Below are 140,509 nucleotides of genomic sequence, written 5' to 3'. Positions count from 1 at the left end.
TCTAAGTCTAGATTGCCTTTATCCAGCAGCAATGTCTCTTTTACAGCATATAACTTTAATCATGTAACATAGATATTAGTGCACTAGTTAACCATTTTCAACCTGCTGTCCCTATTTGGGCATGTCATTATACGGTGAACATGTTTTTATATATAAAATAAATTGTCAAAATTATACATTATGTTAAATGTGTTGCTCCCCTATTTTGCTATTCATCATACAAAAAGTATGTACTATGTAGGGCTTAAGTGTACTGGAATAAGGCGATGATTAGGTGTATGTTTGTACTGTACAGTATATCTACAGTATTGTTTGTTCTTACATTGCTGTTGCGAGGGCCATTCATTTGTGACATATGTTCTTTGCATGAGTGTGTTAAATGCTAAATCAAAAGGACAGAGGAGCTAATTGAATTTTTGGCAACATATCATATCACACAAGAAATGTAATAATTATTGAAGAACAACATCTATCATGACATCTTTGAGGACCCCTGTCAGTCCAAAGCCCTTGGTATCTTACTAACCTTTTATTACTATTCATTGCCACTCTTAGCTTAAGGGATTTATTCCTTTTTAACATTAATTTAACCAGGTTATTAAGAACACATTGTTATTAGATTCCTAATATACTTAATGCATGTAGGCCTACTGTATGAGAACACATTGTTATTAGATTCCTATTACTTAATGCATGTAGGCCTACTGTATGAGAACACATTGTTATTAGATTCCTATTACTTAATGCATGTAGGCCTACTGTATGAGAACACATTGTTATTAGATTCATATTACTTAATGCATGTAGGCCTACTGTATGAGAACACATTGTTCGTGAAGGGTTTCATTTTAAAATGAGGTATCCCTTGAAAGATATGAACAATGTCAAAAATAAATATGTATGGCGTAGAAGTGAGAGGATCACAGTTCATTGTTATCTATCCGACCTCTGCATTATATGGGTCGATTTGTGAGGAAATATGGGTTGTAATCTGTAAATATGCAAAGGTTTACAAAGCATTATATAGCATAACATTGTTCTATCCAAAATGGGACACAGACAAACTCAGTCACAGTAGAAGCTCATGGTTTTCTGTCAAATCTGTTGTCATATTTTTGTCAGAAATCTTGAGTCATTTGAAATCTGTATGCTGAAACATATGTTGGCATCCTCCAAGTTTAAGGTTTTTCTTTTTTCCCTTTACATTTCTCCGTTGTCATTTGGAAACCTGCTCCCAACTGTTTACAAACATAGGTTACTGTAGATGACAATCAGGGGATTCACGTGAAGAGGTGGGACAAAACATGTTCAACAAGTCAATGACAACTCATTTAGCATTATTAAATCAGAGTCTAATTACAAAAGCCTGTTTGGAGACAGAATTTGGTTGAGCACCTCCCATATATTTTTGTTTATTGTTTTGGAGTGAATCCTATCACTGGGGAAAGGAACACAAGTAGGATTGTTATTAAAACACATAGCCTATCATTTTACTTTATATGAAGTTTATTAAGATGTATGCCATTATCAATTATGACACCTTAACATAGTGAATGTCCTTAAATACTGCATCTATTGGCTTTCCAAACGCCATTGTGCCATGTACTGTACATTTTAAATACCCATAAGTTGCTGAATTTTCAATCGATTTTCAAACGGTTTGGTTTGTTATAAACATCAGAGACCTCCGCACAATTATATGCTTTTATATGACGTTCATATAAAAAATAACATTAAGCAGATAAGCATCCTGAATCATAGCCACATTGATAACGGTTTGTAAATCCGTCAAGATTTGAGTGAGTTATGACTATTTTTGTTTGAGCTGCCATAGAACATACTGTACTGTAGCACCGAAGCAAGATGGCCGCCGGGTGAACTACGTCGGAGCTCCCTTTTATATATGCCTATTATGTCTATGGTCAAACTATCTTGTCTTTGTCATTGTGCAGGATCTCTCATTGTTTCCAGGATGTAATCTTGCGTTGATATCTTTGCACAATCTTGGATGAGAAAACTAAATGCATAGTGTGCATTCATTTAGATGCTAAAAGCTTCCTGCTGTCCAAATTAATATTCTGTAGCAAATAGCAATAGTGTGACATTGTTTGGTACTGTTACTTGAACTCTGACATTGCCCTTTTTTCCCAATGACAACATACTGTACATGATGTGTAATATATATTATAATGTAATATACTTGTCTGCAATACAGACCTTTTAAAGACTACTGACTTACTGCTCTGGTCTGATGAAGTTCTGAAGTTAAAGAGAAAAAAATGTTTTGGAAGCAGTCAATAATACAGGCCACGGTGTATTAGCACAGCTTAACAGAACACCAATAACCTACTTAAAATGTTGTAGAAATGCTTCCAAATGGTGATCTGAGTCACCTGGCTTTCTCTGCTGCTCATCAAGAGAAGAGGAAAAAATCAAACAATCTGTAATTCTGCCACCGTGACAAGATGTAATTGTGAATTGGATTCCCTTCAAAACAGAGAGCCTGATAAATGTCTGTTCCAGACATTTACAGTAGCCTATAAAGTTCTACCGAACCCAGCCTTCATAAGAAATTAATTCTTATGAAATGTTTATGAGGGGCAGTGGAGGAAGTGATCTCTTTCTATGGACCATATTCTTTTGGTAATCTCTCACAAATAAGAGGACATGCGGCCTGCGGGCATGACATGATTACTCATAGATTTCAGATGTGAAAGTCTCTTCAGCAAGAATTTGATTCAACCTGCATGTCATGCTGGTTCAATGAAGCGGCCTTTTCCATTTCAGGTGGGACATGCAGTAATTACAAAAATCAAGACATCGTTCTTGATCGCTTCATTTCTCCCATTAATTTAAATTTAAACTGTTTCAGATGTTGAAGGAAGAATATATTACCATCCGTTTTAAATTGGTCATAAGCATTGTGCACTGTCTGAAGAGATTACCAAGCACTCGGTTGGGACGGGAGCTCTGTTTAGTTTTATGAGTGATTAATGTTTTGATTGCCCCATCCCATTGAGCTGTGATTATATTTGGTCATAGAATGGGTTAGTTGTTCGAAGTCTCACTTTACTTACCTCACCTCACCTACTCAACTCTGTTTTTGATTCACTGTTTTCGGTCATTTTACTTACGGTGACATACTGTAGGAGTGATAGCTTTGCTAAGGCTTTGGGTAGATTTAATCTTCAAATGTCTTGATAAAGACATTGTTGTTTGTAAAACTTTGCAGCAATTGATAGTATTGTATAGTTGATTTTGATACTAGGAAAAGAGAAGATAGATTGATTAGTATAAGCCTACCCGAAACGTTTTTCTTTAGAATATAAATGTTATAGCAATTTAATCCAAGGTGGAAATTTTAACAAATAGAAACACACTGTTTTTTATTGTATAACAATGGTGATAACCTGTGAAAAGAATGTTTTTAAAGCAGTAAACTTTACCCAATCCTAACCAATTTATTTTGTTTTGTTTAAATTTACATAGATTTAGGTACACTGCAAATCCTGTGTGTGTGTGTGTGTGTGTGTGTGTGTGTGTGTGTGTGTGTGTGTGTGTGTGTGTGTGTGTGTGCTCAACAAGCTCATAGCGCGCCACCGAGTGGCGCGCTACGAGCTTGTAGGTCTGCTATTTTTGAAAAATCGTGAAAATGTGGCACAAATCTTTGAATATATATTCTTTCAGAATACTTTTTATTTATTGTGACGTCAGGCCAAAATGGGTTAAAAGGTTTTTTTAAATAATAAAAAATGGCAAATAAGTTTAGGGATACGGGTTAAGGGGTGGCGCAAGATATAGCCCATGATATTCAATCCCAAAATGAAAGCCAATTGAATTTTGTGACAGATTGTGCCAGTATGTTTGTTCTGATCATGACCAAGGATGTTGAGAAGCTGGTACATTTTTCTAGACATTCATGATATTGAGTCTGACAGTGCCATTTGCATCTTACATCAATAACAAGTTTAATTATAAAATAGTCAATTCATATTCTGTTGCATTAATAGCTTTCTCTTGGACTAGTTTGTCAAATCTAAAAGTTTCCCTTTATTCCTTGAATGACACAATAGTGAGTGCATGCGCATGCATAAAGTGAGTGGCAATTAGAGTGGCAAAGTGAGTTTAATGTTGTTTACTTTAATGCATCAGATAGGGCTGTCAAGGCCAGTAAGTCATTTTTTGCCACTCAGTAGGCATTCCTGCTAACTTCCGGGTATGATGGTGATGTCATGCGCATAAGCTACATTCTCTATTGGCCACACCCATTTCTGCCTAACTGCATTTTCAACCATTTAGCATTTTCTTTAAAACACACTTTTTGTTACTTCTACAGATTTTGTCAAAAATTCACACAAATCACTCACTATACATTATCTCTGGAGTGATGTAATCATGATCCAGATTTTGCATATTCATATTCTGATTGGCTATAACTGCATTCCAAATTGTCAGATCGGGCATCACATGCTTTGCTGTAATTTTAGGCTGGAAAATGTTCAATTGTACAGAATACTTTGTCAAATCTGATGATTGACTCATAGATCAAATGAGGTAGAGTGTGCAGACTGCGCACATCCATGGCCCAGGTGCAAGACAAGTAGCAGTATTATATACATGATGTATATGTCCTGATGAAGATCTGAATAGATTGAAACGCAATAAAAATACAGCAGAGCCTTTTCAGCATTACCAGGCACTGGCAGGCAGTGTGCAGCCTCTATTTCCTTTTGTGACTCATAGATCACACCAAGGTTCTTGGCATGATTTTTGACATAATGGGGAGCCAAATAAAATAATCTGTCTTACTCCTTCACTGGAGAATGTCCTCAGCAGTTAAAAAGGTCCTCTAAGTGTCTAAAGAACACTTATTATTGGGTTCCAAGGGGAGATAACGCTGGCTATCTGCCATCAAGAGATATTATGCTTCTGAATAATGGAAAGGGGAAGCATAAAGATAAGAGGATATATGCCCTAAAATGGATTCTTGGGGGCCCCCAATCTACATAGAAGCAGGCCAACATCCTGTTAATAATATAGGCAAACGACTGAAGAGCTGAATGCTAGCACAAGCTTAAGATAGTCGATTAAAATGACATAACCATGAACAAACTCAAACATATATAGGCAGGACCACGGCCATGTCACTCTGACTCAGACAGTGCTAATTTAAAATGAGATATTTCTCAAAATCTGGGTAGTAACTTGCTTTTTGAAATTACAGCCCTGCCTCTCAAAATCCCTGCTTTCCGGTGGTTGTGAAGCTACAGTACTGTTTAATTAAGTGCTGCAGTTAGCCAAATATCAATGACCAATTTAACTATGATCCTTGATCGCATTGAATTTCAGATCTCAATACATTTCCATTACGTAGTGTTTCAAAGTAACTTCACTGTTATATTATGCTAATGTATGAGATGCCAAATGTATTAGTATTCAAACTTGTGGCATCTGACTTTGCATTTATGAAAATAATCAATTCTGTGAAAATGTACAATCATGAATACTAAAACCAGGAGGTCGAAAATTGATCTGAGAGGCTGAACACACAAGAGGCCTACTGACAGTCAGTCAACATTACATACAGACATTAACATAACAGTACGGCAGTCAATCAACATGAGTAGTAGCTAGAGTAATCTATCAAACACTGGGAGATAAAGTAGGTCAGAAGGTAAAGTGGATTTTGACATAAATTGATTTCACATAAATCAGAACTACGGCTTGGATTTGATCATACTGTAAGCCCATATAGACAGTATTTGTGTTGTGGAAATGAAATGGTCAAACCGGACAGCACAGTAAGCTAGTGCACTGTCCTACAAGTTCAATACTTTAGTCTTCCTCGCATTAGAAGTAACTGTGTCCATCCTTTCAAAATGTCTGATACATGGTCACTTTTGACAAGAGCATCAGGCAAATAACAAGTTTTCCTTTCTTACCTACACCCTGCTCTTGATTCTCTCTCTGGTGTGTGAAGGTTAATTGGGCTGAAGTCTTTGTATAGTTTGTACTGGTCAAATCAATCAACAGGCCTTAGCGGTATGGGTGTAGGTACTGTATATATAGTGTGTGTGTGTGCGTGCGTGTGAGCGAGCGAGCGAGAGAAGGTGAAGGAGTTCAGGGGAGCATGGCTGTATGGAATGCACTTCCCATCACAGTCAGAACTCCAGCCTCACTCCCAATCTTCCGCCGTAGTCTGAAAACCCACCTCTTCAGACTCCACCATGGCCTGTAGCACTTGCCCTAGCCTAGCCCCTTAGATAGCACATTATGTAGACTTAGATAGTATTTTAAACAGACCTATAGCTTGTTACGTAGACAGCTCTAGAATTGCACTTTATGTAGTCATAGCACTTTATAGTACACATGTATAATATATTATATAGTATAGTATGTATAGTTAACATAGATATTCCACTGTTACGTTCTTAGTTTATGATTCATGATAACTACTTTTTATATATGTGATGTATGCCATGTTTTTGTTATTGCTTAATGTAAGTCGCTCTGGATTAAGAGCGTCTGCTAAATGCCTAAATTGTAAATTGTAAATTGTTTGGCTAAGAGGAAATTAACCCAATCCAAGCCAAGGAACCACAGGTTACGTTTTAAGCACTATAACCCCCTGTGCCAGGACGTAATTTTGCGTCTTTAAAAAAATAAATAATAATAATAATAATATAGCTGCAAGCAACGATAAGGCGGGACCAAGAAAGAAGACAATACGCAATAAGAACAATATGCACAAATAAGACTGACGAGCTGAGTTGTCAGTACCCTGATTTGAACACATAACCTTGTGGTCCGAAGGCAATAGCGCTACTGACTGAGCTACACAGAGACAATGAACATTTCACGCAAATTGCTCAAAAAACCAGGCAGAAAATCAGGTATAAGTGTTTTTTAAACTGCTCAAAGTGGCAGAAGATCTGAGGGCGGAGCTGATCAAAGTGACACATGTGTTCCCCATGAGTCAAGGAACAAGTGGAAACAAGTGCCATGACGTTTGGACAAACGAGGCATGAGTTATGCCTGTTCAAAGGTTTCATTTTCAAAATATTGCCATAGCGCCCCCCTTTGACCTATTGGAGTAAGACTGCTTTCAGTGCTATTTGGCATGACCCTCTACCATACTGTACAGTTGCAAAAGCATATGACGCTGCATGTATGTATTAGGAACAAAAGAAGAATTTTCACAAATCAAATATAGACCAAGAACAAGCTTGATCCACGTTAAACTGTGCACACACACTCCCCAGAGGCCAAGGAAGAACGTCTGCCCCACATCGGCCTGTTATAGCGCCACCACCAGTAGTCCCATTTTTGCAAAACCTTTTTTTATATTACACTACATATGTTAGCCAACCCTCACGCAAATCAGTACACATTACACGTCTCTATCTATGATCAAGACGAATCTGACCGATTTCTCATATTCCATCCTGATTTGCTATGATTGACTTCCAAAGTTTGGAGGGTCCGTTTTGTACAACATGCCACAAATCATGAACGCCAGCACCTGATTGCTGTGACATTTTGCATAGACATTCCCACTAGTCCAAGGAAGAACCTCCAACCCAAATATATCAAATCACTTCATGGTGGCGCTACAACATTTTGACCTATTGAACCGTATGTCTTACAATCAACACCCTTTCCCCCTGGATTCCTTGGATCATGACGCATATATTCCTCTGTTCGTATCCAACGTATGCCATTTAGCGTTTTCTTCAAAACACACTTTTTGCTACTACTCACACAAATTGGTACACATCTCATTTTTCAGATCCCAGGCCATTCCAATTGGTTATGACTGCCTACACATTTTGCAGGGCTTGGGAAGGCAACCCGCCGGCCTGCAGCACCACCATTGCCATACTGTTAGGAGTACAGTGTGTGTATGTGTATGCAAGACGTACAGTACATGCATAAGCTATAGGGGGACATGCATATACTCACACACATACACCAGTGGGTTCACACGTGCGCAGAGCAATGCCCATTACAGTTGTTTATTCACCCCCTAGGAGATGTGTCCCATGGTGTGCATGTGATTACTGGCAGAATGGAGCTCGACTTGGCATCCATCTTGATTAGGTGCAAACAGGGCCACACTCTGCCCACTGCTCCACCAACATCAGGATAATAATAATAAACCCATTATGAGACATGAAGGCCCTAACTCCACCAATGGAGCCTGGAGAGGGAGTTATGTATACACTGCAGAAATGATCTACAGTACGTTTTGAAAATAATTATGACAGAGAGGGCATTAAGAATTTGGGAATACAGAATCAACATTATGTTGATGTAACAAAACACAGTAATATAAAATTAATATACTGTATGTATATTATTATTAATATTTGTTTATTTATTTATTTTTGCCCAGGGTGCAAAGTTGTGTGTTGCAGCCATACAGTGAAACCTGAAGCGGACATGTGGAGTGGGTAGTTTCTGATTAGTACAGCAAGTACTTTAATCTCTGTTCATCTCTCCGTCTTGCTGTTTCTCTTTTTCCTTTACACTCTATCGCTCTTCTTCCATCTCTCTTCTCTCTGTTCATCCTTCTGCTTTCTTGTCTTTTCTGTGTTATATCAGGACCCAAACAAATGAAGGTAGAAAAGAGAGTCATAGGAGAAAAGAGGGAAAGACATCTGAGCACATGCACTTGCCTGACTTGTTTTTTGTTCCTACTCTTTGTTTGCTATTCTCAAGCTAGGGAAAACGCATTGATCTGTCACCTCAGAATTATACCTGACCCAGATTTAACATGTGGTTTGTGCTAAGAAAATTAGAGTTGGTGGTAGAGAGTTGGGAACACTGGGTAACCTTTATATGATTAACTTCTTTGCCAAAACCAATTGGCCGAACCGGGTCAGAAAACGGGAATGGTGTCAAGTCAATTTTATTTATAGAGCACATCAACCAACAACCAAAGTGCTGCAGCATACTGTATAACAAAACATATACAATAGAAAGATACAACACTTTGTGCGCGTGTATGTCTGCATCTGTGTGAGTCTGTGTGTGTGTGTGTGCACATCTGCCTGTACTGTATGCATGACTGCATGTGTATGTGCGAGTCAACTGACTGAGATTAAAACAGTCAGACAACCGTGCCATCACAAGCTCTGCTAGTGAGATACTTCAGGTTTGTCAGAGACATAATGCAGAATTACTTACTTATTATTACCAGTAAGACGCCCTGAGGGCGAGAAGCGACGAGGTCACGTGCACGGCACGCATCCCCCTGGGTGACGGCAGGCGGCTGACAGCTGGGCGAGCAGCGAGCGCTGGTGCTTTAGCATGGGGGGGTCAGATCAACATATGGAATGGAATTAATTCTGTACTGGCCATATATGGAGGGTGTCTTGAGTGTACAGGGTTTGATGAGGTCAGATCAACATATAGAATGTCAGAACCAGAAGTACGGTTGGGGAAGGATCAGAATGTCAGAACTTACAGCTCCATATATGGAGATCTAAGGGTTTGAGGTCAGATGTAGAGTTCCATACAGATCTAGGTGATGATCCAGTCTTCTCCATGTATGGTTATCCAGGGTTAGATGAGGTCGGTGTTGTGATCTTTATGAGATGGCCATATATGGTGGCATGACGTGTTACGAGGCGTGATGTCACGAGGCGTGTATGGAGCCGTGGGTGACTAACTAATAGACGGACGGATGGACGGGAGATGCAGGTTTTCATAGTAAATGCGACCTATAGTCGCAACTAACAAAGGGTGTGATTTTCCCATTTTGTAGTTTGTGTTTGGGAGCAGGTTGGAATGGATGCTCCCTTCTGAGAGCCACAGGACGTTTTATTTATAGGCCCACACCCAAAGCAGTTCACAGCAAGAGCAATGAGCACCTACCAGCTACCACTGCCCTCCCTCTGTCCCGGAGCAATTAAAATCACAATGATTATTAGGTAAATGAGGAGAGCAATCAGGGGTGTGAAATGGTGAAGGGGACTCAGCTGGTGAAATTACACAGATGCTGTAATGCAATCGCTGTGCACCCAGACTTTACTGTAGTCTGGGATAACCAATATAATACAGACTTTTACTGTTCAGGTATTAATGGTCAACATTTGAGAGGGTTATTGCGGGAAGACAACTCTATGAATTGCTCAATACTTGAGCTTCCTTTTACTTTGCTTAAATTGATCATTTTGTTCTTGTTGCGCTCCATTGTGTTGTCTGCTTATTATTTTACACTGAACTTCGGTTGAACTTGAACTTTAAAATTGCATCCGGTAATCACACAGGAGAGATGTAAGCCGCAACAGACCAACATGCAACCTCAAGAGTACATAATCAATAAATATTACATTTGTACTCACAACTGCATTCATTTTCCTGTACGATAGATTGTACAGGAACAACCAGAGTCTTCTCTCTTATTATTATTATTATTGATGATGAAGCACTTACATAATATATCAGATTATTGTTGTTATAATTAGTATATTGGGGAAAAAGCAGATAAACCACATCAAACGATTCTCTGTTCAAAAGATGTGATTTATCAACTCTCTTCAGGGCAGGTGAAGATCATGATTACACGCAACAGTAACCTCCCTAGGCCCTGCACGCATAATCAGCGGTGCAGCACCCACAATTTAATATCCAAATATCCTAAAAATGTGGATTAAGACATTTAGAAAAAATAATATCTCTGCTGTCGGGAGGAAACCTCATAACTCCAAAATGTTCATTTTTCAGGAAATTAAGAAAACCTTATTTTTAAAACAAAGCAATACAGCCTCTTCAAAGTTGGTGTTGTAACTTTATATATTGTCATTTACTTCCATAGAGAGGTGGTGGAGTTAGTTGCTTTAGCAGACATTTTGAGGGTCCAATGGAGTTAAGAGGTTTTGTCCAAAGCACTTTTTACTACTTTCCATTGGTTCAATATTTTCGAAATAACACACAGACGTAAAGGGTGTTCAATAGCACTGATTCAAAAATCTAAAAAATTGAGTTATGAGGTTTCCTCCCGACAGCAACGAATATTGTTACAGATGTGTGTAGTGTTGATTGAATAAACAAATAAATAACACTATCTTATCTTACACTATAAATAACCAATCACGGGCCCTAAATAAAATGTTTACTTTGTTTATTTGGTTTGGCTAGCACTGGTGAGTGCTTGTGGGTAGCAATGCTCTGCGGCAGTATAGGTATTAGGTAAGATGAAGCAGTTATAAAGAGAGCTCCATAATGTGAATGGCTAACAGACTGACACGTGAGCATCCACTGATAGGGGTGGGCTTAGCAGGGATGAGCTGATGCTCAGCAGGTGAGGCCAGGCTTGACTATTATGTCCTGCCAGAACTATCACCTTTACTTTGACCTTTACTGCAATATGAATCAATAGACTGTGGAGTGCCCACACCCACATCTCTGTGTGAGACAGACAGTGGCAGTGGCACAGTGATTATAACTGTGTTGCTAAATGAATGGTTGGATAACATGCAGAGAGAACAGGACAACTAAATTAATCCAAAACACGTGTTCACTCATTTTCAACCCATCTTCATGTAATTGGTCCTCACTAGAACGCTCATGATAAAATGGTACAATTCTTTTGTTGTGTCTCATAGGAGGGCTGTGGACACTTCTACCACCTACCAGTGACATTGGCTGGCTTTCCCAAACGCATATGGTGTAAGACTTGTAGTGCTGCACATGCTCAAATGCCCTCTAGGCCGCACACAGAAGCCTGTGAACATAGACATTTCGTGCATAGTGCCATACCAGGCCTCGTTATTTTTTTTAAGAGTAAAGAGAGCTTACTGTCAGCTGTCCAGCAGTCCAAATATTATTAAATTAAATTTCAGAATGGTAGACCTGAGGCCTACCATACCAGGCCTGAGGTCGGAGGCCTACCATTGCGTGGCACATCTATGCACGGAATGTCTATGTTCACAGGCTTCTGTGTGCGGCCTAGAGGGCATCTGCACATGTGCAGCACTACAAGTCTTACACCATATGTGTTTGGGAAACCCAGATTGTCATTAGGCAGATTCAATTCAAGACACAGACCCGAGTAGACAAAACTGGTAGGCTACCTGGTACCTGGTAAGCAATAATGAGCATTAGTTAGGAGTTTTTAGATAGGTTGAAAATCTGTGAAGGCGTCTTTTAATATTACGTCAAGTTCAGCAATTCAGTAGATCTAAAATCTTGAGGATCCAACTAATTGCGGCCGTAGGTCGCAGTTTACAATGAAAACCTGCATATCCCGTCAGTCGTGTTATGTGTCACGCCTCCATATATGGTTGTCAGTCCACGTCTCGTTGAAGCAAGGACGCCCGCACGACTCCAATCTGTCTTAGTTTCTCTGAAGTGCGGTCGAGGAAACTTTACAAGAAATTCTCTAAGGAGAGAATACCAGCACTCACGGACATTGTTTTAAGGCACTTTTTATTCTTTTATAATTCGCACAGTATGCTGCAGAGCAGACAGCACAATGTACGCGTTTCGCCGTATAGCCTTCGTCACCATTGTACTATGCTGTCAACAGCAGGATTTATATTGCAAGTAGTAGAGAATGTAATGTTCTTTCCTTGATGAGAAGACAGGTTGAGCAACAAACCAAAACTAGAAAAACACTTCTAAACGAGTCCACGTCTCGTGACATCACGCCTCGTCGTGACATCACGCTTCATGACATCACGCCTCGCTCCATATATGGCTGCCTCCATATATGGTTGTCAGTCCATAACGCCTCGTGACATCACGCCACCCTTAGATCTCCATATATGGAGCTGACCTGTTCTGACATTCCATATGTTGATCTGACCTCATCAAACTCTGTACACTCAAGACACGCTCCATATATGGCCAGCACAGAATTCATTCCATATGTTGATCTGACCCCCCATGCCAAAGCGCCAGCGCTCGCCCAGCAGTCTGCCGTCACCCAGGCGGATGCGTGCACGCGACCTCACCATCCAGGGCGAGGTCGCTTCTCGCCCTCAGGGCGTCTTACTGGTGTATAGTGCCTTGTGTGGAAGGCCCTTTAGAGTACATTGCTTAGCATTCTTGCATATGATGTAAAAAGTGAAATAAAAAAGTTAAATATTATTGTGATGCATGTATAATTGTAGGTTTTAATTATATTGCACCAAGAATTATATTGATGTAGGATTATATAGGTTTCATTTACCCACTCCTTACCCACTCATCAATTATTGCAGCTGTATTCTTGCAGCTTGCAGCATTGTATATGTACTATTTTCTCATGGCTGATATGACCTTTCAGAGCTGTTTTCAAGTCAATGGCCCTGACATTAATTGTCAGGAAAACAAGAACTTGTAGACCATGCATTGCTAATTGATTCGATGTTAGCAGTCTACTTGTGCAAGCTGAGACCAATAGTGACTTGGATCCCTGTAGACAAAAATGTGATGAGTGGATGGATGATAGCAGAGGCATAGGATGGAGTCTTCAGACTCCACCTCACTCCCTAGCACTAGTTTGATGTTTTACTGGTATCCTAGTATCTCTGTGGAACTACACTTGGGCAATGGGCATGTTATTAAAGGTAAAAAAAAAGAAAGAAAAGAAAAGCCCAATAACATTTTCTACAAGTTCACAACCCGTTGTGGTGCAACCAACGCCCAGTTGTGGACTTTGCTTGTGGACTGGCTCTTTTTTAAATACCTTTTTTCATGGTTAAGAGGCTACGACGAAAACACAGAAGCTGTCATGCATTGTTGTATACTAGCTCCACACAGCTGCCAAAAATCCTGCGTCCCAGTATTTCTTCAGTCCATTTATGTGCCATTGACTTATCACCGCAGACCCAGGTATATATGGTCCTCTATTGGCTCCTGGGCCTTGCCCAGCATTAATCATTCCACCTTTCATGCTATTTCCACCCCCTCCTCTCTCACACCCATCCCTCTCTCATTACACTTTTCTCTACAGATTCCTATCATTCTTCTTTGTATCTAGCAGGACAATGCCATGTGCCAGTGGCCACCAATCATGTGTGTGTGTGTGTGTGCGTGCGTGCGTGCGTGCGTGCGTGCGTGCGTGCGTGCGTGCGTGTGTGCGTGCGCTCAGGCTACTGATCTACTTGCCTGTCCTTGCTGAACTTCCCTCCTCCCTTTAGAGGGACCTGACACCTTTTCTCAAAACAGGAGCAGTAATTACTCATATCCACTCCTGTTCTCTCTCCTATACCTCCATACCTCTATATACTACAGTCTGACGAACCATGTGTTTTATCCATTTATTTGACTCACTCATTCGCACTATCCCACCAGGTAATGAACGTGAGTGTCTCACGCTCAACTCTGTGAGGCACGTGATGTGAATTATCTTTGTGACCAGAAGCTAGGCCCTTTCCCCTCACATAGAATGAAAGCGAACGTGAGGCAAATGCTTAATTCATACAATGTGTGTGTGACCATAAATCAGTCCTATCAGTTTTGATCCACGCTCCAGACACTAAATGGTTAGATCCATGGCATCTGGACAACAGCTTCCAGGAACTGACTCAGTACAGCTTATTTTATATTTTATGATACTGTGCTGATCTTCACAGGGATGTTATATTTTCTCATGTGGAATCACAGAACAGCATCCAACACGACAGCTATCCATAGCCATGGTCCATATAGCGTTATAGGAGTTCTCTTAACACTGAGACTGTACAGTATGTGTATTTTCCTCCAGTTGCATGCTGTACATAGGCCTACACTATAGTTTCAAAGAAATCCCCGTTCATTTTCCTCATAGACGTTTCAGAAAGTATTTATTTAAAAACGTTTACGCCGCGGACAAAGCCAACTCTTGTCGTGATAAATCATGACAACAAACACAATTTTTCGGGCCAAACAAAGAATTAGAAAGTAGAAAAAAACGGCAGGTTACAACACTTTTTTTGTTGTTTTTCTTCTTTGTAAGTATTTGTTTGGTCCAAAATATTGTGTGTGTTGTCATGATTTGTCACGACAAGAGTTGGCTTCGTATGACGCTTAAAAGGTCTTTAAATAAATACGTTTTGAAATGTCTATGGGAAAAATGCATTGGGATTCATTTCCTGGGCCTGGCGTCGTCATGAAAGGGGGCGGGACTGTGGCGCTCTATTGCTATGGACCAAGGCGGATGGTGCGGTTAATATAAATAGGATGATATAATTAATGCGGTTGGATAACGGGTGAGTTGGGTTATGAGTTATGCCCTCATATATTTCCATTGTGGTGTCCCAAGCCAGTAGAGACCTGCGGATGACGGATTTAGCCGCGGTTGCCGCGGGTAACCATGGTTGGCGGATGGTGCGGATAATATACATAGGGTGATGCGGTTGGCTAGCGGGCGGATAATGAATTTGCGGTTGCGGGTGACAAAAAATTCCATCCGCAGGTCTCTAAATGCAACTATTTGCAATGTCTCGCAACTAACGAAAGGCCAGTCCACAGACTCCACACCGATGCAACTCCTTGCAACCACCATTGGGGATAATGGTTGCAAGTAGTTGCATGTTGCAATGTGTTTTTTCCTCTTAGATACTTTCTTCTTCTTTTCAAACAGATGTTACCTTTTGGAACCCAGACAAGAACAGACAAAACCTCTTTACCAGACAAGACCAGACAAAACGTCTTTACCAGACAAGACCAGACAAAACGTCTTTACCAGACAAGACCAGACAAAACCTCTTTACCAGACAAGACCAGACAAAACGTCTTTACCAGACAAGACCAGACAAAACGTCTTTACCAGACAAGACCAGACAAAACGTCTTTACCAGACAAACCCTTGATATTAATTTGATTGAGGCAAACAAGAGCTTATTAGCAGTTGTGCACGCTGAATGCTTGTGGCAGGATAAATGTAATTTGCTCTCAGTGGACACTGATCATCTGCTCTATATCTGAGCTCTGGAAACAGACTTCCCTATTCCATATCCAGGTTCCTCTGATTGATTGATTGAATACTTTATTAGGCAGAAATGCAAACAGCACTACTGTGTCGAGCACTATTTGGTGTTATCCTAAAATGATAACACAAGAAAGTCCTTGTGGCCTTGTTTCCATTTGGGTTCTGTATTATGAATAGGCCTTAATGCCCCACACCAATTAAAATGTAAGCGTTATTTTACTTTTGTATTGTGTATTTAGAAAACATCTCATCAGTTTCAAAATATCTGATTTTATATTAAACTGTATGGGATTATTGTGTAATTATTAGCCTACTTCACACAGGGAGAGAAAAAACCTATTACTATTATAGCCTACTGTATGTTGAATTGATGTCACACCCGGCCCCTCTCATAGCATTCAATGACAGGGCTGTCAGGCAGGCTATGTCACAGCCCTGTCCTAGATATGTCAGGCCCTGTCACAGCCCTGTTACAGGTATGTCAGGCCATATCACAGCCCTGTTACAGGGATGTCAGGCCCTGTCACAGCCATGTCCTAGAGATGTCAGGTCATATCACAGCCATGTCCCAGGGGTGCCAGGCCATATCACAGCCCTGTTACAGGGATGTCAGGCCATATCACAGCCCTGTCCTAGGGATGTCAGGCAGGCCCTGTCACAGCCATGTCCCAGGGATGTCAGGCAGGCCCTGTCACAGTCCTGTCCCAGGGATGCCAGGCCCTGTCACAGCCCTGTCCCAGGGATGCCAGGCCCTGTCACAGCCCTGTCCCTGGGATGCCAGGCCCTGTCACAGCCCTGTCCCAGGGATGTCAGGCCATATCACAGCCCTGTTACAGGGATGTCAGGCCATATCACAGCCCTGTTACAGGGATGTCAGGCCATATCACAGCCCTGTCCTAGGGATGTCAGGCCCTGTCACAGCCATGTCCCAGGGATGCCAGGCCATATCACAGCCCTGTTACAGGGATGCCAGGCCATATCACAGCCCTGTTACAGGGATGCCAGGCAGGCTATGTCACAGCCCTGTCACAGGAATGTCAGGCCTCGTCTGTGACACGGCCCCATCACAGGAATTTCAGGCCTATATCCATCATGTCAGTATCATGTCAGTTATGTCAGTATCATGTACATTATCATGGCAGTATTATGGTCAGTATCATGGTCAGTATTATGTCAGTTATATCAGTAGCATGTCGGTATCATGGCACTGCAGCGCCCCCCCCCCTGAACTTCTTTGTATGCCCCCTGGGGGGCTGTACCGCCCCCATTGGGAAAGACTATAAAAGACTACTACTATAAATGTATATTTGTGTACTGTACATGAACATGTATGCAGGTGCTCTAGCCCAGGGTTCTCAACCCGTGGGTCGCGACCCCTATGGGGTCGCCAAATTATTTTGGGGGGTCCCCAAATTAAAAAAAGAAAAGAAAAATGAAGAGTTTACATAGTAGCCTATACATATTACATGCATAAACGTATCTTAATGATTATATCTGGTTTCAGTATTCATTTATATATATGTTCTCTAATAAGGATATTTTTGCAGTCAGTTTGTATTGGGGGTGGGGAGGGGGGGGGGGCGGGGCGGGGGTTGCGAGACATGGCCAAAGCATTTCCGGGGGTCCCCAGCCAAAAACGTTGAGAACCCCTGCTCTAGCCAGTGATTAAAGCTGTCTGCACTGCCAGAGCACAGCGTAGTCATCTAATCAAAGAACAACCATCTCACTGTATAGTCACACCCCATCAGCTTCCTTCCTCCATCCTCTGCAGCACCCACTTAAAATATACTTCCTGTCCCGCAGTTTATCACCGTTTCGCTCACATGGCACTCCCTCGGTTTTCCAGTTGGCTGCGTCACAGCGTATTTGGCCAGCAGTCACCAGGATAACAAATGATCCTGTTGCTTGGTGGCCCAACAACAGTCCGCTCTCGGGCTCCTTGCCCGGTCAATGAACTGCCTCCCATCTCTCGCTGCTCTTTGTTCGTCCGTGCACTACGTTAACACGTGAGTAAATCTTCAGCAGTCCAATTCCAGAAAACAACAGTATAGGTCTAATGTACGACACAGCTCCTCCAACCGCACCTGTTTACACCTACAGAGAGCAGTTCATGGAATGCTGATGCCTGGAAGGGCGTGAGTGATGGGAACGTGTGTGTGTGTTTGTGTGTTTGTGTGTGTGTGTGCGTGTGTGCGTGTGCGCGTGGAGGCTGCTGGTGAGGTTGCCTGGGGCCGGGCTGTACTGGATGACCTCCAGCAGTTGACAGGGTTCGTCTCTTGCTTTACATGTCCCTCCCTTCCCAGCTCCCTCGTTCGGCACCCTCCCTCATTCTCTCCATTTTATCCTCTTTCCTTCCCTCATTTCGTCCATCTCTCCCTCATCTCTCCTTATATGGCCACCCTAATTAACAGTGGATTGTGCCTTCTACCTGCACTATTCATATGTTTAATTCATCATTTTAATGCCAATAGAAAAATCTGTGACATACACACTATATCTCATTCTAACACGGTAATTATACCCAGTCCTGGTGGTGGCGGTAACTTCACCATTATGCCGATTTTGACCAAATCTGGCGATGTCATTTCCTGTCCACGTGATCACAACATCCGCTAGTTTTCTCCACTGTGTTACACAGTCAGATGTCCGGGATGCTAAGCTATCATCGTTTATTTTAATAACTAAGTCCCCTGCCCGACCACTTCGGTCTGCCACCTCGGGGCGACTGATTGCCTCGTCACTCAAGGGTCCTTCTGGCCGATCCACACGGTCACGACTCTTTTCTGTTCTGGCCCCACAGTGGTGGAATGAACTTCCCACTGATGTTAGGACAGCAGAGTCACTGCCCATATTTCGCCGCAGGTTGAAAACCCACCTCTTCAGGAAACACTACCCTTCCTCTCTGCCTGACCTACTTGTTGTTAACTAGTTGTACGAACGCTTGTTTTCTATTGTTGTATTGTTTATTGGATCTTGTTTAGTCGATACACTTAATTGTTTTAGCTCATGCTCATTTGATTTAGCTATTTTGTCTCATCTGTTTAAGGAAATAGGTAGCTGATATATTGCACTTTTACCTTAGCGCTAGGTATACTCTTGGTTGCTTGTTTTTGCAGAAAATGCACTAAAGACTTCTGGTGATTAGTAGTTTTTGTTCCCTACCTATGTTGAATACACTTATTGTAAGTCGCTTTGGATAAAAGCGTCTGCTAAATGACTGTAATGTAATGTAATGTAAGTCAAATTAAGCTCTAATCAAGCCCCAAATATCGCATATTACGCAGCGATGCAGATAAAGACTGCGCGTGTGCGTGCAAGAACGTGCACGCAAGGATTTCGTCCGGTTTTAGGTAGATTACATTGGCCGTTAGCCAAACAAGCTAAAGGTTGCTACATTTTGCTACATTAAGCCCCCGATTATAGGGAATAAAACGTTTACGTCATTTACATCAACGGTTATGATGGCTTTTTTGATTAATTACACCAATTACGTCAATAGCCATAAGGGGGTTAACGCCTCCTTTTCTTCCCTCGCTTCGTAACTCCCATCTCCCTCTTTGCCTGGCCCCCTTGTTCACTCCCCCTCTATCTATTCCTCCCCTCCACTTCATTTATTCCTCAGCTCCCTCCTCTGACTCTCTACCTCCTCCACAGTAAGCTGTATAGATCTCTCTTTCCAAGTACCCATTAACAGTGCACCCATCACCATCGGTTGCGTGCTTACCCCGCATTCCAGCACTCTCAGCACTTTATGGGTCATCCGCAGTGAAACAAGTGAATTGCTTGGAACCCGGCACACCTTGGTGCCATTAACACAAATGACAGGTCGGCCGTGCAGGCTCTCCATGCAAACAGCGCTCTCATTCCAACGTTTCTGAATACAGTTCTATTTTTATTAACACAAGTTAGTTTTGGACTCTGTCCATTAACTTCTGCCGTGTGAGGTGAAGTTGCTTTTATATTTAAAATCTCTGGGGGGAGAAAATGAACCGGTGATGAGGGCTGCACACATGCGCGGAGAAATGATGCATGACATGGAATTGTGAAGTGAACATGGACCAACAGCACTGACATGGCTCACATTAACCCTTTAAGATCTGAGGCCGTTTTTTACAAATGCCTTCTATAATTCTCACACTTTCAAGATTTTTCAAAAAGCTTGCTACGTTAAATGGTGCATTAACTGCATTTATATAGGCTAGCACCTTTATCCAAGGCGCTTTACAATGATTGTGCATGCATTCACACACACACTCATACACCGATGGCGAAGGAAACCATGTGCAAGGCAGCAACCTGCTCATCGGGAGCAATTAGGGGTTCAGCGTTCAACTAACTCTGGGGGAGCCTGGGATCGAAGCGGAAGCTCTACGTCCTGAGCCACTGCCGCGCTGTGAGCTTGTATATCTGCTATCTAAAATGACATAAGCCTAGATGGGAATAAACAAAAGTTATTCACAATAATTATGTGAAATAAATATTTGAGGATTTTTGTCCTTGGCTTATTGGCAATTTGGTGGTGGTTATTGAGATTAGTCTCAGACATGTCACGCACGCACGCACGCACGCACGCACGCACGCACGCACGCACGCACGCACGCACGCACGCACGCACGCACCCACCCATCCAGCCAGCCAGCCACCCAGCCACCCAGCCACCCACACACATAGTCACTTAAGGCAGGGGTTCTCAACCCGTGGGTCGCGACCCCTCGGGGGGTCGCCAAATTATTTTGGGGGGTCCCCAAATAATAATGTAAAAAAAAAAATCACACCCGTGTGAACTGAGTGGTGTAAGGTCTTATATAGCCTGATCAGCTGGGGTCTGACGTAATGTCTGACGTAATGAAATCACACCCGGGTGAACTGGGTGACCGTAGCAACCATGCTCATTTTTTGTGCACAGACAGACAGACAGACAAAGCCAGTTGTAGGAGTGGTTTACACCACTCAAACATGTATGCAACTGAATGGCTGGAAATGGAAATGAAGAGTTTACATAGTACACATAGTACATGCATACACCTTCCCTAATGATTATATCTGGTTTCAGTATTTATTTATGGTGTATTGTCTCTATTATTAAGGTTATTGTAGCAGTCAATTTATATTGGGGTCGGGAGGGGGCGGGGCGGGGGTCCCGAGACGTTGCCAAAGCATTTTCGGGGTCCCCGGCCAAAAACGTTGAGAACCCCTGACTTAAAAAGTGTGTCTCTTTTTTAGATGTCATAATGTTTCAGTTAATAGTCTTTATCATAATGCATAAACAGGATTTGGATGTAGGCCACCTTGACTTGCACAGTCTCCTCTTGGCCTACTTTTACACATGGACGATAGGGATTTTTGACTCAAAAAAGAAAACCACTGAACACCGTACACAACTAACTATCAGAAGGCAGCTAAAGCCCAGCCTGTCCTATTTTAAAGTAAATTAACAGCTGACATACCAATGCAAGAGATGTATACACTGGCAACACTGTGACAGATAAGTCACAGTGCACGCACAGTCACGCACGTGCACACACACACACACACACACACACACACACACACACACACACACACACACACACACACACACACACACACACACACACACCACAGCCTAACATAGAACAGCACTGCTTTACATAGCACAGCATAGACGGCCTGACATGTTGCACAAGACAGCAAGTACTTCAGCCTGGAACCGTTTTCAAGTGACATTCTGAAATCAGGATATAACGTATATAGCGTCACCTCCTGGTTCAAAATGTAGCCATCAGAAAATAAATTAATGCCAGCCTGTGACGTCAGTCGTTAAATATATACGATGTATGACTCCAAATTTGGACAAGGTCTCAGACTGATCAAAGCCCCATTGACGAATGAAAGACACATATTCAAAAAAAGTATGAAACAGTAGAATTTGCTGTTCATCTCTACAGTATATATCTAGATAGTGAGTCAAAGAGGATACCAGGTTACAATGAACATATATCAGTGGTTCTCAACCAGTGGTCCGGGGACCACCAGTGGTCCTTGAGGGGGTTCCAGGTGGTCCCCAGTTATTAAACTTAAATGATGAAGAGTTGGTAACCAAATGGACCCTTATGTCTTGAGAGTGTAAAATGAAACCAAATGGACCAACATCTGCATTACTTAAGACGTCTACACAATTAGAGAATGTAGAAGAATTGTCATTTTGATCAACGCTTGCCTGTTATCTCTCCTATGGTACCAACATCAACACAGCATGGAATTGTGGACAAAATCTTATTCAATGACAACAAAGTATTCTTTAGTTTTGGGTCTGAAAGGCTAAATCTCATCACATAGTGGTACGTGGCTTAAATGCAGATTGCAGAATAAACTAGATAAAGTGCCCCTCGGGGCACAGGTCTCCACCAGGGCAGGTCAGGTTGTGGCCTCCTGGTGGTGCTATAATAGGCCAATGTGAAAAGGGTGTCATTTTAGTCCTTATGCCGGGTGAGATATCGTTGCCCTAAAAAGGGACAAGACATATGTGGTATCATTATGTTCGTCTGAAATCCAGGAGTGCTAAATTGTGTGATGGCAATTTCAGAAGGGGAGCTGAATATGATTTTAGGGGTATAATCTGATTATGCAAAACCATATCATTCATTGTTATCTAAACTCCAAAATTATTAACTTTTATGCACATTTCTGATGTTTGTACCATGGATGGGCATGACCAACATCATAATAGAACAACAGACATGCTGAATTATACTTCTTGTAGCCATACCGGGAAAATCCACAATACCTGCCTCTCTAAACAGGGTACATGTTAAACTTCTGAATTAAACATCATAGAATCATGAGTGATACGTCTTTTTATGGGTTTATGAGGATGTAGAAAAGAAACCATTTAGACATTACTTTGAAGAGTCAGGAGCTCTCAAACTCAAGGTTGTACCCCAGCACACAACTCAACTCAGGAAAACATGTAATAAACGGGTAAATGAGGACCACACAACTAGACTTAACTTAGAGATAGCACGCGCACACACGTACACACACACACACACACACACACACACACACACACACACACACACACACACACACACACACACACACACACACACACACACACACACACACACACACACACACACAAACAAGCTGTATTATGTTACTTCTGGAGATACTGATGAAATGGTTCTCTGTTTAGCATTCCAAAAACACATCCCTTGTCCTATCTATCAGAAGTGTGGCACACAAAACCGCACAAGGTTTGTGGCCTTGGTTTGGGAGAGAACCTCTGTGAGAGTCTGTCACATATTTACAGGATGTGACATTGTGAGTGCAGCCTTTGCTGGTCATGGAAATCTGAATGCACTGAGGTTATTGAAGAAAAACCCTGATTTTCAAGAGACATTCAAACAACTTGGCCAGCCTTTTCTGTTTTGTTTCAACAGAGCTCTTTGACCGACTGCAGCAGTTCACTTGTAGCTGGTACCTGTCTGGGACCACCTCCAGTGACGTGAACGAGATGCGCTACCATATTATCTGTGCCAGGAGAGGGGAGGCTGATTCCAGTCAACTCCCACCATTTGGAGAATGTTTATTTCTCCATGCCCTCCGTGCCAATTACCAGACTAGAATATGGAGATGCTCTCTGCAGACTCACCCATCTGCACCAGATCCCATACAGAGATGCTCTCTGCAGACTCACTCATCTGTACCAGATCCCATACAGACTAGAATATGGAGATGCTCTCTGCAGACTCACCCATCTGCACCAGATCCCATACAGAGATGCTCTCTGCAGACTCACTCATCTGTACCAGATCCCATACAGACTAGAATATGGAGATGCTCTCTGCAGACTCACCCATCTGCACCAGATCCCATACAGAGTGGATGGACAACTGTTGATGGTGGAGAGTTTATTTATTTTATATATAATGTTTTATTGTTTTGGTTTTTTTTCATTTTTTAAAATACAAGACATACAAGGAACATGGTACACAAAAACAAAACAAAAAAACAACAACACCATCCATGACAAAACAAAACCGACAATAACACATACCCACCCAACCACCCACCCACCCGCTAGCCCTGAGGGGAGAATAGACTTATAGAAAAATGTACTATGGTAGAGAGTTAGCAATGCACACAGCCCTAGCTGCACCAGATGTAGTCCTTGAGTTTTTGGCCTGTAAATGTGCACAAGTATGCAAGCTTCCTAACTGCAGTTGTCTCAGCAATGGTTTGAGATGTACAGACCTCTGCAAACTCCAGAGTGGGCCGATCATCCAATGGGCCGATCATCCAAATCGGCCCATTAGTCGTTGAGTTATGCCTTTCACTATATATACCATTTATATCAGATATAAGGGCCAACAACAAGTAATCAGCTGCCATTTTGACATTGCTATCACATCATTTCATAAACTACAGACATGTAGCAATACAAAAATCACATTGTCGCTTTGTCCCTTTTTATGGCAACGATATCCGATAATAAGGCCTTGGATGGCAATTGGAGGCATTTTGTTGGTGGCGCTATAACAGGCCAATGTGAAAAGAGTGGGATATATTCCTCAGCCTAGTAGGAAGGTCTGTGAAAGATTTCACGTAAATTGCACGCTGTGTTCATGATTTGAGGCTTTTTGTTCAAAACGGGCCAATCCTGCAAACTTTGAAAGCCAATTAGGATGCCAATTAGGAATATGAAATATCGGACAGATCCATCTTGAACACATGACTATAGAGATAGTCTGAAACGATTTGCGGGATTTTTGGACAGTAATATCAAATAATGTGTTTTTTAAAAGTCGGCCTCCTGGTGGCGCTACAACAGGCTGTTCTGGAAAAGTTGGGGCAGAGGTTCATCGTTGGCATCCAGGGAGTGTGAGTGCAAAATTTGGCATCGGCCGGGTTAACGGTGCCAGAGATTAGCTGGTAACAGATGGATGGACACACACGCACGCACGCACGCACGCACATGCACGGACTCGCACATGCACACACGGACGGAGTGCAAAACATACTCTCTGCCCATGCCTTCGGCCTGGTGGAGACAATTAAGAAAAATTACAAAAACTATTTTTATGTCACAATCGCTTTCAATGTTTTTCAGTCCAAGGGCCCCTTTGCTGAGAGAGAGATGAAGCATGGGACCCCCACTACATATTGTATAAATCTCTGTTGCGGATTACATTTAAACATTTTTGGAGGCAAACTTTGTGTGCTGAGTTAATAATGATTTCATTTGTGTTAAGTTTTTTGTTTTTTTCTCTGTCTCATTTGTTGCTTAATGTTGTAGGTAAAACACTTTGAGTGGCCGTGTTGAAATGTGCTATACAAATCCATTTGCCTCGCCTTGTTTTCCTGCCATCGTCCAGTAAAATGAGGCCTCTGTGTGACATTCAAATTTGACTTGCGTGTTGCTCCATGGACCAGAACTAAATACCATCATTCACCAACATGGCTTTTCAATGCAAAACTGTGTTCCTGACATTAACATCATTGGACTGAAGCAAGACTTCATATTGTTATTGTTGACACCACAACCACTATTAAACTATAAAACTATTTTTTTTTTAAATTTATTATTATTATTTTAATAATTATTATAAATGTTCATACAATTTTCATACAACTTTTCTTTTTTGTACATAATTTCCTCTGTTAAGTCCCAGTAGTGCAAAGTAGTAGTACGGTTGAAATCTCCTTTTTGCAGTAGAAATAGTAGAAATATATCCGGGTCTTTTAAGTACAATTTTCAGTATTTTTTACTTTACAGGAGTATTTCAACATTTTCAATACTTTTGGGAACTTTAGTTACTAGTTACTTTGTGAATTTAGAATAGATTATATTACAACACATACATTAACCACTTTACAGCCAGTAATGTGTACTTTTACTTTGGTACTCACTCATCTGTACCAGATCCCATACAGACTAGAATATGGAGATGCTCTCTGCAGACTCACCCATCTGCACCAGATCCCATACAGAGTGGAACAATTTATTTTATATATAATGTTTTTTTTTTTTTTTTTTTTTTTTTAAATACAAGACATACAAGGAACATGGTACACAAAAACAAAACAAAAAAACAACACCATCCATGACAAAACAAAACCGACAATAACACATACCCACCCAACCACCCACCCACCCGCTAGCCCTGAGGGGAGAATAGACTTATAGAAAAATGTACTATGGTGGAGAGTTAGCAATGCACACAGCCCTAGCTGCACCAGATGTAGTCCTTGAGTTTTTGGCCTGTAAATGTGCACAAGTATGCAAGCTTCCTAACTGCAGTTGTCTCAGCAATGGTTTGAGATGTACAGACCTCTGCAAACTCCAGAGTGGGCCGATCATCCAATGGGCCGATCATCCAAATCGGCCCATTAGTCGTTGAGTTATGCATTTCACTATATATACCATTTATATCAGATATAAGGGCCAACAACAAGTAATCAGCTGCCATTTTGACATTGCTATCACATCATTTCATAAACTACAGACATGTAGCAATACAAAAATCACATTGTCTGTTACGTTTCCTTCAGGGCTCGTCATATATCTAGGGGTACTTAAAGGACGCAACAAGGCTGGCAAGTGAACTGTCGTTTATTCACAGTGCTTCAATAAGGTATATTCAATAGACAGAAGGTATATAGGCAATCAATACAATAGTATGAATATATATAAACAATATGGGGATATATATATATAGCTATAACCTTCTATCTAGACAACCTGTACGGACTAATAACGATAATTTCTGGGTTTCCAACCAACTTAAATATAGGGGCTGAGCCCTCTACTCGAGCCACGTCGAGTTACAAGTTTTAAGTGTTATTTAAATTATATAAAGAGAACAAAAGGCTGTATGGGGCAACCCAGGGAAACAAACAAAAAAAGACTATACCTATCCTAGATGCAAAAGAACCTTCTATCTAATCCTAACCAACAAAAGGAAAAGAATGGTTACAAATGATCGACCTATTTAAACTCTCTACTCTACCTAATGCTTAACAAAATAATGACTGTTACAAAAAGCAAGCTCCCATACTCCTGTAAATTATACCATACCACTTAAATCAAAGGGCGTATAATTACTTGTAACATCACCACAGCGAGATGATAGGCTCCCGTTAACGAGGTGGGCAGGTGGAAGGTAAGTCTCCGCCTCCGAGCACCAGCCAGACCTGTGACTGAGAACTGCAATCAGCACTCCATACTATGCCACATCACTGTATACTATAATATCTATATGTATCAATATAATCACCGTATAACATACTATATATATATATATATATATATATATATATATAAATACCCCTTGTATAATATACAATATATAGAAATACAGTCACGGTATCATATATAATACATATAAATATACAATCCTCGAGTATGTAACATTGTCGCTTTGTCCCTTTTTATGGCAACGATATCCGATAATAAGGCCTCTGGCCTAAGGACTATTTCTCCTTACACCTTGGATGGCAATTGGAGGCATTTTGTTGGTGGCGCTATAACAGGCCAATGTGAAAAGAGTGGGATATATTCCTCAGCCTAGTAGGAAGGTCTGTGAAAGATTTCACGTAAATTGCACGCTGTGTTCATGATTTGAGGCTTTTTGTTCAAAACTGGCCTGCAAACTTTGAAAGCCAATGTTAGCCAATTAGGAATATGAAATATCGGACAGATCCATCTTGAACACATGACTATAGAGATAGTCTGAAACGATTTGCGGGATTTTTGGACAGTAATATCAAATAATGTGTTTTTTAAAAGTCGGCCTCCTGGTGGCGCTACAACAGGCCGTTCTGGAAAAGTTGGGGCAGAGGTTCATGTTGGCATCCAGGGAGTGTGCGTGCAAAATTTGGCATCGGCCGGGTTAACGGTGCCAGAGATTAGCTGGTAACAGATGGATGGACACACGCACGCACGCACGCACGCACGCACGCACGCACGCACACACGCACGCACGCACGCACGCACGCACATGCACATGCACATGCACATGCACATGCACATGCACGGACTCGCACGTGCACACACGGACGGAGTGCAAAACATACTCTCTGCCCATGCCTTCGGCCTGGTGGAGACAATTAAGAAAAATTACAAAAACTATTTTTATGTCACAATCGCTTTCAATGTTTTTCAGTCCAAGGGCCCCTTTGCTGAGAGAGAGATGAAGCATGGGACCCCCACTACATATTGTATAAATCTGTGTTGCGGATTACATTTAAACATTTTTGGAGGCAAACTTTGTGTGCTGAGTTAATAATGATTTCATTTGTGTTAAGTTTTTTGTTTTTTTCTCTGTCTCATTTGTTGCTTAATGTTGTAGGTAAAACACTTTGAGTGGCCGTGTTGAAATGTGCTATACAAATCCATTTGCCTCGCCTTGTTTTCCTGCCATCGTCCAGTAAAATGAGGCCTCTGTGTGACATTCAAATTTGACTTGCGTGTTGCTCCATGGACCAGAATTAAATACCATCATTCACCAACATGGCTTTTCAATGCAAAACTGTGTTCCTGACATTAACATCATTGGACTGAAGCAAGACTTCATATTGTTATTGTTGACACCACAACCACTATTAAACTATAAAACTTTTTTTTTTTTAATTTATTATTATTATTTTAATAATTATTATAAATGTGCATACAATTTTCATACAACTTTTCTTTTTTGTACATAATTTCCTCTGTTAAGTCCCAGTAGTGCAAAGTAGTAGTACGGTTGAAATCTCTTTTTTGCAGTAGAAACAGTAGAAATATATCCGGGTCTTTTAAGTACAATTTTCAGTATTTTTTACTTTACAGGAGTATTTCAACATTTTCAATACTTTTGGGAACTTTAGTTACTAGTTACTTTGTGAATTTAGAATAGATTATATTACAACACATACATTAACCACTTTACAGTCAGTAATGTGTACTTTTACTTTGGTACTTCAGGTTTATCATTTTGATGCCAATAACATTGTATTTTTGCTGATGGCAGTCATTTCTACTTTTAGTTCTCTGAAGGTTTCAGACAACACAACATAATATATCCTTACCATAGTTTTATTTGCACTGATGCTACAGATAACATCACAATCATATACAAATTGATGCATTTTTTAGGGGCGCTTAATGGCGTTTAATGTTTGTGTTTGCACCGTTTGTTTTACATCACCATTACACCCCCTCATCAACATGAGTTAGACTATAATATATTAGTGCCCCTCACTTCACATGGGTGTGATTTTTAAAGTAGTTAATTGAACAGGTCACATTTTGTAGACATTGTAGTGCATATATGTAGGAAATGGTACAGTAAGTGCTTAAATACAGTTATGTAATTCAACCACACATCAAAGTCAAACCCATGTCTAAAACGTAACCACCTGTGAGCTATAACCATGTGATCACACTCCTGATTAAATAAATGATTTATTAACAGTTAATACAAAACTCAATACAAAAACTGTTAACTGTGAGTGGACGACACCATAAAGCATTACACTTGTTTACAAGAGGGTCCACCGTTTTCAATTCATCATAACATTTAGAGACGTACAAATATACACTTCTATATAATATAGCCAAAAACAGGAAATCATCATAAAGGAGATAAAAAGGGGGAAAACACATATACAGTGAGGGGAAAAAGGGGTGGGTGGGGGATCATCACAGATGGTCTGAGGGTTGAATATTCACTATAGTATTATTTCAGGTAAAGTGGTGTCAAATCACCTGCTATAAGAGTCAGATAAAGTGGTGTCAAATCACCTGCTATAAGAGTCAGATAAAGTGGTGTCAAATCACCTGCTATAAGAGTCAGCTTGAGGAGTCATCATTTCAGCTTTTTTTTTGTATATTTTTACATTAATTGGAAACATTGCATTTAGCTTGGGAAACAGACTTTTTCATAAATGAACAATAATAAAAATAATAAATAACACACTTAAATTATTTCCAAATCACAAACTGCTATAGGGTTTAGAAACAATAGCATACAATTAGCGACGGCAAAACAAAATAAAAATAAAACATCGGCAACAACATTTTTTAATCCTTATTGGGGTTAAAAGTAGATTGAAAAGTAATTAATGCGTAGAGTAAATTACAGTATAGATAAGGGAAACGAGACTGAGGAGAAAAATAGACTAAGCAAAAGCTTTGTTAAAAAGGTATGTTTTAGTCCTTTTTTAAAGTATTGATAGACTGTGCTGCTCTCAAATGGTCGGGGAGGGCATTCCACAGGCGTGGGGCAGTGGAGCAGAATGCCCGGTCGCCCATGGTGCGGAGCTTGGTCATGGGTGTAATATTACACACAGGTCTGGTTAAGAGATCTGTCTTTCTTTTAGAGCCCTTTAATTGAAGCATGGCAGTTTCCCAGCTTTGTAGATGTAGAGCAAAGGATGAACAAACCCTGACACCTTGGCTAATGTATATGTGATTAACATAGCAACTGGGCTGACCAGATTAGTAGTCCGGTTCAGTTCAATAAGAATTCTGGGAATACAGGTCATTATAGTAGTCCCTACCATTACTACCAAGCTGATGAGAATAATCCTAAAAGCCCTTCTCTTCATGTCTTTGCCACTGTCCCTCTGTCCTTCTCCTGGTCCAGGCTGTTTCAGAGCTCTGAGGACCGAGAGGCAGCAGAAAGACAGCACGGAAATGCACACAATGCTAAAGCCCAGAAAGATGTAACGCACCACTCCCGGAAACCAAAAATTAAACAAGCTGAGTGCAAGCACCATCAGCCAGACAACGCAGCAACAGGCCACCCTGTACCGGAGAGCTTTGTACCTGAGAAACACCACAGGGTGAACCACCGCTATGTAACGCTCCACACAGATACAACACTGGAACGATGGAACAGAGAACCAGAAAAACAAAACAAAGATGAAGAATGAAACCATTAACAAAGTAAAGTTGTCTGTGAAGACATATGCCAAGTCAAAGACAGAGGTCAGGGTAGAGATGATCACAGATGCAGTCAGGTTGAGATAGAAGAACTCGGAGGCTATCGTCCCACCAGCTCCACTCAGTATCAGCCACAGGACGTAGATGTTGCTGGGGAGAACCAGGACGAGGGCGATAGCCAGATTGACTGAGTACATGAAGATGGCACCGTAGTTGGAGGGGATGGAGGAGTCGGTGCCATTTCCCAGGGTGTCGTTCATCTTAAGGCTGTGTCCTGCAGCTGGTTCAGAAGAGAAAGATATAATACATTTGAGTGCAGTTGCCTGAATATAACAATGACACAACTAAACATTAAACATTTTGACAACTCTTCTCGGTGCTAAATAAAAAAAAAAACTATTCTAATGAACAAAGTGATCTCACGTTTTGGATGCCAGCAGAGTGTCTCAGATCTCTGAGTTGGGTGTTGTGATAAAGTGAAGTCTCTTCTTCAGACGGTCAGTGTCTTCCCGATAGCACGACGTCCTTCACATGATGTACTCTCCACTTTACCTCCTCTAACCATTCCCTTCCCTGCTTCTCCTTCCACTGTATTACTTGTTGTACAGCTGCACAGATACGTATTTCTGTTGATGGTCATTCTATGGAAATTCATATTTAATCACCCGTCATTCACAGTCATTAGGCAAATATTGCCCTTGGTTGGATAACCTTGTCCAACAACGACGTGGCGATGATTTGTGTACGACACACCCACACTTTATTTACTTTATTTGCCCTGACTTAACTTGAACACCCACATCCCTATTTTGGGGGGAACGTTTGCCAGCAGATCTACAAGTTCACAACGTGACGTGGTTTGAACTTGTTTTGACAGAGAGACTTAAAACATAATAATACAAATGTACCACGTACAGTTGCAACTCTGTGGATTGGGTGGAACGTTCACTGGCAACACATTTAACTCCTACAGCAGCATGCCTGCCAAAGCATGAGGACCAGGGTGTCAGGGTTCATGAGATGGTTTTATTTCAGTCATACAGTATGTACACAGAACATATGATTGTGATGAAAACATGATGATGATGATGATGACTCCGTCCGTCCGTGTGTGTGTGTGTGTGTGTGTGTGTGTGTGTGTGTGTGTGTGTGTGTGTGTGTGTGTGTGTGTGTGTGTGTGTGTGTGTGTGTGTGTGTGTGTGTGTGTGTGTGTGTGTGTGTGTGTGTGTGTGTGTGTGTGTGTGTGTGTGTGTGGACAGCGAATTTCTGGCACCGTTGGCTTGATCGCAGCCAAACTCTGCACACACATTCCCTGGATGCCAGAGCTGAACCTCTGCCCCACATTTTCCACATGGGCCTGTTATAGCGCCACCAGGAGGCCGATATTTGCGAGATACATTTTTTGACATTACACCTACAGATTTTGTCCAAACATCATGCAAATTGGTACACAGTCTCTCTATTGCCATTCAACAAAACAGGTCTTTCAGATTTTTCATACTGCTTCCTGATTGGCTACGATTGGCTTCCAAAGTTCGCATGAGTGTTCCGTTTTGAACAAAATGCCGCAAATCATGAACACATTGTGTGATTTCCGTAACATTTTGCATGCACATTCCCACTAGGCCGAGGAACAAATGCCACTTGAAACGTCTCAAATCGACCTCATGGTGGCGCTATAACTGGCCTATTCGTGATTTTACCTATAACTGCACCGATCTTTGTCAAACTTTGTATTTGTTTTTTTTATTTAACCTTTATTTAACCAGTAACAACACATTGAGACTGCGTCTCTTTTACAAGTGGGAACTGGCCAAGAGGCAGAAATAAAAAATACACTTCAATACTACATCGTAAATGTCACATTATAGAACAGCAAATAAAACGTCCATGATACACCTCAAAGTACCTATGAAATAAATACAACAAATCACCAAAGTGCTAATCTTTTAGTGGCAGGACAAATACACAATGTACAAAAAATAAACAGAAATAACTAGAAAAAGTGCCCTTCTGGGCACAGGTCTCCACCAGGAGGATAGGACTGTGTGAGATGTTTGGCAAAATGTTTAGGAGTAATATAAACATGTTTGCCTTTGATGGCAATTGGATGACTTGAGGCATTTTGTTCCAAAAATGTGTTTTGCAAAAATCAACCTGTTGGTGGCGCTATAACAGGCCAATGTGAAAAGGGTGGGATATATTCCTCAGCCTAAGAAAATGTGTGAAAGATTTCACGTAAATTGCATGCTGCGTTCATGATTTGAGGCTTTTGTTGAAAATGGGGCAATCTTGCAAACTGTGAAAGCCAATTATAGCCAATTAGGATGGAATATGAAATATCGGACAGATCCAACTTGAGCACATGACCATAGAGATACTGTGTAACGACAGAATCTGGAGGAGTAATATCAAAAAATGTGTTTTACAAAAGTCGGCCTCCTGGTGGCGCTATAAAAGGCAAATGCGGAAAATGCATGGTTTGTCCTTGGCCTCTAGGGAGTGTGCATGCAACGTTTCACGCAGATCGGTGCAGTTTTAGGTAAAAAATGTGAAAAGCTGCCTCATGGTGGCGCTATAACAGGCCGTTCTGGAAAATGCGGGGCAGAGGTTCATCGTTGGCATCCAGGGAGTGTGTGTGCAAAGTTTGGCATCAACCGGGTTAACGGTGCCGGAGATTAGCTGTACACAGACGGACGGAAGGACGGACACACACACACACACACACACACACACACACACACACACACACACACACACACACGGACGGAGTGCAAAACATACTCTCTCCCCATGCCTTCGGCCTGGTGGAGACAATAACGAACCTTGACATCACCAATAGTGTTGAAAACCACTTCCCTAGAAAGTACACTTCAGTGAATTGGTAGACACTCCCTGAGCAGGGTTCAAGCTTGCTCTTTAAAATCCTCTGGTAGCCACGCCCCCTCCACACACACACCTGCTGCAAATAGACAGACAGAGACCAGCTCCTTATGTTTGGTAGTAAAAGGAATGAAATAAACAACTTATGTAACTTTACACCTCATTGAGGACGGTTGAGTGGAGTAGGTTGTTAGAAAGTGAAAACTGCTCAGTCACAACTGTGTGACAGTTTGAAAGAGAAGTTAATTCATCTTCAAAACAAACTGCTTGGTCGTTTTGTTTTTATTCTGCAGGTGAGTTAGCTTCCTATGCTAAGCGTGTGTGTGTGTGTGTGTGTGTGTGTGTGTGTGTGTGTGTGTGTGTGTGTGTGTGTGTGTGAGAAATGTACAAACATAATGGTGCATACAGACACAATGTTTATAGTTTATATACTATATTATATACTGTATAGTACTAGGCTGTATAGAGAGTATGCACACGCATGATTTTCCCATCAGGACACGCCCCCCTCATCTAGACTGAGTGGCAAAACATTGAGTTTGGAAGCGCTCGTTGGAAATCACTCAACTGTCCTGCGTACCACCTGTTTCTAAATGTCACATAATGCAGGGGGCAGCAAAATGTTGTGTTATTGAAAACAAGCACTTCCAAACTCTGACACTTAATCTGACAAATAATCAGATGCAGGGCATTTCTTGACAGAAAGTAGCTCATAACGTTTCTATGGTGGATTGTTATGAAACAAAAACTTTGCAGATAGAAAGAGGATAATTCAAGCTTTTCGTACAGCTGCAATGTTGGTGAGTTTAACATTGTTTAATGCAATCAGACAGGACTTTTCTGTTTGGATGAATGGGCTGTCAAGGCCAGAAAGTAGTTTTTTGCCACTCAGTGGGCGTTCCCGCATAACTTCCAGGTACGATGATGTCACGTGATTGTAAGATGATTATAAAAAACCTGAATTATGTTTCAGTAAAGGTATTTTCGTTTTAGCAGATTTCTTATGCAAGGCTTGGGAAAAAAGGCAGAATGTTCCGTTTGTTTGAAATGGAGTTTTTATCCTATATTCTATATTGTGTCCTATAAGTCCATGTGGGCTGGGCATCTATCTATCTGTAACCGGAAGGATGCAGTACGTTGTATGTTTGTCTGCTGTTGCTAGTGAGCAACTTTCTTTCTACCTTACTTACTTCCACGCAAAGCTTATGGTGTCTCTCTCAACCTGCTCCACAGGTACACGATCCAGGGTGATATATGACCCCAGACCCCCAAGCTCAGCTTCTTCTCAGCCCTGAGTCCATTCTCCTGCATGTGACATGCTGTGAATGCTGGACCATAGAGCCTGCCCTAAATCCATGACCACTGCACTACACGTGCAGTACTAAACATCCAAGGCTGAGCATGCAGCCAGCCTTGGCATCCATGGCAGCCAGGAAAATGAGGCTGGTCGGTGCCATTGATACTGGGAGGAAAGTACTGGCCAGCTAACCAGATGTATGGAGGATGGAGACGACTGGAGACGTTGCTGGAGCGCTCATCATGAACTAGAGATCTCTCTATCCATGGGTTCCACAGTTTGACCCTGGCATCACTTGCACAACTCATGAAGTCAAGTAGAAGATGGCTTAAGGTAGGAACTTCTTTGCTGCTGCTGCTTGTGTTGTATGCTATGTATACTAGTGTGATTCAAGCTGGTGTACTATTAGTGCCATTTTGGAACCAAATTACTTGGTGGCAATGAAACATGTTCAGGGACTTTCCAGAGACAGGGTTTCTGTCTCTGGAATTGAATGCTGATGTGAATCTACAGTTTGTATGTTGTGTTGTGTCTGTGAAGGTACAGTATGTGGTAACAAGACAACTCACCCCTTTTCCGTTTTCCTCCCGGAATTTTCCCCAGTGAGGGGTGGGAGAGGCTGGACAGCTGGAATTTGAATTTCTCTAACTATAAACTTTCACGACAGCAGACAGCCTAAGTACAAATATATTTATGAAAAGCTACTACAGTGAACTCTGTTCACAGAAGTTGTTGTAGGCTATGTGGGGATTATCTGACGAGGTACCATTTGAGAGGGAAAAACCTTACATATACTAAATAATACTACATTGTTTATAGGGTCAATATAAGTAAAATATAGCCTTTCCACAGGAGTATCTTTTTATATTTTTCCAAAAAGAATACAAACAGCCAATAGCATATTACAAAGTTATCCCCCTCACTGGGGAAAATTCCGGGAGGAAAAACGGGCAAGCACCGGGGTGAGTTGTCCAGTATTCCAGTATGTGAGTTGTAACAGAGAACAGCATATGTGTATGTGGCTCTATAACCTATATCATGTGTGTAAACAATATGCCATCTAAACAACATTTGTATAATTTGTGTTCAACAAAAAAACAAATCAAAGTCAAATCAATAAACAAACATGCGCGTGTGCACACGTGTACGCACAAGTCTATGTACTATATTGATAGACAGACAGACAGACCTTCTAAACGGCATGGCCAAAAGACTTTCATTCAAACCTTATTTATTCTCGAGAGACATTGAGGTTTCCCTCATTTGCAGTGTCGTCAAGATACAGTACAACATAATACAACATTTTCAAAGCAATAAACAAAAACAACAAAACAGAACAGCAACATTTCCTCATTTTGTGATCTAATACATGTTTAAAAACAGTTGCAGAAACTTGGGGGTAAGTCTGCAATCAAAGATTTAAATTGACCGTATGTAATGGGAGAGCAGATCTTTTTATTTTTATTTTTTAATGTTTTATCCCACAATTTTGTAACCCATTTTTTTCACCCAGTGTCAATTATCTAATGTAATCCTGGGCGCTACACTTCCGCTGCCAACCTGGGGGCAGCGGACTGACCTCATGCTTCCTTCAAGCTGTCCAAGCTGCTTCTTTTCACCTGACGGGAGAGTTTCCCCGGCCGGACGTAGCATGTGGAAGGAACACGTTATTCCGACCAGTTCCTTTCCCCTCCATCAGGCGCCCCGGCTGGCCAGGGGGAGGTAGTTTAGAGACCAGGATTACGGCATGTTTTTGTGAGGGTACCTACCCTAGGGGACACGGGGAGAAAATGCAAACTCCACACAGAAAGGCCCTTTCGCCAACCCCGCCTCGGGTATGGTCATTGATGTCGCGGAGGAGGGAACACGCGCCCCCAGTGCCCACAGCGTTCCCAGCGGGAATCGAACCCAGGACCTTCTAGCTGTGAGGCGACAGCACTATTGACTGTGCCACCGTGACCCGCGGGGGGAGAGCAAATCTTTAATTTAAGCTGTAAGTCATTCCACGTGGTTGGGGCACTAAAACAAAAGGCTGTTTTCCCTATTTCTGTGTTTCCATTTGGAACCTTTAGTGTAAGCCAGTGACTGGAGCGTGTACTATATGTTACAGGATTCCAATCCAGCAGAGCTTTAATATACAACGGTAAAGTCCATCAATTGCTTTAAAAATAAATGGATACCAATGTTTATTTCGCCTGTCGGCCAAGGAAGGCCAGCCCACTCTGTCATATAGGACGCAGTGATGAGTTCTATAAGGTTCAACAGATATAAATCACATGATAAACTGCATCCAAGGGCTTGAGGACAGAAGGAGTAGCTTTTCTATAGATTACATCTCCATAGTCCAATACAGAAAGAAAGACTGCTTCAACTTAAATCGCATGGTCTCAATTTCCTCGTTTGCTCGCAGATTGCCATCTCCACATCCCAGCCTCAAAGGAGGATTAGGCAGGCTGAAGCCTGAAGGTCAGCTGCACTGAAATGACATCTCCATCACCACCACACCCTTGTCCTTTCTTCCTCCGCCCAACTACTCCCGTTATCGCCAGAGTACCTACTACACACAACATTAAGCTTTTGAGCAGAGGCTCATTACTACTGGAGATGTGTCCCAGAGTGAGCGCCTCATAAAATGCCACCGATATGTGTTTTATATGACCAAGCGTCTTCAATTCCCAGGCCTCTAAGATGAACATTAACACACATACATGTAGGGTCCAATCAAAAGTTATGGAGAATATATATTTTTATTTATTTATATAAAAGAATAACACAATATTTGTACCATTTATCATTTCTTATTGGGTGGGCAGTATTTTTTAGACCCAATTAAACCAGTGGTTTTCAACCAGTGGTCCTTGAGGGGGTTCCAGGTGGTCCCCAGCTAAATGATGATGTAGAGTTGGTAACCAAATGGACCCTTATAGATCTTTAACTCTTGAGGGTGTAAAATGAATTTACACTCTCAAGAGTTACATTATTGTTAAACATCTGCATTACTTAATTTACAAGTCTACACAATTAGAGAATGTAGAACAATTGTTATTTTGATCAAGATATTCAAAGTTTTGGGTCTGAGAGGCTAAATGTCATCAAATGGTGGTCCGTGGCTCAAATGCCCAATAAAGAATGGGCCTTGATACAAAAAGGATTGAAAACCACTGACCTAAACACAAGGTAGCGACTAGTGAGGTGGAGGGAGAGACTGTGAGGTGACTAGTGAGGTGGAGGGAGAGACTGTGCCAGGGCTAGTGAGGGCTAGTGAGGTGGAGGGAGAGACTGTGCCAGGGCTAGTGAGGTGGAGGGAGAGACTGTGCCAGGGCTCGCAGAATGAGCACAACAGAGAAGTGTTCAGACTACAACACAGATAAACTGATTGATAGCATAGTTGCATTTCGAGGTTTTTGGGGGATTTGACCCCCCAATTAATATTTTACACACACATTCAGTCACTGTGATTTACAGTGTCTGAAATACTGATTTTATACTACTGTATTGGAGTAGAATCACACAAATGTCAGCAGAACCACTTGAGAATCAAGAAGGTAGTTGAAATCTATGGTTGAAATATAGCCTATTTCTTTGATGTACTTCATAGTTCATAGTAATTGTTAAAGAAGCACTGCCACCTTGTGGACATTGTAAGTCACCACAGCTGGCCCGTGCATTGAAATGGGAGGATTTGGTTGACCTTTTATGACGGCATATAGTATGACATTGGCTACATGACATGTAGCCAATGTCATACTATGTCATACTACACATGTAGTACATGTGTATTGAAAAACAATGGCTGACAATAACAATATTACTTTTTCTTGAGGACATACCATATATGAAAATGTACAAAAGTACAGTCAGTAAAGTATAGTACGTTTTGGACGACATTGCGTAGTAGGCTATCATGTTGTTGTTTTTGACAGAATATTATGGCATTACATTATTATTATTATTATGGCATATTTGTGGCATGTATGTGTGTATGTAGGCTATATGTTATATAGAGAAGTTGTGTTTTCCACTTTGCTAGTTAGTTTCCACTTGGTTTTGTGAAATGTGGTTGTGTTTTGCAATCTAGGCCAGTGGTGTAACAAACAAAAACAATACAATACAGTCTGTCTGTCTAAGTGAGTAATTGTCTTTCTTAAAGTGAGCTGCAACGTTAACAAACACCATCACATGATGAGAAGCAGTGGACTGGCCTGACACTAGTGTCAAATGTTATTTGTATGAGGCTTTGGGCTAATCATGACAATGAAAGACAACAAATGAAAAGAAAGTCACTGAATGTGCAGCATCACAAAAGCTTCAACTGTATAGTGTTCTGATGCATGTACTTTATTGCCAAGAGAAGCATTAAACTGCTGTAATAACACGGTCAAATTGAAACTATCCATTAATGAATTGCATTTTTATAGCGCTTTTGTATGCACTACGTGCCTACTCAAAGCGCTTACAATGGTTCATTCATTCATACATTGGGAGGTGAAGCGGCGAACAGTCGATGCCAGCGTCCTCACTTCCCACATTCTTATTTTGTACCATTTTCTGATGGATCTCAAGTGTACCGTTTTTCATGTGTCAATATGGTTAGGGAAGTGTCTGCATGTGCCTTTCAGGCAGCCTGTAACTTTGCTTTGGTCTAGCTGGCCTCCTCCTGGTATCAATATTAGGTAGCAGTTTAACCCCGGGATTGTTTTCAGTTGTCCCCTGGAGTTGTCTGGCACACCGTTTTGTTTTTACAAGCACTGTGCATAAAAAAAGTTACCACAACCCTTGCCATGGAAACGAAGCAAGATGGCGACACAGCCCCAGTGCTGATGTGATGACGTGTGGCATATAGTACAGGAAATCTATGGAAAATACAGGGTCAACCTCAATCTAATTGCAAAAAAACCAAACTCAGCTGATTTTGCATCTTCAATATATCCTGAATAACAGAAAAAAATTTGCCTGGAATTGTCTGAGGGGAAAGTGTTGAAAATAAAAAATTGTGCAAAACTAATGCTTGGAATGGCTTCAGCATCATGAAAACCCCCTAGTTTGATATGTCACATGCTACTTAAAGCATAAGGAAATTTAAAAAATATTGCCTTATAATAGGATGTCAATGGTGGCCATACTGTATAGGCCATTTTCAACACTTTCCCCTCACACAATTCCAGGCAACTTTTTTTCTGTTATTCAGGATATATTGAAGATGCAAAATCAGCTGAGTTTGTTTTTTTTGCAATTAGATTGAGGTCAAATTACATTATTACTGGACTAATACCCCACGCTGTGTATACAACTATTGTATCTCTGTTTAAACGTCAGAAGAATATACCTACAACTATTCCGATGCTTGTAAGATCTCTTCTCATGGAATAAACCCAAATATTGTAACAAGACATTTACATTTACTCTGTTTATTGATGTAATTAATTCATATTCATATGTCAGATGGATATGGACCGGTATTTACAAGGGAAAAATAAAGCAGTCTTCATTCAGTGCAAGGAAGGTTAACAGTGTAGCTAGCTACAATGTTATACCTGGCACACTTTGTAGAAAAAAGTCCTTCTGCACATCTACAGGGACAGGTGCGCCGGAGCAGGCAACCAGGGCGAATAATGAGACAAAAGGAGATCCCGCACACTGTCTTCATTTAAATGGCAGCAGTTTATTCAGCTGAGTAACAACGTTTCGGTCTCACAACCATGCCTAGTGTAACTTTAATTTGATAGATGTAATAAAGTATTCACTCAGTCAATCTATTTTATTGTGCTTTGATGACATGGCATTGTCTAGCTATCAAGCTACAAAAGTTTGTTAAATGAAAACACAGTTTAGTTTCCGTTAATATTTTAATAAAAGCATGTAAAAAAATGTTATGGCAGATGAAAGAAGCATACATTGCTCATTTCAATCCATTTTAAAAAATGCCTTTTTAAATTGCACTTATCTGAACACCACACAGAATTTGAAACCTAAATTATGACAATTTGACAAGAAAACAAACTCAGACAATCAAATTTGTCAGTCACACAAATACAATCGTTATATAAATTCAATGTTAATCTGTTAAATAAAATGGCTTAAATATAAAAAAAGCATCTTGGAAAATAAGTCATGAACGATCAGTTTCACGTCATTCACCTACCAATGTAATTACTATGTTTGCTTCATTCACCTCTACCAATGTAATTACTATGTTTGCTTCATTCACCTCTACCAATGTAATTACTATGTTTGCTTCATTCACCTACCAATGTAATTACTATGTTTGCTTCTACCTCAGTTGCACCTCAGGGTGTAGCTCTAGTATAACTGCCACAAGTTGTCTTTGAGGGTTTAATTCAGGGACAACTTGACAAGAATTAATGCAATAGTTATTTACTATTTACCCAATGCTCAAGTTTGCCTTAAAAAAAACAGCTTACAACCTTCTAATCACCTGCTCATGATAATCACAGACACGATACCTGCAGCATAATCACAGATTTTTTTGTATACATTTCAACAAAACATTTTAACATACTGTACAAGAAGATCAATGATGCACTAACCAAACAGTCAAATATTCACAACCTCTGTACTGTAGAAAATATAGGTTTAGTGTGTTGACTAGAGTGGCTGGATTCAGACAAGACTTGTTTATTATTATTATTATTATTTTTAAACCACTGCAGTTGTTGCATTGATCTGGTCTTCTCAGAGCTCTGAACCAGTTTATATACAGTCAATGGTCTAACCAGCCCAAAACATCAGATTCTGTTCCATTTTCTAGGAAACCCAGACATCAAAAAAGATGAGATACAAACAAATTCTCATATAAGGTGAACATTGTCAATATCCTACTATAAATGCGCCACATCTCTGTGCGTACGTGCGTGTGTGTGTACGGTTGTAATCCACGTAACTCGAGAACCATTTGCCCAACCGACGGCACACGCGTTCCACACCCCCACAGGGAGTGCCGTGCCCAGTGTTGAGTCGGTCAGACCCACGGTTGTCCAGAACCGCCCCAAAAAGGCCTCTGCCCGGGCTCTGGACAGGGCCCCTGCCCATGGTCCATATATGGAGCTGGCCTATTCTGACATCATTCTGACGTCTCCATAGACTCCATATTTGGGCATGCCTGACAAAGATCTCCATATATGTTCCAAGTAGGCCAGTGCCCAATGGGGACCAACCACTGTAGTAATTTAAATTTCAGCTAGTAAAATTGATATATATCTCTTATACATTTGGATTACCATTTTTTGTTTGGCAGTGTGTGGGTTTCCCCAACTCTCATAGCACTTTTCAAAGCCCTTTTTCATAGTTCTTCACAGAATAAAAGAGCAGGGATAAATATATAAAAGAAAACTAGCAGTAACAAAATAAAGGTGAAACAAACAAAATCAACAGAAGACATCAAATAAGTGTGTGACAAGAACTGACTTCAAAATGAGTTCCGGTAGAGGGATGTACCAAAGCCTAGTAGCCTGGTCTAAGGATCACGGGCTGCATATTGCCTCAAGGGGTTTCAAAGATCTCTGTAGCCTGTAACTGACACATTGACACTTCATCAGCTGTCAACTGACACTTATGGCACTGTAAATTGTGTCCCTTGCTGACAATCGGTTACGACAGTCATAGCCTATACAGTAAGACAAAGTAAATAGGCTTTTTACACATATTAAAAGACTGAATGGCCATATCAGTTTGAACACTCGGGGCTCCATTTTCGTTTGAGCTTTCTAAATACAGTATTTGGGGATTTAGCAGTGGGGAAGGGGTGTTCCCCCACTAAAGTTGGTATTTTGGTTACCTGTCTAAATCCCTAAAACACCTCCGTTACCCATTACATTATGCATAGGTGTGGTTTGGGCGTTACAATAATTAAATCAATCACCATGCCACATGCCATTGCCTTTAAGAGATCCCTTATCAGTTGCCCGTTATGCTCAGTGCTATTGCTTCATAGCCTTACGGTCTCCCAGACTCCCATGGAAGAGTGATGCGTTGCTTGCCTTGAAGTCTCACTTGTGCTGCAATCATTGAGTCACAACTCACTCAAATCTCTAATTTTTAACATTTCAAAGTGCTGTGTGATCATCGAAATTCAAGCTTTCATTTGGTATATAGATTGTGCGTGTATAAGCCGTCTCTACGAAACGGTATAAAGCGAAAATGAAATTTCGGGAAATCGGATTAAACCCCATTTGCTGCGCTATGGAGTGATGAAACTGAACGAGCAAATGGAATCGTGCGAAAAGGCTGGCACAACTTAAGCCAAATAACTTCTTTGACTAGACATATATAAACACAATGGACACAAGGAAGTGATAGGCACTCACTTCTGCTCATTATAGGAAAATTACAAAGAGATGCATAGGAGAATAAGGAGAGATGATCAGATGAAGCAGCCTGACTCCGGACATCTCCATTGCAGGCGCACGGTGCACGCTGCTCTATACCAAACTAATTTGGCATACGGCTTACGGGTGCTTTTAAACTCCACTATGCGCCTTCCCAAATGTGTGTGACCAAAATAGCAATTTAGGGGAAAGCGTGCCAACACGCCTATGACCACACCTCTAGGCGCAAATACCGGTGTCGGCATAATAGATAGCGGGTGACGCTGGACCAAAATACCATTTAGGGACAGAGCAAGCTCCTATACTCGTAATTTTCGGGCAGCGGCTGACTTGTGGGCCGCGTCGCAGGTAGCGGCAGCGACGAAAATGGAGCTATTACTGTACATTCTACTCTCTTCACTGTTCAGATAACATGAGAATGTTAGATTTACCACAATGAGCCTGCTTGTTCTTGCTGTCTAAAAAGGGAGTTTATGTCTTTGAAGTACAGTACATTTTGCGCTCTTTTATTATTTATAGAAATTGCTTTTTGGTACTTCCTGAAAATTGTCTGATTAAATAATAAAAAAATAAATTAAAATGGGCTGTTTTGTTCTCTCCAACTGTATACATACACACACTACATATACCATACTTGTAAGTAGGTTGTTTCTGCATACACTCCTGTACATGTACAGTATGTTAGGAGTAGAACGTGAGGACACTCTGATGGTTGCCTCTGACCAGTAGCATTGGAGGCAGGTCCTTTGATAGTGTTTCCAACCAACACATGTAGAGGGCGCTAGACACAGTTCCCTTCCTGGCCAATGGCATACTCCTTTATGGGGGTAGACAGACAGACAGACAGACAGACAGACAGAGCAGAAGATACAAAAATATACAGTGAGTCATAGTGATATCTTTCTTTACTTGACTTCTTATAGTATTTAAATTTTTTGATAAAGTTGAAAGCAAGAGCCTTACATAACGATGAGTTTGGCAGTGGCGGAATGTTCCTTCAACAGCTCATTCAGTCTGATCTGACGATTGGACTGAAGATTCCCAAGGAGGATCATGTGTAAAGAGACAGTTTTAGTGGTCAACCAGAAACAATGGTTGGTTGCAAATTGCAATGGACATTTTTTTACCAGTAGCTTTAAAAGCACTGGTCTATGAATACCCATGAAAACTTCGACATGTTAGTCATACTGACGCGTAGTTCTGTAGTTCTGATTGGCTGCCTTTCTACGCAACCCATAGAGGGAACCACACACTTTTAATGCCATAGTCGAAAAGGTCGATTTCGAGCGGCGCCGCCGCCATGATGCCTCAGCGCAGCAAAGCAGAGCACACCGGAGCACACCCGCTGATTTAACAGTAACACATTTGGACCCCCACGCAGACTACCCCACCTCCGCAGGTGCGGCGGTGGACCCGCTGATCCGCGGACCCCCGCAATTTTGACACATGAGAGATGTTCTTTGTACCTGCCAAGCCAATACAACCGACAGCTGTACGTGAGGTGCGACATATAATGGCTTGGAGAATGTGCTACCTGAGAGTGCACAACAAATACAACCAAATGGACCCATAACAGTCCTTTTGTATTTCCATCAGAGTTTATTGTTATAAAAGGGTCCTTTGGTTCCATTTGTAGTAGGCTAAGGCTACACTGTCAGTTACAGAGTCACCTCGACAGATCCTGTTGTTGTTAATTACCTGTGGCTGCCTTATATCTCCAGAATTGTGCTATGAAATGTAAATATCTGTCTGTCTGTATTTATGTGTGTGGAAACAAGTTAACACGTGCCGCCTCCTGACACCTTTCTTTAATGTATCCCGTTGGCACTGACACCTAATTACGCCTTTATTATTTTATTATAAAGTTATTTTTATAATTGATCTAATCCATGACATGCACAACAGATTTTAATTGGCTTGTATTTGTCACAATGGCCAAAAATGGCACAACTTCTAGACTTTGGTGTCAACCAGGTGGCACTGAATGAGTTTAACTGATAATTGATCAGTTCTTGTTTAATTCTCTACAGTTTGGATGGATGAAAAACATTCAAAGTACATCCACAGTTCCACACTGCACATTTGGAACAAACTAAGCTAACAAACAAACAAACAAACAAAACTCAAAAGCACCTTAAACTAGCAGTTCAAAGCCTGATCTGAGAGCTAGCAAAAGTGCCTGATCTGAGAGCTAGCAAAAGTGAAGTGGATTGACTGTTCTGTAGTAGCTGTAGTGAAATATTTAAGGGACCAAGAAGTCACAAAGTGACTTTGGTCACTTATTGTTTTTTTGTGTTTTTTTTCTTCTCCTTCCGCCAAAAATAGGTGGCCGGTTTTCGTGAAACGCGGGAATCTGGTAGAGGGCCATGCCAAACAGTAACTATGCGAAGCCCATGACCATTGGCCAAAGGGTGGCGCTATAGCACTGAATTGAAAATGCAAACTTTGAACGTGCATAGCTCATGAACCGTTTGACCGTTGGCAATGACACTTTGATACACATATGTGTCTCCTCATGCCGAACAACTTTCGTGTTCTGACTTTTGACCTCTGTCCTTCAGATCACCCGCCATTTTGAATTATATGAAAAACAGTTAAAATGTATCTCCTCCCAGGATCTTTGATCAAAATGCACAAAAACGTCTACACGTGAACTTTGGACCTAAGTTTTTATGAGCCAATGAAAATTGCTGTTTTGTGAAAATTCTTCTTCTGCCCCTAATACATGCAGCGTCATATGCTTATGACATTTTACGGTATGGTAGAGGGTCATGCCAAATAGCACTGAAACCAGTCTTACTCCAATTGGCCAAAGGGGGGCGCTATAGCAATTTTTTTAAAATGAAACCTTTGAACAGGCATTACTCATTTGGCCAAAATTCACGGCACTTGTTTCCACATGTTCCTTGACTCATGGGGAACACATCTGTCACTTTGAAAAGAATGCTTATATCTGATTTTCTGCCTGGTTTTTTGAGCAATTTGCGTGAAACGTTCTACACACAATGTATGGACCATTATCTGAAATTCCAGTTGAAGAGAAGTTTGTACGTGAAAACATGAACATCGAACCTACTGTAGAAATGGATAATGACATGCCCAAAATGAGGACACACATACTTCTTACCCAAACACTGAATGATGTTACTGTTTAAAATGTAGTAACTGATTGTCTCCGTGTAGCTCAGTCATTAGAGCTCTTGCCTTCGGACCACAAGGTTGTGTGTTCAAATTCCGGTACTGACAACTCAGCTCGTCAGTCTTATTTGTGCATATTGTTCTTATTGCGTATTGTCTTCTTTCTTGGCCCGCCTTATCGCTGCTTGCAGCTATATTTTGTAATTATTTTCCATTCTGTTCTTGATATTAGTTATATTTACCATATTTTATTTTATCATTCTTATTTTTATTTATGTTGAAATACACCTCTGTGGGAGATGGCAAGCCATGGAAACTGTGAACCAAACTTTAAGCCAGATTTCTAATCCATCACACAACATTGTTGCATGCTGAGTATACAGAAGTCTACAAGCTCATAGATCTTGTAGATCTGCTATTATTTTCTTGTCATGTGACACCATTGTACGATTGAGTATTATTTAAGCCAATGAAGCAAAGATATAGCAGAATGTTTTACCTTAGCTTTGTACAATTCCAACTCATTGTCAGTGATCCTCCATGGCTCCATGGCTTTCAGTCTCTCTGCTGCTTCCTGCTCCATATCATCCTCCTTCAGCCTGTATGGCTCAATCAGCTCCTTAAAGGTCAGTTTACTGGAGACATGATGTAGAACATCATTGCACTGAACTAATAAAGCATGTTTGGTGAGTACTAGGGATGTACCAATGAGACATTTTGGCCGATATCGATATCCAATATAATTAATTGCTCTTACGGCCGATAAATGATATAACAAATGTTGATATGATCTTATTCTGTAATAAATAATTATAATAATTTTGTCCATTCTGAAAAATGGTTATAAACACTGAATTTGAAAAAAGCAATGCCTCTTTATTCCAAATTGAAATGTTGGCCCATATCCCAACATAAATGGCTTGAATGTAGTATTTTTATTTAAAAATGTTGCGAATTGTTGACTCTTTTGAAAGCTTCCCCAGAAAACACTGATAGAATTTGCAGCCTTCATCATAACAAAAGGCTTTTTAAGGCTTTTTTTTAATTTATTTTTCAACATAATTATTATAAAATAAAATGCTAAAACCGATACCGATTGTTACCGATACCGATATTGCATTTTAAGGCCGATAACGGCCAATACCGATGTGATGGCCCATCCCTAGTGAGTACTTAACTTAGCAATATTTACAAGTGGCTCTCCACCAACATGGTGGAGTACTAACTCTAACATTATGTCCCATGACGTGGTTGGGATTAGATATAGCCTTTCCTCAACCCTTTAATGACCCGGAGCAGCTGAGTGGTCTGGCCGAGCAACACACTGATGAAGTGGAGAAACAAGAGTGAATTTTGCTGTATTTGACTAGAATCTGGGCATGTCCATAATCTAGTTAAATAAACTAAAATTCTGTCTGCTCTTAGCATTACCGATTGCTCGGTCACATTATCTTAGGTAGCCCATTGCATGGCAATGATGGATATTTTCTAGATTTAAAATCTAAACAAAGATTCTGGCAAGCCCGTCTTTTGGTTAAATACTTTTCTGGGGATATTTTGTCTAGTTTAGTTTAGTTTAGTTTATTTGTCTCGGTCATGGTTTATCCCAGCAGTATTACATACAGAAAAAAGGATTGACATGATACAATTGACCGAAAAGGAAAGGGCTGAAGCCGAAGTTTATTATGCCCACCTTTTTGAGATTGAAGTAATCTCATAGACAGGACGCATATTGACCGATTTAACATTCAATCAAGAATTCTTGGCAAGCCTGTATCTTGGTTGAATAATTGTCGGGGGATATTGTGCCGGGCACATGATATTGAATACTCTTCTGCCTTTTCATGTATTTTTGTATTATTGCTTGACGCCTGTATTAGCTTCAGTGTTGAATAAAACACTCTTTCTACGAGAGGATTAGTTTATTTCTTCATATGGACCTTCGGGTCTGATCTTATCACCGGACAAGTTGGTGAGTGAAAGATTATGCAACAGTTTTTACTAAAATAGAATGGAGCATTTTACAGTGTGTTTTCCTGTACTGAGAGGCTTGTAGTTTCACAGTTAAATGTATAGAGTGTGTAGGTCTTTGCTGAAACTATCGAGTGTACCCAAAAACAATAATATTAATGTAGTCCTGAGTGTAATGCATAATGCTTACATCAAATCCATAACATACATTGTATTTTCCTACTGGCAGATGGTAGTGCCTCATTACTACACATATCCATCAGATTTTTGCATTGTTAACTTGAAAATGTGTTATTTTTGGCAAGCGAAACAAATGTGCCATAGAGTATAAATAAACATGTACTTGTGTTTCTTGGGTTTGGTGTTGATGTCTCCCAGAACGTTGATGTCGGAATAGTCGATCCTGAAGCGGCTCAGCAGATAGGCCATCCTAGTTAAACAGAGAAATATAATGAATAGACTGTCAACCAAAGTGTCACACATCTGTTCATATTAAGGTATTTAAATAACCAAAACCCTTGTCAGGAATTAATAAAAAATGACAGTTGAACAATTATTATTATTCATTATTGTATACTATGAAAGCGCCACTACTGTAGGCTACTTTACGTTATAGAGTAAATTTAACCAACATCAATTTTGGTGGGACAGTTCAATCAGCCTAGGGGTTACTACTTAAAATTTGAGAACCTTCTGTACCTTCAATATTTGTTATAAATATTTACTTAATATTTATTAAACACATCTTTTGGGGCATCTGTCAGCCCATATGACCTTGACAACCTGTTCTTCTCTATTCAGTACCCCTGGTTGTACAGTACAACATTCAAGATTATTGATCATAGTAAGACCGAAAGAGTTCATAACCATGAAACTGGTGGTAACTCACGTGCGACGGTCATGATCAATTCGGTTGATCTTTCCACCAACGAACACACGGATCCTGCAGTCACCCCACTTCTTCTTATTGGTCAGCAGGTATGGAATTAGAAGTGTCAGGCCTAGAACATTCCAGTGAGAAAATGTTATGTCTCCCCGCGACCCAAACTAGTGGAAATAGCAGATCTACAAGCTCACAACGTGTCGCACCACGCTGTGAGCTTGTAGATAAGGCTACAAGCATTTGTTTGTTGTCATGATTTTTCTTTGATTTTTTTTTTATATTGGTTTGGGCTTTTTCTGCCTGGTCTTTTTCTGTACGGTGACAGGAAAAGGGGAGAGAGATGGGGGGGTGACACGCGGCAAAGGTTGTCGGGATCGGGAGTCGAACCCGCGACACGCCGTCAGGCTGGCTTGGCAGCCTAGTTGCCCGGACCGCTACACTAGCCACCCGGGCCTTTTCTTTGATTTCTTCATGAAATTACTGGAAAATAAATAATTGAATTTGTTTTTGAAAATGATTTTTTTTTGGGAAATGTTTTTCGAAAAGGTTTTGAATAATAATTGAAAACAAAATGTAGGAAACAACAACTAAGGGGACCCATAACAATGTGATCGTGACCCACAAATGGGTCATGACTCATGGCCCACTGTTTGGAAACGGTGTGCTACAGTATGTACTGTAGATGCCATGTATTCAGCAAGGGATAATATACAGTATGCAGCAGTACCCCTTCAAAACAAAAGAAAAATACAGTTGTGAAATTTTTGACACATGCTTCAGTTTTTACCTCCGTCATCAAACAGCCACCAGACATCGATGGTGCCTTTTCCCTGTCTCTTTTTAAACTGCTGGCTGCTCTCTAACATGCGCTGGTCTGTCAGACTCAGCGGGGACTTGATCTCTGTTGGAGACAAACCATGAACTGTAGTTAGTTTAACGATATACTCAACTGCACTCGTCTGCAGCTTGTGCCTGCGATCACAGCGGTAATATAAGACCAATGTATAGGTAAGTAAAAGCATGTGTATTCTGATTACTTTTGAGCTTGTAGATCTGCAATTTTTGCCACGACAGTAATATGCAATGTGGCCCAATCTAGTGAATGTGGAACTATTGTGGCCCTCTCCATCGTCAAAGTTGCCCACCCCTGCCCTATATTTTCCTGTTTAGTTTCTCGCACCTTTCATTATCAGCGGGCTGCTTTGGTTGCTTGTGTTTTTCAAGAGACAGGAATCGGTGTCTGACTCCTTAGGTAGGTTAACAGTCACCACCACCTCCTGCGCTGGCTTCTCATGGGACAACAATAGCTCCTCTGAAGAAACAGGCATAAAGAGAGAGAGAGAGAGAGAGAGAGAGAGAGAGAGAGAGAGAGAGAGAGAGAGAGAGAGAGAGAGAGAGAGAGAGAGAGAGAGAGAGAGAGAGAGAGAGAGAGAGAGAGAGAGAGAGAGAGAGACATTGACTTAAACAGAATATTTAGTTCACCATATAATTTTGTTTGCAGAAAAAATAATAATATAATAAAAATAATAATAGGTCTGGGATTTAAATATCTCACATATACACAGTGGTGGAAAAATACACATTTTTACTTAAGTAAAAGTATCAATGCTACAGTCAATCTACAGTAGAAATACAGGTATGTCATTCAAATGTACTTGAGTAAAAGTACAAAGGTATTGGTATGAAAATTTACTAAAAGTACCAAAAGTAGAAATTACTCATTATGCAGAATGTACCATTTCACAATTTTTCAATTGTATACAAATCAGTTGAAAATAGCAGATCTCCAAGCTGACAATGCATCACATTGCGATGCATTAGTAGAGTAGTAGTAGAGTAGTAAAATGTCCAGTCAGTTCTATGGGGAATGTGTACCTGGTCCCTGGATATGAGAGATGTCGAGTCCCTCCTGTAGCCTGAGAATGACCACTCCAAACTGCAGGTCAAATGCATCACTGGAACACACACACATTAAAGACAAGTCAAAAATGATTTCTATTCCACATCGTCCTCTATATGTGTTTCATCTTGAAAGAAAGCTTAGGAAATACACACTGCGATGCCTATTTCAAACATACATACATAATGTGAGTTCCCAGTAAATAAATTGCTCACTAAAGTATTATCCAAGAGATTAGACACCAACATCATTCAACCCAATCTTCAGTTTTACACCAATGTCAGGCATGAGATGTGATTAGACACTTAAGATTGTGTGTTTACATACGGTTTATTAAAATGGAATAGATGTTGTTTTGTATGGTGTTAATATATATCTCTTGACTACACATATATATATATTATAGTATATCATATCCTTACTGTATACAGTTGACATAAATCTCTACGTCTCTCATCTCTCCATCGCTCCAGTTGTTTTTAAAGCCCATCACCAGGGTGTTAGGCTTCAGACGACCCAGACCTGATGCCTGGGGGAACACCGCATCAGCTTCATATTAACTGTTACTTATAGCAAAAGATCATATTCTTAACAGCATACTAACCGATCACATCCTTAACTCTTAACAAATGAGAACAGCACTGATTGAAGAGATGAGAGTTACCTGTAAGAGGACCTGAGCTCCGTGCCTCAGGTTGTCTGAGAAGACCGGAGTATAGAAAGCTTTGATGCCTTTCTTATGGAGCCAGCGCTGACAGCGAGCATGGTCCTGAGCCAACTCCTTAAAGTTGGGCCTACGGGACACCTGAGAAACGGTACCAACAAGATGACTTACGGTATCTGAAACATACACCTATAAACTCGGCTATAGCCCATGTACTGCGTGCGTGTGTGAATGAGCAAATACGTACAGTCCTGATGTGGCCACAGACCATGAGAGCAATGTTCTTGGTGAAGGAGTGAACAAGGTGAAGCAGCGCAGGGCGGGAGTTAGGATAGCCTGTCATCACCAAACACTGGGGTCTAAAAGACAGTGACGAAAAGATAGAGACAAATAGTTATTATCACAATCTGTGGGCGCACTGTGAGGCAGTGGCTCAGGAGATAAAGCAGCCGCTTGGGAACGGAAGGTTCCTGGTTCGATCCTCAGTTACACCTGGGTTGGTGTCGGAGTGTCCTTGAGACACTTAACTCCTAACTAATCCTGATGCGTAGGCTGGTGCCTTGCATGGTTTCCTCCACCATGGTGAATGTAATGCACATTTTAAAGGCGCTATATAAATGTGTAGCATGACAGGATAGGAACCCTTTGGTTAGATAAACAATTATGTTAGTTTTAGTTTTTTTTTCATGTCATTATGTTATGTTGTTCCACTCAGATACTGACAGGAATTGGCTGGGTGAGAAAACATAATAAAACTTGGGAGCCAGAATTGGAGAGAACCATACCTGAAGTTTTTAATATGGTCCTCTACTCCAGTGAGGTGCAGACAGTGGGTCAGAGCCTGGTTATAGATCAGAGCTTGAGTAGATGAACCCCAGTTCACATCTGTGATACAAAAAAACAATACAATAACACATTTCAATTCAATATGATGGATAATCCCAATTCACATGTGCACTATGCTACAGACTCTGGGTTAGACAGAACAGAAATAGAATATAAGTAGAAGGACACACAACAGGTAGCAAAGACATAATTTTGCTCTGCAAAATGATGTTTGCTACCTATTTGCTGGTATGTAGAAAATTGTGAGTTATAGGAGGATCTTGTAGGAGAGTGCGTGCGTGCGTGCGTGCGTGCGTGCGTGCGTGCGTGCGTGCGTGCGTGCGTGCGGGCGGGGCACTCTGAATGTGGAGAGGTGTTTACCAGGTTTCTTGTAGCCGACATAGATGTACAGAGCCAGGACAATGAGCATGGTGACCAGAGCTGCCCACCAGGTAATCACAAACATCACCACACAGCACAGGACCGCCCCGGCCAATGACACCCACTTGTTGTAATACTTGAAGCTAGGTCGCCACCCTGTGGTGAAAGAACAGTAGTCAACATGCAGTTCAGTGGGGGACAGTAACAAAGTGCATTTACTGTGTACAGTACAGTACTCAAATCTGTTGAGTGTCTGTACTTGACCTTTTGAGTGGTGCAACCACTCCAAGGAACAGCTTTGTCCTATGTCCCAACCTATGTGACTATGTCCCTGTGTCCCGATGTTTAGAGTACCAATAGGGGGTGCTGTTGCACCACTCGCTTCAGACTGGTCTGATTTTTTTTTTAACCCACGATTTTTTCACCCAGTGTCAATTATCTAATGTAATCCTGGGTGCTACACTTCCTCTCCCAACCTGGGGGGCAGCGGACTGACCTCATGCTGCCTTCTATGCATGAGGAGTCTAAGCTACGCGCTTATTCCGACCAGCTCCTTTCCCTTCCATCAGGCGCCCCGGCTGGCCAGGGGGAGGTAGTTTACTGCATGTTTTTTATGAGGGGACATGGGGAGATGCAAACTCCACACAGAAGGGCGCTTTCGCCAACCCCACCTCGGGTATGGGCACTGATGACACGGAGGAGAAAACACGCCCACAGCGTCCCCAGCGTGAATCGAACCCAGGACCTTCTAGCTGTGAGGTGACAGCACTACCGACTGTGCCACCGTGCCCCCCTGTCTGTACTTTACTTGATACTTCAAAGACAAATATTGTACTGTTGACTCCAGTACATATCTAGGAGGGTGGAAAAGTACATTATGGATTGACCACTTAAACGCAATATACTATATACTGTAGTCAAGTGAAAGTCACTAGTTGTGTAGTTTGTAGATCTGCTATCTTCTGTAGTATTGTTTTTTTATTTCCACAAAATCGTTGTAATTTGGGGTGAAATGACTACATATTGATATTAATACAGCAAATTCTTATTTTTTTAAAAGCATGCATTTGTGAATAATAGCAAAGCAAATACTCCAGTACATTAACTCGAGTACAAATCTGACAAAGCAACTTTTACTTGTAGTTGGGTAATACTTGAACAAGAGTATCTACGCACAATCGCACATTTTGACTCAAGTACTGTGGTTGAGTACTTTGTCCATAACTGACTTCTACTGTGGCCACCACTCTATTTTGCAGTATATATGGTACTAATGGTCATAGATACCAGGTAGAAATGTGTGCACTGTACCTGGGGAGTTTGCCAGAGAGGCGTGGAACACAGAGAAGTTGATGAGAGCATACGAGGCCAGGAAGAAGTTAGAGATGATAGGAGCAATGATGTTCAAATCCCCTGACAGAAAGAAAAAACATACAGTACTTTTTCACAGTAAAACAAACATTATTCAACAACAACTGTCACATTTGTGTGTGGACAGAGAAGGCTATGTACCTACCAATCAGAATAAAGGCGAGGCCAATCGCGAAGGTCAGGACGTAACCTCGGAGAGGCTCATTGTTTTTACCATAACCCTTTGCAAACATGCCCAGTCCAGGGTAGATGTTGTCCTTACACAGAGCCTAGAATGACAGCAGCATTCATTTATTCAATTTGCTATGTTAAACAAGGCCATAAAAACGTGAGTTTGACTGTTGGCAAAATATATTTTCAAAATAATGATTTTAGAGAAAAATAATAACAATGAAACAAATGCAGCTATAGGTGTTCTACCTGGAAGACTTTGGGAGCGCTGACCAGAGAGGCCAGGGCAGAGGAGAGAGTAGCTGAGAAGATCCCTGCTGTGATGAGGGGACCAAACCCCGATACCAGACTCATTACCTGGTCAAATAGACACATACAATACAATGCACATACAATACAACACATGCACAAAGATGCATACCAGGCAGAGTTAATAGCAACGGAGTTTAGCAGGCGTTTTAGCAAGCATCGTGCAGGGAAATGTCATGTACAAGCACACACACTTGCATGCATGTGTGCATAGATTGTGTACATACTGTATAGACATGCACACATGGCCATGAATAGAAAGACAGCAAGTTAGGAAGACAAAGTAGACATCCTTCTGTAAACCATGCAACCATGTCTATAAGAGGACACTGAGCCAGTCAGTAAATGTATGTTGACTACTTTATGATTATGTTACCACAAAATTGACTGAAATAAACTAAACTAAATACTCAGTGGTGGTGGACAAAGTACTTGAATAATCTCAGTACTTGAGTTAAAGTATATACTCCTGTTCAAAGATTTATCCACTACAAGTGAAAGTTGCTTAATTGGCTGAGGCAGAGGCTGGAAATTGCACAGGTGAGGGGATTTAGGCTGATTAGGCCCACTGGCAGAGCCTGACCAGAGCCTTTTGTGGTGGTTCTGGAGAACCGTGGGTCCGACCGACTCGAGTCCGGGCACTGCACTCCTGCGGGGGTGTGTAACGCGTGTGTCGAATATGAAGTTGGTGGGGCAAACGGTTCTCGAGTTACGTGCATTACAATCGTGCACAGACACACACACACACACACACAGAGACGTGGCACATTTATAGTAGGACTAGACCTGTACGTCGCAGTCGGCCACCGGCCTACTTGGGAACGATGCAACTTGGGAACCTAATGATATACGTTGTCATAGCACCCGTCAGCCGGTGTCCCACATGGAGAACTGTGTATGTGCCTGTGTGCCTGTGTGTGTGTGAAGACTGCAAACTGAAAAGTGTATTTGGCAATAGCCTCGGTCCCAGGCTTACTTTTCTGCGAAAAGAAGAGCCTGGTCACAACGTAAGGCAAAGAAGCTATCGGCGGACGTATCCTCCGGAACATCCATCAGATGTATTTCCCCCGGATACGATATTTTCCCGACCAATCACAACACTTGTTTCATTCGCGGAGAATGTGAACTGATTTGTAAAGCATCAACGTAATTTCCTTGTTTTGGTGGGGACTAGTAAACACAGCCGCACCGCGTGACGTAGTTATCTTACACGCAACACTTCCGCCACTTCCGCTGATAGTCTTTTCAGCGTAGGTCTTGCCCAGGGTGATTTGGCAATCAATTCGGCCCACTGGCAGAGCCTGATTGGTTGAGCCTCAATTAGCTGAGGCAGAGGCTGGAAATTGCACAGGTGAAAGGAGTTGGCCTCATTAGGCCCACTGGCAGAGCCTGGCCCAGGTGAAAGGAGTTGGCCTCATTAGGCCCACTGGCAGAGCCTGAACAGAGCCTTTTGTGGTGGTTCTGGAGAACCGTGGGTCCGACCGGCTCGATACCGGGCACTGCACTCCCTGTGGGGGTGTGGAATGCGTGTGTTGAATTTGAAATTGGTGGGGCAAACGGTTCTCGAGTTACGTGCATTACAACCGTACACGCACGCACACACACACACACACACGCAGAGATGTGGCGCATTATATAGTAGATATTACAAAGTAGACATTTTCTTTTTAAATCAATGCATTGCTGTATTGGGGAAAAAATAATAGTGAAAATAGCAGATCTACAAGCTCACACAGTATTTGCGGTTCATTCTGAACTTAAGTGGTTAATTCATCATGTTTCCCTTAATATTTGTCTTTGAAATGTAGTGTGAAAAGTGTCCAAAATGAATACTTTGTTACTGTCCATCATTTTTCATACTTGAAAACACCAGTAATACTTTACTAATATTAACCAGCAGAATTATTAAAGTAACAGCAGTTACAGAATTGTTTTTATTTTGTTTTTGTATTGTTTTATTCCAAATGCAAATTAAACATAATCGAGAAGATAGTAAAGTGGTCGCAGCAAGTCCACATACCATTATGTTGATGATAAGTTGTTACTAGAACAGTCTGACTCTGCTGGAACATGTTAGAGGATGGGAAGTGCATTAGTGCTAAAAACACAACATGATTTTATTATTATTAGGACATTTGCATTTTAGCCATTGAGCACATTCTTATTCACACATTTCACAGTATACCCTTGAATATCTGTCAGAAATGTTAAAAAGAACAAGTTGTTTTGTTTTGAAGGATCTTTTGACTGAAGAAATGTTAAAACAAGGATGTTGGACGAATACCGGTAGTTTTGTATTGCCTCAATAAATAGATGTTTATCTCAATGTCAAACTACCACTGTGTCCTTGCTTTGAAATCCCAGGTCATTTAAACTCTGCTAAACATTTATACAGTATATGATTCTGTTTATTTCGTTTTTTCCTGTGATCACCAAAACAATGTTTGAACTTCCCGTTGTGTGTGTGTGTGTGTGTGTGTGTGTGTGTGTGTGTGTGTGTGTGTGTGTGTGTGTGTGTGCGCGTGCGTGCGTGCATGCGTGCGCTGTGCATGCTTGTCAATGCTGCCATTCATTCCTGGCTCCAGCCAGCGAGAACCTTGTGACTCCAAACAACAGGCTATTATCTCTTTGTTTGGGAATAGCTCATACACACGCACTCAGTCATATGCACGCGTGTGTGTGCGCGCGCACATACATGTACTAATATACTGTACATACATTGCAGGGGTTGACACTAACTGCTGTGTGATTGCCCAAGGCAAGTAAAATATAACCATATAATCTAAGATATGTTCATAAAAACGATAAAACGTCCACAAGGCTCTTTCTCATCACTTTCTCTCTCTCTCCGGCTCTGACACGCAAACACATGCATCAGCTGAGCAATGTGACCGGGCGAGCAAGACAAAGTGATTAAAGGACATTTGTTTCAAATCAGACTACCCACATCTGCCGTGGTCGTGTCCCGACCCAGCCGTGTGTGTCTCTGGCTTGGCTCTCTGTCAGTGTGTCTTGTCTTGTCTGTCTGTCTGTCTGTCTGTCTGTCTGTCTGGTGCAGCTGAGACATTCTGAGGTGTTGTTTACACTCCTAGTTAATTTGATTGTTTCAGGCTAGTCTCTAAGTGACAGGCGATGCTTGCAAGACAGTTTAGCGTGATTCACTCAGACAATATTAATAAAACAACAAACTCTGACATTTTCCTTCCTTGAAGATTAAGCCTCCTTTTCTCTGTGCATTCTACTCCTATAAATGTACACGCTTTATTTACACACTATTTACAGCTTAGTGAATGAGGCCCATTGTTCCTTAAGTCAACTCTAGCTTACTTAGCACTTAGGCAAAGGTGTAGGAAGTTATATTACTGTAGTCCTACCTGGAAGTCATTAATCAGTCCGTACTGGCAGCCTCCCTCCTTGCAGATGGAGAAGTCATATCCCAGAGTGCAGGCAGCGTCAGTACAGTTCACCGTGTCAGTCACGGTGTCATTATGGTCCCCTGTGGCATCTCGCACGATACAGGCACCTATACGGGGAGAGAACACAGACATAACACACACACATGTAAACACATGCATGCACGCACGCATGCGCACATACAGTGCACACACACACACACACACACACTTGATTCTTATTTTTTTTGCATTCTTAAGCCAATTCATCTGACTACGCATAAGTCATATACCGGTATATCCTACTATGAGCGAATAGGGGAAGGGAATCAACATCACGTGATTATTTGTTTGACCCCGCAAAAACTTGGATGTGTGACTCAAAGAATTATGATTATTGGCAGAATTTGGCGGTCCCGTTTTTATTTTTCATCGGTAGTTGTTGCACCTGCACTACAATACTTCACCATATGTTGCACTATGACGAAAGGAAAAAAATACAATACACGCCCCGAAATACCCGTATGTGTGTCTCAAATAATTATTTGATGACCGGCGGAAATATGCTAATGTAATGGTAGGAGACTCCGTCTGTCATCAAATTATTGGCTTAGGAATGCTACAAAATTGTGTACAGCGGTGTGCTGAATACCAGCGTTTTCATCCAGAGGGACAAAGCTCAAAAGTAAGTGGGGTTATGAGGTCTTCAATGTTGTGGACAAACATTATTTTTCAAAGGTGAATATTTTGTGGCTACATAGTTGACATACTGTAAAAGTGAGTTTTGAGTAAGGTGTAAACAAAGTATTTACCAGTAGACAGAGCGACAGCCACATACGTCACACCAGTCACAAGAATGGCCAGCAGGGTTCCTTTGGGGATAGCTAACTGTGGGTCCTGCATGGTGAAGATCACAATACAATCATTATCCTCCTTTAGGGATAGCTAACTGTGGGTCCTGCAGGTGAAGATCACAATACAATCATTATCCTCATTGATTGATTGAATACTTTATTTAGACAGAAATGTAAACGGCACAAGATACAGTCAGACATTTAGGCTAAACGGATAACACAAAAAATGTCCTGGTTCCAATCAATCAATCAATCAATCAATTGTGTGTGTGCGAGTGCGTATGGCCATAAGCGTTTGTCCAGTCTAGTATCAGGGTCAGTTCCCCCTCAAAATAGGGCTTAAGAGCATCTGTGACCCCTAAATAAATGCTCCTTTTTTGTTTTGAACTTACAGTGAGATCTCCAGAGATGTTTGCTCCAGCCAAGATCCCAGTGGCTGCAGGAAAGAAAATGGCGAACACAGAAAAAAAGGACTCGTCATCCCTGAAGTCTGGACCCACGTTCTCTAGAAAGATGGCCACTAGAGAGGAGATGATACAGATACAGGAGATAAGATCACACAAAAGTAATTCAACTCTACAATGTAGGCCCTCTGTAGCTCATTGCATACACCATGGCACTGATACCATCATTCTGCAAGTGTCACAGTTATAAAATAAAGTAGCCTATAAATTAGGCTTAACCCTGTCAAGGCTTCTATTCCTGATGTAGCTCAGTCGGTAGAGAGAATGGCTCTTAATAATAATAATAATAATAATGAATTGCATTTTTATAGCGCTTTTCCAAGTGCTCAAAGCGCTTTACAATGGTTCATTCATTCATACATTGGGAGGTGAAGCGGCGAACAGTCGACGCCAGCGTCCTCACTTCCCACTCACTTGTGTTGCAGAGTTCAATGGGCCGACCATGGATCTGATGTGATGGTTATGGCCCTGATTTTCCTGTCCCAGACAAAATGTTGAGATCTGGGACACAATGCTAAGTCAGAACTAGTCACTTTGAGCCATCCTAGACACTCAAGCATGTTTGAAATTATCTGCACCAAATCTGGAATGTCGATGAACAATAGCCAATGAGAGCACCAGGAGATATGAGGCAGAAATGGCTTTGAAGAACTTGGCACCTCTCCACGTATTGTGTGCACACTCCTTGTTCCTTGTGACCAATAATGATATGCTGATTCCAGTGGTGCCTGACAGCAAACAAACACCTTCAGTCAATCATCACACAATATATTAGTTGTTCTGTTTGATAGATAACACATGACAAGTTGAGGAAACCAGCAGTTGGAATGCTGTGCATTCATTTGTAAAATTGTGTTTTACATTTTTATTTTGTTACGTGAGAAAATATTAATTTTCTCATTTTTAAAAACCTAACTAGGGACAAGAGTTCAAAAGTAGTGGTAACACTATTTTCAGCACATCAGCACCATGTTCTGACAGTAGAACTGTAACTAAATAATATTTAGTTAGATTTTAACATATTATGTTAAAGGTAGCTAAGTGATATTTCTTTATTAAAATAAGTGTTACACTCCTGGGTTAAATACGCTACAAGGGCTTAACACAGGCGGCTGAACCTGAGTTTCCCGAGATAATTGATTGAGTCTTTCCCTGCTAAACACGACCTTCCCGAGTTTTGTTTTATTGAGACTGCAGGGCGCTTTTGATAACTTATGAGACATTTACATTTTCCGCGGGTTCTTTGTGACATGTCACACGTTTGGAATACATGACCGGAACAAAACAACTCTCCCTGTGGCTATAGGGGCCAGTGGAAATTCCCCATACAATGGATTCCTATGGGACGATGCAGCACGATACGATTGCCGGATGGATAATTTTCTGACACTAGGACAGTCGTGTGTGCTATTTTAAGGCACCCGTGCGTGGAATGGAACGACGTACAATATTGGGTGATTCTTCAAAGGTTAGTGAAAAACACCAGCAGTCAAAGGTTAAATATTAATTAATTACACAGTCAATGTGTTTTAATATGAAAAAGCCAGACTGACTGTTGTAGCCAAAAAAGCCCTTCTGTTCTTTGGATTCCATGGGCATGAACGTTCCTATGAAGTAGTTGGCGATGGCTGCCAGCAGAATCACCAACAGCACAATCTGAGCCTGAGAATCAGAGAGAGAGAGTCACAACACACTTAATCCATTCAGCGTTTGCAAAAATAATACCGGTATCTTACCAGGAATTACTGTCTGTCTGTAACTACAGTAGTTCTGTGCCAAACAGTCACTGATGCCAAGTCAATTGAATTGAAAATGGAGGACCCTGATGTAAACAAGTCATGATTCATCCTCAAAGTAGCAGTTGTTGTATTGACTTGTGCTTACAGTATGTAGAATGTACCCATTCTACATACTGTGAAATAAAAAAGTAAATCAATCAAGTCACAGTCTATTCCCAATGGCTAGTCTATTTGATCAATTGTTAATTTTCAACCCCTGTTTGTGTGTGAATGTTTTTTCCCATTTCTTACCAAAAACACCTCAGATCACACCAAGATCTGCTATTTAAAAAAAAAAAAAAAAAAACATTTTGAACTTCTACATCAAAGTATTGATACTTTACTTAAGTAAAATGTGAGTGCAATCAAACATTGGTACCTTGGCCTCCCACTCCATTCCAGCCACAGAGACCCCCAGCAGCAGTATGATAGTCAGGACACCAACGATACGGATGTCATTCGTCTCATCAAACATCAACGCATCCACATCCTGAGACAAACCAGACACCTCGTCAACACATATCAACAATATCGTACTGCTCAGAAAAACGGATCAGTATTTCTCATGGTGGACAGACCGCTGGAGAGATGTAAAAACACTTTTGATGAGTGACTATGTGGAAAATGTGGAATATTTCTGAAACGCAAATCCTGTACCTGGCACAAAGTATTTCCCAATGGGGGTCTGCGGCCAATTACATTAATTAATCTGGAGGTCCTTGACATGAAAAGGATTGAGAACCAATGTATCAAATGACCTAAAATTGTACTGAAGGTTAGTGAAACATCATCAAACAGAGTAATGCTTACTTACATTTAGCAGCTCCACAACAGTCTCAGCAAAGCCGACCACATACATGGCAACAGCCACGGCGTTGGCGAAGGCAAAGATTAGTCCGATAGAGCCTCCAAACTCTGGCCCCAGGCTCCTGGAGATCAGGTAGTAAGCACCACCTGGGGAACACAACAGTTTAAAAAAAATAATAATAAAAAATAATATTATATAAAATAAATAAATAAATAAATATATATATATATACTATATAACTATATAGTATAGTACTATATAACTATATATATATATATATATATACACACACACACACACAGTATATCATTGTAAACTCATTGACCTTGTATCAGATTTAGAATTGAAACATTTCTCTCCTAACAGAGAACTAGCATTAACTAGCATTTGAAAAGGTTTTCTGACTAACTAAGGTTTAATGACTAATATCACAACATTAAAATAATAAACCATGGTTCTCCGTGGGACTCTTCTCTAAATGTGTGACATGTTTATAATGAACTCATAGTTTACAGATGCACCACTTAGGCTACTGCTTTATCTCACCTCCACGTACAAAGCCATTGGTTGCAATAGCCGAGGTAGACAGGCCGGTTATGGTGGTTACCACAGTAGCCATCAAAATGATCCCAATCGTCAACACTGTTGAACAGAAAATAAATCATCAGTGTATGCACTCCATAAACAGATATATCAACAACAACATAACATACATCAGAGTGTTATTTGGACTGTAGTCTGTGAGCAGATCAGTCAGTGTATTTGTTAGAAAGGCCCTGGGCCTGGACTATAATTTATTCATAGTTTGAGGACATGTAATACACCTCAGGCCACTGGGTGGAGATTTGTATGCTAAAGACAGCATAGAGAAGTGCAGTCAGCATGTTCAGAGACTCAAGTGCCTATCTTAGCCAGCTAGCTTCAGTAGTTTTTATTTTATTTATTTTTTCCATTATGTTCCTTGTTGTTCTGAAGGTTGAGTTCATGACTAAAGTGAGTATCAAGATTATTAAGACTGCATGAAGTATTATTATATATGGCATAACTGTGTTTCATGCTCCAACTATGTGTCATGTGTTTGTTTATTGTCCTAAGCTTCAGTATGGTTTGATAATTAGCTATATGGTGATGTTTATTGTTTCCTTTAGAAACCAACAAATACAAAACAAATGCAATGACATTTACCTGCCTTTGTTAATAAAACACACCAAAGTGGATCTCGACTCCTGTACTTTTACCAGTACCCCTGAGGCGAAGCAAGCAGAATCCAAACCCATCAGCAAACTAGATTGCTCATGGACACCTTGGAAGGACATACTGCATAGCTGGTGTAGGAATCAAACCTACAGGTATGACCCATTAGAATGTTGAACGGTCACCCTCTCTCTCCAAGATTTTGTAACCCATTTTTCACTCATGCTCAATATTCCTCCAATGCATGAGGAGTGAAGGTAACAAGACAACTCACCCCTTTTGCCACTTTTGGTGAGTTGTCAAGACAACTCACCCCGAAAGTCCGGACAACTCACCAGGGGTGAGATGTCTTCACTTTCGGGGGTGAGATGTCTTCACTTTCGGCCACTTTCGCGGTGAGTTGTCTTCACTTTCGGGGTGAGTTGTCTGACTGAATATGTAGCCTTTGAGCTCTTTTATATACTTTACTGAACTAATGGTGACATAGTTCCTATTGGATATTGAAGTAGTCTATTTTCAGAACTTTACAACAACAACAATTTCTACAATAATATATAAGTATAATTAAGTCAAGGCATGATAGCACAGTCACAATATAGGCTACAGATGTAAATATATTTATGACACAGTAAAATGTCGAAAATGAGTGCTATTGTATGTCAAGGTCAAATTCATACATTTAATAAACCTTACAAATACAAACATTATTGTTTGTAGGCTACCCAGTAGCCTACCCATATGATTAGATGAATGTGCAACATTGTTTCCATCTTCCAAGCATATTCCTGCCAAAATGGAGATCTTAAATTGTTGAAAATGTCTTTAAACCTCTGATTCCCCTCATTTCCTTGTATAATCTGAATGATTTATCCCATTTATCCTATATATAATCTAGATTCATTCAACCTTATCTTCCTGAATTAAAGTGTGTGTGTGTGTGTGTGGCTGAATGGTTATATAAGGTCACTTGTAATTTCTCACATGCTAATGTATAACTAGCAGTAGCCATATCATCATCGTTGTTGGGGGGGGGGGGGGGGGTCAATATTGCTTTGCTATTCAGATGTAATTCAGTCAGTATAAGTAGGCCTATTAGAACTGTGATTGATTGATCATGCGTCCGTTGGGAGTGCAGTCTAATTAGCAACTTTGAAGCGCAAACATTATCCACAAACGACCCCCCCCCCCCCCTCAATGCTGCATAGAGAGAGAGACGCTCTACTCCTTACTTACAAGTGTTTCACCGGATTTTACTGTTAAATAAATAAATAATTAGCCGTGACTGCGCACGTCTGTAGGAACCGATAGTTAGATCCGAAATTGCATTAGGCCTACTGTAATGGGTGCCACGGAAAGTACAGACAACTCACCCCGCAATGTCAGAAAGTGAAGACAACTCACCTGGGTGAGTTGTCTGGACTTTCGGGGTGAGCTGTCCGTACTTTCTCGCCCAACTCGCCCCAGCGGAAAGTACAGACAACTCACCCCGACATGTCAGAAAGTGAAGACAACTCACCGGGGTGTGTTGTCCTGTATTCAGGAGTGAACAGGCCACTTCTTATAACCTGACAGGGGGAGTTTCCCCAGTAGGACATAGTGGCATGGAAGGAACACGTTATTCCAACCAGTTACTTTCCCCTCCATCAGGGGCCCCAGCTGACCAAGGGGAGGCAGTATAGACTATAGAGACCAGGATTACTACATGTTTTTTTTGAGGATACCTACCCTAGAGTAGGGGACACAGGGAGAACATGCAAACTCCACACCAAAATTTGGTGTCCAAAATGCGGAAGTGCAAACGTGCGCTCAATGTTAAACCCCAGCTGCACGGGGTTTCCTCGTCATAACTCCACGGGTCCGCCTGCAGTTCCACCTCTTACCACTAGGGTGCAGTGCTTCAATGTCGGAGAGCCTCACTGGGGCCTTGGTTGGTAGTGGCAACTTATCATTTCATTGGCTGCCGTAGTCACCTAGTGGAAACTTATAATTTCATTGGCTACTGTAGTCACCTATCTTTCTGATTGGCTGCCTCGTCTCTAGGCAACCAGACACTTTTTGCCCCTCGCCGACCTCTCAGCCAATGGGATAGCATTGCATTGCAGCCAGCAAGTTGCAACAACAACCCACTAGTTATTTCACCCACAATTTTGCAGATATAATAACACAGCTGGTAATTAATAATTATGACTATGTAATCAATTCTTGTTTTCTCAATAGCTTGTAGTAATTTGACCTTGGTGAACTACTGTTTTGTTCAAGATCATTTATTTTGGTGAAATCTATTCAGTTAAAACTGTGTTGTTTTAATAGTAAGTAGCCTTGGAAGCCAACAGTTCCCGAGCCATGTGGCCTATTGCTGTAGGTGTACTACTGCACTAAAATACATGCAATGATGTTACTTTGTACATATTACAATACGTTTGGCAATGACTGACCTTTTAAAGGCAATGTATACAGGGTTTGGCAGGGGTATATTTTTAGTTCTGATATCGGTTCATGAAAATCTGGCAACCGCTGGTCTGGTAAGATGACTGTGGAGTACCTTACTTATTATGTAACTTACCCATGCCAGCCTGTCCTACAATCCATGACATTCTGATGAAGAGCATCACACCCCAGATGTTCAGCATGCAGCGGATCTTTAACACACACACACACACACACACACACACACACACACACACACACACACACACACACACTTTGAGCTAAAAAGTATATTTTTATACTTTGTGAAACTCAAATCTTTGCTTCTGGGGGTCCCTGGAACAATAGATTTTGAGATGGGGGGGGGGGGGGGGGGTGGTGTGGTGTCAATGCTTCGCAACGCTCGGCACTGCGACTCGCTCGGCTAGCGCCTCGCTCGGCGGTGCCTCACGTGGCTCAAGGCCACCAGACACGGCGCGCCTCCGTCATTGACATCAGTGACACAAAAATACCATTATCACCCGTCACAATAGAGGGTATGCGCGTGACATCATCATCAAACCAGGAAGTTATGCAGGAACGCCTACTGAGTGGCAAAAAACTACTTTCTGGCCTTGACAGCCCATACATTCAAACAGAAAAGTCCTATCTGATTGCATTAAACAACGTTAAACAATGTTAAACTCACTTTGCATGTTTTTAGAAGATATTTGTAAAATCTGCCTCGAGTCTTAATGGTTCAATCCCACTCACCAAGACACCTTTGACCCAACCGAACTTTACGCTTCCTCCTTTAGCCTCCTTGGCTGCCAGGGCCGCTGCCTCCTCTGCTGCTGTCAGCTCCTCCCCATTGGCCAAACTCTCTTCAAAAGGCTCCTAATTGAGTAAAAATTACAGTGGTGGAAGTGGTGAAGAGAGAGCAGACAATACATATATTTCATATACACAATATGTGGTCATCACTGTCACACTTTCAGGGTTCCTTCGACTGCTATTTACACCATTTTAGACCTTTTTTCGTTCTGGTTCGACAGAACTCAGGGTTAGTACCACCTCCTGAGCCGGGCCCAAATTAGGTTCTCAGAAGTGAGAACCATATCTGAATTTCTGAAACCAACCAAATTAATTCAGAATCTGTGAAATGTTTCATGGCCTCGGCGGCTGGTGTAGTCATCTGGGCACCTATAGGTTTGTAATCCTGACAGCGTTTTGTGAGTTTGATCGTCCCGATCACGATGACCTTTGCTGCGTGTCACTCCCCATCTCTCTCCCCATTTCCTGTCAGCCTATTGTAATCTAAAAAGCCCAATAAATATCTTAAAAAAATGTTTCACAGCACAGCACTGTTCACTTTATTGTTGTGGAAAAGTGCCTTTATTATGTGAGACATATTGTTTTGTTATAGCTACAGAGGTGTATGTGAGACATATTGTTTTGTTATAGCTACAGAGGTGTATGTGAGACATATTGTTTTGTTATAGCTACAGAGGTGCATCCACTCAAAAGAGTGATCTAAATAGGCCTACTTTCGACACCCTTAACTTGGTGACTTGGTAATGAAAAAGAAAGGAAAGAATATCGGAGCAGCAGGGGCAGTATTGGAGTCGCTGTATCACACTGTTCACCTATGGTCATGAAGTGTGGGTCATGACCGAAAGAATAAGGTTGCGAATACAAGCGGCCGAAATGAGTTTTCTTCGACAGGTGGCTGGCATCTCCCTTAGAGATAGGGTGAGAAGTTCAGTCACACGAGAGAGACTCGGAGTAGAGTCGCTGCTTCTTCGCCTGGAAAGGAGCCAGTTTAGGTGGTTCGGGCATCTGGTCTCCCTAGTGATGTCCTCAAGGCACGTCCCACTGGGAGGAGACCCCGGGGCAGACCAAGGCGCAGTTGGAGGAAACACATCGACTCACTGGCCTTGGAACGTCTCGGGATCCCCCAGGAGGAAGTCACTAATGTTGCTCTGAAGAGGGACATCTGGTGGAGCTGTTGCCCCCGCAACCCGACTACAGATAAGCGGTTGAAGATGGATGGAATATCTTTAATTTTGACGTGTGTGTGTGTGTGTGTGTGTGTGTGTGTGTGTGTGTGTGTGTGTGTGTGTGTGTGTGTGTGTGTGTGTGTGTGTGTGTGTGTGTGTGTGTGTGTGTGTGTGTGTGTGTGTGTGAGTGAGTGAGTGAGTGAGTGAGTTGTGCGTGTGTGCGCACATGTGTTTATTATGCACAACTTATGCTCCCATGATGTCATGCAGTCCCTTGACAGCAGTAGCCTATGGCTTCTAGGTAGGTGGGCATGAAGGAATGTGGTCAAACAACAGTGAAGGAATTGTCAAATAACTCAAAAATGACTTAAGTTATCTTATTGCACGTCATCTCTTCTTAACACATGACACCGTCACCATCAACAGTCAGGCAGGGAGAGAGGTTGTAAAGTGAATTGATCATCTCTCTCTCTCACTCTCTCTCCCTGACACACACACACACACACACACACACACACACCACAACACATGCAGTGAGCGGACACATGACAGCAACACGGGGACTGTTACGACTGTATATAGGCAATATGCTGCTACTAGGCCATACTGTGTTACCTTGTCCAGTTCGTCGTGTAGTTCAGACAGCGAGGGTCGTGCCATCTTATCCCCGGCAGCCGTTTGCCGGTAGAAGTCTATGTTGGGGATGGCGTCTATGGTGTTGTGGCCGAAGGTCCTCATGTAGTATGTGTTGGAGTGGGTGTCTGAGGCCTGCGTGTGGCCCGTACCTGTTGAATGGAGGCTCACCGAGTCGCTCTTTACATCGGGGCCTTGAGAGACGTCTGGCGGAAGGCCCAGTATGTCCATGGCGCTCCCTAAGCCGCCACCATCAAAAAAACCCACCATTCCCATTCTGAACCTAACTTTTGACTCCTCTTCCACCGCTGCAGCTGGTCCTGGGCCCGAGGAGAGTCCCGTAGTTCCATCTGTTGTGCCCGGCGCAAGTGTGGCGGTCCTCTCTGTCTCCGTGTCCGTGACCAGATCCACCTGGAAGCGGCTGCTGCCAGGCCTCAGTGCCGGCTTCTGTCCCGGAGATCCCGACATGATGATGCCGGTCAAGTTCCCGCAACTTAGGACCTATCTCTTGGGTGGTGGTCACCGTGAAATACTGATATAGTAACAAAACCACGCTCCAAATAATACCACAGAGATGAGAGATGTTGACATCGGGCGAATAAATTACTACATATAGACAGCTGAAAACTAACTTGAAATAACTATTCCAATTTACTGACGTGTGTTACTCAAAGTTACACATGCAACAACAGACCGTACCGCAGCTGTCCTTGGATAAACGGGAGATGCAAGCACGCGTGCCAAAGTTCGGTGCGTAATGGACACCACCAACCCGGCCTACCTCCTCCTCGTGCTTCTGCACCTCCCTCTCCCGGCCCTGAGAGACTGTAGTATGACAATAAACCGTTTGAGATAGACAAAAACGTCACTCTCGCCAACTCGTGGCTGGATGGAGAGAGAGAGGTGAGGAGAGAGTGAGAACGCGGTGTTGCAGGCAGCACCAACGGACCAACGTCTCCAGTGTGCGTCACCGTACACAGTTCGATCGCAGACAGGCACCCCACTGCTCTTTCTATAGTCAATGCTCCATTCAGAAAATAGGCTACGTGGGAACATAAGATATGATGACACATGCTTTAACGAATGGCTATAGGCCTACCTATTCCGTTAACGTGCAGACTATAGTGGCTGCATACGCACATTGTGGTGCAAACTACATTGACGGTGACTCTTGTTACAAATCTCATCGACTTATTGTCCTTGAGCATAAGAAGAAAACATTCTATACTATTTTCATTTAAATTTCGGTATAGGCTAAGACTGACCAATTGTGTTGATATTGTGTCAGCATTTCATTTTAAATGAATTGCCTTTGGGTTAAAAAAAAAAATGATAGGCCTATTGTAGCGGGCCCAGCATGATGACCTACAGCTGAGGACATTAAAAAATTAGATAAAGACTAAAATGACGAAGTGTTACTGAATAATGTTGAACTGGATAATAATCATAAAACACAGTAATGCTTACTTCCCACCCACATATTTAAGTCCCATTGAAGCCCATGTCTCATACAATAAGATAGAGGGGGTTTGATCTAAAACAAAGACATTTGTCATGAGCCTGTCCAACAGACTGGAGCATTCATACACAAGCTTGTTCATTGTAGGGAGGGGTAGAGGGATTGTTGTCAGGCTTGCAAACATTAGCATATGAGAACAATACACGCTTTCTCTGTTGAGGCCTTGATCTAAGAGCCACATACTAGACATCTCCCATAATATTTAACTTATCATAATAACTCAAATTAAATACTATAAATATAAAGAGAATAGTGTGACTGTGACCTACTATAGGCTATTTAGGCTACAGCATTATGGCCTAAACAGAGAAATGCCTTCTATATCAAACACTGCATGAACATCCCACTGACAGAATATAACAAATATAACCATATTGTGGTTTATTGAATGTAGCCTATAGTTGTTTTTGCAACAATGGTGAATAAATGTTTCTTTCTTTGATGCTAATGACTGTGCCAAACATTTTACATTTGAAACGTATAGCAATCATCTCTTAACAATGTGGTGTAATTAGATGGCATTAAAAACAACAAAACTATACCTCGTTGAGCAATACAGAATATACAGTAGGCCTATATATGCCTACATTTAATTCAATATACTTAAAAGGTAAGTGATAATGTTTTGTTAAGTATATTAATATTATATTATATAATATTCTGATTGCAATCATTGCTAGAATGCGTGTTGGGTCTTCCCATCTCATGCTCTTTTTATAGTGAACACTGAACAGAAAATAAGCTTTACATTTTCAGTTGGATACCATTTTGATCCAATCGGCAGAAAGAGAACTCATACTATATACACAGGATACACGATAAACAAGTGAAAGTGTAAGTGAGTGTAAGTGAACGAAATACATTAGCAGCCCAACTGCTACAATTGAAGCTGATACATTTTTTAGTTCCCTCTCCGTCTCCTGACTGGATGAAATGTTCTTGCTTACTGTAAATCGCTCTGATTAAGAGCTAATGCTAAATGCCTAAATTGTAAATTGGTTATAAAGTGCCGGAGAGATATTATCTATATGATATCATAGATTTACAAATAGATTTATAAACTTATAACAATAGGGTTAAGTCTGCTCCCATCTCAAGGAAACCATTGGGTCAAAAATATCAGTTTTTTATGTATGTCATTTTTTTCTGAGTGATTAAGGGCACATGTTATCCATCAAATCGCCAAAATAGCCAATCGCTCAAAACGCTTTGCAATGCAACGCGTTTTGAGCTTGTAAATTGGATTTTTTTTTTGGCTAGTTATCCCCAGAAAAGACATGCTGGTTTTTAAGTGCACGTGGAATATGTTTTATTTATATATTCTTTTTTGTAAACAGTGCTCCCTCCCTCCGTGCCTCTGATTGAAGACTGCCTCTGTCCATGGTCCTGAAGTACTTCTACACTCTACTTCTACTCTTAGAGTATGCTTCTACAGAGGTAGGTGAAGAATACTGTCTGTATTTCGTGCACACAGTTCAACTGGTGATCTCTGCCACCGCGTGGTGAATACAGGGACTGCAATACTTTTCCAAAAACCTTCCATCTAAATACAGTCATAAATAAGTAAAGTTTTGTCCAGTATGCTCTTATACAATAGCGAATTGATGTGTGAAATGTGAATGTCTGAAAATCGTTTAGAGACAACATCCGCTTGATTTTTATTTCTACATTGCAATCTTATATGGATTCATGCAGGGACATATAGCCTAAGCCTACTGGTATTTATTTATTGCATGCATTAGAAATTCAAGCTCATTCTGCAGTTGTATTCATTGTGTCACTCTGTGTTTCTCAGCCTATGTTTCAGCAAAATGTCTGAATCCTAAATTACTGTGTATCATTAAACAAACACATGAATGTATATACAGCATGAAAACAGTGTATGTCTTTGGAAAGTGTATACAACGGATATTCTATGTGTAAATCTTTTTGGTTTCGTAGAGTTGTCTGGTAGTCACCACTGAGCTGTTATACCTGCAGGGAAACAGAGGAGTGGATATATCAGCTGCATATACCTCCAAAGGCAATGGTTCTCAGACTTTTAACTTCAAGGATCCCCAGTCTGGTACACATTAGGCCAGGGACTCACTATATGAGTTCCATTTATATATGCACTCTCTGTGCAGTACTCGTTTTGTTGGAGTATGTACAGACAGTACAGTATATTTTATACAGGGTATTGCCATTTTTTTCTTTGCTCCTGGGGGTCCCTGGAACAAAATATTTTGAGCTGGATGTCCATGGCCAAATCTACACTTTTGGGGGTCCTTGACATGAAACACGTTTGAGCACCAGTGAGCAACATACGTTTTTCAGAAAATTGTTAGGATTTAGAAAGACATTAAGGTCTTAATGGGTTTTTAATTTACCTGGAGTACTGAGAAGCGTTGGGCGCAGTGAGTCCAGTCTGGGTGTGTGCAGGGTAGGAGACGGAGGTGGAGGAGGAGGAAGAGGAAGGCTGTGTGTGTGAGAGTTGTGCTCTGTTTTGACCATGGCACAACCGTTCCTGACCACACAGACACAGAGACTCCTCATGGGGCAAAACAGGGATGCCTGCCAGTTCAGCATTCTGACCAAAACATAAGTGGTGAAAGAAGTACTCATATTTGTTACTTTAATCAATACTTAAAGCACCAAAAGTAAAAAGTACTCATCATGCATAATGTCTCATTTCACAAGTTTTTCAAAACGTATACAAATCTTTTGAAATGAGCAGATCTACAAGCTCACAACGTGTCACATCTTGCTTGTAGATCGGCTATTTTCAAATAGCCAAAATAGTGTTGAAGTGGTAAATGCATGTTTTGTAATAATAATCTAAATCTGCAAAGTAACTAGTAACTTTTTAAATAAGTCGCAATAAACATCTAATACAAAATGTTCATTACTTTTCTTCATAAAGCGTACACAAACAAATGCTCATACCACACAGACACAGCTACTGTATTTAAGTCTATATGAGAAGTTAGTGAGAACTGTTTGTTGTTTTACTGGTCTGTATTATCTACCTTCAGCAGGAGTCTCTGGTTCTCCATATCATGTTTCCATGGCATAACATAGAGCTTGGGGATCAGGGGATGTCTGGATGAGAATTGAGGGATATGGGTGTGGGTCAACCTGGGAACAAAATCTAATTTAGTTAACCTTATTTGTTATTTTATTTATTTATTTCCACTACATTTCTTTATTTATTTTCCTCTGCATTTTTTGTCATTCAAAATTCATGACAAAAAATGGAAAGTGCACACACACACACACACACACACACACACACACACACACACACACACACACACACACACACACACACACACACACACACACACACACACACACACACACACACACACACACACACACACACACACACACACACACTTAATTCAGGGAGAGTATTCAGGTGCAGCATTGTTTCTTGATGGCATGATTTGAATTTGTATTTGCAGATGGCAGATGTGGTACTAAAATGATGTGCACCACATGGTCAGTGTGTGACAGACCCTTGTATCTTACCGAATCTCTTCACCCAAGCCATCTCCATATCCCTGATATACTTGGTCGGTCAAGTGCCGAAAGTAGCCGATTTGTGATGTGTTGTGAGTGACTGCATGTGAGCTTGTAGATCTGCTATTTTTGGTGCAAGACACTGGCTCACAACTATAGGCCTACTGACTACTGTAAATCTAAATCAGGCTTGTAACAAAATTAACACCATCACATGCCTTTGTAAAAAACATTTGTATCAAGATGCGTAGTTGTAGAAAACCTTACAAACCTAACTTTATGAATGAGAATTGTTTTTCTTCAAAAACATTGACTTATCCCAAACATTGATTGAGATCACAATAATACAATATGAATTATATTATTTAATAGTTGAGAATACAGTACACTAGACTCACCCATGTTGGTCTGTGCTGCTTTTTGTCTTAGCCATAATTTGTTGACTACCAGTTACCATAGCAACATCAAACCACATCCTGGGTGGCAGATAGTGTTACAGGAAGAGCGTTGGAATTGAATCTCTCTAGTTACAGATCACAATGGCTGATTGATGTCTAATTAAAACGCTGACTAACAAGATTGGATCAAATATGTTTTTCCTGAATTGCCTTTGTGAAATGTGCCATAAAAATGCACTGCTTATTATTTGAAATTTTGAATCAGTGTGATTTGATAGTGTCAAAATGCTACAAAATAAATTGAATGATTGTTTTTTTCTGCCAATACCAATTTTCAAGTTATTTTGAGGCATAAAAAAGCATCAAAATATAAGATTGTTATTAATAGTTATTTCTCCTTTTTTTTTACTGGTCCATAATATAAAATAAAATCACACCTGTGTGAAGTGAGGGGCGCTAATATATTAAAGTCTAACTCATGTGATTAGGTGATGTAAAACAAACAGTGTCAAAACAAACATAAAAGTATCTTTATTGTTAAAAGCATTTAATGTTTGTGTTTGGGACAAGATGACGTACATTTTCCCTTCATTGTCAATGGCATTTTTAAAACAAACATTGAACTAAAAACAAACATTAAACCTGTATATAGAGGGCATTTAACTAAGTATGCTGTGATTCAAAGGGTTATACCTGTATATATTAACTCCTTAAAGAAACTACAACATAAAATTCAACTTTTTCAATTTCTTTTGTGTTTTTGGGGCTCCCATATGTGTTTTATATCCCCACAAATAACCAATTTTGAACAATCAGTCTGCTGAACTGATTTTGGTCTCATCGTGATGTCATCAATGTCACCCTACTTTGTATAATTCCTTCTCTTCTTCAGTCTTCAGTTCCAAATTTGCATTTCCACTTTGTTTACAATGTCCACCATTGTTGATTTTCCAAGCCGGCATGGAATGGAAACAAGCCTGGTTTTATCTAGCATCAGTATTATAATGTCTCAAATATTAAATAATCTGCATATCAGCCCCGCCACCACCTCAGGACATTGTGGTACTGCAGCTAAAACTGCTTTCAAAGTCCAGAAAGAAATGACAAGGACTGGTTATATCAGAGTGGTGATTGAGGCTCAAACCATTATAAATAACTTTGAGGGACATAGACAATATGATATTAAATATTAAAAGAAGTTTTAAAATGCATGTTATTTGCGCTTTAAATAGTTTGCTCTAATCTGATTAGTTAGCTATTTTCTACACAAGCTGAAGTGAAGTAACCTGACTCCACCAGATGGGGCAGCAGAGAGTACACAGGGTTCCCCTCTCCTTTGTACTCTCTGCTGCCCCATCTGGCGGAGTCAGGTTAGTAGTGAAGACCATGCCATAGGAATGTTTCTCTAAATTGAAAATAAAATAAATATTGATGTAGAATCTGTGAATGCGCACATAATTCGTTAATCCAACAATGAAGTCCCATCAGTAGTTCATGTCAGCGTAAATTCGACCAAGCAGATCAGACTAATGAAAACTTGAGAGACCTTGCAGCAGTTCTGCAGTCCTTTATTTTCTTTCAGTAGTCATAAATCATGCAACGCATTTCAAGTGCAATTGTCAGAACGAGCAACGGAGAAAAAGATAAAACTACAAAACATAAAAAATAAGAATAAAACAAGCAGAAAACAAATGTCGAGCTATAAGGCTGTCCTTTACACCAGGGGTTCTCAACCTGTGGGCCACGACCCCTTTTGCATAGATAACCACATTCAACTAGCACTACTCAAAATATCACAATATATATATTTCGTTAAAACAATATTCCAACCAATAAGGTACTAAAAAGCTTTTACCTCATACTGCAAAAGAACGCTACCGCACTTGGCACATTTCTTCTAGAACCCCTCCAGAAAAGGAGTTGGAATGGTCCATGAATACTTTGCCATATCAGAAATACTAACATTCAACAGAGCAGAGGTGACAAACAATTCATTTTATTTTCAATAAATACATGTCATAGTAAAATATAGCACTCTGCCATGTTTTAATGTTTGTTAAAAAGATAATTGTGCACGGTCACTTCAGGCACAGGATATCTCTGTAAAATAGAATCCAAAAGGGAAGCACGCAAATCTCAAAAGATTCTATACGGGTAGCGTGTTGAACAAAAATACGTACAGTTTAGAAGGAAGTAAGTCCGCTGCACAGTGCACACCGATCTTAAGCTCCAAATTAATGCTCTTTATTATAGGTACCTATTTATTTAATGAAGAGCATGAAAACAGGATATCCATGTGACGTGTACAGTTTAGCTTTAATTTGTCTGTTTCATGCCTGATTTAGTTACATGACTGACTGTCAACAGTGCCATAATGGGCCGTAACGGACAGCCTTGGGTTACCCATATTTTGGGTGTAAAGGAATTTTCCAAACTTCCCATGTTAGTAGTCTGATTCAGTAATGTTATTTTGTCTGTGAATTTAGGCCGCTCTTTCTCAAGTCTGCTGACTATGCTCGGATGCAGACTTACATGGGACCAAAGCTTGCTGTATGTCAATAGAATACTTACTACTAACGTGGAAATTTGGTTTATGTTTATGTTTATGTTTATTTATTTGATATGGACATAACAATCACATTGCTCATTGCACAGTTGTACAATTAGTAGATGCATCATTTACAGTGTGTTAGCACATGTGCTAATTTTCACCACTTGGTCAATTCTTTTACACCCAAAATATGAGTGTAGACAGCTTAGTGAATTGGGCCCATTTTTTTTCCTATTGTCGTGTAAATGCATTATTTGCTATGGGGAATGTATTGTGGTCATTTATGTGTTTTAGTTTTGTGATTCTTCTTTTGCTGTTGTGGACCTAAGTAAGTGTCTGTAATGAAGTGAATAATTTCAGTAGCTTATAATTTGTTTAGCCATTTTATTCACCAAGTAAGTGACAGGGGGTAGTGACTAGTCAGAAAAAGATCAATGTAGCCAATCAATGTCCCAAGAACTGGGATAAAAGGCCCTCAAACATCTAAAGGGCAAATGTGAGACAAAGTGACACTGAATGAAAACAACTCACTGAAATAATTAGGACCACATGGAATAAAATTAATAAAATAATAAAATAAACTTAAAATCTAAAAGCAAAATTGTTGGTTCTCATGACTGTATAAAGCATGAAATAAGAGGACTATTAAAATCTAACACTTACTGTAATTTCTCTCTGTGCATACTGAAATGTCAGGCACAGTAGGCTTGCCCAGTAGTCTGAAAAACAGCTACAGGACACCTGAACAAAATGTAATTGATTTTTTTTTAAAGATCTTTGGGGGCGTACGGCAAATAGCAGCCAACCACCATGGAAACTTAGCTTTGATTCATCTGCGGTGCCTCTGGCTTGGCAGGTCGCTCCAACAAACACAATTGACTGTTCGCTGGTGGGAAGTCGGCAGGGGAGGGTGTTCTCTGTGACTGCACTAGTGACTCCTAAAGGTGGGGAGGGTGTGCCTGTTCACAGGGAGCAGAGTTGGGAGTGACAGCATTTTCCCGGCGAAACTCTGAACTATCAGGTGAAAAGAAGTGGCAAGTGTATCACAGAAGAGACATGGTTGTCTGCACCCTCTCCAGACCAAATAGCAAGGGTTGGCAGTTACATGGACTACACAGGTATACACGAGAGGAATTTACAATTACTTATATTGGGGAGAAAAAGAGATCTTATTAATATACTGTAAAAGTTATAATGGAAAGGTCTACAGTTTTGTGTTATGTCAAAGTGTCCTTAAACGCTTTAATTGCGATACTGTGACTCCTACTTTGCTGGCTTACTTTAGGGTGTGTCAAGTGAAATACAGAAACTTGCATTTCCATTATTATGCAAACCGAGTACAAACATGAAGAAATACTGATCATGTCTACTGTAACAACACTATTTTTATACATTCTTGGGTATTCTCAATTCCCAGTCTTCACCTGATGAACTGAATACTGTGGTATACAGCAATAGGCAAAATTCAAATTCCACCAACCAGTTTAAGTTCTCACCAAGATAGAAAAACTGGTTGAGGCATGACTGGGCTAAATTTCATTGGCTAATTTCCAGCTACAGACACAGGTAGGCCAGCATTTGGTCCAATACGTAACAGTATAATTAACTACACTGACGTGTCGTCAGTTTGCTTCATCCAGCAGTCTCTGGAGATTCCTCTGCACCTGATTGAGAATGACAAATGATCAGTCAATCAAGTGTTCCTCCTCCCCCAGACAGTCAACAGGCTAATAGACTCCTCCCCCAGACAGTCAACAGGCTAATAGACTCCTCCCCCAGACAGTCAACAGGCTAATAGACAGTAGCTGACAATCAAACACTACCACTAACACACAGACTAACCAATGCAGTAACAGAGAAAAACAATATTAGACAGATATACCTGATTTATACTTAGTTGTGTGCCAGTGTCTCGTACGGGAAATAGAAGATGTACACGCTCACTATGCACCGTGCTTCCATGAGTTGTGAGCTTGTAGATCTGCTATTTGCAGTGCGAGACACGATATGCAACTAGGTATAAATCAGGCTAGTGTGCAGCAATTTCATTTAGACAATCAGTCTAAATGAAATGTGACAGTCATGACAGCACTGAGTAGACAGACAAGTGACCCTAAAAATAAGATGACTAAATGCAGAGCTCTCTCTCTAAGCAGATCACTGACTATAAATGTTTGATTAACAGGAACAGTCCTTGCCTCAGGTTTCTCATGGGTATAAGTGGACTTGTCCAAAGGTGTAATTCTAATATTAGCTCATAGTGAGTGTGTGCTTTCACATGATGTATGCACCACAACAATCCAATGTCTCCTTCTAGTATCACAATAAGATACATCAAAATGGTTGTGCATATAAGTATAAATGAAGCTTAAAGCTACATTGTCTTATACATAGTTGTATGTCTTCTCCTGGACCTCTATTCATTATTATTTATTTGTGCCGTGATCAGTGTTTAGTATTTGTGTATTTGTATTTGAGTATTTCTGTTTGTCCATTGTGTTTATATCCTTGACGTTTATCTGAGAAACATGTCAACAAGACAGAAAGAGGCAATAGCAACTGTAACTACTGCTGAGGCCAGAGGACATATGTATTATCCGCGTGGCCAGGGGAGATAACGTACCTTTAAGCTTCAGTGGGCTTTTAAGCTTCAGGCAGGGTTACTTGTCAACCAGCAGGTGTCATAATAGGCCTACCTGACTCCATTGTGGAGTAGGCAGGTGTGTAGGTGTGAGTCTGACTAGTTGTCCAGGAAGTGAGACCACATTTTCATGACAAATTTTGGTCATGAACAATCATGACTAAAATATCAGAAAACACATATTGTGCACACAAAACCCCCAGGGCAGTGTTTCTTGTGTCCTACACATCATTAAAATAAGATCTGGTTGCAAAAGGGTTGAAGTGGCCCTTTAAGGTTTGTCACATATACATACCTGTTTCTATCCTTAAAGCTTTTGAAGATTCAGATCAACAGTTAAAAGAATGTATCACTATATGAGCACTGATCCAGCCAGCCAGATGACAGACTAACATACAGGAAGACAAAGGGAGCGTACTTAAATGACCATGTACTAACCTTCTCCAGCTTCATCAGGTTCAGGCTGAGTTCCGAGTAGATCTCTGCATTTACCTCAGGTCGTAGATACTCTGAGATACTTCTGAAACGCAAAGTATGAATTAAAGTTAAAAATGAAAACATAAAACGTAAAGAAATTTACTTCCAAGAATAAAGGAAGTATAGATCACACAATTTATCTCTTGGTTCCATTGCTGATCATTTAATTGAATACAGCACTTAGCACACTAACAGTATACAGCAACAACACCAACAAAAGGGGAAAAGGAATAAAGTGCCAAGCAATAACACAGCTCAGGTGTAGTACATGATCTATGAAGCCATATAGTGACCTGGGAGGTTTGTGCATCGTTTAGGCACTGACTGAAGTGATCTTAACACAAATCCTGTGATTTGACTCCTGGTCTAAGGAGTATAAGATGAGCTATGGGGTTGGTCATGGTGTGTGAATTGTAGTGAGCTAGGACACCAGAATCCTTCATTGGGCCTGAAGGGTGACCCGCAAAGAAAGTGATATGCTTGTCAGGCTCAGCACAAATCTCTAGACTCGCCTTAAAAAAACAAACAAAAAAACTCTGGGCACCCGGGTGGCGCAGTGGTAAAATGCCTGCACAACACCGCAGAGGTTGTGGGTTTGAATCCACCGTGGTGTTTCCGACATGCGATCCTATGGGCTGAGGCTGTCACTCAGCAGGGAGTGTTGGGCGTTGGTAGGTCGAAGGCTGAATAAACATTTTATGCAATGATGTTTCTTCAGAGATCCAAGGAGGTTGCTTAGGAATTGGAAGCATCCAAAACTCCAACACTTCACCTTACCACTGTGGTTCGATCACTGCCAACCTAGCTGATTCTCCTCTCTAAAGGAAACATTTCTCAGAATCCTGCAAAAGACGTCACAATTTATGTCTTTAATAACGCCCCATCAGGCCGATTGGGGTCATTGTTGTAAAAGCAATGCACACAACTTCCAATCCCTGGTGAAATTTTAATAATGCACCATTTCATGGAAAGCAGAAGGAGGAAAAAAAATAGTATTTCAGCCCTTGGGTTTTAAACCCCTAAATATCAAACATGTTAGAAAATGATGACGTTTTTGCTCATATCTTGAAATGATATCAGGCTTGACTCTTTGTGAACCGTAAGGACCTAGGTGCTTGTTGCCGGTGTGATCTTACTCGTCCTGTGTGAGGTCTGTGATGGACCCCAGTGAGGTCAGTCTCTGTTCTAGTGAGATGATCTTAAGAGCCATGTAACAGGAGGACAGCACCAGAATGAACACTCTGAAGAAACACACACACACACACACACACACACACACACACACAGGCTTACATGAATACATATAAACATGATACCTGAATTACAGATAAAGAATAGAAAGAATAATGAAACTTTTGAACTCACAAAAACAGGTAGACAAGCAGCAGTGTGTTGAGAGACACTGGTTTCAGAGTCCTGTCAATCACAACGTCTGCTACTTTTGTAGCTGTGAAATGTAAAACAAGGATTATACCACTGGTAGACTGGTCAAAGTTACTGTGTTGTATGGGGCTGTTAACTAATGTGGTAACCTGTAAGCTAGTTATAGGAACATGCGTCTTGTTTTCTTTTGTTTTGATTACTGTAAAGGCCTTTTCAAACGGGCAGCATGTGACGACAGGTCTGCTCCAGCATTTACTCAAAAAACATTTTCACTTGTATAACAAAGTAATTCTACAGGTATATTATAGTATTGTTACTTCTTGGACTACTGACCAGTGTAGTGTGCTTCCTGCTGCTTGGTGTCAGCATTCTGTGGGTTGTGTGGTTGGTGGTTCACTTTGTGTTCTGTGTGATCTGCAGATGGAGGGCTCTCTCCCTGCTTTAGCACCTCCAGGAACGGAGGGACAGGAAACCCTATGCACACCAAATAACAATAATATATATACCTTGTAAGGTGTTGTGAGCTTGTAGATCGGCTATTTTCACAATATTTATCTGTTATATTATATATATATATTTATCAAGTTCAAATATGATTATTTTGGGGCGGTTCCCAGTTCAAATATGATTATTTTGGGGCGGTTCCCAGTTCAAATATGATTATTTTGGGGCGGTTCCCAGTTCAAATATGATTATCTTGGGGGGTTGTGGCGTGAAAAGGTTGAGAGACACTGATCTATTCTACTGATATGTGATCCATTATGTATTATGCTGTGCATAATACATAATGAGCAGGAGGTTTACTGTACCTGGTAGTTTTTCATAGTCCGGTGTCTGGCTATCAGAGCTACTGCTCTCCTCTGTGTCCTGCCGTCTGCGTCTCACCGTTCCATCTAGGTCACTAAAATCACCAGGAAACTTCTACAGAAACATACCGTCAGTTATAGTTAGTTCACTGAGAACTATCTCCTCTCCTTATGTGTTCTGTGTACTTTGTGTAGATCACATTGATGGTGTGAACGGTATGTGTTGTGTTCTACTGACCATAGGGAAGTGCGGTGAGCGTGGTGACCTCTGACTTCTGAAGCTGCTCTCTGCTGAGGGGACAGGGCTGCTGCACGGGCTCTTTTCCTGGACAAACATAATATCCTTGCTGTCGGGTGGAAATCCTTGTATGTCCAAAACCGTTCCTTTTTTATTCTCATTTTCGTAACATTTGGCGATCTACCAACTCGACAAGGTATTGCCAGCCGATTCGACCGTTATCATACCATCTTATGGGCCCAGTATGTCCCGTTATCATACCATCTTATGGGGCCAGTATGGCCATACTGGCATACTCACCATAGCCTGGTCAAGGTTTCCCCCAGGTGGACGTGTCATTTCCAACTATTGTCGGCGCATGGAAACTAGGGGCTACTAATATATACTATTCTCTGCCTATCGGGACGTAACTCGGACGGCGCTGAGTCGGGTCTGGTGGCCTTCGCAACGCTCGGCACGGCGACTCACTCGGCTAGCGCCTCGCTCGGCGGTGCCTCACGTAGCTCAAGGCCACCAGACACGGCGCGCCTCCGTCAGGACATCAGTGATAATGACAATCGCTGATAATGACATACTGAAACAGTGAGTATGCCAGTATGGCCATACTGGGCCAATAAGATGGTATGATAACGGCCATACTGGCCCCATTCAATGGTATGATACCAGTCGAATGGGGTGGTATTGCGACACGACGCGTTGTGAGCTTGCATATCTGCTATTTTCACAATTTTGTGTGACACAGACACACTTGTATGATGAAGTAGGGCATTCTTATGAAAAAAAAACATAAAAATGTGAAATATGGAGATACAAGGTTTCTGCCCCGACAGCAATGATAATAATAATATAGTAGTAATAATAAATATTAATGAATAATAAACCAAACAAAATAGAAGGCATACAAAATGCATAAAAGGAGAAAAGCAATAATAGAAGTGTGGCAATAAGAAAGGACTTAGTGTAAAAGCACATTTTCAGCACATTGTTAGAAGTGAAAAAATTACTCTGACGAGTGACGATGCTGGCAGGGAACAACATGCTACTTTGCTTAAGGAAAATTTTCCGCCAATCCACCTTCCCCAAAATAAGCCCACAGTATTTCTTTGCAACCATAACTCCTCCCTGTGTAAATTGATATATATTGTATCTGTATGGTATACGTTGGCATCATGCTTTCCAGATACAGTATGTGGACACTGCTACCTCCAGGTGTAGACAGGATGACATCAGGTACTTGTAGGTGTTGTCTCTTGACAGGAAAGACACAAACACATGCTGCAGGGGAGGACAAATGCATGTTTAGTGCTTAGTGCTGCTCAATGTTTTGACCTGAAGTAAAGCAGTTACAGAATATAGCTAAGTAAGTTTCAACATCAATGGGATACAAAAATATATTGTGCTGAATGACAATGGTTAATGGACAGCTACTACTAATAATGTTAACACATCAGATAGACACTGTATTCTTACCCTGTCATTTGTTGTAGCAATCACCAGGGCATTTGGCACCAGAATGGCAGTTTTAGTCTTTTTAATGTTAGTGACAGCTTCCACTGGGATGGCAATCTGGAAGAGAGAATTAGGTAGCAGCTTTAAACTGTGGTGTGGATGAATCATACAGGAACATTCACTGTCACACGTTTCCTGACTCCTGAGTATGCACAGATGTTGCAGATGCACTCATGCAGCATGTCGGTAGCTTTATACCATCTACTGTACCTACAGTACTAGTTATTCATTCCATACACAAAGTGGCTGAAATTGAAATGTATATTTATGGACTAATTATAGTCATGTATCTTGACATAGTGACTTAAGACACTATGGCAAGACTGGGCTGTTAGGGGTCAAGTGTCTTGTTCAGCAACACTACAACACATACTGTACTCTACTCAGTAGAGTCAGTCTACTGGGTGATCCTGGAGGCAAATCAGCAACATTCCGATTCCCAGATGGTCTCTCTACCCACTTAAAGTAGCTACTGACTCCTAATACTAGACCACCACATAGACATTTATATTGCATTTGATTCAATGCTATTTTAACAAATAGTTGTAAGAGTAAACATTGAGTCCAGTTATGTAACCCTAGTCTAATACAGATACTTTGGTATCTTTGACATAGACTTTGGAGTGGTAGCACCAACAAAGTTGTCATGAATAAATCCATCTACATGGCATGGTGTTCTTGGTGTCTCCTCCACTCCACATTATTTTAAATCGTTAAGTTATCTTATCAGACAACTCAACCTCAGGCTTTAATGCATACATATGTCGTATGTGTCTTTGCCAGAGACTGAGATGGACAACATTAACAGCCTTAATTCTGAGCCTTGTCAATCTAGATTTTGAGCTGACTTATGCTACATACTGTACCTTTGTGTCTTTACCAATGGAAGAATGGAAGCAGATCCAGTTGTCTGAGACAAATAGTCTTCCTTGGTACAGGATGTCTTTCTGGAGGGCACAGGTATAACCTGATACACAGAGAAAAGTACACGTCCTTTTACACAATAGTTCGATAAACTACAAAATTGATTGTAGACTTGAGAGAGCCACTGAACTACTCACTATAAAATCAAATGCCAAGTAAAACAATACTGTACCAGATTGATTAAGGCAAAGTAAGTAAGTGTTGTTGTAGAGATGCAATTGAAACAAGATGTCACAGTCTCCTCTCTGTCTCTCCTCCCTGGCTACATCTGTCTCATCTCCAAACCACAACTGTCGCTCTACTCCAGCCACATTTCCTTCAACCACTCTAACTTGCTATTCTTCACTAAGCCACCAGATGCCCTCACACCTTCCTCCTTTCCATATTACTTGACCGCTTCTCCCATCTACACACACCAGTTTCCACTTTGTCTCAGCAGCACTGCAGTCACCTGAGCTATTCCCTAATCAAGCACTAATCACTAATTATAGATGCTCACTTCTACTGTCCCCTGCCAGATTGTAACTGCTGTTACCTCTTCATGTTTTAGCTCTCAACAAGCCTCTGTCCTTGTAGTCTGTTTCCGGTTATCTGAGCCCTGCCAAGTGTCATTACTGCTTCATGTCTTAGCTCTCTCGTCTCTGTCCTTGTACATTTTCCGGTTACCTGAGTCCAGCTTCAGCCCCTGTATTTATGTTCAGTGTTTCGGGTTACCTGAGTCTTTTCTCTGGAACCTGTTTTGCCTGCCTCACCTGCATGTTTTGACCTTTTGCCTGTCTTGGGATATGGCATTGTTGCGTGCTCCATTTCTGGCCTTTGTTGGATTTGTTTTGACCAAGGCTATGTAAATACGGAAAGGACAGGTACACCACTTTCTTGGTCCGTCAATTCTGTATGGTAGATTCATCAGGCACTGGGAGGCTAACTTCAGCCAGACGTTTGATGGAATATTAAAGCTGAGAGGGTAGAAGACCCTTCGCTATCGCGTCAGGTCTACCTACGCCTCTCGGCCATTATAAAATCCACGGTAACCTTAGACCTCGCGTGGCTTATTGCTTTTCTAAAACGGTTACAAACATATAGCAATATTAACCTAATAAAACTATTAAATTCACAAAAGTAGCTACGCTTTGCGCCCACCAGAGCGAGCCACACTTCCTTGTTTTGCTCAGGCTATGTGTCGAGAGAATAGCGCTTGATGTTTTTACGGGGCGCCTGGAGCCACACATTCACAGGCGGTGCTTACACGCCTGCACGGCCAGCGTGTGTAAGGCAATCAAGTGCTCCCCTTCCCCAGTTCAGCTACAGAGCTGCGGGATCAGCTGGGAATGATATAAAGTGATTGAAGGTGTGGATTATCGTGGATTTTACAACGGTAACCAGCCAATCAGAATCAAGTATTGGGAGTGGACTAACCGTTTTAGAACACACATTTTACCATGTTAAATGACTTCCAACACTGCAAACCTCCGGGGACTGAAAAGAAGCTTGTCAATACTCTCTCTTCTTTACATCAGTGGTTTTCAAACTGGGGTCCAGGACCCCTAGGGGTCCTTGAGGGGCTTCCAGGGGCTCCCCAGAAATGGTGCACTCACTGAGTTATGGGGGTGTCCGTGGCCTAATGCATAACAAACTGGGGGCAGCGACGGCTCCAGAAAATTGTGACTGGGGGTGCTATGGAGGGGCTGGCTATTTAGAGGGGGGCTAATGAATCTTGGTTTACATAGAAGTCAGTCAATTTGGCTTGTTTGGAGGGGGGCTTAGGGGGGGCTAAGCCTCCACCAGAGGGGGCTACCAGGCCCCCCCCCCCCCCCCCCCTGGTGCCGTCCCTGACTGGGGGTCCTTGAAATTAAAGAGTTTGAGAACCTCTGCTCTACTACACCACTCTGGAGCTTCCCCACCTGCACCTCATTCCCTAAACAAACCCTCACTACTAAGTCTTACAGTATACGAGAAAGTAATAATTCTTACATGGATATTATATTTCATGTGTATGCCAGGCAGCACACTATTCCCTCTTTATGAGACGGTACTGTACATGTACAGTCATGTGGCCCAAATAATATACTATAGTATAAAGCCAAACTGTGCCACAAGTAGGCTTGTGTGTTCATCAATGGAAAAACTCTCTTCTTGAAATTGCTCATAAAGTAGGCCTACCCAAATCAGCATACACTATTACATTTCTCATTCAGTGTTTAACACACAACTAATAACAGTTTAATACACAATCGTTGAATCTTTCATGTGGTATTTAAGGTAGAACTGATCACTTTCTCATCAAAGGCTTACTCTGTCTGAGCTGTTCCTCTTTGCAGATCTCCTTAAATATTTTATGGTACTGGGAGTTGGTCTTAGACAGCTGAAACACAACACACAACATTAAAGTGCAAAGCCATAGTCTCAGGAATGTCAGCATGCTGATTAACCCTTCGCCCCCTCCACGCACACGCACGCGCACGCACGCACGCACACGCACATACACACACACACACACACACACACACACACACACACACACACACACACACACACACACACACACACACACACACCCGAATGCTTTATTTGCATCTGGCATTTTCATGATTTAGCATAAGATTCAAATATTACAGATTGCTTAACTTAACAATACAACTATTATCTTCTCCTCCACACAGATTGAGCAGAATATTACAGCTGTTCGAGCTTTTTCTTTGAAGGACCAGCTATTTTTAAGACAATATTAGCAAGTGAATGGACATGGCAAACATCGACACTGTCAGACTATGCAGACATAACCTTAGTCAGTTTCGCTGAGAACGTGAGAAGGCTTGTTGCAAAATGCAGGTCAAATACTGTAACCAACTGTTTCTGCAGGATCAGGGGTGTGCTCCAAGCAGGATTAGCGAGCGAACTGGATCTGTTCAGACAGAATTTAGGGAAATCCTTTTCAGGGAAATAATTCCTCTACTGAGAGTCTACTCTATGTCTGTTACTATGGCAACTTATGCCCTGAAACTAACCTGCTGCTGGGCAGGTTAACTTGAGCTAAATAATGTGACCTTGGTGGTGTTTGGCAATGGTCACTGGAGGCAGTACACTTTAGTGTGAACTTTGATTTGACCATGTATGGCATGTCCTTTTCTGGAGAACCCAGTGAATATTTGGCACTCAACTTATTTGCCAGACAGACTTTAAAGCACAAAGGGATGACTATAAATTCTAGCTAGACAACCCAGAGGAAGACCTTCATGAGCACTATGATTTACCTTTTCAAGGCTACCTACAGTATCATTCATCTCAATAACATTTCAAATATGAAAATGTCACTCATTGTGGTTTTGGTAAAAGATAAATGGTGCATTTATATAGCGCCTTTATCCAAGGCGCTTTACATAGATTGTGCATTCCATTCACACACACCGATGGCGGCGGAAACCATGCAAGGCACCAACCAGCACATCAGGAGCAATTAGGGGTTCAGAGTCTTGCTCAAGGACACTTCGACACTAACTCTAGGGGAGCCCGGGTTCAAACTGGCAACCTTGCGGTTACCATCAGGCCACTCTACCCCTGAGCCACCGCCGGCAGTTTTCTATCACTACAACTCAACAGTTGTTAAAATGTGCTAATTGGTTAATCAAAGTATCAAAGCATCAACCATATGAAAATGACCTACCACAGAAAGAGGAAAAATATTAAACCTATCACACACCAACCCATATAGTCACCCCTACAACACACACACCATCACCTCATTCCCATGGGAGAATTTGTCTCCATAGTTACCACATAACCTATTCATTCTGGGATTTTAGTTTTACTTTTCATCCCACAAAACCTTTGAGGAAATATCACACTTAAAATCATTCAAATGGACCAGTACTGGATAGCCTTGTGATAGTTTCTACCCGACAGCAACGATTCTCCGCCTTGTGAGAATTCCTTCTAATAGAACTTCTGTGTTTTTTTTTCTGCTTGACCATAGGCTATAGTCCGTCAGCCCACATGGACATTTCATTATATTATATATAAAATATTAGGGGGACTGTGATAACAGAATATCCTTTCACAGCATGAATGTGCATGAACATAATTAGCCATGTTCGGGGAGGGAACTTGTGTGTGTGTGTGTGTGTGTGTGTGTGTGTGTGTGTGTGTGTGTGTGTGTGTGTGTGTGTGTGTGTGTGTGTGTGTGTGTGTGTGTGTGTGTGTGTGTGTGTGTGTGTGTGTGTGTGTGTGTGTGTGTGTGTGTGTGTGTGTGTGTGTGTGTGTGTGTGTGTGTGTGTGTGACCAAACATGTCTGTATATGAGTAGAGAAACATCTACCATACATGGAGATTGTTTTGAGTCAAATCCACACGTTCATATACAGCTCCAGGAAGGAGATAGATCTAGTAGATTATGTCGATATGAATGTCAAACTAATCTCTATAATGCCACAATTTATCAGTGAACTTGTAAATGAACTGATGTGGGCCATGATAGAGACACCATACCTGACTGTAGTGAGACTTCTTTCTTTCTATCTTGGCATCAGGGTCAGGCTGGACCTGAGTCAGCAGTGAGTGGTCAAAGGTCTTCGACCTTTAGGCAAACAGATAGGCCTACTGTAGAATCAATGGGTTTTAAGACCCACAACAACATGGAGTCTGGCATTTCAAAACAACAATTCGATCATTTAAGGATTTCAAACACAAGTGCCCAGAGTAAATTAGATTTATACTCTGGGCAAAGTAGATTGATTATTTATTTGTTTGTTTGTTTATTTAGGCTATTTATTTGTTTATTTGTTTGTTTATGTATGTGTTTTGTAGCCTGTGTCAGTGTATGGCACTATGCCTACAGGTATGCCTACCTGACTAGGGCAGGCTTCCTTCTGGTGTTTTCGGTTTGGTCCGGGTCCGTCTGGAGGTGTTGGTGCTCTGCCTCTGACAGCAGCACTCTCCTGGGCCCGTTCTCTGCATCCGACCTATGGGGAACAAATTAAAGTGTGCATTTGTGTTGTGGCTGACTGACGGCGCAATTGTGAACAAAATAACCCGGTGTCCCGGTCCCGCGGAGCAGAGCCAGTCAGCCATGCAGAGTTCAAATTCAGCCCCCCTCCGGCCTCCCCCCCCCCCCCCCCCCCCCCACCCCAAAGAAAACGCACTTGGTGCAACAGGTAGACGCTGCGTGAACAAATTGCCGACTGCCGAATATCTCAGGCTGCTGTTATTTTTTTTACTGTCGCTACCGCGCAATGAAACGATAACATTACAACTACCTACCGGTATGTTATTGTTAAGGCTTCGTGTGGGTTGAAGTGAAACCTTGAAACCCTGCCTATAGGCTATCAAGTTACAAATTAAGTTACAAAACACTCACTGGCAGTAGTCCCCGGTGTCGTTCTTCGTGGTTCCTTTGCTACATTTCTTGGCCTCGTCCTCCTGTCCCGTTTGCTGGCTAACTGACGGTTCTGTCATAACTGTCCCGCTACAGCTTTTACCATGAGAACGAAGGGAGAGGAGCAGCGCGAAGACAGACAGCAGTGTGTAAGTGAGAGGTCCCGCTCCCTCCTCCCCTTCACCTGCCCCACGGTCTCACTCACACAGTCTGCTGCTCTCAGGTATCACAACCAATCACACGACAGTGGAACAGTGCGTGTGTATTGCGTGCAGCTTGGGCGTGAGGGAGACAGGGACTCAGGGAGTGAAGCCTACTGCACATAGTTCTCAAACAAAGTGGGGCCCATCTGGACCCACAGGGGTCCTTGAGGGGGATCCAGGGGGTCCCCAGATAAATGATTGATAGTTAGGATTCAGGAAAGAACCATGGACCATATATAGAATATAACCTGTCCATTCTATTTGGGTCCACTTTATATACACTCTTGAGTTATGGGGTGAACCTGGTGCATAACAAACTGGTGGTCCTTGAAATATTGAAATTACAAATTAAGTTTGATAACCAGAATCACTGGAGGCCTAGCCTACCGTATATGGCACATTGCACAAGTTGGATCTAAATCATTGAAAGTTATCAGGCTTTAATTTGGCTGCCTGAGATGATAAATTGTTGTGCTCTTCTGCTTTGATCTTCTGCACTGTGAGTTTCCCTCGCTTTAGAAGGTTTTTATATGGTTCAGAAAAACATGGGTCTGGACCATGAAGAGTTAACACCCATCATCTCCTGAGTGTGTGTGTGTGTGTGTGTGTGTGTGTGTGTGTGTGTGTGTGTGTGTGTGTGTGTGTGTGTGTGTGTGTGTGTGTGTGTGTGTGTGTGTGTGTGCGCGTGTGCGTGTGCGCGTGCGTGCGTGCGTGCGTGCGTGCGTGCGTGCCTGTATTTGAATGTGAGGGTGCGGTAAAAGGTGGTAATATGAGCCACCTGTCAGCAGGACCTGAGCCAGGGTTACTAGGCCACATTGAGTGTAGGAACATAAACATCATGTTATGGAGATTCACACTCTCCTCTGTACTGTACTGTACCGTGTGAGTTGACCATGCCTTCTCAGAACCACACTATTATCTGTTCATGCTCTCCCTCTCTTTCTCTCTGCATGCTTATTGCTTACTCAATAAATACACATGCACGCATGGACGCGTGCACACACACACACACACACACACACACACACACACACACACACACACACGTTAAAATTACCACCGCTGAAGTGCCCTTGAACAAGGCATTGAACCACTACGATGAAATGTTCTATGAGCAGGGCCTGGCTGGAAACAAGTTCTTGAGCTTAGCCCAGATACCCTGGGTAAATATAGTAATCATTTCAATCATTTCATTACACACACACACACACACACAGGCTATGCACATACTTTGCATGTGCCTATCTTCTAACATATCGTTATGTTTGTTTACTGACTGAACTCACTGTCCTCCTGACTGACAAAGTCCTCTCCTCTGTTTGTTGCCTGTAATATGTTCATATACACGTCACACAGAAAACTTTGAAACGCACAGGGTGAGACAGTGAAACTAATTACTGTATAATTATTATAACTCTAATTACTGTATTAATTGTATCCCTTGTCACTGTGCTTAATCTGTAACACAATTCACTGGCCTTTGAAACACAAAAACTGTCCTTTAAACTCTCTCCATGTTTAATCGGTGATGCCATTTGTTGTACAAGATGACGTTTCATCAGATTCTTCTTGAGAAACACTGATGGAATATGTGTTGCTATGGCAATAACTATAATGCTAACAAGCATACACATATATTTACATACATAGACCTACCGTTATGCACAGTACATACATGTACTGTATGTATTTATAATTATAGTATATTCCGGACAAAGTAGAGCATTAATTTGCGGAAAAAAACATAAAAAGTTTAAATCAGGAGAAAATTAGTTTCTGCCAGACAGCAACGATATAGGCAGTATTCAGAATCTGAATCAGACTCAGAGCAATGAATGAATTTTATGTGAGCCTACATGCCAACACTCTGAAGGATATTATATATGTGTTAGTGAGATTATAAGTTAAAGTATTATGTATGAATAAAAAGATAATACACATTACCTATTACTACTACTGGCCACTCCATGGCTCCGTACTATTGTGTATTTATTTTATTTTATCTCTTATATGTTCCTGTAAACTTGTTTTTGCAAGATAAAACGACTTTGTAGCTTTGCTTCATGAAGCACAAAAATAAAGTGTATTATTATTATTATTATTATTATTATTATTATTTCTTGACTTACTTACCGTTGAGATGGTTGCTGTCTAGCTCTAGTGAGGGCTGGTGTGAGAGGGGTTGTTGGTTTAGTCCCTGCAGTGTGCCGTCTTTGTCTATAAGACTCCTCACAGCAACAGCTCTCCATTGGCACAGTAGAATGACCTGATCTGCTGGTTATACCACTGTAGTTGACACTGCTGTAATGTATGGGCACACAGCTGAGGTATACCGAGTATAGTTCACCCGATGTTTCTGTGCAATATGGACTATTATCCTGAGCAATGGTTAAATATATCCTGTTCAATGTATTGGACACAATGTACCAACCTACTCCGTCACTACTGGTATAATGTTATGTCAGTGAGTAGTGTGAGAAGTATATACTCACTCTGTACACCTCAACTTTCTTTCTGTGAATTTCCTGTTCAGTCAAATAAAAATATCCACAGCTGTATGGTGGAATACCAATGTACACATGCAGTGCTGCGGTGCAGTAGGCCTACATGTGCATTTATGTGTTCATGTTCGACTTTACAAAACAATCATGTAGACATTTCTGTGAACTCAGAACCCCTGACCTCCTGTCCCAAATCTCTTATCAGAGTGACTAGTCAGTTATTGACCAGTTCTCCTGAGCTGGTTTGTTTTAGTTTATTTATTTATTTTCACAATAAATATGTTACAAAATCATAGAAAGTAGAGATTTAAAAAATGCGTTTGTGCGGGGTCACAGAAACACACAAAACAAGGTCAGGACAAAAGTATATGTATCAGGACTTGCAGGTGGCCTACTGTAAAAAGGCCTAACGAATAAAGAAGAGCAAAATATAATGAAACTAGAAAAGCAACCCAGGTTTAGGGTTGCCTACCCAGGGCCCGCAAACTAGTCATACTCATAGCCACTTGGAATGGGATCTGAAAAATCTAACTCATACATCACATCCCCAGAGATAATGTGTGAGTTTTGGACAGAAGAATGCATCCATAGCAGCCATTTTTGAAAGAACTCTCCCTACTGTACTTCCGTACTTCCTTCACAGGTGTTACTGATGATGCGAGTGTGGAATCCTCTTCCCGTTTGAGTAAATGGTCACACCCACCACCTATTAGTAGTAGGGGATAAAGTACAGTTTTAGACCGCGACGGAGGGGCGCCATCTCAAGCAAACTTGAGCCACGAGTGACACTATCGAGCGTGCTAAAGCGTGTGAGTTGCAGTGTCGAACGTTGCGAAGTTCGCTTATCCAACTCGGGCCCGTTCAAGTTGCGACCCGATATGGACAGAATGTTCTGGCGTTTGCCACGACTGCCACTCAAAGTGGCTACTGGCCACGAATGTGATTGTATTAAACGATGTCAAACTCACCAACAATGCAGCTGTATGAAAAGCTTGAAAATTTCTCTTTCTATCTGCAAAGTGTTTGTTTCATAAAAATCCAGTGTAGACATGTTTATGAGCTACTTTCTGTCAAGAAATTCCTTGCAGATGATTATTTTTGGTGTTGGTTAAGTGTTGGAATTTGGAATTGCTCGTTGTTATCGCTCAATAGCCCTGTGTACCACCGGTTTTGAATTTGCACATAATGTAGGCAGCATGACGTTGCTGTACTAAAAGCAAGCGCTTAGAAAAATTATCACCTGCAAGGAATTTCTTGACAGAAAGTAGGCCTAGCTCATAACATGCCTACGGTGTATTTTTTATTAAACAAACAAACAGTTGGTGAGTTTGATGTCGTTTAATACAATCAGATAGGACTTCTCTGTTTGGATGTATGGGCTGTCAATTGCAAATTGCGGCTAGTTGCCAAACCCTGCATTAACTTAAGATGGCTGCATTAGCCTGGCATGGCCAGACTAATATCACTGCGTAGATATTAGTCTGGAACTTCGGTGTGGAAGATTTATTTCCAAGGGAAGATACAAACAGATTCCAACATCACAGCAAAAACGTCTCCCTTTGAATAGTGGGCTCTGATTGGTCACCCACAACTCTGGGGTGAGCGAAATGTAAATGTAAGCGAAATGCAGGGATGTCTTTGTTCCTGTGGCAGATTTGTCTGGTTTCCAGGCTAGGTCTGCATAAGGTCTAGTAGCCATAGACATAATAAAGGTCTCTTCCGGCTCTGGGGCGCATGTCAAAATTTAAGGCACAATTTTCCTGAGATTCCTTGTGAAGCATAGCGGAAGCATGAGTGGAAGCATATGACGCTTGTCAAGCTTCCGCTTGCGTAATATAAGTCCTGGAAAAGACGCGCTGTGATTGGCCAGTAGTCAGTTGAGTGACAGGGAGAGACAAGGAGGTGTCGAATGAGAGTCAGCGACGCAGTCTGCATTCAGTGCTTCCCTATGGCACTTCCGCTTGACTTCCTGCCTTCAATGGAGACACGTTGCTCCAATAATTAACTGCAGCGGCCAATGAGGCATCTATATTTTTTGAGGGGCGCTAACCCCTCATATACACAGGTTTAATGTTTGTCTTTAGTTCAAAGTTTGTTCCGTGCCTATGCCTCGGCCAACGCCAAACCACAACAGAAACAAAATCTGCTCTGCTATGAAAAATCTGCATTTTATTTTTTTATTTTTTGTAATATGTATGCATGTATTTTGTGTATGTGTGTATATATATATATATATTTATTTTATTTCCTCCAGACTGTTTTTCCGACTATCCTTGGGATTGTGGGTGGGGGGAGGGTGGGATAGGGGATTGAGTTTTATTTTTATAATTTATATGTCTGTTTAATACTTGCCCCTGGGCTACTGTTACAAAACCTGAATAAAAAGATTTTGAAAAGAAAATAATGTTTGTTTAGTAAAATGCATTGACAATAAAGGGAACATTTACGTCATGTGTCATATTGTCTCTTTATTGTTAATGGCGTTTAATGTTTGTGTTGGCAATGGCACCGTTTGTTTTATATCACCATTACATCACCTAAATCAACATGAGTAGACTTATAATAATATATTAGCGCCCCTCACTTCACACGGATGTGATTTTTAATATCTAGCAGTGGCACCCTGACTCTCTTGCCTTCATTAGAATCATCGTTAACACCTGCCGCATACTCAAATCTGTATTTTAGAATAGCTCCCCCTAGCTGTAATTGACTACCAGCCTGTCGTGTAAGCTAAATGTAGGCTTTCACACACCGACAGACACACACACACACACACACACACACACACACACACACACACACACACACACACACACACACACACACACACACACACACACACACACACACACGCATGCACACCACGCGCACACACACACCCACACTGTGTAGCGTGCACGCGCGTGCACCGTTCTGTACCTGCGCGTGCATAATTGTTTATTGGTAGGCTACTAAACGCTGTGGTATAGGTCTACTGCGTGCTACGAGTATAACAGCACTGCACGTGCGCGTGCACACACGCACAGACACACACGCGCGCACGCACAGACACACACGCACGCACGCACACACACACACACACACACACACACACACACACACACACACACACAGACTGACAGACACATGATGTTGTGCATTATAGGCCTAGATACAATTTGTGAGTTTTCCATAATCACACGTACTGCACCTCTCAGTTGCTCAGTGTTGTAGATTGCTGATTCATCCTGGTCTCAACAACTTCATGGCAGGCAATGTCACATCACACCTGACACCTCCACTCAACTGCATGCCTCATTACTCATAATTGCAATTGAATATTGAATGCACGATGCAATGTGTATAGGCCTATGTGCGGTCCGTTTTGATGTGTCCACGAGTTGTCATATTATCATGGGCAACATTTTACCAATTCAAAATCCTTCATATTTATTGATTCCAGAAATTATTATAATGAATTCATACCCACGTATTCTTCTTCCTCAGCAATATTGACAATTTTACAACGAAAATTAGAGAGAGGCAGGAAAAGATAAATAAAGTTATTAAAGATATGATTCACAAGTGTCATGCTACATGCACTTATGATATGTGCAAACAATGGTAACAAACTGCCTTTTATGTAAAACATTATAGCCTATACATTATACCCTATAGTATAGCCTAAATGTTATTATTATTATTATTATTAATAATTATTATTATTGCTAATTGCTAATAATAATTGGCTTAGATCTGTCTCAGCCATACCATACGTCAGCATATAGCATAGGCTATTCCAAATTCTACTTCCCCCCCTCCCCACCTATATTGCCAATCTGTCTGTCTGACAAGGCTGTGCATCACATCTCAGACGTGATGATATTCGGGTCTTTTTTCTTTTTTTACCGCGAGTACAGGGGATCTACTAAACCTCGCTACCAGCCGCTGTTTCTGTCCAAATTAATCTCGGGAGATGTCATCAGTCAAATTTCTAACCCAGCTTGGATTGTGATATAGGCCTATACAGGAGGCATAAACCTGTATGTGGTCACCACGGGGATAACGGGGCATATTGCGGCTCGCTGGCAATTTGACAATGACTTGAATGCTGATTGTGGAAGGGAGAGATCGACAAAGGAGACAAGGAAGGAGGAGATGAATCGTTTCCTGAGAGGAGAGAATGGAGGACTGCTGACGGACTGTAGGGAGCTGTCACCCCCCTCCACCAACACCTCTGGAGCCGACAGACAGACGGTCGTGCCCTCGGTGCATATCCGGGGACCTTTCGCCGCGTCGGAGTCGAGGAAATACTCGCTGAAACGGAACAGGACTCCCAAAGAGAGCGAGGCGGCGGCGGACTCATCGCATCCCGGCGTCGCGTTGTGCGGCGGCATTGACGCCGATGAGATATGCGCCGGGGTCGTTAGGCAGCGTCGGGAGGCTCAAGGACGCCCCAACGGCGTCGGAGGAGAGGGTTTGGAAATGATTTCAGCGGCGGGCCAGGGAGTCAGAGACCCCACCACCACCACCACTAACAACAACAACAACGGCACTGTCTCTGATGTAACGACGGCCTCGTCTTCCTCATCATGCGCCAAAGGCAAGGAGGAGAGAAAGGGGAAGAATGTGATACGGGGCTGGAAGAGGGAGAGGGATGCTGCTGCCTCCACCGCTGCTATTAGGACAAGAAAGGAGAAACACGGAGATGGCACGTCTCCCTCCGTCTTCACATCATCCGCCCTGCCGCCCGAGCATCTGTGCAGAGACAGCCCGTGCCATTGTGCGCCAGACTCTAGGATTGTGGGGGATACTAAAAACGGTGTGGATTGTGGAGTAAAAGGCGGCAGCGGCGGCCCTATTGTTGTCAGACGGCATGACGACACCGCTGTTGGCACACCGGCCACCAAGAAACACAGGGGAGCCGAGAAGGTAAGGGATAATACAGGCTTTTGTCTGGAGGCCAATAAAACACACACACACACACACACACACACACACACACACACACACACACACACACACACACACACACACACACACACACACACACACACACACACACACACACTACACAAACGTCTTCTTTGAAATTGTTACAGGGCTGCCAGCGGTGTGTGCATCCCTTAAGGACACATGGAAGAAAATGTCCTTTTTTGACATCATACAAAATCTTGATATTCAAGGCACACACAGTGCTGTCAAAGAATGCAGGCACGAGATGAGAGTCCAGGCCTGTAACAGAGCATCTTACAGGCTACACAACTGGAATTATGATGGATGATTGGATGATTAAAGGACTGAGACTGACTGACCGAATGAATGTATTACATTATTAACATCGTATTTCGTATATCATATTATTAGCTTTTCAGTTCCTTTGGCCAGCTAGTAGGATACTATAATTATCAGTGCCACTGCTGACTGCTGATATTCAATAATGAGATATATGGTGTGAGAGGGGATGAAAGGGAAAGGCATTATCCTCTTTTGCAGCACATCATTATGAAATTCAACCCCTTGGGTAACAATAGATATCCTGCAATATGTTGAAGGAATGAAAAATATTTTAGACTACCATCATAATGTACTGTATAGAATACTGTTTAATCCATTCTTCTTATTGGAAGATTAAAAGACACTGTCAGCAGTCATGACTCATGACCTGACAAAGATTCCCTTTACTAAAATACACAGACAGACAGACAGACAGACAGACAGACAGACAGATAAATAGACCAACATACATAGATACATACATACAGTACAGACAGACAGACAGACAGACAGACAGACAAATAGACCAACATACAGACAGACAGACAGACAGACAGACAGACAGACAGACAGACAGACAGACAGACAGACAGACAGACAGTACATGCATACATGATACATTTATCTACATTTAGATCTTCTTCAGATTCTAAACTGAGATGAGAGAGAAGAGAGAGGCTATGGCTCAGGATGTGGTTGTCAGGGAATCAGATGGTTCCCAGCTCGATGCCCTGCTCCTGGCATCATGTCGAAGTGTCCTTGAGCAAGACACTGAACCTGACAGGCTCTGTTGTCATTGTGTGAATGGATCGATGTAATGCATATAAGTACATTGTAAAGCACTTATAAAGCTGCTTCTGTATGAATGCAGAATACAGAGAGAAACAGTGAAAGAGACTAGTAACCAATTGACATGGTTCACATGCATTCCTGGAAAACCTAGAATATTGTTTTCCAGTCATGGGAAAGTCATGGAAAATTTCAAAATAGTTCAAATGTCCTAGAAATATATTTTATGTGTATTATCAAAAGTGATTTTCTTAGGTTTACTTATCGCAAGGTGGGAATTGGTCTGATACAACCTTTCAATCAAGTACTCAATTTTCTTTACCAAGCTGACAGGCATAGTGTTTCCCCCAATCCCCCCTGTCTGTGACGTGTGTCTGTCCCTCTGTCCGTATGTCTGTGTGCAGCTTTTCTCAGACACCACTGGACAGATTGGCATAAAATGTTGCATGCACACTCTCAGTAGGCCAAGAACATTTTTCAATTGTGGCGCTATACCAGGCCTCTTCTTGAAGTGTAGGTCGTACAAAGAAACATTTCCTCTGGATTCCTTGGATCGTGCCATGACTCTACATATACAGTACAGTGTAGACCTATAGGCTTCATTGCAGTCATGACAGCGTGTCGCAGGTCCCGAAGACATTTGTGCCCCATTTCTGCCCATTTCGGCCTAAACATTTTATGCCAATTTGCATTTCTTCAAAACAGACTTTTTGCTGCTACTGCAGATTTTGTCCACACAAATCTCTAATCATTAATCATCTCTGAGTCATGTGATATGCATGTATAATTCTATAGGCGGGAGTAGCCCATTTGACAAAAAAGATCATGAATGCCTACCCCAAATTTGATACACATTGAGCAGCTTCAAATTGATTTCACTTGCACCAACAGGGGCAATTGTCACTGTTACAGAAACTTTATTTTATTTTCTCCACCAAATGAAATACAAATGTTCTATTCAGTCACATGACAATGATCGGTTTCGATTGTTTGAGGTTTTGATATTGACAGTTTGACACAGTTTGTTTGTAATTGGCTTAAAAATGTGTGGGGGCGGGACTGACATAGCCTCCCTGCCCGCCAAAGACATACTCTCCTCTTCTAGTTTAGTCCCTGCCAGGTCGGAACAGGCGGGGATGATGTTTTCAGTCCCATACTGTAAGTCTGCCTGTCCGTCCATGATCATGCCATCCTAACCCTGACCCTGACCCTAACGGTAAGGGTTGCTTAGGGTAACCCTACACAGAGTCCGATAAACTTGGCACGCACATTCCCACCAAGCCAAGGAAGAATTGACACCCATTTTTTAAATAAATTGGCCTCATGCATCCATCATTTCAACTCATAGTTTAGCACTTTCATTTACACCATCCAGATATGGATAGCTGAGACAGACAGGACAAGGAGAGTCAGAATGAGAAACAGATTGAGATTGAGAGAGGTGTGGGAGAGGGAGACAAAGGAGAAACAAAAATTGAGATGGAGATGAGCCCAATGCTAACTAGTGATGGCTGACTAACAGGGCCACCTGCGCCATAACGGCATTCAATCATGAATCTCAAAGGATGACTTCTGGTGATAATGCACAGCACTATACTTCATTGAGCCTCAGTTTGCATTTCAGATACATTTGTCACACCAAATTAAAATAATTTCCACAATCAAGGATTAAGAACTTTAAGATGGCAAACTTGTAACTAAAATGTATTTGTGCAGAGCTTTGGTCTGCTGATATTTCAAGCTTAGTGTGATCTACATTGTGTGTCAGGGTGGATGGCAAAGACAACGTGTTGATCTTTAGTGCACTCATCCATTATAGTAACAGGTAGAGGAAGCAGAATCAAAACAGCAACCCCTATTGTCACAATCTGTGGGGGATATTGTCACAGGGCCATACACATACATGCTATGCTACCCACTTCTCCTCACAGACAGCACAATAGTGGGTCCCTGTAGTGTAGATGATGCATTTGGGTGTAGCTGGCACAATGTATACAACAGTAGGCGGCACAGTGATTGTGGATGATGCAGTGCATGTTAGGATAGGGTCATGTGAGCGAGCCTAGAGGAGTAGAACGCTAGACCAAATGGAAACTCATCTCAGTGGCAATAAAACATAGTAGGAACTATAGCAGTGGTTTTCAACCTTTTTCATATCAAGGTCCATTGTTTATTCAGCATTTGAGCCATGGACCACAATTTGATGAGATTTAGCCTCTCAGACCCCAAACTAAAGAATATTTTGTTATTGTTGGATAAGATTTTGTCCACAATTCCATGCTGTATTATAACAGCCAAACGTTGATCAAAATAACAATTCTTCTACATTCTCTAATTGTAGACTTCGTATAAATTAAGTAATGCAGATGTTTAACAATAATGACTGACACTGACACCAACTTCAAGATTTTACGTAAAATTGCTATTTTAACTGTAGTTCTTTTAATGCGACAATTGCTGTCTGTCTGCTGTTAGGGTTCTTCTCACTCTTTTCAAGAGATAATTCTCGAGAACATTTCCAGGACATTTTATGCCACCCACCCACACCTATATTATCAAGTCATTATCATAAGTGGTAAATGGTGCATTTATATAGCGCCTGCTTTACATAGATTGTGCATTACATTCCAACCTGCTCATTGGGAGCAATTAGGGGTTTTGCTTCTTGCTCAAGGACACTTTGACACTAACTCTGGAGATCGAACTGGGAATCATTCGGTTCCCACTTCCCAAGCGGCCACTCTACCGCCTGAGCCACTACTGCCCCTTTTATCATTATATATTATCATACTATCATATTATCATATTATCATATCCTACCAGTAAGACGTCTAAGGGCGAGAAGCGACCTTGTGTGCACGCATCCGCCTAGGTGACAGCAGACTGCTGGGCAAGCGCTGGCGCTTTGGCATGGGGGGTCAGATCAACATTTTACTTTTGACTGATACCTGTCCATTTAAACTCCAGACAGGCCTGCCCCAAAGTTATTAGTGCAGCCGGCAGCCGGCGAAAACTAGAGTTCTCAACAGGCCTGAAAATGAAGGCCCGGCCCTACCTGGGCCCTTATCAAACCCTGTACAGTCAAGACACTGCCCCCGCTGCTTAGATCTCCATATATGGAGCTGACCTGTTCTGACATTCCATATGTTGATCTGACCTCATCAAACCCTGTACACTCAAGACACACTCCATATTTGGAGATCTAAGGGTTTGAGGTTAGATGTAGAGTTGCTGGCCAATATTGATGACATCAGGGATCTCCATATATGGGCTTAATATTCATCCCTGATCCATCCCTGATCCATCCCTGATGATGTCACGTGATGTCACGAGGCATGACCATATGTGGTCATGCCTGGGGGTGACTGACTGACGGGAAATGCACGATTTCATAGTAAATGCGACGTGCTGTCGCAATTATCTTACTCAATCATCACTTATGGCATATCAGTGTCTTATTTGTTAGCCAATTAGCCAACTAGTCCATTTACAATGTTTCCTTCCATGTGCGATCTAACAGCTGACACATCCCTCCGGGCTATGGGAATTATGTTGCTTAAAAACACACCACGTGGGCCCACAGAGCCCCCCCTAGTGACCCTTGGAACAATTTTCAATCCCACCCCCCCCCTCCCAAAAAATCTGTTACAGGTATGGTGTGTGCGATATGAAGTGTGAGATTATTGTAATGACAGTAATCCTTAATCATATTCTATCATATTCAAGGGCTTTTGGAGAGAAATGTGAAATGAGACTAGAGTACTGCTGGTGTGTGTGTGTGTGTGTGTGTGTGTGTGTGTGTGTGTGTGTGTGTGTGTGTGTGTGTGTGTGTGTGTGTGTGTGCAAACACACAAACACACATAGTTAACTTAACTGCAACCTTTGGTCACAATAAATGTCATTATGTGTGGTGGACACAAAGATCTGGCTGAACAATCTGTTTCAAGCAGAAGGTAAACGTACATGTGTGGATGTTTTTTTAGTTGTTGCCAACAGTGGGCGCCACTGACGAAGAGTATGATTTTTTCACTACTAGCCTCACACCTAGAACTTACCTATCCCCTAACATTACCTAACATTGTACATTGTGCTAGGGTAGGATGGCTCAAGGTAAAGGACAGTTCAGCAACTTGAATGGGCCTGGTCTTCAAGATACTCAAGAGAACAGGGATACTCATGTACCTATCGGACTACTTCAATAATGTGGAAGACACACACAGACAACAGAGGGAGCTCCACTGATCTCGTTCAACGCAGAATCGGCACAAACATGGGTTAAATTCGTTCTACTGCTATGCCACCAAAATGTGTGACTGGTCTAGTTGCGAACGCAGTGATTGCGAATGCAATCACTGTCTTACTTGTAGTAAAGTCTAAGCTTAACACCACAAGTTACAACCAAAACGTGGTTATTGTCTCCACCAGGCTGAAGGCATGGGGAGAGAGTATGTTTTGCACGTCCGTGCGTCCGTCCGTCCGTCTGTGTACAGCTAATCTCCGGCACCGTTAACCCGGTCGATGACAAATTTTGCAAACACACTCCCTGGATGCCAACGATGAACCTCTGCCCCGAATTTTCCAAAACGGCCTGTTATAGCGCAGGCAGACTTTTGAAAAACAATTTATTTTATACTCCTCCAGATTCTGTACAAAAATCCCGCAAATCATTACACACATCTCTATAGTCATGTGTTCAAGACGGATCTGTCCGATATTTCAGTTTCCATCCTAATTGCCTAACATTGGCTTTCAAAGTTTGCAGGATTGGCCCATTTTGAACAAAAAGCCTCAAATCATGAACGGAGCGTCCAATTTACGTGAAATCTTTCACAGACTTTCCTACTAGGCTGAGAAATATATCCCACCCTTTTCACATTGGCCTGTTATAGCGCCACCAACAGGTGGATTTTTGCTAAACAAATTTTTGGAACAAAATGCCTCAAATCATCCAATGGCCACCCAAGGCCGTTACACACTCTCTATAGTCATGTGTTCAAGACGGATCTGTCCGATATTTCAGTTTCCATCCTAATTGCCTAACATTGGCTTTCAAAGTTTGCAGGATTGGCCCATTTTGAACAAAAAGCCTCAAATCATGAACAGAGCGTCCAATTTACGTGAAATCTTTCACAGACTTTCCTACTAGGCTGAGGAATATATCCCACCCTTTTCACATTGGCCTGTTATAGCGCCACCAACAGGTGGATTTTTGCTAAACACATTTTTGGAACAAAATGCCTCAAATCATCCAATGGCCATCCAAGGCCGTTACACACTCTCTATAGTCATGTGTTCAAGACGGATCTGTCCGATATTTCAGTTTCCATCCTAATTGCCTAACATTGGCTTTCAAAGTTTGCAGGATTGGCCCATTTTGAACAAAAAGCCTCAAATCATGAACGGAGCGTCCAATTTACGTGAAATCTTTCACAGACTTTCCTACTAGGCTGAGGAATATATCCCACCCTTTTCACATTGGCCTGTTATAGCGCCACCAACAGGTGGATTTTTGCTAAACACATTTTTGGAACAAAATGCCTCAAATCATCCAATGGCCATCCAAGGCCGTTACACACTCTCTATAGTCATGTGTTCAAGACGGATCTGTCCGATATTTCAATTTCCATCCTAATTGGCTAACATTGGCTTTCAAAGTTTGCAGGATTGGACCGTTTTGAACAAAAAGCCTCAAATCATGAACGGAGCGTGCAATTCACGTGAAATCTTTCACAGACTTTCCTACTAGGCTGAGGAATATATCCCACCCTTTTCACATTGGCCTGTTATAGCGCCACCAACAGGTGGATTTTTGCAAAACACTTTTTTGGAACAAAATGCCTCAAATCACCCAATTGCCATCCAAGGCGCAAGAAGAAATGTCACCCTTTTCACATTGGCCTATTATAGCGCCACCAGGAGGCCACAACCTGACCTGCCCTGGTGGAGACCTGTGCCCCGAGGGGCACTTTTTCTAGTTGGTATTCACATACTCACCTTTTTATCATCATCTAGCTGAAAATCTAATTGCACAAAATAATTTGATCACTTTGGAAATTAACTATAACATCTGTGGGTTTGACGTATTACACTGATGAAGACAGCATCTTAGCATAGTGATGAAGACATTGATGAAGAATGTTCGCCATGGTGACTTGGTAAACTGGTGAGTTCTCCGGTATTCGCTCAATATGTCAGTTTGACACATTCAGTAGATCTCGTGATCTTTTGTGGCCAGATGTAATTTCTTGGGGTCTAGTAGGACTATAGTAAATTATAAAAAAAGAAATAGCTATAAAATGTTTTTAGCCCCATGCTCGAATGCCCCCGACCCCCTGTCAAAACAGCTAAAATCCCTAAAACGAAAGAAAGCAGCAAATGAACAAAAATTAACACTCTTACTTTCTCTAATAACAACCTAAAACATGAACTTTGGTTGAAAAAAACGAAAGTTGTCCTTTAATTGCAATTCACATTAAAATAAGTAAACCCCCAAAACCCCTAAAATATTTATTTTCTTACAATGAGATGAGAGAATGAGACACCAACTAAAGGAACATGCTACATACAGGATGAGATTATTATATATTTACAATGGTTACAGTGCACTTTATCTAGAGGGCCACCCAATATTATGGAGGAAGGTCATGAGCGGGATTCAATGCCACAACATCACATGCACACAGTGCACACATCCTGATTTAGTTCGACACCCCACAGGTTTATGACATTGATCTTTTTTTCCTTTCATCTCTAGCAGTATTGATTGGAGTGGAGTCCATCTCTGTAATTTTCCAGTGGTCAGTGTGGTCGGTCATGCAGCCTTCCTTCCTGTGTCTTACTCAGTCTCTCTCAGAGCATCTTTCTTTTTATACTCCCGAGTCCCAGGCCTTAAAAAGCAGGGCTTCTCAACCCCTTCTCAACCCCCCCCCCCCCCCGCCCCCCCATTCAAATTGAGGTCTACAATAACCTTAATAATACAGAAAACACATCATCATAATTAAATACTGACACCAGATATAATTGTTAACTCTGTAATTGCAGCTATCTGTTAGCATAAACCCCAGTTCCCAGTGCCACCATACACGTTTACTTTAAAAGACGGAGTTGAACATTGAAAATCCTCCTTTCAACTGCTTTGAACTGTGATTAGTTTTTTAATCCCATAGTTGGAACGGTGGGATGTTGCCATAGGAACTGGACCAATGTTAAAAGCTTCTGTAGGCCTCAACCATTATATAGACAGAGTATACGTTGGGGTACGTATATATACGGACCTGGGATATGACGCTACCTAGCGCCGGGGTACGTATATATACGGACATGGGAAAGAAAGAATTAAGGATATGCATGTAGTACTATCTAAACTCTTCATTTCCATTTTCCAGCTATTTTTCTTTTAGAAACTGGGGACCCCCCAAAATAATTTGATGACCCCCCCCCACCCACGCCGAGGGGTCGCGACCCCCAGGTTGAGAACCCCTGCTCTAAAGATCTGAACTATTTGTGGTCCAGATCAGATGTTCTCTTGGTTGTACTTTACTTGTATAGGAAGGAAGAACAGAAAAACACGCACGCACGCACGCACGCACGCACGCACGCACGCACGCACGCACACACACACGCAGTCACGCACGCAGTCACGCACGCATGCACAGTTGCACACACACATTATGTACTTAAACACTCCACACTCTACAGCATGAATAGATTTGTGACTGTCTACACATGCAGCCATACACAATGCTTTCACTTCCAACAGCACAATAAAGGAAAAAATATATTTCTGTCTGGATGTCTGAGGACAGTTGGAGAGGAGAGGAAACGGGGGTATGAGATGAATGTAAGGAGAAAGTGGAAGAGGGAGAAACAGTATAGAGTGGAGAAGAAGGAAGCGAGGGAGGAGGGGAGAACATATGTGTCTGTTTCTCCCGATACCTCTGCAAGCGATGAGCTCATTCTGCCATGGACAATACAGAAAGCTAGAACAGCATTATTATGGCTGGTCCTCTGCAGCACAGACTGGTCTGATCTATGTTCAGTGTTCAGTGGATACACTATCAGGAGTCAGTGGATCTGCAGTATTACTGGTACTTATTGGAGTGCTTGTGTTTAGTTAATTGTCTGTGTTTAGTATATTAACTACCAGTGGTCAGTGTATCTATTACTGCTATAGTGGTGCCTGTGTTTACGTATCTAGATTCTATAATCAGTGTTCTGTGGACATTTCATGCTTTGTGAATATACTGCTCTATTCAATGGCTCCAATACTATTGTCTCCTAGATCTTGTGCCAGTGTTCATTGGAATTGGCTAGGTCTTGCTGCACATTTTCGGTGGATCTGTGAATATTAGAGCTATTGTATGGATTGTAGATGGCCAGTAGTACCGCTTCACTGTCGCTCAAGAGATGTCATTACATATAGAGATGTCTTTACATATAGCCTGGCCAGTGACGGTGAGTCTGTCCCTCTGCATCCGTCTGTTCAATAGACCACACCTCTACAGGGGGGACTGCCCTTAAGTCAGACCTCCCGTTAGTCCGACCTGAGCTGCGGGTTACAAATCACCCGTGCTGCGGGTTACAAATCACCCGTGCTGCGGGTTACAAATCACCCGTGCTGCGGGTTACAAATCTCCCGTGCTGCGGGTTACAAATCACCCGTGCTGCAGGTTACAAATCACCCGTGCTGCAGGTTACAAATCACCCGTGCTGCAGGTTACAAATCACCCGTGCTGCGGGTTACAAATCACCCGTGCTGCGGGTTACAAATCACCGTGCTGCGGGTTACAAATCACCCGTGCTGCAGGTTACAAATCACCTGTGCTGCGGGTTACAAATCACCCGTGCTGCGGGTTACAAATCACCCGTGCTGCGGGTTACAAATCACCCGTGGCTTTCTGTGAGGTTAGGGTTAGGGTTAGGTTAGGTTAAAAAAAGATAATATAATATATGATATAGCAGGCCACTTCATGTTTTGGCTTATAACTCTTAAACCATAGCCAAGTCATCCCTTATCCCTTTGGATCATGAAGCAACTTTGAGTGACCTTGAAACAACGCAGAGCCAAAAAAACACCCATAGATGTTGTTATTAATGCTACAAATGTTTGCACATATGTTCTTGTGAGTCATGTGACATTGACTATCAAACAGGATTTTAATATAACGAGACCGACTGTTAAAACGTCTGACCAGAGTGCTTCCGGGTCGTAAGATGGAGTAGACGCGCTTTGCCACGCCGAAGCTCCCAAACTTTTCTAAATTACTATATAAGCCTCATTTTTATACACTCAGACTGTCCAGACTGCATTGATTTGTTTCCTTACATATTTGCGTTTTTGTTTCTGGCTGAACGAGCCAAAATGTCTACAAGAAGTAAGGATAGGAAGGAAGACTCGGTAGCTGCCACCGAAATGGCTACTGTTGCTAAGCTAATCGAGGAGATGAAAGCTTCCCTTACTCTCGAGTTCAGAACCGGCTTTTCCTCGCTTGAGTCCAAACTCGACAACCTTCAGATAACCGTTGCTGACCAGGGTCAGCGTCTGACCTCATTGGAAGACGGCTTAAACCATTATAGCGACAAGCTGGAGGAGGTTGAAGCCAGATGTGCGGCAATGGAGGAGAGCTATACTAAGCTAAAGTCCAAAATGATAGATTTGTCCTCGCGTAGCCGTAGAAATAACATAAGAATTATTGGGCTCGATGAATCGATCCAAAGTGACCGGCCCACTGACTTCTTTGCGGAGGTTCTGGTGGAAATTTTGGGCAAAGACGTCCTTCCTACACCGCCTGAATTGGATCGCTGTCACCGAGCGCTGACCGCTAATCCAACCCGCGGATCCAGGCCTAGAGCAGTGATTGCCCGTCTACACCGCTACAGAATAAAAGAGGCTATAATCCGGGAGGCTCGTAAGAAGAGAGGACATCTGTCCTACAAAGGCAAACCGGTCCTTATCTTCGAGGATTACCCCCCTGAGGTCATGGAACAACGTTTTTCCTATCGAGATGCCATGGGCGCTTTGTACCAGCAAGGATTCAGGCCCTCGCTCCTCTACCCGTCGCGGCTTTTTATCCAGACCAAGGACGGCAAAAGAAAGCTTCTTGCATCACCTAAGGACGCTGCGGACTTCTTGAAGGCCTACTACAAAGACGCCGCAGCCTCGGTGTCGCCGGCGAGGGTGTCGCCGGCGAGGGAGGTCGAGGCGGACGTCGAGGCGGACGCCGAGGCGGACACCGTGGCCGACGCTGAATGATGGTAGTATCCTTACTGTGGTTAGCTTATTGCTAACGCTCGAACGTCATGTCTACCTCTTCGTTTAATTAAAGATTTCGGTTCATATGTGCGAGACTGTGAAGCTGGGTTATACCCGAACACTTAGGTATCTAATTTTGTTTATATGCCCCTTTTTTAATTTATGATGACTCCGGTTTTTGCATCTGTTTTCATACTAGTAGGCGAGGCGCTGCCTCTCGTTTTTCCTTTATTTTTATTTTCTTTGAAAGGGGGACAAAAAACTTCACATGTTCTGTGCTTTGGGCGATACTGTAAGGTTGTATTAATCTCTAGATGACTATGCGTGGTTTTGTTGAATACCGAGACGTTTTTGTTCATGTTTTATGTAACTGGGGGGGTTTAGTTTTTATTAATAGCCATGTTGTTAGCCGCTCTGGCTAGCTGCGTGACGTCATCGCCCGGTCGCGTCGTTACCAACCATTGAACTCTGAACTCTGAACTCACTATGCTGACGGACGAACTGTTGTTTAGCGCCCCTTGTGGCCTGGCAGAGTAATCGCACCCCCCTTTTTTCTTATTATTTCTTTTTTCTGGATGTGGTGCCTCCCTGGGCTGGGAGGAGGTATTGCCCATACAGACCTGTGATTTTTGGACAGGACTTTTTTGGTGGATTTGATGCTTACTTGATCTTTCTGTTTACATTCAATTGAATATAACATTGTGTGCAGTGTGGATGTGTTTGTGTGTGCGTTTATTTGTGTAACATGTGCGTGCATGTATGTATGTATGCGTGTGTGTGTATGCATGTATCTATGTGTATGTATATTTTTCATTATTCTCACTCTTCTTGAAATAATTGTGCAATGCGGGCATGTGTGTGTGTATGCATATGCGTGTGTGCGTATGTGTATGCACATGCACAGATATATATATATATGTATGTATGTATATATTTTTTTTTCTTCATAAATGTGCAGTACGGGCGTGTGCATGTGCATGCACATGTACAAAAATATATTTTTACAATCTTTTTTTTTCTTTCTTTAGATGTACGCTGTGGATATGTGTGTGCGTACGCGTGTGTGCATGTGTGCGTGTGGGTACATATATATATTATTTTTACTTTGATACATTTCTTTTGACTATTTTGCTTATCTATTTGAGGTACCTAATAATATGGGAGTGGGGCTGTTGAGAAGTGTTAATCTACATTTGGTGGATTTTTGAGGGTTTTAAGTTGGATGATTAGTCCCTGTATTTTTGGGGAAAGGCCCCCCACTCGTGTTTTTTTGTCTGTTTTTTTTATGTATCTGTCTTATAGCTCAGGACACACATGTTTGTTATTAGATATGAGTAGGGATAGTGTGCCTATAGGCCCTTCTAGGTCTATTCTGCCTAAGTATCAGTCCATGTTCGATGACCATGGTTAATTCCGACAGTTTCAAGCTTTGCTCTTGGAACATTCGGGGCCTTCAAAAGGCGGCCAAGAGGAAGGCAGTTTTGTCATTTTTGAAGAAGGAGAATGTTTCTGTTGCTTTTTTACAAGAGACCCATATGGAGGCCAGGGATAATGTTAGACTTCAAACAAATTGGGTAGGGCAGGTTTTTGCTACAGCTTACTCCTCATTTAGTAGGGGTGTGGCCATTCTGGTCAATAAGAATATTGCATTTAGGCCTCTTAAGTCTGTTATAGACAGCCAGGGCCGATATGTAATTGTTAAGGGGGTTCTTCAAGGTAAAGATGTGACATTCATGAATGTGTATTGTCCTCCTGGCTACTCTGCTGATTTTTTATCTAAGATCTTTGCTGACTTTTCTGAGCTAGCTTCTGAGGATGCCTTTGTGGGCGGAGATTTCAACTGTCATCTTACCCCGTCTTTAGACAAACACCCACCTAGTTTAGCCTCCCCCTCGAGGCAGGCCAAGATGCTCTCCTCTCTATGTTCAGATATTGGATTCTCTGATGTTTGGAGAGCCCTATGCCCCTCTGATTTAAAGTTTACTTTTTTCAGTGCCCCCCATAAATGTTACACTAGAATTGATTATTTCTTTATTCCTTCCTCTAAGCTATTTTTGGTCTCATCTTGTACCATGGGAAGTATTGTTTTGTCGGATCATGCCCCTGTATATCTGGTTTATTCACTTTCTGAGGAGAGAGCACGATCAAGACGCTGGAGACTTAATTCATCCCTTCTCAAAGATGATAGATTTGTTTCATACTTCACTTCAGAATTCAAAATGTTTTACTCAATTAACTCATCATCTACAGATGATCCTTCTCTCCTTTGGGAGACATGCAAAGCCTACTCTCGTGGACTGATTATGTCTTATGTTGCTTCCAAAAGGCGTAAAAAGGAAGAACAACGCAAACTCCTTGAATCCAAACTGGCTGACCTTGAAAGCAAACACATCTTGACCCCAAGCTCAAATCTGCTTAAGGAATTGACGGCTACTCGTGCTGCCTTGAATACTTTGTTGATTCAAGACTCAGAGTACTCCCTTAAATTTGCTAGACAGAGAATGTATGAGTTCGGGGATAAGCCCGGCAGATGTCTAGCTAATCTGGCTAAAAAAAGAGCTGACTCTCAAATTATAGCCTCAGTTGTGGATTCCAATAATGTCAGATCTTTTGATACTAAAACTATTAACAAGGAGTTTGCCTCATTTTATTCTAATCTCTATAAAACAGAACAGCTGGATGATGGTGCTCTCTCCGATATGTATTCTTTTCTTGAAGACTTGCATCTTCCTATGGTCACGACTGCTCAGAATGTACTACTAGATGCCCCAATCACAAAGGAGGAGGCATTTGAAGCCTTGAAATGTATGCCATCTGGGAAAGCCCCGGGGCCGGACGGGTTTGGTTGTGAATTTTATAAGGAGTTCAGTAATATTCTATTAGATCCCTTTTTGGCAATGTTGAATCATGCTTCTGAGACCTGGATCTTGCCTCAGTCCTTGCGGGAGGCTAATATTTCACTTCTTCTCAAAAAAGGAAAATGTCCCGAAAAGTGCGCCTCCTACAGGCCTATAGCCTTACTTAATTCTGACCAAAAATTGCTTTCCAAAATTTTGGCCATGCGTCTGGAAAAAGTGCTCCCTTTCATCATTAAAGAAGAGCAGACAGGCTTCATCAAGGGGCGAAACTCCTGTGACAATATGAGAAGGCTTTTAAATGTTATCCAACTATCTCAGGGCGTCGACCACCCCGTTATGGTGCTGTCTCTCGACGCGGAGAAGGCGTTCGATCGCGTAGAATGGCCCTATCTGTTTGAAACGTTTGAGGAATTCGGCCTGGGTGGTAGATTTACCAAGTGGGTCAAAATTCTTTACGAGTCCCGAACGGCAGCAGTTTTGACTAATGGACTTAGGTCCGAAAACTTCTCTATTCAACGGGGTAATCCCCAAGGAGATCCGCTCAGCCCGTTGCTCTTCGCAATCGCTATTGAACCGCTTGCCGAGGCCATCAGACAGTCTGCTCTGATCTCTGGTGTTCGAATCGGTGAAAGGGAGCACAAAATCACACTCTATGCAGACGACGTGTTAATTTTTATTTCCAGACCTCATTCCTCTATTCCCTGTCTAACTCAAATGATCTCTAGGTTTGGCGCCTTTTCGGGGTACAAAATTAATTTCACTAAGTCTGAAGCCATGCCACTTGGTTCTCTAACATCTATCCCAGACCTGTCCGAACCCTTCCCTTTTAAATGGTCACCTGCTGGTTTCGTTTATTTGGGAGTGACTATAACACCTGCTTATGATACACTGTTCAAGGCCAACTTCCCTCCTCTTTTAGATATTATAAAAGCAGATTTGGAACGTTGGGCCCCCTTACCCCTCTCTTGGCTAGGTAGGATAGCTCTTATAAAAATGAATGTTCTCCCCAGAATACTTTATCCATTGCAAATGATTCCTGTATTGTTGACAAACAAGGTTATCAAGGTACTAGAGGGCTGGTTAAGTACTTTCATCTGGAATGGGAGGAAGCCTCGGCTGAAATTGGCCAAGCTGCAAATGGATAGCGCAGATGGTGGTCTAGATCTGCCCAATATAAGGCATTACCAACTGGCCGCGCACCTCAGGGTGCTTACGAATTGGCTTAAATCGGATCCTTCCTCGATTTGGCTTGATATTGAATCTTCACAGTCCAAGTGCCCTCTTTGGAATCTATTATTCATAAAGGACCTTAAGTCTATTAGGAAATGTTGTTCTAACCCCATCACGCTATGTTCAGTCAAAGCCTGGAGGTCTGTGCGTACTATTGAAGGCCGTGCTAAATTGACATCTCCCCTTACTCCAGTGGTAGGCAACCCCGACTTTAGTCCGGGACATTCGGGTGTAGGCTTTAAGACCTGGCATGAGAAGGGCATTACCAAACTTGGAGACCTGTTTGATGGCCAGACCTTGATGTCTTTCACACAATTGCAGCAGCGTCATGGGTTGCTAAAATCTGAATTCTTTAGGTATTTACAAATTAGACATTTTATTACTGAGGACACTTCACTTGTAACCAATAGTTCCGCTTCACAGGTAGAGCGAGCCCTCTCTTTGCAATTTTCCAAGAAACAAATTTCAATTTTCTGTGACGTATTGAATTCCTACTCATCTATATCCTCTCAGGTTACTAAGCAGTCCTGGGAAAAAGACCTGGACGTCTCTATTCATGATGAGGACTGGGCAGATATGTGGGCCTATGCAAAACAGATTTCAGTTTGTAACCGAACTAAATCCATCCAGTTCAGGATATTACATCGTATACATATAACTCCTGCTCTCAAGAATAAAATGGATGTCAGTGCGTCCCCATTTTGCTTTAAATGCAAGACAGAGATTGGTAATTATGTTCACTGTCTTTGGTCCTGTGTGAAGCTTCAGAACTATTGGTATGACATTGTATCAGAACTCTCTGTTATTTTTGGTGTCCCGATCGATTTAAACCCGTTGTGTCTTTTACTTGGTCTCCCGGATGATCATGTTATTGATGTCAAACATAAGAGGTTGTTCAACTTATTGACGTTTGCTGCTAGGAAAAATATTCTTTTGTTTTGGATCAAGGATGTTGCTCCATCAAAGAAATCATGGCATAACATTATAATGGACTGTATTCCTTGTGAATACATTACATGCATGGTGCATTCTAAATTGGACACTTTCTACAAAATTTGGGACCCTTATTTAGATCATATTGGACCAACATTGTCTGCCACAATACTTGGAGGTTTTCCGTGCCAGCCTTAGATATCTTATATGCCAGCATTCTTCCCTAGTGTGTGCTCTGCTTTGGGGTGGGGGCTGGTCTGCCCTTTGGGTATGGGGGGGGGTGGTCGCCCGGGCAGGGGTCTCGATGCATTGCGTCGGGGCCGCTTCTTGGGGCGGTGGCCCTGCCGCCTGGAGGGGGGGGGCGGTTGCCGCCTTTGAGTGGAGTATGCATGGGTCTGCTCTTGTTGTGATGTTTTGTGCCTATGATAGCGGTGTTGTCTGCCTTTTTAACATGTATTTGTATGCTGTATGGATGTGTTTACTGAATGGGAGTCTATCGAAACTCAGAGTCGTTCTGGTTCATTGTCCTTGCCATGTCTTTGTATGTTCAATCTTTTTATTTATAGTGATGTTGTGCCTGAGCTGTTTTTTTTTTTTTTTTCTTTTTTTTTTTTCTTTTCTTTTGTTGTTTGTTATTATGTTCTTGTTGTGTAATGTCTGTTTGTTGTCTGTAATGTTGTGTAATGTCTGTTTGTAAAAACCAATAAATATACTTTATAAAAAAAAAAAAAAAAACGTCTGACCAATATAATCATGCTACATGCTAGTTAATTTGTTTAATTTCCCCAATATAGGCATTCATTAACTTTGCCCTTAATATGATGTATCCGAGAGGGTCAGGTCACACATTTGATTGTCTAATTAATCTAAAGTTCTTGCATTCAGTTGAATCCATGTGTGACAAACAAGCAGTTGCACTGTCTGTGGTACAAACTATATTTCACCCCGCAGCTTCCTCGTGTCCTGCCAGCTGCGCCCCACAACTGACACAGTGTGCAGATTTGGTGAAGAGCTCACTTTTCTAGTTAAATCTATGGCCAGTAGTAGGAATATGTACAGTGTTCTGTGAATATGGTAACATTTAGCCTGACATGGCCAAACTAATATAATCACTGCGTAGATATTAGTCTGGAACTTCGGTGTGGAAGATTAATTTCCAAGGAGCGGTTGTGATTCAAATTTCACAGCAATGTCACTTTGAATAGTGGGCTCAGTTGGTCACCTACAACTCTGGGGTGAGCAAATTCTGTCTGGTTTTCAGGCTAGGTAACATAAGGTGAAACTTTGTGTCAGTCTTCAGTGGATCTACCTGTATATCCACGATTGTTTAGTGGAATCCAGTGCCATTGGCATATGGATCTATTACCACTATTCAGTGGAATCCAGTACCAGTGGTCAGTGGAGCTACAGTATTACAGTATGACTATTCAGTGGAATCTTAGTGCCGTTCAGTTAAGAGCCACTATTGAAGTATGGTATCAGTGCCTTGTATAATGCATTAGTATTACTGCATCACTATACCTGTATATAATCACTGCGAAGAAAACCCTCTCGCATTATTACAATATTGTGATTGTTTATGTTGTTGTGCTTGGTGCAGCCCTGGTAAATTATTCTGTGTGAGGGAGAATGTCATGTGTTATGAAATCACAGGGGACCACACGTAGTTTTCTTTCTCATTTTGCATTGAATATTGTTTGCGTCTTGTGCCTCTGTGTGACTTTGTGAGATGGTGTGTGATGAAAGATTATAAGCAAGTAGAAAGATTCAGCATAAAGCACAGGAGACCCCTAACTTTGTATTGTTATTGTGTCTTGTGTCTTGTGTACTGGGTCTGAATTTAGTTTGGTAAGTCTATGGAACAGACACATTCCTATTTTGTCATTTTGTGTGTGTGTGTGTGTGTGTGTGTGTGTGTGTGTGTGTGTGTGTGTGTGTGTGTGTGTGTGTGCGTGTGCGTGTGCGCGTGTGCGTGCGTGCGTGCGTGCACTCTTTGTCAGAAGCATGTTATAATTTTTCAAAGCTTTATCTTTTCTAGGAAAGGTTTTCACCAAGCCTGAATTCTTTTTTTGAGAGGAAAAATAGGAGAATAAAATACTTGTTCATTCGGTTATTGAACTGAGCATCACCTAGGATAGTCTTTCTTGCGTAGATCGGAGATCTCTGCCTACTGAAACGTCTGGGGACATCTAAATTCAGTGTGGGGACTAGAACTGGGTGGAAACTATTCAGACATTTTAAAACAAATTGCACTGAAGACCCAATACAAAGGACTAGGGTCCTTATTGGGGCAGTATCAGGATTGTTTTTCAGCGGTTCTAGCCCCTACATTGAATTTAGAATCTGTCACCAAATGGTATCCGGAGATGTCTAATCATTTGGCTAGGCAGACTATACCTAGTCTATACTATAGTAGTCCTAGTGTATATAGACCTGGGCATGTAAGTGTTCTATTGCAGTGGCTTTCAACCCTTTTTATTTCAAGGTCCATTATTTATTCAGCATTTGAGCCACAGACCTGCATTTGATGAGATTTATGCTCTCAGACCCACTTACAATTATGTTTCACCTCTGTTTTCTGGACTGGTTGGGACTGGTTGTGTCCTTCTGAGTAAAGGGGGGAAAACTAAAACTAGAGATGGATGGCTCCCCACACACTGGCTCTCGTTTCCCCGATGTCAATGTCGATATCGATCGATGTCGATCGATCACAATTTCTGTGTTAGCCGATACCGAATACCGATACCAGTGTTGTGAATGGCTATCTAGATATATATCTTGTGTTGTGCATGTGTTTATAGCAGACTCCTCACTCAAATGTGCACTTGCAGTTTGGGCAACTCCAAAGCAAGCTCCACATGCCGCAACATTTTACTATGTTGTCTATGTCTACCCAAAATGTAAGAATATTTTTCACAATTCAATGCTGTATTGATGTTGGTACCATTAGGAGAGATAACAGGCAAGCATTGATTTAAATAACAATTCTTCTACATTCTCTAATATTTTGTCGTCTTGAAAATTAAGTAATGTTTATCAATAATTTAACTCTCAAGAGTTAAAGATCTATAAAGGTCCATTTGGTTACCAACTCTGCATCATTTAGCAGGGGACCGCCTGGAACCGCCTGAAGGACCACTGGTGGTCCCCGGACCACTGGTTGAAAACCACGGTTCTATTGTTTTGTACGGTCAGTCACTTGACAGCTATCACTGTATTGATATTGAGTGGCCTGCGTTTAAATAATTATTGTGGAATGGGACAAGATTCCAAGGGACCTGAATGGCCACTGTGGGTTTTATTGTGTTTCTTGGATGTTTTTGAGAGTTTGGTTTAATTCCACTAAAACCTGGCACTAGATTCCACCGAATTCTGTTACCTGCTTACCTGTACACAGGACACTGATTACTGGCCGTAGATTTACCTGTGATGAGCTCCTCGCTGCGCAGATCTAAGGCCTCATTCACACATACCAAACGCCAATCAAGCAAAGCACAGGTAATAAAATCCCTATTAGTCACTAAAAAGGGCCCAGATATAGTATCACCCCATCTAACTTGCATGGTTTGATGGGAGTACCAAAAATGTAAAATATGTATTAAATAAGAAGGAACGCCTCTCTCTCCTAGCTTAGCAAACAGTTTCCCATGTCAATTACTTACATTTAGCAGACAGTTTGAGCGTCCAATATGGAGTTTTTGTCCAAAGCACTTTTTAATACTTTTCATTGGTTCCAATATTTTGAGGGATGCTAGCTCCTCCTATGTCCAGCTTTGAGGGTTTATGTGAACACAAATATTGAAGACAAAAGTGTGTAAACACAAACATTGAAGACAAAAATCACACCCGTGTGAAGTGAGGGGCACTCTTATCATCTTACAACATCAAGGAGGGAATTCGGTATAGCTCATGTTGCTATATGATTGATTAGGTGATGTAATGATGATGTAAAACAAACATTAAACCATAGGAGGGGCTAGCGCCCCTCCAAAGTGTGTAAACACAAACATTGAAGACAAAAGTGAGGACGCAAATTGTGATTGGCCAGAATGAGATGATGTATGATGACGTATGATGATAAGAGAGCCCCTCACTTCACACAGGTGTGATTTTTATAACCAACACACAGTCATTCTCATAAAGGGCGTTCTGCATTCAATAGCATTGATTTATGGAAAAAGAAGAAAATTTAGTTGGTTTCCTCCCGATACTAGCGACGATATAATTCTACAAATATAAAATATCAAGTGTTGTACAGTTCGTGTAAAACAATTCATGAACAATTCATGGTGGCATTGTTTGTCGGCCTGTGCATCAGACTGTCCATCTCGACTGTCTCCATCCGTCAACTACTTTGGTCGCAAACAATATATCTTGGAAAGTAAACTACTGGTTGGAATGCCATTTATGTTCAGTGAATCTTAATGCTCCCAGGAGGCTGAACCTGTTCATGACCTTTCCTCCAGCGCTCACAAGATATTTAATCTAAAAGGCAGATTTGTCATGAATCTTGCTGGGTACATTCATGCTCCCTGGCCCGGAGGACTAACCACACTGATTTTGGTGACTCAATGGCTTTTCTTCTAGGGTCACCTGTGGACCAAAATGTCCAGTTGCACACAAAATATCTCGACAATGCTTGGGTAAGAGAAATGGAAAAGGGTGAATTGCCACGAAACTTGCTGAGCGCATTCGCGCTCCCTTGAAGATGAACTCTAACCATTTGAGTGACCCCATGACCTTTCTGTTTGGACCTCCCTCCATAATTTCCAAAATGTCATGCATTGGTCTTCATAAATAAACAAAACAGTAGCTTGTCCATCTTTTAGATTATTGCAGAAAAATCATTTTGTTGAACACAATCTTCAACAGTGAAAAAAGACATTCTAGTATCCTCATTAATTTGTTTTTGTTCTTGTACTGTAGCTTTTTACAATAGGCTAACATAATGCTAATGCAGATATAGGTAATGTATGTACCCTTAAATGTAGTTACTGTGCTCAGCCTTTGGATGGTGATATCAGCTTCAACACAATCTGTTTAAAGACTGTTACCTCCTGTATCTGCAGAATTTTAGCATTATTATCATTCAAGGGCGAAAGGGCCTTTTAAAAAAAAAATGTTTTAACCCACAATTTTTGTAACACATTTTTTTGTGTTTGCTCACCTCGGGAGAGCAAAGGACTGACATTATGCTTCCTTCATATGAGGAGTCCAAGCCGCTTCTTTTCACCTGACGGGGGAGTTTCCCTGGTTGTGTTACAAAATCGTGGTGTAGCGGTCTGGGGACCAAGGCTACACGCCTGACAGCGTGTCGCGGGTTTGAGTCCGATCCCGACGACCTTCGCTGCGTGTCACTCCCCATCTCTCTCCCCATTTCCTGTCAGCCTGTCCTATCAATAATAAATGCATAAAAGCCCCCAAAAAATCATTCAGGGAAGATTGTGCATTGAGTCTCTTCTAGCCAGCGATCTACAGTATATTGAGCCCTAACACTGAGAGAAGTCATTCACAGCCGTTTTGTCCTGCTCTCTCAACAGAATTAATTTCCAGAGCTGGAGTAATTGGGACATGAGGTTGAGGGCAGCACTTTGAAGACCTGCCACTCGCTGTGTATTTAATTACAAGTTGCCATGGCAACGACAACAGTTAAGATCACTTGTGGATTTTGGAAGCCGAAACAGCGGTTCTCTGTTTAATAAAGGTCCTATGTAGTGCTATCATTTTTTTTCTTTCTTTTTGAGTGGTGTAAACCACTCCTACAACTGGCTTTGTTAGTCTGTCTGTCTGTGCTCAAAAAATGAGCATGGTTGCTACGGTCACCCAGTTCACACGGGTGTGATTTCATTACGTCAGACATTACGTCAGACCACAGCTGATCAGTCTATATAAGACCTTACACCACTCAGTTCACACGGGTGTGATTTTTTACTCACTGAGAGGCAGCTTGCTGCCAGCCTTACAAGACTCAAACCAAATAAGGCCCTGACAGTTTGACAGGTTCCATTCTTAAAGGGAAACATTGCTTATTTTGAACCTAACACACACACACACACACACACACACACACACACACACACACACACACACACACACACACACACACACACACACACACACACACACACACACACACACACACACACACACACACACACTCAGTATTGGCCTCAGTATTGACTTTATTTGTAATTGTTATGACAACCTTTTAGGTTGCATATGACTTATATGCATATAATTCAGATGGTGAGAGAGACACCTTATTATGGGTGACGGTTTACATAATCCATATTGTGAATGTGATAAACTGCCTTTTGTGATGCATTACAAAATGGATAGAATCACAAACATTGTAGGCCTGTAGGCCAGGTCTTGTATACTTCTGTATATCTGCCATGTAGACTTCATCTTCTGAATGTGAAATTGAAGGTTTTCTTTGTTTTCCTATTATGATTTGACTTGTATAAAGACTTGTATAAGTCTCTTGTATTGTTGTTGTTTTGATCTGCCATAGTGAAGCCAAAGACATATTTCCACATCTATTCTATTATGTTAAGAAAGAAATCACACACTCGTGTGAAGTCAGGGGCACAGCGAGGGCAGTATTGATATCAGCCACATGACGTCTTACGTGCGTTTCTATGAGTGTGCTCCATTCAAATTCCTCTTTCCTCTGCAGTCCTTCAACATTTCTTTCCTCTCCTTCCCTGTGTTTGCAGGTAGACCCCATGTTCACAGTGCCAGCTCCCCCGGCCCCTGGCCACCCTGGCCCTCTAGGGGTGTCCCTGCCTTCAACTCCCTCCTTCTCCCCTCCGGCCCTGCCCCTGTCCAGCCCCAAGCAGCTGGTGGTCAGGACACGCTCCATCGGCACTAACACCCAGGATGGAGTGAGTGGAGGCGGAGGTTCTGTGGGTCTGGAAGGAGACGGGGCCTGCCTGGGGCCATGCCAGCCGGGCACCAGCGTTAACCTGGAGGGCATCGTGTGGCACGAGACTGATGAAGGTGAGGCGATATGATGAGTTCACATTTCCACTAGTTCACAACTTTAATTTGTCTGACTCCCACATAGGAAATTTGGTTTGCAGCAAGTCATCTATACAAAATATTCATATACACAACTGGAGCTGTTGTGCAGGATAAATGTGTGTTTCATTTAGCCCATGTATGACCTGAAGGGAGCTCTCTAATTCTGCATTCAAAGGGTGAATCACTCTGGCAGAATATAATGACATTCCATATGTTGATCCTTCCCCAACCGTCCTTCCTCTTCGATGTTTCCCTTTTGACTGATACATGTCCATTCAAACTCTAGACGGGACCGCCCAAAGTTATTACTAGTGCAGCTGCGCCCGGCAGCCAGCGAAAACTAGAGTTCTCAACACGTCCGAAAATTAAGGCCCGGCCCTACCTGCATGGGCCCTCATCAAAAACTGTACACTCAAGACACTACCCCTGCTGCCACCCTTAGATTTCCATATCGAGCTGACCTGTTCTGACATTCCATATGTTGATCTGACCTCATCAAACCCTGTACACTCAAGACTGGCGCTTTGGCATGGGATCAACTTTGACCAAAAATACATGCAATGAATGCGTTTTTGAATGTAGAGTTGGAGATCTATCATTCTGGAGATCAGTCATTCTGTTGAGCTGGTCGAGTCATCATTGTGATGCGAGAACATCATTGTGATGTCAGAACAGGCCAGCTCCATACAGTATATGGAGATGTAGGGGTTTGATGAGGTCAGATCAACATATAGAATGAATTCTGTACTGGCCTTATACGGAGCGTGTCTTGAGTGTACAGGGTTTGATGAGGTCAGATCAACATATGGAATGAATTCTGTATTGGCCATATATGGAGCGTGTCACGAGGTGTGACTGACGGACTGACGGACTGACGGGAGATGCACAGTGGAGGTGGGTGGGGTTAGGAGAGGTCTACAATACCTGGATGTTTTCGAAGCAGGAGCCAAAGTATCCCGGAATTGAGCATTGTCTCCCGAACTCCCGAAGAGAAGTGTAAACCTTCCGAAACATGTACTGAAATTGGTATTGGTAACCCCCCTGTAACGTCATGTGGCCGGCCAAGCCTATCGTCTTTTTATGTTTGCATTATGTATGTATGACCCCAGTGACGTCATGTGGCAGCCACAGTAGGCGCCCCTCACTTCACACAAGTAGCATACTGGCGTTTTTGCACAGCTTTGTGTGTTTGTGTGTGTGAGCACGGAATGTGCTCAGCTGATTGGCCGAGCACGGAATGTTATGTATGATGATGATGTATGATGATAAGAGCGCCCCACACTTCATACAAGTGATTTTTAAGGGGCGCTAGCCCCTTCTATAAACAGCTTTTGTCCCCACACGTCTCAAGATTTGCCATTGACCACGGTAATAGAATTCCATTCAAATGTCTGCTAAATTTTGTCCCCGCCCGTCTCAAGTTTTGCCATTGACGATGAACAGAGAAATGACGTCAGAATTCCGATAAATATGACGTAAATTAAACATCAAAACATTAAACGCCATTGACATTAAAGTGAAAATGTACGTCATATGTAAACGAGCAAATCAGCTAACCAATCACAGGCAACAGGCATTCTGATTGGCCAATGGCCAGTATGAGATGATGCATGATGATGTATGATGATAAGAGCTGATAATTCCACTAAATATGACGTAAATTAAACATCAATTAAACATTGTATCATGGTTAAATAATTTCACACAGGTGTTTAATACATCTTCATTCAACGAGTATGAAGATGTATTAATGCTGGATTTGCCCACTTGAAGTAGCAGAATTTATATTTTATACTATTCATACTGCTCAATTATTATGGCCTAGCAGTTGTTTAACAACCAAATTACAATGCACTGCATGTCCCTCTGGGTTATAATGATTAATTTATTTGGATAGCACTTTTCCTAACAAAGTTACAAAGTGCTTTTTTTTTAAGGAGGCACTGTTGTTGCCATAGCTGCTCGGGTTGGGCATTTTAGCAGGTGGCCAACTGCAAAAGCCTGATTGCCCTGGGTAATGAGCCAAGTTTTTGGAACATCCAGGAGGGCTTTAGAGAATCTAAGGCTTATAAGGGACCAGCATTTCCGGAATTAACTGTCCGTGCAGGGCTTCTGAAGCTCACAGGCATCCAGAAGAGCAGCTAAGATGAGATGTGATGTTGTCATGTTTCTTAGTATTAGTTAACAGTCTAGCAGCAGAACTCTTTACCAATTGGAGACAGGATATATATATATATTATTTTGCTGACTGAGGCCAGAGTATGGCAGACTATTATGTCATGGTTATGGCATCACAGCCATTGATCACAGCTCTTTGTTATGGGATAGATCTTACTTAAAACCATGCAGCCGTCCCTTACGTTTATTGGAAGAATGTCAATTATAAACACACTTTGCAAGTTGATTTGTCTGGCGACCAGCAGCAAAATGCTACACAGCACACCTTTAAGTTGATTTGTCTGGCGACCAGCAGCAAAATGCTACACAGCACACCTTTAAAACAAAATGGATGAAGTTGTCTTCAAGAACAAAAAATGAGTTCTTGCCGGTAAGCTTCACCGATGCCGATGTAATATGTCACTAATAAATATCTTGTCTGTCTGCAGTGCACAACTGCAGTGCTTTGTCAACCACAGGGCGTCTGGTGTGAGGTGTTGAGTTGTAGTCCAGGCCCAGTGGTAATTAACATGGAGTGCTGCTCTTCACCCTGGCAACAAACACACGCACACGCACGCACGCACGCACGCACGCACACACACACGCACACACACACACACACACACACACACACACACACACACACACACACACACACACACACACACACACACACACACACACACACACACAGGGAATATGGCCTGTGCACAATACTGCGCGAGTCACGGCACACACGGTGCCCTACACTTAACAGTGAGTCGAGAGGAGAGAGGGAGACGAGTGGAAAGGATGCAGAGAGGAGGAAAGTTAACGAGGAAAGAAAAAGAGGGACAAGACTAGGAGGAAGAGACAGTGTGAGACAGTGAACCTCATTTCATACTCTCTGCAACAGTGAGATAAAGAGGGAGGGAGAGAAGTAGTGAGTGACAAGGAACAGAGGAAAAGTGAGAGGAGGAGGAAGGGAGGGGATAGGTATAGAAGATGGAGAGAGGAAGGTAAATGCTCTTCACTGTGTGTTTGCACATGAACCCTATTCTAGCCAAACATTCAGCAAAACTAGCAGATCTACAAACATATGTGACTCTTTTTGAGACAGTCATGGTGGCAAACCTGTTTTCTCATCTCGCTGTTTTCTGCAAGACATTACTCTATATAAGCCATATCTCCAAAACTGGTGGGTTAAACTGAACAACCAATATGTCAATTTGAAGCTATTATTCCCTGCTCTCATATGACATGAAAAAACGAAAGAAAGAAATATAGTAATAATAATATTCAATGACTTGGCCTCGGTCAGACACCGTCACATATCTTGTGATCTTGTAGATAGTCTATTTCCGGCAAAGATAGAGGCAAAAAGCTAGGGGGCCTATAGACCCCGGACTCCTCGGATTCCTGTCAATGAAGTATATAAGGATTTAAGAGGTTAATTGAACTGTGAAATAAATCCAATCTTATTGTGTTGAATAGATATATAACGCAGCTCAGATTCCCACATGGATCAGAGCGATGCAGTGGAAAGAAGAAAGAGGCCCCTCTGGGATTGAGAGGGATTGAGGGAAAAGGAGGCAGTAGAAGATCTGGGGAAATGGACAGTGCATAATACATATGTACAATACATACACTCTAGCTCTGAATAGAGCAGACAGAACTGATATAGAGGAAGAGAGAGAGAGAGAGAGAGAGAGAGAGAGAGAGAGAGAGAGAGAGAGAGAGAGAGAGATGGAGCAGTAGGGAGATTACGGAGGGGGGGGGGGGATTTTGTCTGTTTTTGGAAGGAAAGATGCAAGTGTGCATGTATTGGGGGAGTGAGATACACTGTGAGAGAGTGAAAGGGATGAAGAATGAGAGAAGATGAGGGACAAGCTAGGCTCGGAGAACAATAAAAGCCATACAACATTTTTAGAGAGAGCAAATGTGTGTTTTTTCAGCCCCTTTCATCATGAGTGATCGGCCTTGCCACTCAGGGACTATTCTTCAGACGACATTGTGATATGTGAGCCTCCATCCTCTGGTGGCGGAGGGATACGGGGCTGACACTGTATGAATATTGATTAAGTGGAATGCTAATTGAAGAGCTTCAGGGCTTGATGAGCCCAAATTAAATGACAATTTACGCTGCTCAGAGGCTTACAGAACCTCTCTTTCTGTGTGGCTCTGTGGCTCTCTGCTCCCCCAACATTTATACATACACACACGAGATGGAACTGTGCTGCAGTCAAACCTCATTTTAAACTTCCAATCTGTTTAAAACGTGATTCCCTTTACTGCCAGTGGCACATCACAAAGAGAAGGTTAATGGTTTTCAAATGTCAGTCTGTCTCTCGCCTTGTCTGTCTCCTGAATCCTTCCCTCGCTCTGTGTGTGTGTGTGTGTGTGTGTGTGTGTGTGTGTGTGTGTGCGTGTGCGTGCGTGTGTGCGTGCGTGTGCGTGTGCGCATAGTGCATGTGCGCGGCTGGGTGCTCTGTACACATGTGAATTTGTGAGAACAAAGTGCACTGTAAAGAGTATTATAGCAACATGTTTCAAAAAGTAAAAAGAAATCACACTATATTGACACAATATTGATCAATGTTATAGTAATTACAGTATCCTAAGCAACTAAGCAAGGTATTATTGTGCTGTATGAAAATCCTGTTCTTCTCAATACCTTTCTTATATATACACACACACTTATCATAATTAACTTGAAAATAAATAACTAAATAGCTTTTTTAATTAACTTGAAAATAAATAACTAAATAGCTTTTTTAATGTGTTGCCCTACCCTGAGTTTTCCTATTAGCTGTAGTACACCCCACCAGTTTGAACATGGGTTTTTACTCACTGTGTGTAGTGTAAATGACATGAGTATGAAAATAATATGAATTGTTTCTTTAAGAATGCAAAGTTTGAAGCTTTACTTGTTGTCTTCCAATTCCTTTCTGTACTTTTCTTATACAGAACCAAAAGTCAACATGCATGGTCCTGAGGAGGTGCAGACATTTTTCCGACATACCACGAGTCCGACCGGCAATAGTCCGACATGCCAATAGTCCGACAATAGAAACACCCCATTTTTACCCCAAGAGTCCGACATGACATTAGCCCGTCAAAGGTTATGCCAGTGAACTGACGGGGTGCATACTTAGTTTAGACTAGTCATTGGTTAGACATAAGGTTGGTGAGGGGTGCGTTAAAACGACCGGATTAAGGTTGGTGAGGGGTGCGTTAAAACCACCGGATTAAGGTTGGTGAGGGGTGCGTTAAGGGTTGGGAGAGGGTTAAGGTTGGGTTTAGGTGTGCTGCCCCGTGGGAGGTTAGGGTTAGGGTGAGGGTTTGAGATAGGTTGTAGGACTAATGACTGGTCTAACCAATCCGGGAGACAGAGACATCGACGCTCTCCGTATGCCACCCCCCTTTCTCGCTCTTGGTACGTTGGAACCATAGACTGTAGAAAATAGGGTTGGAACAAATGCCTGCACCCGGTGCTGAGAGGTAAGGTTTTTAAACGTTGTTTTACGTTTATGTGTAATGCGTCTGCTCCTGTTCTGTGTGACTGGCAGGTGTTCTGGTGGTGAATGTGACGTGGAGAAAGAGGACCTATGTGGGAACTTTGCTTGACTGTACCAAACATGACTGGGCTCCTCCAAGGTAACAGTGTATTATATTTATTTATTGTATGAATGACACTGCATGTGTCTCTGCTGGCCTAGAATCAAATCCTGCCAGAGGCTTCTCACCTTTCATTTGCAGCTACTGTAATTAAAATAGGCCTGGGCTTTCAAAGTGCTTTAACATTGGATCTGTCTACATCACTGTTAATATCCCTCTATTTTTGGTTTCTTACATTTGGCTTTTAATGATTTTAAAATAAATAATCACAACATTTTTCAAAATAATTCTATACATAAACTAGAAAAGTGTGCTCCTCGAAGCACAGGTGTCCGCCAGGCCGGGTTGCCTACCCAGGGCCCGCAAACTTTGGTCATAGCCACTGGAGTGGGATCTGAAAAATGTAACTCATACATCTTGATCACATGACCCTAGAGATAGTTTAGGAGTAGTCGCTAAGTGTGTTTTTAAGAAAACGCACTATAGCAGAAAATGTAATCTGGCACAAACAGAGCCTATAAATTGTGTCGTGATCAAAGGAATACATGGAAAACAGCATGTTGATTGTACTGGTTCAAGAGTTATAGGCTAAAATGTGAAGTGGGCTGTTGTAGCGCCACCATGAAGATATTTTAAAAAATTGGGATGGAGGTTCTTCCTGGGCTTAGTGGGAATGTGCAGGAGTGGCCTCAAAATACCTCAAATCAGAACTGTCTACGTTTCTTATTGCCGTGAAACTTTGCACACACATAGTCTCCCTAGGCTGAGGAAGCCACCCAATATTTTTCAAATTGCTCAGTTGGCCACATGGCAGATTCACTTTTTTTCCTTTCCTTGGATCATTACAAACTCTGCAAATAAGCCACACCCAGTTTTCCACCATATTGCGTTTTCTTTGAAAAACACAGTTTTTGCTACTACTCCTACCGATTTTGTCCAAACCTCACCCAAATTGGTACTCATTATCTCTGTAGTCGCATGTGTTCAAGATCTATCTGTCAGATAGATTTCCACCTTGTTATTACTATTATAATTATTGCTACAGCCCACATGTTAATAATCTTGAAATTGACAACCCACCTGAAAATGTTTTTTTCTGTTAATTATAGAGCTAGAGAGACGGAGAGTCACACTCTATACTATAGAGTGTGACTCTTGAAAGTAGCTCTCACGTCAAACATGTGTGGGCACCCCTGCTCTATAGCAATGATATAGCAAACTATTACTTAAATTACCAGTTGTCTGAGGAAGAGGCTGTGGTGGTTCTGCCTATCCCTGCCTTCTCGCTATCCCTCTACCTCTCTGTCACAAATTGGCCCAGATAGGCCTTTCAACGAATGGAAAAAGATGAAACGTGACTCAAATTGAGTTCCATTTGCATTTATATGATACATATATTTAGACTGATGCTGAATGAATGCCAAGTGAGCTTCCTGCATTTTAGTAATTTGGCCTACATGCAAATTATACATTTTGTTTGTATGTATAGCCCATTTAAATACACGTAAATACATGTATTCTTCAATAGAGTAATAGTCTGTTATTACTAGCAAATACCTGTATAACAGCCTAATAATGTTATAAGGGTTGGGTTTGTCTGACTAGAAAGAAAAAAGGAAAATAAGAGGAGATTTACATCCTTCCCTTTCATTACAAAAATAATTAATTAAACCCATGACTGATTAAATTATCATTTTCAACACATGCTTATTTGAATACATTTTGTGCTTATATTACCTTTTAAACAGTGAGTGTATCACTATCTATTATTTGTTTCATTTGCACACAAGGCAAATGCATGTCTAAGTGAATTCATGTTACTAAGACTTAATAGTAATATTGTTTCTGCTTTCAGCCGCCAGTCTGTGTTGAATATGAACAAAACCATCTCCATTCCCCAAATGGATTACAAATGGGTAGTTGCTTTTATAATTGCCAAGTGGAAAATGTAACAGTCACTGCTCTGCGCACTGAAACCACTCAATTAATTCTCCTGTATGCAAATTATTGTTGTCATGGTAATTACAGCTTAATCTCAGAAACCAGGAACAAAATTGCTTTTTCTCTATTTGGTCATAGTGGGCTTCTGTCCAGAGCAATTGATAAAAGGAAAAATGTTGCACATTATATTGACTGTTCCTTATATTTTGCTTTTAGATTTAGACAAAATGATGATAACATAAATATAAGAATCGTTCCCTTCGTAAGTTCGTATACACAAGCCTCTGGAAAAGGAGCCCCAGCAAAGTACAAAAGATCAGAATAATCAGGGCAGAGGAACTACAAGGTAATGGGGAGTGGATATGTCAGTTGTAGTGAATGTCACCATGTTAAAAAGCCATGCCTGTAGTATTTGTCATGTGTAGTCTGATGTCACTCAATGTGACATTTAATTGCTTAGAAATCAGATAAATGTACTATTATATTCATATTATTAAGATACTAATAATTTCATGTCACCTCAAATCATGTCATCTCATCTCCCCTCACATTGCTATTTTTTCGTCTCGATAGCTTCAGTTTGAGAATAAATATTGTTTTTGTAATTGTATTCTCCTCACCAGGTTTTGTGAGTCCCCCTCCAGTGACCCAGAGACACCAGGGGGTCGTGGCCGGGGAAAACGGATGCGATTGGCCATTGCTGAACGACCCTGTGTTGAGACTACACCCACCCCCAAGGTCAGAGGCCTATCACAGCACAGGAGTCGTGGAGGAGGTGTGGCTGGAACCACATCTGGACAGATCCACAACAAGGGGCGGAGAGGCAGCCTGAACCTCATCAACAGCAATGGCCGAACGCCTGCTTCTTTCTTCGCGGTGGAGGAGGTGAAAACAACCAACAACAGTACCTCCTCCATCTCTTCTTCCTCCTCCTCCTCCTCTGGAAAGCGTAAGAACAAACCTCCAGCTGAACTGGACCTCAGCCTTGTCTCTTCTTCCTCAGACGACATCAAAAACGGGAATGGGAAGAGGATCCGTGCCAAGTCCCGCAGTGCTCCCACCACACCGCAGGGCAAGTCCGACCCCTCATTCATGGACCCAGGGGGAGGGTGCGCCTCTTCACCACCTCCTCCCCCCATCCTCATTGACTGCCCCCACCCCAACTGCACCAAGCGCTACAAGCACATCAACGGACTGCGTTACCACCAGACGCATGCACACCTGGAGGCAGAAGAGCAGAGGAAACCTGAGCTTCAGGAGGTACTCAAGGATGGAGAGAGTGAGGAGCGGCTGTCCGACTGTGAAGAGACAGTCGGTCATGTGACTTACAGCCTCCCTGAAACAAACAGCAACACTAACAGTAGCACTTCCTCTAAGAAGCCAGCTCCATTATACAAGGTGACCCCAGTGGGGTCTCCTAAAAACAGGCGCCTGCTCCTCAGCACTGACCACAGTCCAACTGCAAACTCGAAGACTAGGAGGACTTCCCTGCTGAAAGACGGTCTGATGGATGACCTGAGCAACCTGCCCATCATCTCCAACATGACTGTGGTTCTGGAGAACTGCATGGTCGCAGACCGTAACTCCACAGTAGAAATGCCCAAGTTGGAGGCCGAAGGTTTGATTGACAAGAAGGGAGGTTGTGACAGTAAGAGTAAGAAGGCCAACGGCAAGGTAGAGAAGTTGTCCAAGTCACGAACCAACCGTCCTATCGCTCCAGCACCTGCTCCCCCCAAGCTGATCGCTATCCCTAATACCACTTATCCCACAAGTCCAGCCGATACCACCCCGCAGCAGCAGCAACCTTCACCCATGGCTGCTGTGGGTCTCACTAGTAAAAACATGCCCTTGAAGGCCATCAAGCCAAAGTTGAGCATTGTGGTGGAACCGAGCTTGGTCAAAGCCACATTGGTCACCTGCAGCAAAGAGACCAGGAAGAAAGAGAAGAGGAGGCTGAAGGACAAACATGGCAAAGACACACCCATCCGGACCCCCAATGGAGAAAGCAGTGGAATTAAAATGGAGGACAATGGTGCATCTAAAATTGGCGCCAAAGAGGCTTCTGGAAGTCTCCTGAAAGAGCACCTGAGCAAACAGGAAGTTATGAATGGACTGACGGAGAGCCAGGAGAGCAGAATGGCTAGCATCCGTGCAGAGGCTGACAAGGTGTACACCTTCACCGATAATGCACCCAGTCCCTCTATCGGCGGGTCCTCACGGCTCGATGCTGCTGGTGGTTGCCTGACAGCGGATGGGGGCAGTAAGAACAACAGCCCTGCATACTCTGACATCTCGGATGCCGGTGATGATGGTGGATCTTCAGAATGCCGCTCGGAAGTCTCCAGGTCCAAGTGTGGCTCGGTTGCTGCTGCTGCCTCGGAAGTGACTTCAAACAGTAACCACGGCAGCGCTGGCAAGACTCCTCCCTCTGTGGCTGCGCCATCGTCAAAAGACCCCCAGTCTCCGTACTACCACCATGGCTATGAGCCCTATTACATACAGGGCTACTTACAGTCTGACAGGCAGAACAGCAACGCTTCCGCCTTTCACAAGAGCTCCTCCCATGACAGCAAGGGCAAAGACAGGAAGGAGGAGGTCAAAGAGGAAGACAAAACTTCCACCCACGAGTTCTCCGACTCAAAGAAAGCAGACGGACCTCCTCAGTCCCAGTTACAGCTGGCGATGAGTCAGACCCAGACGGCACTTGCCCAATCCCTCTATTATGGCCAGTACTCCAGAGGACTGTACATGGACCAGAAACTGCTACTGGGCTCCAAGTGCTGCGACCAGCCCCCAGGGGCCAAGCAAAGAGGAGAGAGGGGCCAAGGACTGAGCTGTAGAGATTCAGAAGAAGTTAAACATATGGTAGGGGGATTGGCCAGTGGATCTATGTTGGGCAAAGGAGGGGATGGTGTGAAAGGGTGCTGTGCCAAACCTGTCCTGTCCTATGTGGAGATGGGTGAGAGAGGAGAGAGGGGACAGAACCTGGGCTCCCAGCAGCATGGGGCCAAGACAGCACATGGCATCTTGGTGGACCAACACCAGGGCTTGGTGAAAGACTGCGATGACGTCAAGTCATCCTCCTCTTCCTCCTCTTCGTCTTCTTGCTCCTCTTCTTCTTCAGTCCACAACCCAAACAGTCAGACAGATCTGGACTCAAATGTTTCCTTTTCCAGTGTAAGTTTCTCCCTCTGTCTCTAGCCTGCTGCCACTGTATGGGTGTGTTAATCTGAAATATAACAAGATGATGATATGTTGTGTACAGCAAAGCCATTTGGTGCTAATCCTAATGACAATGTGGTTCATGTGGTGCTTTAGATGTGCTTTGCTGTTTTGTTTCAATCATTTGATTGAAGACAAAGTCATTTGGTTTTGATTTGATGGATGCAAATGGGTTTAAACTATTCAATGAGAATGGAGGGGCAGTGGCTGAGGGGGGGTTGTTTCATGTCCAACCTTAGCTGTAAATGTACATTCAACACATAAATTATCATCTTATCTTTTCTAATACATAAGTGTTGGTTTTGATATGAGATGTTTTTTTTGTTTTTTTTTCATAAATTGTGTACAGATCTTTTTAGTTTGTCCTTTCGCACAGGGTTAACTTCTAAGTCTAGTCTAAACATAGTGGGCTACAAAATAAAATGTTTTATTTTTTTAAATTCACATCTAAGCAGGTGCAAGTTGGGTGGGAGTGGGCGTGCTGCTGTTTCCCTTGGTTTTGCTTAAGCTCCACAGCTATGAAAGCTGTCTTCGTCTCTTCGTTTGTGCATTGTGTATTGGGGGGGGGGGGGATACTGCATCTCTTATCCCAATTAAAAATGGCTGGCTGTTGAAACATCATCATCCCTCATCAACATCCAGAGCCCTTGACAGACAGGCAGTCTGTCTGCGGCTCTCTTTCACAACCACTCAGTGTTTCCTCTATATTCAGACAGCAGCGGTGGGCTGATGACAGCTAGAACACCCCCTTCCCCCCTCCGTAAAACTAACTGTGAACATGAAAGCTGCACTTCACATATTCCCTGAAACCAGAAAATGGAGTAGGAGTAGGGCTACAATTTTAAACAAAAACATCATGTTTTAGTTCTATAACATATAGGACCAAAAAGTAAATGGGACAGAAACAAGGATGGACAGTGAATCGAGCCCCAGTCCCCCCCCCCCCCCTCTCTCCACCCACCGCTGTTAGCAATGAATAATAGGGGAAACACTGCCTCTTGCACCAACACTTGTCCCTCATCGATCTAGCCTTCAGACGGCCCTTCCTGGGGCCACCGCCTCGCTCACAACAAATACATGGAGCATCTTCAGAGTCAGCATGGTCATGATGAGGAGGACGAGGTTGAAGGAGACAGAGCAAAAGAATGGGGAGGTACAATGGAGCCGGCTGCTGGGGCCAAGACCATGGCAGAATGGGGAGTTACCATGGAGCCGGCTGCTGGGGCCAAGACCATGGCAGGAGGAGGAGTTGTGGGGGCTGGGGAAAGAGGCGGAGGTGTAGGTGATCCTAAGAAGGCCAGGGTCCATGGATCCCAGGATCTCCCACCCGCCATCAACGCAGAGGATCCTGATAGGCTGGAGGACCTCGAAGAGCAGGACCAGGAGCCAATGGGAGTGCTTTCCGATGAGTCGCAGAGTGCCCGAGCTGCAGTATCTCCTCCCATGACCCCCCAGCAGCCGTACATCCAGTACCAGCACTCTTCCTACCCGCCCTACCTGGCCATGTGTGAGAGCAGCGGAGGCTCCTACAGAGGGGTGTCTCCAACCCTGGTCCACAACTACCCTGGTAAGGCTATCAATTTATAGTGTATACACACATAGTAAATAGCATGACTTCCATGTGGATCAAGGACTTCATTTGGCTAGTTTATGATAACAGTGACAGTAGTCAGTACTATCAGTACTATCAGTACTATCAGGAGGTGTATTTCGTACATCAAGCTGCCTCACACTAAGAACAGGAGAACAGGTAGCCACATGGCTCACAGGTTCCCACAGTTACTTATTTGCAAGCAGTAGTAACAAGAAAAGGGCACACCCCTGGAGGGGGTGCATACGTTGTTCAGATCCAACAGGCTAATTAATGCCTGTCGGACACATGCACCAGCACCCGCATGCGTGGCTGGTTAAGACTCTCCCGTGGCTCCTGACATTCATTGCCGGTTAAAACTCACCCGTGGCTTCGCTGTGAGGTTAGGGTTAGGTAAGGCAACCGTTAGGTTTTGGGGTAGGGTGTCGGACTAATGCCTGTCGGACTGTTAAGCTGCGTTCAGACCTGAATGTATAAATTCGCCTCGGTTCGTCCCGTTTGTACCGCAGCAGGTCGCGCAGCGCCCGTTTGCGCAATTCTCGTCTTTGCATTGACTTTGTATGTACATAATCGCGCCACTCTAACCATCCAAGTCTGAACACACCTTTAGTACGTCGGACCAAACACATGCACCCACCGTGGATCACATATCTCCGCCAAATTTGGAGTCATACATCACAGATGGCTGATGTCACACAAGCTGGCCACATGAAGTCCATACAGTATATAACTATATAGTATAATTTAGGTGAAGAACTCCACCAAGTCTGTTATGTTACTATATTGGGATACCTTGGAGTGGATCAACAGCCTTTTACCATGCAGGACACTAATAACAAAGTAAAGCGTATGTTTTTTTTTGTTAGTTAGTTTTTGGCGAGATTAACTCCTGACAAACGGACAGACCTACCATCTCATAAATGGCTATCCTTGCTACAGAGCCATGCTGTAAACATTTGAACATGGATGTGGACAAAATTCACATCCACATGTTCCAATCTTTACACCGTACATTTTGTGTATTTATTTCGGTCATTATTCATTCACAACAGTTGTTGAGTACAACTTAGTCAACAAGGTGACTATTTGGCCGAAAAGGTATGGGCTGCCTGAAACCGAAGCTTATTACATTGATGTTTATATTGTATCGATGCTTTAAATTGCTTTGCCTTGTTTTTTTGTGCTTTTTCTCCTTTACCTTGTTCGGCACTTTAGTCAGCTTTGGGCTGTTGTAAATGTGCTATAGAAATACAGTTTGATTTGATTGATCACTATCTCATTTTTTTAATTAATGTATCTTTCCATTCATTTATTTGTTTGTCTTATATATCTCAAATTCAATAACACAATTTCTACATAATGAAGTGATTTCTTCATGCATATAGTATATGCATTCAAATACACATCCATAAACATATTTCTCCACACATGTGTATGCGCATATGTAAGTATGCACACGCACACATTGATTGATTGACTTACTTGTTCATTGCATTGATGCTCAACTTCCTTTCCTTTATATAATTCCTTTATATAATGTCTTGTATATTTTTTATTGAGCATTTTAAGTTCGTTTTCCAATGAGCTCCACAATTGTACATGTCTGTGGGGTACCCGTGTCCTTATGTGAACATAATATGTGTGTGTGTGTGTGTGTGTGTGTGTGTGTGTGTGTGTGTGTGTGTGTGTGTGTGTGTGTGTGTGTGTGTGTGTGTGTGTGTGTGTGTGTGTGTGTGTGTGTGTGTGTGTGTGTGTGTGTGAGTGTGTGTGTGTGTGAGTGTGTGTCTGTCTGACTGTGTGTGTGTGTGTGTGTGTGTGTGCGCGTGTGTGCGTGCGTGCGTGCGTGTGTGAATCAGGCTTCCACTACCCCTTGTATGGTAAAACAGCAGGAAGGGAGGACTGCGAGGGGAGCCAGCCCACCAGAGGTGGAGCAGTGGGCAGTAAACAGAGCAGTGACTCCACAGCTATGGAACTCCTCCAGCAGCAAACCCACCAGTACCATGGCAAGTCCCCTGCTGTGAGTATACACATGGATGGATGATTGATTGATTGATTGATTGATTGAAGAAAATAACACATTGTGTTCTTAGTTTATTGCAATTTCGTAATTTGTAGTGTAGTAGACAACAGTGTCGTCATTGTGCCCTTGCAATATACAGTATGAGAGTTTGTCCTCCATATACACAGTACCACAATTACTAATACTGAAATACTTCGTAAGTTGACTTGTATAGGCATCTTTTATTACAAAAGTAATGTGATGATTAAGTTGCTTCTCATTCGGATTCAGTTAAAGAGAATGTGAGGCGAATAACAGGGAGAAGTGAAAATGATGCAAGAGAAAGCATATAGCTATTACTTAACATGTACAAGCTGAAGATTGGATTATGAAGAAACTTGAGAATGCACTCTGCTCTCTTTTTCTCAGCCGGGCGAGAAAGGGTCCCCAGAGGGGGAGAGAGAGGCAGAAAGAGAGAGGAACCACGTGGCATTTGCCCGACACCTTCACACACACCACCACACACACCTGGGCATGAGCTACAACCTGATGTCAGGCCAATACGACATCTACCAAGGTAACACTCATCTGAGTGTCTGTCCGCATGCACCATACAGCTAATCTTGCTAATTACTTGCTTACTTACTTATATTTCTTGTACTCACCGGCAGCAGGCCATGGACATCAATTCTAAATATTTTTTTAATCCATCAATGACAACAATGTAATTTGACAAAATGTAGAATTGCTAAGCAATAGTTATATACGTAGTTATAGTTATAGTTACTGCTCTAAAAAAGTAAAAATATATATTTTTTTGTGTTGCTCTGTGGCAATTATCATTATGTAATGTAGTGGAACAATACAACACAAAATATATACACAGTTTACATTTGACCACTCACTGTGTGTGTGCGTGTGTGCGTGCGTGCGTGCGTGCGTGCGTGCGTGCGTGCGTGCGTGCGTGCGTGCGTGCGTGCGTGCGTGTTTTCCTAACCGTGCGTTACCAGACTTCCCACCTTAAGGCTTTCGTTATGATGACGTTATGCCCTGTGGAAGCCACTTTCTCTTTCTCATGTGGAATGTGTTTCACTCTGGGAGCGCATTCAGTGCACCCTGTCAGTTTACATGACAGACTCCGCACAGGCAGGAGGAGGAGACGGTTCTTTTGGATCACATTATGTAATGTGGGTAACTCACCCATTGAAACCACAGTAACTATAATGACGTTACTGAATGGGAAAGGTAGTTACTTTACTAGTTACGCAAAAAGTAGTTTCTTTAAGTAAAGTAACTCGTTAGTAACTAATTACTCCCAACACTTATAAGCATCCTGCCTGCCAGGCTCCACCCGGAACTAGCCAAACACAGTAGTAGACTATGGGAATTTGTGTTTTCTGGCTTCATCCTGCAATCAAGTTGCACTTACTGGTGGGAAACTTGTGTAGACCGTACCTGTATATCTGACAGACACCACATCAGAGCACTGTGTTTGACTACGTTTTACAATTTGTCAGAGAGAGAGAGAAACACACAGAGAGACAGAGAGAGACAGAGCGAGATGGAACATGCAGTTTAAGAGCTAATGCATCAGTGTGATTATACCTGTATGCCTCCTGGTGGACATTTGCACCATCATAGTACTTCAGAGGGTTAGGCATGATTTCAATGCATTTCAAGGATTTGTTTTGACCGGGTGCGTGCATGCATGCGTGCGTGTATTGTGAAGATTATTGTGGGCTATTTATTGTTTGTTTTTCAACCACTAGAGGGGGAAGACCGATAATCCTGTTGGTATGTTGCTTTCATTATTGTTGAGACAGTATGAAAAACGCAGTGAGGGAAAGTCCAGAGCATAGCGGAGGTCCTGGAGGACCAGCAGTGTTACACATGGAGCCTATTGCCTCCATTGTATTTCTGGTTGTCTGACTGCTGTTTTTTTTCTGTTGAAGGGCTGAGCTCCAGATCACTGGTCTCCAGTCAGCAGGTAGCAGGACACTCTTCCTCTACTGGTAGGCTGTACTCGTTATATTTTCTTATAGCCGTGAAAAGAATGGCCATTGGTTTCTACAGACCCGTTTGAATCCTGTTTTTCAGCAATTTGAAATCCGCTATCTTTCTATATCCGGCCCGAAATGCTACCGGAAATGACTGCTATTGCCTCCAACTGTACTAGGATAAGATGTAATTACGGTATCTAGTAACAACGACACAATAGTAACAACGGCAGGCTGGGTTGCATGTCACTTCCCCATGGAACTGTCAGCTAAATGCCTACAATGTAAGTGTCCCATTAACATACTGACACACCACAGCAGGATTTTGTTCCATTATATAAGGTCAGCGCTTTATCCTGACTAGACCTGTACGTGCCCGTTGGCCACCGGCCTACTTGAGAGCGATGCAACTTGGGAACCTAATAATACCCGCTGTCAACTTGTTATAGCACCCGTTTTAACTATCTGTCTGTGTCCCACATGGAGATCTCTGTATTTGTCTGTCTGCCTGTGTGTGAAGAGTGCAAACTGACTGTGAAAAGTGGAGTGGTTAAGTAATCAATTTGCAGGTGTGGGGTTACCATGGCAATCAATTGGCTGAGGCAGAGGCTGGAAATTGCACAGGTGAGGGGATTTAGGCTGATTAGGCCCACTGGCAGAGCTGACCAGAGCCTTTTGGGGTGGTTCTGGAGAACCGTAGGGCCGACCGACTCGATACCGGGCACTGCACTCCCTGCGGCGGCGGCGGGGGGGGGGGGGTTGCCTGTGTTGAATGTTAAGTCGGTGGGGCAAACGGTTCTCGAGTAACGTGCATTACAACAGTACACACGCGCACGAACGCACGCACGCACACACGCAGACATGCAGAGACGTGGCACATTATAGTAGGATATGCTTGTTGTTTTAATACGACAGCGGAGTAGCAAATTGATCAACACATTTGTAATGTGTGTGTGTGCGCTCGCGTGCGTGCGGATATACAGGTAGTTCAGTCTCAAATATGGAACACTCACTAATATGGAACTAGGTACTCTATTAAGGTAGAGAGAGAGACAGTACTTTATTGATCCCAGAGGAAAATTAGGTTTTCAGGCAGGAGTCCATAAGAGAACAACATAAAACACGGTATACAAGACAGGAAAACATAACTGGAGGGGACGGACGGACGGACCACTACTACAGTAGAACACAACTCGAAGGTCACAGGTTTGATCCCCGGGACAGTACACTGTGTGTTTTGTAGTGACGAAGTAATCATTGAGTGAGAAACAGCAGCTGTAAGTGTGTGTTTTGTTTTTGTTTGTCTCCACAGAGAGTGAGGGGAAGAAGTAGGAGCATGTGCGTGCCCTGGCCTCCCATGTGGAGCAGCAGAATTATCAGACATCAATTCCATGGTGTTGAATAAGCTTCTCCTCCCTGAGAGGCAGAGAACAAAAACACAGACAAAACAAAAACTTTCTTTCATTTCTTACTAACAGCCAACTGTTTTTTAACACACCCTGAAGAATGAACAGAACAACGGACATGCAGTCAGAGAGTGGGATTGGGATAACTTTGGAGGACAAACTAACTATACAAATCCATGAAAGCCCCTTTTGAAGCTTTTTGAATTTTAACAGTATTGGGGCATGAAGTGCATAATCATGCACCAATCTATGGAGACTGAGCCATGCCGCTCGCCTCCATAAAGGCACATCTATTGTAGTGTAATATGACTGAATGTACTGACAATGACTTACATTATCCCAATAGTGTTGTTTCATTGTTTGATTTTAACAAACTCCTACTGGGGATAGGAGGCTAAAGAGTATATTATGATCATTACAATTATGATTATTATGATTATTATTATTATTATTACTGAAGTGGTCCTCCTCACCTCCCATAGTGCTGAGCCTACATTTGTATTACTAATCTGTACTTGAGCGTAACCATGTTGATTGTACTGTCTTTATGTGAGAGTAAGCCTTCACGTCCACCTGCCCAGTGCCATGTAGGAGCCCAGTAGTGTATATATTCTGTATAGATTCATGGCAGAAACACTAACATGCTTTATCATATTCTCTGTTGATTTTCATCAGCCATGCTAGGGCACAGTGAACAGGAGGTCGAAAAGGTATCAGAATCACTTTAATTGTCCTATGCCTTATATATGGCATTTGGTGTACAGTAACAATATGTTATGATGCTGGGTGAACACTAGAGTCTGTATGCCATTTGCTAGGTGATATGTTTTATCCATAGCACATTTTGGTAAAGTGAATGAACATGTTTTTTTATTTTATTTTTTATTTTTTTGCATAAGTGGCTCCAGTGGTTGGAATGCCTGACTCTGGCTGTGTTAGTGCCGTGCTCTACTCTTTGAGCTACACAGGGAAAGGAACCCTAGAGCAAGGTAGCCCCATATGTGCCCTCTCCCTATGCTCATTCTGTAGCTCCGAGATGAGGTCACAGAAAGAGCCCCTCCCACCCCGTTCAGAGACGGCGCATGTTTCCACAATTCCCCATTTCTTACCCTTTTCTAAACAATATATCAAAAACGTGAAGTGGCTTTCAGGGTTTACACTAATTCAACGTCAACAACGCCAAAGAAAATCCAACTTTAAACGGTTACGAGCGTTACAGCGGTTGGTTTAGTCAGCCGCTTCCATGTTTATCAAGGGATTGGTGCGTGTGCGCGGGCATGTCGAGTGAACTGAAGTCAGTTGGACATTTTCGACCAGGGGAGGCGCCAGGGAGGCGCTAAAGCTTTTCAACTTCCTTGAAAAACATGCTAAACAACCGCTAGACGCTCGTGTAACCGTTTAAAGTTGGATTTTCTTTGGCGTTGTTGACGTTGAATTAGTGTAAACCCTGAAAGCCACTTCACGTTTTTGATATATTGTTTAGAAAAGGGTAAGAAATGGGGAATTGTGGAAACATGCGCCGTCTCTGAACGGGGTGGGAGGGGCTCTTTCTGTGACCTCATCTCGGAGCTACAGAATGAGCGTAGGGAGAGGGCACATATGGGGCTAGAGCAAGGCAGTGTTAGAGCTATGTTGTTTAACTGGAGGTACACCGAAAATGGAACCCACCTTTTAATAATGTTGGTGCTGGGCTTTACACATTAAGCAACACGGGGAAGTGTTGTTAGTGTTAGAAGTGTTAGTGTTATT

General features: G+C 42.1%; 4 protein-coding genes across 4 annotated transcripts; 1 reads left to right on the top strand and 3 right to left on the bottom strand.

Moving 5' to 3' along the window:
* Positions 1 to 43,958: 43,958 nt before the first annotated feature.
* LOC306934515 (solute carrier family 12 member 2) lies at positions 43,959 to 69,110 on the bottom strand. The gene is made up of 26 exons (XM_079517108.1): positions 68,465 to 69,110; positions 66,624 to 66,746; positions 66,007 to 66,082; positions 62,796 to 62,891; positions 62,256 to 62,395; positions 61,821 to 61,931; positions 61,217 to 61,325; positions 59,592 to 59,719; positions 59,158 to 59,242; positions 58,328 to 58,476; positions 54,894 to 55,001; positions 54,619 to 54,742; positions 54,414 to 54,515; positions 53,103 to 53,258; positions 52,682 to 52,781; positions 52,144 to 52,255; positions 51,897 to 52,037; positions 51,655 to 51,761; positions 51,208 to 51,287; positions 50,513 to 50,644; positions 50,120 to 50,233; positions 49,339 to 49,450; positions 48,793 to 48,879; positions 46,978 to 47,113; positions 44,304 to 44,371; positions 43,959 to 44,157 (listed from the first exon to the last, which is right to left on the bottom strand). Exons 1-26 carry the CDS (start codon positions 68,948 to 68,950, stop codon positions 44,022 to 44,024), a joined length of 3,318 nt encoding a protein of 1,105 aa, XP_079373234.1. The 5' UTR covers positions 68,951 to 69,110; the 3' UTR covers positions 43,959 to 44,021.
* Positions 69,111 to 71,861: 2,751 nt separating this feature from the next.
* Positions 71,862 to 77,196, bottom strand: LOC306933375 (sperm-associated microtubule inner protein 10-like). Its single transcript, XM_079515580.1, has 4 exons — positions 77,118 to 77,196; positions 73,010 to 73,118; positions 72,371 to 72,570; positions 71,862 to 71,975 (listed from the first exon to the last, which is right to left on the bottom strand). The coding sequence occupies exons 1-4, from the start codon at positions 77,135 to 77,137 to the stop codon at positions 71,915 to 71,917; spliced, it is 390 nt and encodes a 129-aa protein (XP_079371706.1). The 5' UTR covers positions 77,138 to 77,196; the 3' UTR covers positions 71,862 to 71,914.
* Positions 77,197 to 78,045: 849 nt separating this feature from the next.
* On the bottom strand, positions 78,046 to 89,890 carry gramd2b (GRAM domain containing 2B). Its single transcript, XM_079516612.1, has 14 exons — positions 89,782 to 89,890; positions 89,273 to 89,386; positions 88,914 to 89,001; positions 86,725 to 86,794; positions 84,375 to 84,475; positions 83,470 to 83,565; positions 83,203 to 83,274; positions 82,000 to 82,086; positions 81,765 to 81,876; positions 81,289 to 81,429; positions 80,938 to 81,019; positions 80,709 to 80,813; positions 79,534 to 79,615; positions 78,046 to 78,118 (listed from the first exon to the last, which is right to left on the bottom strand). Exons 1-14 carry the CDS (start codon positions 89,877 to 89,879, stop codon positions 78,077 to 78,079), a joined length of 1,290 nt encoding a protein of 429 aa, XP_079372738.1. The 5' UTR covers positions 89,880 to 89,890; the 3' UTR covers positions 78,046 to 78,076.
* A 6,730-nt stretch (positions 89,891 to 96,620) lies between these two features.
* Positions 96,621 to 138,908, top strand: znf608 (zinc finger protein 608). The gene is made up of 9 exons (XM_079516962.1): positions 96,621 to 97,417; positions 120,544 to 120,826; positions 126,556 to 126,643; positions 129,169 to 131,722; positions 132,797 to 133,334; positions 135,215 to 135,375; positions 135,787 to 135,934; positions 137,310 to 137,369; positions 138,667 to 138,908. The coding sequence occupies exons 1-9, from the start codon at positions 96,644 to 96,646 to the stop codon at positions 138,684 to 138,686; spliced, it is 4,626 nt and encodes a 1,541-aa protein (XP_079373088.1). The 5' UTR covers positions 96,621 to 96,643; the 3' UTR covers positions 138,687 to 138,908.
* Positions 138,909 to 140,509: the final 1,601 nt, after the last annotated feature.

Source organism: Electrona antarctica (assembly GCF_951216825.1).
Source record: "Electrona antarctica genome assembly, chromosome: 12".
NCBI classification, from domain to species: Eukaryota; Metazoa; Chordata; class Actinopteri; order Myctophiformes; family Myctophidae; genus Electrona; species Electrona antarctica.
Note: the sequence above shows the minus strand (reverse complement) of the source record. Positions and strands in the feature narration are given on the sequence as shown.

Excerpts from the sequence above, each read along its gene's own strand:
- gramd2b (XM_079516612.1), bottom strand. The coding sequence starts at position 89,879 with ATGACAGAACCGTCAGTTAGCCAGCAAACGGGACAGGAGGACGAGGCC. Across the intron at positions 84,476-86,724 it reads AGAGGAACAGCTCAGACAGA|GTTATACCTGTGCCCTCCAG; the intron begins GTAAGCCTTTGA and ends TCTGTGTATCAG. Across the intron at positions 80,814-80,937 it reads CTGCTTGTCTACCTGTTTTT|AGTGTTCATTCTGGTGCTGT; the intron begins GTGAGTTCAAAA and ends GTGTTTCTTCAG.
- znf608 (XM_079516962.1), top strand. The coding sequence starts at position 96,644 with ATGAATCGTTTCCTGAGAGGAGAGAATGGAGGACTGCTGACGGACTGT. Across the intron at positions 97,418-120,543 it reads AACACAGGGGAGCCGAGAAG|GTAGACCCCATGTTCACAGT; the intron begins GTAAGGGATAAT and ends CTGTGTTTGCAG. Across the intron at positions 131,723-132,796 it reads CAAATGTTTCCTTTTCCAGT|CCTTCAGACGGCCCTTCCTG; the intron begins GTAAGTTTCTCC and ends TCATCGATCTAG.
- LOC306933375 (XM_079515580.1), bottom strand. The coding sequence starts at position 77,137 with ATGCACAGAGAGAAATTACA. Across the intron at positions 73,119-77,117 it reads ATGCACAGAGAGAAATTACA|GTTGACCCACACCCATATCC; the intron begins GTAAGTGTTAGA and ends TTTTGTTCCCAG. Across the intron at positions 71,976-72,370 it reads AACGCTTCTCAGTACTCCAG|GTATAACAGCTCAGTGGTGA; the intron begins GTAAATTAAAAA and ends GTTTCCCTGCAG.
- LOC306934515 (XM_079517108.1), bottom strand. The coding sequence starts at position 68,950 with ATGTCGGGATCTCCGGGACAGAAGCCGGCACTGAGGCCTGGCAGCAGC. Across the intron at positions 53,259-54,413 it reads CTCTCTGGCAAACTCCCCAG|GGTGGCGACCTAGCTTCAAG; the intron begins GTACAGTGCACA and ends CTTTCACCACAG. Across the intron at positions 52,256-52,681 it reads GACCATATTAAAAACTTCAG|ACCCCAGTGTTTGGTGATGA; the intron begins GTATGGTTCTCT and ends ACTGTCTTTTAG.